Here is a 144,179-nt window from a genome sequence, read left to right as displayed (position 1 = left end):
GTTTGCCTAGGGACCAGGGACAGCCGTTGCAACTGTGAGAGGGTAACACATGATTGATTCTCGAGAGCAGGGCAGGGACATCTACCCTGATCATATCAGGTGGAAAAAAGCCGCTGTTGAGACAGTGTACTGCTGTATGGGGAGGACATTTTACTTGCTGCTGAAAGTTAATATCAAAAACTGCGCTCATCAGGGCTATGTGGAGGGGATAGTGGTGGTATTAGGCTAGTTGTTAAAATCTCCTGTATTTAAGAAAGAGACATGGCTGAGTGGTAGATCTGAAAAAGTATGAAGGGTAATAACACATAACACCTGTTACAACTCGAGCATTAGAAAGAGTAATCAAGAAACCAAGTACTTCAACCTCAGAAAATGGGTAGAGATTCGGTGTGCACATCTACAATGTGTTTCGAATGATTATGTTTGTTTGTAGAAGGCTTTATTTCGATAAAATTTTATCTTAAAAAGCATCACAATAAAAACTATTGTACATTACAAATTCCACAAGATAAGACAAGAAGGGAATGGTCATACACAGTATACTATCCAATGATAAAAATGTGATAACACATTAAAGTTAAGAACAGATTAAACATTATAATCATTTATTTTTAAGCCTTCTTGCTCTAATGATCCAAACCCAGCTAAGAAACTTAGAGATAGCACAAACATATACTAGCCGAGTATCTGACATGAAGATTCGCAAGGCCATCAGACGAGACCTAGTACCCATATTCCTGCACACTGGTTTTAGCCACGGAAGTTTATAAGCAGTGCACTTGAATAAGATATGGGGCACTGTTTCCAAGGTCAGCGGACAGAATGGACACGAGCTAGAGTTGCTTGAGGACACGCCCCAGCGTGCTGTGAACTCGCCAAGAGGAAGGGTGCCAATCCTAAATCTAAAATACAGCATGCGATCACGCGGTTTTGTAATAAAATCAAAATAGGGCTCTAACGAGGGTACATCCTTTAAAAGAAGATAGTTAGAAACAATCCTACCATTTTTAGGGTTTGAATATTTTTTTATTATACAACCAGCTCCAGTAAATCTGCTTCAATTGGGATTTTGGCACAGCAGATCTAGTTGACCATGCCTCCGCCAACCCAAGCTCAACAAGTAGGGATTTTACATTTCGCAGCCAACTTATTTTTGTCCAACCAGGCATAGACAGAATTTCCGTTAGCCCCTCCGCATAATGAGCGAGTTCCGGTACTCGCCATAAGCGTGACCACAATAACAGTGGACGGAACTGGGCCTGGTCCTTTATTGGGCGATTCCCCAGATCGTACAGTACCGGAATCATAGGTGTACTTTGGAGAAGGGACAACAATGACCTAAAAAATTTGTTCTCTGACTGGGTAAGCTGGTCAATATTACAGGCACCCCATAATTCTGCCCCATACAGGGACCCACTAACTGCTCTTGCGTTGTAGATCTCTACAATGGGGGCAATAGGTTTTATTATAGAACTGCACTGTTGTTTTAAAAGTGTGCCTGTTACCCGTTTGAGGGAGAGGACCATTTTATTAATGTGAGGGCCCCAATGCATTTGGTCAGAGAGTCTGATGCCCAAATAATCGAATTCTGTCACTCTATCCAGCTGTACCCCATTCAAGTTGGCGGAATTCCCATTTTTTTTGCCGGATTTAATACTAGATATTTAGTTTTGCTGGAATTAATTACCAGACCCGTAAGTGTGCAGAACAGATGGAAACTATCAAGTAGCTTCTGCAAGCCTACTGGGGACTTCGAGATGAGGAGGGTGTCGTCCGCAAATAGCAGGGTCGGGATACGTTTGCCCGCCAGGGAGGGAGCATCTGCAGATATTCTTAGCAGATGCTCCACCACTCCATTAACATAAAGTGAAAATAGAGTGGGGGCTAACACACAACCCTGGTGGATGCCCCTACTCACAGTTATTCTAGATGTTTTTTGGCCCTGACTACCCCACCTCACCTGGGCGAAGTTTCCCTCGTGAAGCTTGATTAGGATACTCAAAATGTATGAAGGCATACCCAGGTCCTGCAGAATCCCCCATAAACTCTGCCTCGGCACTAGATCGAAGGCAGTCTTCAGGTCTATAAAAGCCAGATAAAGACTGCCTCCGCCCAGAACAACTGTCTTCCAGTACAACAAATGTAGTCGGAAGGCTTGCTCAATTGTTCCCGTTCCAGAGCGAAACCCTGCCTGTAAGTCGGACAGAATTTTGTTGTCTTCGGCCCACTGGAGGATTCTGCCTAATACTGCCTTCCCTATAACCTTTTGCGTGGAATCTATTAAGCTAATAGGGCGGTAGCTGGCGGGGTCGTCCCTAGAACCCTTCTTAAAAATAGGGACCACCTCCGCCCCTCTCCAAGACTCCGGAATTGGCGCACCCTTCATGATGGAATTAAGGAGACCTGCCAGAATCCTCCCCCACTCTGAATAGTTTAAGCGCAAGAGGTCTCCTGGAACCCCATCAGGGCCTGCTGCTTTGCGCGGGACCAAGGAGCGAATAATCGCTTCAACTTCTTTTGCCGTGAATTCAATGGCCTCCTCTTCAGATACCGTAAGGCTTTCCAAAGACTGGACTTGTTCGCCGAAGGAGTCAGCTGTATACAGGGAAGAAAAATGGGCAAACCAACTGTCGCCGGTGATGTTGCAGGTGATCAGGGAGCTGTCTGGTCTATTCCTTGATCTTACTAGATCCCAGAAACCTCGTGCGTCCTTCACTGCACTGGCCTTCTTGAGGCCTTGCCAAAACTTATCGTCCCAGTCCCTCTTAGCTTTCTTAATGGCCAGATTATAATTGTGTCTTGCTACTTTAATCAAAGACTGCTGCTTATCCTTAATAGCCTGGATGAGGAGCGAATTATTTACTCTGCAGTTCTTAGAATACCAGGCAGGTTTGTTACTGCGTTTCTGGCGCCCCTTGGAGTTATTGCCTTTAGTCAAAAATAAATCTCCTAGGGTTTTAATTGTACCACAGAATGTAGATGAAATAATAATCGGGTTTGAGCCACCAAGTTCTATTTTGCTTTGGTAAGAAGCCAGAATGGAGCCAATAAGCTGGACCTTTCCCTCATCAAGCAGAACTCGAGGCCAATTGAGGCGTCTGCCACAATTTGAAGGGCACACCTCTGCCGTAGAGAGACCTTCGAGGGGGGCCATAGACGATAGGGAACTTGTCCATAAGGGATGCAGGGTCAGGGAAAGCGGATTATGGTCACTAAGGATCGTGGGAACAACCACCATATCCTCCACACCTTTCCATAACTGGAAGTCTAGGAGAATATAATCAATGCGCGACGAGTGACCAACTCTATTGTAAGTATCCGCCCCCACCATATCCGAAGCTGTCCTTCCATTTACTGCTCTTAAATCAAATTCCAGTGCCAGAGCATTAAGTTGGACTACTCTGGGAGACCACCTGTTGACAGGAGGAATTGAGAGCTGCAGAAAACCCCTCCTACCATCCTCTTCCATAATATTAAGAAAATCTTCGGACGCAAGCGGCTCAAAAGTACAGTTCAGATCGCCCGCCACCATGACTAGTGAGCCTTGCGTCAGATTCCTGAGCTCCTCCTCGAGCTTGGTAACAGTGGGTGATGGTAGATATTTAAAATAGTTAATGGTCCTCCTCTCCTAGGACCATGCAGAGTCACTTTTTGTAGATCAGGGGAGTTAGTTTTGATTTGGGTAACACGGAGCCCTAGGGCAATATCCACCCAGATGAGTAATCCTCCTGCTGGGCGGCCGCGCCCTGAACAAGAAGCAACTGCTGGGACATGATAGGTCGAGTAACCAACTTTATGGCAGGGAATAAGACTCCATGTTTCTTGGAAATACATGTTATGTAACCCAATAATTGAATTCCAATCTGGGAGATCAAGCTTCCTACCAATCCCGGCCAAGTTCCAGCTAATGATTTTGGAATTCGGCCTGGCGGATGGGAAAACCGTGGAAGCCAACTCGAGGAGATCACATCCAATGGCAGGCTGTGGGGTATAGGAGGAAAAACAGGTGGCACGTTCATGGTGTCAGTACTTGGTAGATGTGGAAACAGTTCTCCTAAGACAGGGCTACGTGGTGTTTTGTCGCAGTTTGGTGTTGCTGAAGCATGCATACCCAGGGCTAGCCCCAAAGCCTCGTTATATCAATAGCCAAAAGGCCAACCTCGGACACCCCAATTTCTAGATTGAAGAAAACAAGGGCTATTAGGAAAATTAGCATGACGATAGGGCGCTCCAAAGCTCGATTTCCCTAGAGTCATAACCCACAAAGCAGGGGGGCACAGTTTGCTGATGGAAATAGCTTAAGTCAAAAGTGCCAATCCCTGTGCTTCCATTTTTGGGTTGCTGGTTGCATATGTGGCTAACTGCCCTAGGGTCGCCAAAATTCACCAAAATACAATCGCCACTTATATCCTTCCTACGGTCGCCCACCCAACTTGCTCTTCTTACATTTAAGATTTTCCCATCATGGTGTTTTAAAATAGGCCTATTTGTATTTAGCCAGAACATGGTTTTGTTTTTCAATTCCTGGTAAGATTCATATTTACCCTCCTTTAGTTTAGGGACCCCTGTTAGGACCACTACATAGGGGAGACATGCTGGGGGCAAACTAAGATGAACCAAGTCCGTGGTTGCCTCAGCTATGGGATCTTCAGGGATAACAAGTGGAGGACAATTAGAGGCCAAGGGCCTACTACTAGTGCCATTAGAGTTGGAACCCAGGTTCGATGTTGGTGTGATATCTGTACCCAAAGGCTGGGGGTTGCTCCCTCCTACGTGGGATGCCAGATTTTTAGGGCATCTACTTTTGGCTAAATCATTGGAAGCCTTAGGTAAGGCTTTCCCTACCGAGGGCCCCTCGCTTGCACTCCCCCGATCTTGGGTTGCTGACTCAAATGCTCCCCTCGAGTTATTGTCAGATAAATTTACCAACTCCCTGCCTTTTGCCTGGGTTTTTATTAAGGTTTTTAAGGAGTGGAAATTATCCAGGGAGGTTTGTTCGAGCCTATCAACCCTTACCTTTAAGTATTCCAAGCTCTCAATAGTAGGGGGGCCAAGGGGGATAACGTCACTAGGATTTACAGTGGCCAGAGTGGCAGGCATGTGACATGATTGGATATTATCTACACTGACTGCCACATCCTTCACCCCTCCCCCCACTCAAAAGCTTTCCCTCGATTTTTTGGGCTTCTTGGTGGATTTTATACTCCCACTCCCTACACCGCTAACAGCTCTTTTCCTTTTAATAGATAGCCCTCGTGCTCTTAATTTTACTGCTGCCGCTTATTGCACCTGTGAGTTCTCAATATCTACAGCCAAAATTTTGGGGGCACGAGCTGGAGCCGAAACGGAACTCTCTGCAGATGCAGTTGGAGGGCCAGAGATCTTATCTAGCGCAACAGGTGCAGTGCCATTTTGAGGCCCCTCTGAAATAGCTATAGCTTTACAAGTAGTAGATGGTGTCGCCGCAGAAGTTATTCGGTGTGCACATCTACAATGTGTTTCGAATGATTATAGCATACCTGCCAATTCACAAAGTGCCACCGTGTGAGACACATCGGCCCCCATCACATAGTCTCCCGGTGAGGAGCCCATATCACACGATGGCAGGAAAACAAGCTGTATATTGTGGTTTTTCAGCTCATTTTCTGCGGCTTTAAACTGTTGAGGTCCATAAGGGGTGTCAAAGCACCCCAGGACTTCGGATCCAGCTGCAGCAAGCTTTTTTATTGGGGGGGCCTTGGGGGCATGATGGAGTTTAAAAGTGCCTCCTAGGTACTTCTTTGCGTGAGGCCCTGCCTCCTGCAAGGCCCCACCCCCTCCTCGCAGTGTGAGATTGTTCTTTAAGTTGTCAGGGACGTTATAGAGAGACCTCTGCCTTGACTCCCAAGGTGAGACCATTGTAAAATTTTAAACCTAGGCAGGCGATTCCAAAATCAGGGCAGGATGTATTTGTCCATGCTTCCATATTAAACAGAGTGGACATTGGCCCTCCACCTGTAGTAAGAACAAGATTGCTGCCATCCTTTTGTCCAGTGGTAATACTATGAGTTAAAGTCGACATAAAATTGCGGTAGGACAATATCCATTTTTCAACCTCACACTTTGTTTGACATAATTAGCATACTATATTGTTCACTTGAAGGATGACCCATAGATGAGAAACACTTTACAGATAGGTAGACACTGTCATCTTTTTCACCTTACAGAACATTGTTCTGATCTTTATTTTTTTTAAATATCGGTATTGATTTTTGTGTAAAACAAGGAAAAGCCGATTGAAGCTCTAGCCATACAGTATATTACTACTCAATATTGGCCGCAGAGAGAGATCAACTGTACAATTGCATAACAAACTAAATGAGTCACTTGGTTCAGTTTAAGCAGTACATATCACTTCTTGTAGTGTAGTTCCTATTTTCCCAATAGGCCCTGCGCATTGGAATAACATAAACAGTAGTATGGACGTAGAAGTGCGGATCTTCCAGGTCTCCACTGACTATGCTAAACTTAATTGGGTTTGTTACCAACTAGCTCAGAGGTCACTGGAAACTTTCTTGACTGAATAGGAAGTGCTCAGCTTCCCTGGTACAGACAAGAAGGGATTCAGTTTTCCAACAACCGCATAAACATGACAACTTTGCTCCTTAGAATAAGAGTCAATCTCTAGAGTCGTGTGAAACAATAGACAGTTATTTTACTCAGTCAGTTTTGTGCAGATTACTTTCACCAAGATGCTGAGAAATAGAGAGACAGGCGTTTTCAATAAAAAGGTATTATTTATTGAACAGTCTTTCTTCTCATGCAAGAGAAATGAATTGCCACAATTGCAAGACTAGTTATTATAAAAAGTGCGTACAGTAAAATGAGGATTGCGAAATAATACTGTAAAAGCATTGATATGGTTTCTTAGCCATACAATGGTTCAAAATGAATAAAACATATATACATTCATATATACATTTAGCTAAAGTACTCAACTGGTGCTTCTAACTACGCCTACCCCAGTGTACCTGACCTAAGCCTAATACTTGGGAGGGAGTAAGTAAGTAGCAGTTTTAGCTAAGTTGGTTTTGCCAAGGTTTGCTTCAAGAATTCTCTCTAAGGATTTAGTCAACACCATACCTCTGAAATAGAATGTTGGAGGTCTGGTATCTCCTTCCAGGGACTCGATATCCCAGTCACTCGCAAGAGTAGGCTGGAAACGCCGGAGCTGGATTTCTCGGCAGGAGAAAAGACAGCGTCTCTCTCAGCGCGTCGAGGAAGAGGAGGGGCAGCGTCCGTGGGCAGCTTGCATCTGCTGGGCTCTGAAGGGGACAGCTGTTCTGCTCCTATGTGCACCACACCATTGTTTGCTGATGTCGCTGAGGCAGCAATAGCATCAGTATCAACGAGGCAGCGATAGTATCGAGGAAGCGATAGTATCGAGGCAGCAGCGTTTGCTTAAGGCAACGTTGGTAATATTTATACCTGAAAGGTGCCTGGTTTGACGTAAGTTTTTGGACATAAGACGTCAATAAAGATGTCACTAGGAAGTGATCGTCTCTCAGTGCTCATTAGAGTTCTATTACTAATCAAAACATAGCAAGCGGGGCTTTCCCAGGTTGCTGAGTTTTTATCTTGTTGAAGAACTCGGAGTGTAATCTAGGAATCTTAGATAGTGGCTTCTGCTGTGTCATTTGCACTAATGAGCTGCAAAGGAAGCTGCAGAGGAAGTGATTCTGAAATGTGGCTCTGTTCGTGTTAGGCCAGAGACGAGTTTCTGAAATATTACTCTTGATCGTTTATGCCAATATAGGGGTACAAAGGGATTATAGCCGTATAGGGGCATAAGGTCACAGTATTGATCAGGGTCCTAGATTAGAACGCGACACCCACTCCACGAATTTATGTCCATCAAATTACTAAAAACTATAGCAATAAGATGCATGTGTAACATTACCCACCCCAAAATACTTATTTGCATATGAAATGGCGTATTTGAAATACATGGAATGTACTGTACGTCTTTAAGCATAGAAATCATTCAAAATTATAGCATATGTAATCAATGAACGATTTTGCAAAAAATGTTACACATGAAATATCTCTTTATACAGAAAAGAAGTGCGAGATAATTTCATCACATATAAATGCATTTGTTATAAAATGTGCTAGAGGCTGGTGTAAAGTTATTATGTCTCTAGAATTACCTAAAAATAGAAGTAGAAGCTTCTGTTCTTTATGAATAGGTCTACTTTAAGCAAAGAATTTTCGTGCCAGAAAAAGGAAAATATTTTTAAAAAGTGTTCAATTCAAAAAATTCTTGTTGAACGGGGGAATAGAGTTCCAACGCTTTTTAGCAGTTTTTGTTGATCAAAACTGAAGGCCGAATTCAGAGTTCATGGGAACGCTGTGTGTTGGAATGCTTTTCTAAAATTATTGTTTCTGTTCGGGTGAGAACATCATATCAGAAAGGCTTTCAAAGAATTGGTCTACAAAATCAGGTGACAGTTCGACCAAGTTCGATAGTGCTGTAACTTGGCAGGTGTGAGAATGATTGCTGTCATCAAAGTCTGGATCGGCAATGCTCACAGAAGGTCGTACCTGGGTGATGTTGCTTTTATTTCTCGCTCCACTGTTACCACCTAGTCGTAGCACAGGAGTCTCAACGAATGCCGTCATCAGGATTGGTAGCCGCTAGGGACAACACAATGCGTGAGCCATTATAGGACTTAGCAAAGTATCGATATCCATTGGTACTGCTGATGGAAGTGCAAGACAGATGTCCAACACGCACTCATCTCCGCATAGTATACATCGAAGCACAGGTAAGATGCAGGTCTGCCATATCGGTCTGAATGAAAGAAACCAGGTCATGTTTAGATCTCTCAGCCTGGCCAATCCAAGGACTCTAGTTATTCTGTCCCGGTAGCGGATTGCTAGGATTGTTTCTTCCATCCTCGTAGGAGTCATGTCTGAGTTTTGGCTTGCCATATCGGAGCAGGAGGGTCAAAAGTAAAATGCCTGCTAAAAGTCCCAAAATCAGGGGTATGCCGCCAAAGACTGAATGGACAAAATTAGGAATGATTCCCAGAATTGCTTTGAATGGTGTTAGCAGTCCCGTAAAAATCGTCTTAAATATGCCTGGGATGCCTGTGGCACTAGACATGTTAAGGAGTTGGCTAAGCATTTCTGTGAAATGCACGGGGCAATTTGTTGATAAAAGGTCATGAATCTCTGTAGCTGTCCTTGCAACTAGTAGATCATACGTCTCTTTTGATGACGTGATGGGCACTGTTGTCTGCAAAAGCACAGACTTCATTCTGCTTAAAGTATCAATTCGTATAGAAGAGAAATTCAAACGAGGCCATAAGGGAGTCTCAGTGTCTCCAGGGCCGTTTGGAAACAATGCTTGCATACAGCATTTGACCATGGATGTTACGCTTACGAGATAGGCTTTCCCTGGCAAAAGGCCACAACATCTGTGATCCGTTCTTAGAATGTAACTCCCATTTGCGAGTTGCATAAAGAAAGGCTCTATCTGTGTTGCAGGTGTGACAAGTTGGTGGCATGAAAGGTTGTTTGAATTACCTTCACAGGCTCCGTGTAAATTAATACCCTGGCACAAAAGTATACCACTTAGTGAATGTTTACAGTTTTCACCACTAAGAAATACATTTTTGTTGCTGTCACTATAGCATGTGTGTGTGTATGGTAATTTCCATGTTGACTTAATGCATCCTTTACCCAATCGTTCATACTGGCCAGTAGGTATGTATTCAAGGCAATTTTTAAATTGGAAAATTGTTATCGGAATTGTGATAATCCTGTGTATTATCCATTCAATGACAGGACTTTCTGACATTGTGAAAGGTAATCTCTCAAGTTTTTCGATGCTCAGGATTGTATAGTCTGCTCCTTTCTGTGCCAAGCTGATTTGTTTATCAGTAAGGTTAAAAATGGAAAACAATGACGTTGTGTTGATTAAACGCCAAGGCACATAGCCTGAACGAAGATTTTGCAGCGTCCAGCCTAACTGTACAATAGAACGCAATTGTGACTGGCCATGCTGTAACATTAGCAAGTCTTTGTATATTATTATCTATGGCATATGATACAATACTGTCCAGTGAATATATTCTGGAGGACAGAGTCATTAACCCATTGTCCACTACAGAAAGTGATTTTTCTAAATTAATACGATCAATTTCTCGCATTTTTTCAGCTGTTTCAATTTGTGTGACTTTCCAAGCCTCGTTGTATGCAGCATAGATGCTGGCCGCTATGAAGCGTTTTTGATGCTGTTTGCGTGGTCCCATAATAAAATTGCGCAAATCAGCACCATCTTTAAGTAAAGATAAGTGTTGCTTAATTTCAGCCAGTGTGGATGATTCTAGCCATTCAAGGCACAGTTTCCCTACACTGTATGTTGTTACTATCCCTGGATGTTGTCTCTGGGAGTATCTAGGGTCTTGTCTGGACATTGGTAACCCCTGTGTTTTGTTCAGGAATCTATCTTGACAGTTGTTTGTGTCAGTAGGCCAGATTAACCACTTTTTCCAATCAGGATGTGTTCTGTTTAGATGTAAAATTTTAGATACGTCTATTTCAATATCTGTTGTTGCATTATCAGGTATTGGCTTTGGAATAGACAGTTTGTTTAGGTCCTTAATCCTAGCTAGGCCAAGACAGGTTGTTTGTTGTATTGTTTCATTTAAAAACATTATTTGCTCTGGGATCATGCAGGCTCGAAATAGTGCTTCTAGGCCTTGTACCTGCCAATCTTTTGTACCCCAGATTGTTTTTGTTTCAATGTTATTTTTCCAATAATCAAAACCAAATGTCATCATTTTTTCATAAAATGCTTCTGAGTATATCAATTTAGTATTTGTCAGCATTGTTTTCAATCCTGTTTTATCTAACAGTTTATAATAAAACGTTTCTGCATCACTGGTGTTAAACCCTGAGAAGTACTGAAATTTCTCATAGAATGTTTTAGAACTGCTTTTAGGTGGTGTAGCACAATGTTCCCATTGGTTATACTTAAAAACATTTCTAGGTTGTGCAGATTTATGCAAGTAATGATCACCATAGTGTGTGAAGCAGAACATCTGTTCATAACTAGACGAACCTTGTAAATAATCATGATCTGTGAATCTAGCTGACATTACTAAATCAGACATCATATTATTAATACTTTCAAAGTCCCAATCATCAGAGAATGTACTAGGTTTTACAAAGTCACTTAAGGAAACCTTGAATTGATGAGGATACTTCAGGATTTCGACCGGACCATAGATTTCATAGTCAGTTTTTTCCCATACTACCCCGCCAGGTATTGGAATGGCTGTGACATTTACTGTTGACAGTTCTCTTTTCTTCACGTGGGATGATCTGTGTGGTTTGAGGACTAAGTTGATGTTCTGACTTGCTGTGTCCATTGTACTGTATTTTCCCTCAATGAATTTTCCCAAACAAAGTACCATGATGAGCCAAAGCAGGAGGAAAAATACACCTAGACCGAACCAGAACTCTAACCATGGAGAAATAAGGTAAATTTCCTTGAGTTGATGAAAGAGTTCTGTTGCTTTTTCTTTAAAAGTCTTTTTTGTTTCTGGCATCACTTCGGGGTTGCTTTGATCCTCAGAAAAGTTATCGAAGTTGATGAAGTAGCCAGAGGCAGTTCTGTCAATTGTTGGAATTGTTCTTTCAATTTGTCTTTCGGTAGCACATTCTGATGCCACATCATTGTAGACTGGTGTTTCTTGACGAACTGTTTCAATCTGTGTCTCAAGAGGCACGAGTTCCATGGCATTATTTCATAGTCCTTCTCTGCGCACTGCAGGCTGATCGAATGTGATTAGTCTTTCAGTTTGAACCTCTTGGATTGTTGCAAGTTTGGGTATTCTGTTGTTTCTCGGGAGTCCACTGGGCCTACTGTTGATTATAGACCACATGCTTGTGGTTTTATCAGGTCCATTGATACAACTCTGTTCTCCTTTTTACCAGCAAGGGGCGGTAGTACTACTGATCTTGTTCCGTTGATTGCTAAGACAGGTACTGCTTTTCTGTAAGAAGGCCCAAATTCCTTCTTCACCGCTATTTTTTCTCTGACTAGATCCCCAATCTTTGGCATCCAGACAGGCCTTGCTGGGGCTGGTGGTGCCTCATCAGTGGTAGCTGGCTGTTGCTTTAACATTATGTTGCTTAAGGATTTTCTTGTTTCGTTCAAGTCCTGTAAGACAGCCAAACGATCTTTGAAGTCAAAGTCTGTTTTCTTATCTTCTACCACTGATACCTGACTATCTAAGTCCTGAATTCGCATTCTAGTTCCGAACAATAGTTCGTATGGGCTGAAACCTTTTAGAGAATTTCTTGGCAAGTTGTTTAGGCTTAACTGGACACTTATTAAATGTTTGACCCACCCAGCACCTGAACCTAATACCTTCGCTGTTATAGATTGCTTTATGTCCCGGTTTTTTCTTTCTACCACACTGTTCCCTTCGGGGTGTGACGGACAAGAATACCGCAAGCCAACGCCCATGCTGGCCATAGCCTCCTTATAAGCTCGAGAGCTAAAAGCAGGACCCTGGTCAGAATGGAATATGGAAATTGCGTATGTGCCGATAAAGACTCGCAGATCTTTTATAACCGTTCTGGCGTCAGCCGAGCGCTGGGGCCACATTTTCTAAGTGTGTTTAGCCTTGATAATTAATAGGACGCGGGTTTGTATACAGACAGCATTACGCTACCTACATACCTGGCCATGGCATTACTGCGCTTGAATCGCCGCTGCGATCTCTGTCGCAGTCCGGACAGTTCTTCACATATTTATAGTGGTGCAGGCTCATCCCTGGCCACCAGTATACTGATTGTAATTCTTTCAGAGATTCCTTCATCTGTATGTGCCTTGGACCTTCACCCATGTGTGCGTCTGCTATTAATAACTTTCTCCGGTTCGTGTTTGGAATTACCCTATCCCCCACTCCAGGGATTCGAGCAAAAGGAACGGAGTTTGCATCAATTACGTATGCATAATTGAGTAGATAGTTCACGGGTAGTGCTGCACAGTCGCCTTTTACGGACGTTTTTACTGCCAGCATGGTTTCCCCGTCTATGTATTTTTCTGAACGCTTTTTTGTGGCTACGGAAGCCGGTTTAGTTGCTTCCGCTGTGGCTGTATTAGCCAATGAATTCCCTGCAACGTGAACGCCATCACGTTGATGACTCAGAGTGTGTATCACGTGAGTCTTTTGTAGTTCTTTCTGTAAAAGAGCTACTTGTTTCCAAAGCATTTTATGCTTGATTGTGTCACCTGTGTCATCTTTGTAATCATTTTCAATCCAGCTCTGCAACTTATTATTGTAAGAGTTGACGCATAAATGCGAATCGCACACGATTAGTGTCGGGAATTCATGATCTGCATTTTCAAGCGCCATCTTTAAAGATCTGATTTCAGCTCGCTGAGCCGAACAGTACCTCACTGATTCAGTTTTTGTTATTTTCGGTCTGAATTTACCTCACAGCAAACGACCTTTAACAATCGCATAGGCTGCATCGTAGGATTTGTTCTCTACGTTGAAATGCTGTACAAATCTATCTGTATAGATTATACAGGCGTATTGTGGGAGAGGCAGAAGTTCGATTGGCAGAGGATATTCTTCTTCATAAGTCAAATCATTCAGTTTTTCAAATTGCGGGCGAAATAATATTTCACATCTTCCGCTCCAAGAGAATCTACACACTGTATCCATTTCGGATACAGTGACACTGTAGGCAGGTTTACTGGGCTGAATAGCGCCTCAAAGGCGGATTCCACTGTGAGGATATTGATCCTTCTACCATGTGCTAGTTCTCGTTCATTCACTAATGCAGTTTCTACTGCTTTCACAGTATTTTCTGTGGGACGGAATGTTTTTTCTGCTTGTGTGAACAAGTGAGATTTTATTGAAATTGGTACCTTTTCTCCCTCATTAGAGGTTATGTACGTGAATCCGCATCTTCCTGGGATGACTCGGATTACAAGATTGCGTGTGTTGTCACGTGTATCTAATTTTGTTTTTGCTAACATGTCTGTTTGCAGTGATCTCAAAATTTCTGTGTGTTTTTGAGTCCAAGTGATTGGTTTAAAATCAGGTTTCATTAGTTCGTAGAGAGGTTTAACCCTCTCCGCATAATTTAGAATGTAAGTTCTACCGAAATTCAGGAAGCCTAGAATTGATTGTAAATTCTTCAGCGTTTTTGGTGCTTGGAGTACAGCGCACTTCTCTAAGAAGTTGTCCGCTAGGCTTTTCCCTTCATTTGATAATTCGTATCCTAAAAATAATACTGTCAGATGGGCGATTCGGGACTTTTTAAAGTTGAATTTGTAACCCTCTGCTGCGAACCCAAGTATGATGGTGTTCACTCTTTTCAAGTGAGTATCCAAGTCGTCGTCTGTGAGATAGATATCATCTACATAAGATAATGCCTCATCATCATATATTTGTAGTAACTCTGTTACTCTGGCTGAGAATAGTCCTGGGCTGTTCTTGAATCCCTGTGGGGAGCCTACAGACATTTGTCTGTGACCCCATTACTGAGAAAGCGGTCAAATATCTGCTTTCTGGTGCAATGTTTTGACAAAAGAAACCATTAGATATGTCTAATGTCGTTTTGTATTTTTTCCTAACTATGTACTTCATTAGTGCAGCACTATGCGGATTTTGTACTGCAAATGTTTTGCAACATGCATTAAGGTGTCTGTAGTCCAAAACTAGACGATATGAATTGTCTGGTTTGGAGACAGGAAACAAAGGATTGTTCATTTGAGAGGTGCATGTTTCAATCACCCCCTGGTATTCAAGTTGATCTAAAATCTCCCTGACTTGTTTTTTAGCTTCTTGCTTAATGGGATACTGCCTTTGTGCAGTTGGTTCATTTTTTAACTGGATTTTGTGAGGAGGAGAGTCCTCATCCCATCCTAAATGATTTTTATATAATGCCGGTGCCTAGGCTACTGCCCATTTCCTTGCATAAGTATATTTTTTGTGAATCGGAATGTGATTCGAGAAGGCAAGCATAATTATTTCTTCGCCACGAGGGCACTCCCTGACAAACTCTGGGGGCCAATCTTTTTCAGCTAACAGAATGTCATAGCCTTTTGAGAGTTTATCCCAAAATAGACCCCTTATTTTCCTAGTCTTATCACCCTCTATACGCAATGTTATTTTGTATATCTTATGGGGCTCGCTAACTCTGGTGTCGGCAGTTTCAACCTGAATGTATTCATTTGTGTCCACTGTCTCCAGATGACTCATCAGGATCTTGCGAGCTATACTGGTTTCTGCTGCACTGTCTAGCATTGTCTGTGCCCACTCCCCGTTTTTCAACTGTGTCCTCAGTATTCTCGGCATGTTCGATTAATCTAAAACTGGCTACTTTTTCGGAAATTGAGATTTTTTACTCTGAGCACGTTCCTTGTCTTTGGACTTGGTGTGCTCTCCTGGGTCTGACCGTCCTCTCCTTTCCGATTTCTGCGAAAAAGATCGAGAGGGACGTGTATCAATACTTTGATATCTATCAGGCTTCTTCAAATTATCCCTATTTCTAAGGTTATATCTTTTCTCAGAGGGCTCCCTCTGGGGAGACTGGTGTTCTCGAGTCGGAGTTCTTTCCCTCCGTCGAGGAGACCTTCCTCTGGACTGGAAAACTTTTTCCTTGGGAGTGGATTGTTTATTTCCATACCAGCTCTTTTTAGGAGTATTTGAATTATTTTTAATAAATAATTTTTCAGGATTTTCGAGCAGTTGGGGCTTTACTGGTTTTCCACCCAAGCTGTCTCTACCTAATTCTTCATAGCATTTTTCTATGATTCTGGCAAGCTCAATTGGTTGAGCTGTTATATCTTTTTCCTTCAACTTCTGGCGGATCGCCACAGATGCTGCTTCTCCTTTTATATTGGCTAGTAATATAGCTGAGACCTGCTTGAAGTCTTTCAGTAATTTCATACCAAGAGTTAAAGCAGGTTCTGGGCCGTATTCATTCTGAATCTGTTTTAGCACTTCTGGGATTACCACCATGGACGGAACACCATGTGTTTTTGTGTAAATGGAAGCAAAGACTGTACCCCAAGTGTCACAGTCCTCCACGTGTGGTGCGACCCCCATTGGAAGGCAGATGGTCAAGATCCTGTGTTTCTCAATCGGGGTAGTATTCGGAAATACTGCCTCTATTTGAGTGATTTTCTGCGCTAACCAGAAAGGAATTTGTTCCCGTTTCATGGGTATTTTACCAAGACATGACTGTATGTTCTGTGGTGTAATTTTATTTGTGTTCCCCTGATGAGGGGTCACCTGTGGTACATTAACAGCTGATTGGACTGTAGCAGTCCGCATTACATATTGGACTAATTGCCTATGTATTTTGATTAATGTTTTTAGCTGTGCTAAAAGTTCTTCTCTAGACATTTTTGCAATGTCCGGATGTGGTGTGTAGCTGGCTAGAACCGGCCACGTTGCTCCTGGTATACCTAGTGGACCAAGCCTGGTTATATGATCATTATGTTTTAGGGCACCTTCAAACCAGAGCAAGTGCTCTTGGTATTTTAATGGGATTTCAGTCTCCTCGAAAGGAGCGTACTCTTCCGGTGGATCCCCTACTATATAGTAGTGGAACTCGTGTGTTGCGGCGTTTGCCGCTGGAAATTTTATCCATGAATAGAATACCTCTGTCTGCCGATATTCGTGTGCCTCTATCACGAAGACGACTGTGCCACCTTGTGTGGTCAGTCCATTTTCTATAAGTTTTGACGTTATAGATTTTCTTAAATGTGCCGGGATGATTATTGCACCCGGTTCAGAAGTCCCGTCGGGACCCTGCTGAGTCGCATTTACTGCGGCATCAGTTCCGTTGTTTTCTAAGTCTGACATTTTATTGTCAGGAAGGTTTTGCAGAGCAGGTCTCCAAGGAGACAAAGATTAGGTGCACAATATTTTGGAACACTGTATCCTTCAACGTTGAATAAACCAGAGCTTTACATAGGAATCTCTTCCTACTGAGTTCGGGCGGATTTTAACCTTTCACCCACTCCAGACGTCTATTGGAGTATTTACGGGAGAAAGGGGTCTGTGTGAAAAATGCACGACTGAGTTACTCTAACGTCTTGCGTTAGTTTATCGCCTTGCCCCACCTTGGGCGTCATGTAGTGTAGTTCCTATTTTCCCAATAGGCCCTGCGCATTGGAATAACATAAACAGTAGTATGGACGTAGAAGTGCGGATCTTCCAGGTCTCCACTGACTATGCTAAACTTAATTGGGTTTGTTACCAACTAGCTCAGAGGTCACTGGAAACTTTCTTGACTGAATAGGAAGCGATCAGCTTCCCTGGTACAGACAAGAAGGGATTCAGTTTTCCAACAACCGCATAAACATGACAACTTTGCTCCTTAGAATAAGAGTCAATCTCTAGAGTCGTGTGAAACAATAGACAGTTATTTTACTCAGTCAGTTTTGTGCAGATTACTTTCACCAAGATGCTGAGAAATAGAGAGATGGGCGTTTTCAATAAAAAGGTATTATTTATTGAACGTCTTTCTTCTCATGCAAGAGAAATGAATTGCCACAATTGCAAGACTAGTTATTATAAAAAGTGCGTACAGTAAAATGAGGATTGCGAAATAGTACTGTAAAAGCATTGATATGGTTTCTTAGCCATACAATGGTTTAAAATTAATAAAACGTATATACATTCATATATACATTTAGCTAACGTACTCAACTGGTGCTTCTAACTACGCCTACCCCAGTGTACCTGACCTAAGCCTAATACTTGGGAGGGAGTAAGTAAGTAGCAGTTTTAGTTAAGTTAGTTTTGCCAAGGTTTGCTTCAAGAATTCTCTCTAAGGGTTTAGTCAACACCATACCTCTGAAATAGAATGTTGGAGGTCTGGTATCTCCTTCCAGGGACTCGATATCCCAGTCACTCGCAAGAGTAGGCTGGAAACGCCGGAGCTGGATTTCTCGGCAGGAGAAAAGACAGCGTCTCTCTCAGCGCGTCGAGGAAGAGGAGGGGCAGCGTCCGTTGGCAGCTTGCATCTGCTGGGCTCTGAAGGGGACAGCTGTTCTGCTCCTATGTGCATCTCACCATCGTTCGCTGATGTCGCTGAGGCAGCAATAGCATCAGTATCAGCGAGGCAGCGATAGTATTGAGGGAGCGATAGTATGGAGGCAGCAGCGTTTGCTTAAGGCAACGTTGGTAATATTTATACCTGAAAGGTGCCTGGTTTGACGTAAGTTTATGGACATAAGACGTCAATAAAGATGTTACTAGGAAGTGATCGTCTCTCAGTGCTCATTAGATCTATTACTAATCAAAACATAGCAAGCGGGGTTTTCCCAGGTTGCTGAGTTTTTATCTTGTTGAAGGACTCGGAGTGTAATCTAGGAATCTTAGATAGTGGCTTCTGCTGTGTCATTTGCACTAATGAGCTGCAAAGGAAGCTGCAGAGGAAGTGATTCTGAAATGTGGCTCTGTTCATGTTAGGCCAGAGACGAGTTTCTGAAATATTACTCTTGATCGTTTATGCCAATATAGGGGGACAAAGGGATTATAGCCGTATAGGGGCATAAGGTCACAGTATCGATCAGGGTCCTAGATTAGAACGCGACATTCTACTTTTTAGAACACAGTTTAGTACAAACCAGTGCCAGATGCGATTTATCGTGTTTGCAGGGTGTGATATTCTGTATACCTATTGTATGTGTGTTTTGCCTTATTTATATTGTCAGCCATTGGAAGTGTATTTCTGCCTGTTATATTTCAGAGTTCTGGAACTCCGATTGCCAATCTTCATCATGGAATGTATATCTTTGATTGATTGAAACAGTTATCCTGTTGTCTGCTCTGAAGGTGGTGCTAGCAGGCTGAGGTGTTACCTATAACTTAAATAAAGAACCTTAACTTCACATTTGACTGCTTGGAGGATCTTTACACAGGGTCATTAAAAATGTATCTATTTGCAGGTCCATTGGAGACATAGGAAACACATTTTGGAAATGTATTCATTGTGATTTGTCATCTGATTAGGAAGTAGGTGCAAGAAATAGAGGGGAATATTTACAAAATATTGAAGCGCAGTGTTACTCCAAAATTGGTAACACCATGCTCCGACATTTTTTAAATGCAGAGGTACGCCGTATTTACAAAAATTCGGTGCACTCCTGTGTTTTTTCTAGTGCTGGCTCTAAAAAAGCTCCATAGCACCAGCGCAGGCAACCTTGTGCCATGTTGCGATGGTGCCTGCGCTGAACGGGTGAATGTTTATGTGCAGGAAGGGACACCTTACTGCACAGAAACAATCTTAAAAGGCGATTTGCTGTTTCTTTTCTGCAGCATTCATAGAAAGAGGGGAACGTTTGTAATTTCTCTTCGTATCACCATCCGAAGATCAGGTTTTACCTGGTCTTAGTTTTTGGTGCTGCCCATCCTTGCAAATATGGGGCCGCATCAAAAAGCAATGGGTCCTGAGGCGGAACGCCCACGGCAACACCCACTGCTTGCCCTTTCATGCTAAGTGAAGCGTGAAAAGGAGGCTTATTTACAAGGTGGCGTTAAGCCACGTTAAGCGGCTTAACGCCGCTTTGTAAATAAGGAGAATGGAATATCGCCACCAGAACCTCACTAAAAGTGACGTTCTGGTGCTGATATCCCCATTTAAACATGCCCCCAAAGTGTCTAAACACATGGTTAATGTTCCCTTGCCAGATTTCAGAAATTCCTAATTGCAGGGAAATTGCACACAGACCCTCGTGTTTTCCTTTAACTTGGTAATGCGTGCAGTTTTCCTATGTAATAAAACCATACGTGCATGTTATCCGGCATCCATCCTGCAAATTCAGAATCGGGAGGAAAAACTACTCAGGTATTTTTTTTTTTTTTTTTTTTAGGCCCCAACCACCCCCATAAGCATATCAGTGATTACTTGGTCCACTCCATAGAACATCTTAAAGGCTAAGGAAACATGGGCGTGTATATTTTTTTTTCTTAAAATCTTACTGGGTCATGAAGATATATTTTAAGAAGCCTGCACTCCTTACTTGTCTACATTGAACACGTGTATACACTTTTTCACGTAAACATGATACTATCTGTTTGTATAACTTTTAAACAGAAGGGCGACTCTCTTCTCTATATAGATGCTAATATGTTATAAATGATCATATTTTCCAATACACATTTAAATGCACAACCATGCCGCCATTTGTTTATGCAATCAGATGGGCTAGATTTTAGGCAAATTGTGTTTGGAATAATACTTTCGATTTTTACAAGCCCACAATGGTTAAAAGCATTTACATACATTCTCTTCGCATTTATTTCCGATAACGTGTCCCATCTCATTTCCTCCGAACGGTGATGTGATGTCGCTGCTCACATTTCACTAAGAGTTGTTTAAATTGCCAATCACGGCTCTGGCCTCCCGCGTGCTGTCAGATTGGTTTGCATTCTCACCTTGGACGTGGGCTGCAGTGTTTTCACTATGTGGCCGGGCACTTCCGCGTTGCACTTTGCAGAATCAAATTATTCTAATAAGAATGCAAATGAAAGGGAATCTGTGGGAAATGGCGGGAGATGAGCTGCTTGTCAAAAACGCTTTGCTTTCGGAGAAGAAAGGGCGCTTGCTCGACGGGGTAATGCGCTGCATGTTTGAAATGGAGTCATCTGCGGAGCTGTGGCACATGGCCAAATACGGCACGAAAGCAGCACATCTTCATTGATGTGCCTTTTCTGACTGGCTCTTATTCTTGGTGTTTAAACAGCTCATGTGGATTTTGACAGCCTTTACAATATTTACACGAGCCATTTAAATGAAGGGAGATCTTGAAAGTTCTGCACTGGATATGAAGAGGTAATTTGAAATTTTCGCATTCAAATTAAATGTGACTTGTTGCTAAGAGCAAGTATTTGACTGCCTCCCTTGTCCACGGAAAAAAATATTATATTTTTAATATGTGAAAATGCGGTCTAGAAAGCCAAGTAACAATACAGATTTCGCTGCTGATAATTTTAGCTTGCTGAGGGCCTTATTTGGAGTTGCAGGGTACGAGCGGAGTGCTAACTCCTCTGTACACAAAAGCAATGTTACTTGGCGGCGAAACCTTGACACTACTGCGAAATTATGGAATGGGGAATAACTGTGCAATCCTTGTTTTACAGGGCAAACGTCCACACAGTTTTTCTTGTTCCAAGGAGAAAAAACTCACATTTATCACCTGCTGTAAGGAGGGTGCTGGGTGGGGGTGGAAGGTAGGGCAACGATGGGATGGGGAAAAAGCTGTCCTGGCAAGTGAGAGAGGTACATGCTTCCTTTTCCCCAAAACATTTTCTTGCATAAACAGAGGCCTTGCTACTGTTGCAGTCAACTCTTATGAATTTTTACCTGTTGGAATTGCAGGCTGATAAAATCTTTTGTTGTTCTATTTGCCCGGGAATACTGGATGTGGAACCTGTGGTCTAGTTGTGACTAGGTAGAGCCAGTGGTGTAGCAAGAGGGGGTGTGGGGGCGGTCCGCCCAGTCGGGTTTTGAGGCGGCAGATACACCCGCTGTTATCTGGGGCCAAATGCAGGAATTGCCAGCACCCACCCACTCTCTCCTGCCCCTTTGTGGGCGGCAAATGCAGGAACCGCTACAGGCTTCAAAAGGTGTAGCTACACCGAAGGGTAAATCGATATTTCAGCTGATAATACTGCTTTGCGCGACTTATAATGAGGGCCTTAGGATAGCTCCCAAGGAGAGATTTGACTCCAGTACCTAACTTACCCTCGGTGCTTAAATTGAGCTTGTGGATACCGGTTGCGTCCACTCGCATTTATTTATGAGAACTGTTAAAAACAGGGCCGGACTGGCCATAGCGGGCACCGGGCGTTTCCCCGGTTGGCCGCTAGGGTGGGGGCCGGTTTTGGGCCCCTGGGGGGCCGTTTTTGTTACCGGGGGTCGGCAATGTCGGCCCCAGTAACAAAATCGGCCGAAACCGGCCGTCGCAAACTGCTCGGCTGCACTCCCCCTGACCCCAGGGGGGGCCAGCTGAGCAGTTTGCCAGGGCCGGTTTCTGTTCTCAGTCCGGCCCTGGTTAAAAATGGGGGTTTCTAGTTTGCAATGGTTTGCACCTTTGTCCAAATAGGGACCCTTGCTTCTAGTCAGGGAAAGGGGGGATACAATCCTAAAATAACCCCAGCTCATCCCCTTGGTAGCTTTGCACGAGCAGACAGGCTTATCGCAGAGGCAGTGTGTGAAGCATTTGTGAACACATACAGTAATACAGTGAAAACACAAAAAATGGACACCACACCAGGTTAGAAAAATAAGTAATCTTCACTAGACTTAACACAAGACCAAACAACAAAAATCCACAATACACTATCAAGAATATGAGTTTAAAATGGTAGAAATAGCTTTGTTTAATGTTCAAAGTACCTTAGATGCGTCATGCAAAACAAACAAAAGGGTCGCAGGGAAGGTGATGCGCCGTTCCTTACACTTAGGGGAGTGGATGCGTCAGATCCTTACTGCTGCGCAGGGGGCTTGACGCGCCACTACCTTACTGTATGGGGAGTTGATGCTCGGTTTCTTTCTACGTCTTGGTACGATGCGACAAGATGGCACCTCGATGCGATGCGACGATCAGGCGCGGTGTGACAAAATGGCATCTTTGATGCAGGTGACAACTTGGATGAGATGCGCGCACGCCCGATGGCTGTGCGCCGATCCGGTGGACCCTTGAGCCAGCGACAGGCACTGCGACCCGCTTCTCCGGTGATACGACAGCGACCTCTGAGGCAGGGACACGCTTCTCCGGCAATGCAACACTCTTCTTTGGCGATGCGTCAGGAAACAGCTGCAGAGTTGGCATGATTCTTTGGCGAGCGACGGCAACAGCTGAGGCAGCAACGCGCTTCTTCCTTGTTGCGTCGCGCTTCCAGCTCCCAGTGACACGCAGTCTCTAGAGGTCCCAAAAAACAGCAGCAGGCACCTCTCTGCAGGCAGAATTGGTGACGTCTTTGTATCCTTGAGACTTCAGAACAGGAGCCAAGGACAGCTTCAAGCCTTTGGAGATCTACCTCAAGATGACAAAGTACACACAAAGTTCCTTTTCTCCTTTCCTTGGCAATAAGTAAGCATTGTAGGCAAACTCCAAACAGCACACAGCACAGGGGCAGTCTCCTCCTTCAGCTTCCTTGGTTTCCCTCCTTGGTAAAGGTTCATATTGATTCCCAGAAGTGATCTAAAGGTCTGGGGTCTGGGCCCCAATATTTATACTACTAAATCCTTTGTTCTCTGAAGGCAGAGAGTGCCTGTACCCAGCCAAAACCAGTTCTTTCCTCCCTGGTTCACCTTCCTGGTAGGAGGTGGAGACAGCATTGTTGAAGGCAGACCTGGCCCAGGTAGCTGAAAGGAAATCTCCTCCCCTTACTCTCTATTCTATGAAGGCTCAGGCAAGTGAAAGGAAATCTCTTCCCCCTACTCTCTATTCAACGCAGGTCCGATTCAGCCCATCCCTGACCAATCAGACGGCTGGAGCTAAGGCACTCTCCAGCCCCCTGTCACTCACAACCCAGACATGAAATACACAAACCTAGCAGAGACCTACTGGATGGATAGTCAAGAAAATACCTACTTTCTAAAAGTGGTATTTTCAAACACAGAATGTATAAATTACCCATACTAAAAGATGCATTTTAACATTCTGAGTTCAGGCATACTAAACCCGTTTTTCTACCTTGTTCCTTGGGTCAGTTAGGATTATAAGATGTTATAATCAAACTGCCTATTCTGGCCTATGGGAACAGGTATCCTTGCAATAGTGAAACACTAAATTGGCTGTAATTAACTATCAGGACATGCCACACACATCAGGACATGTTCTATCTTTTACATACAATGCACCCTGCCCACAGGGGTACCTTGGGCCTACCTTAGGGGTGACTAACATGTAGAAAGGAGAAGGTTTATGGACTGGCAAGCGGGTGCACTTGCCAAGTCGACATGGCAGTCCCAGACTACACACAGGCTCTACAATGGCATTCCTGAGCCACACTTTACTAGCTGCTTCTGTGGGTGGCACAACCAGTGCTACAAGCCCACCAGTAGTATTTGACTTACAGGCCCTGGGCACACATGGTGCTCTGTACTAGGGTCTGACAAGTAAATCGAAAAGCCAATCATAGCGTCAATAATCCATTACAACAATTTACAATAGGGAGCACATGCACTTTGGCACTGAATAGCAGAGGCAGAGTGCCCAAAGCATCTAGACCAGCAAAAACATAGGAGGCAACAGCAGAAAAATAAAAGGGAGACCCACGCCAATTGTGCCAGGTCTAACAGGGACCGGCACTTATTTTTCCTGATCTGACATTTCCTGGGACCATAAGCGTAAAAAACACACAAAGTGGAAAGACGGAGGAACAGAAAGACCAAAAACCCGTAGCAATGGGGGAAGCAGGAGCTTGAAAGAATGACATTAAGGGACAGGGAGTATCTGATAGCCAATTAAAGTGGTATGAGGTGGTTTTAAGGCTACCCATGTAACAAAAGAGAGGGGAAGAGATGGATCAATTGTGATCCAGTGGGGCTTAGATTACCACTCAAGGAAAAAGAATGGAAGGTCCAGCCACAGTCGCAGCCCCGGAAAATGTGGACAACAAAAAGGGGACTGGGCTGTTCCTTTAGGAAGGAAGGAGGGAACGGTCACTAAGGTGCAAGGGCTGGTGCTCAGTGGAGAACTACCCCTTGGTATCCAATTTGTTGGATATAATGGCCTCACACACCCTTGCGAGTGTCATGCTTCATCATAGGCAATAGGGCACACCTCAAAGAGGGGCTCTTTATCGGAGATCTTTTATCCAACTGTGTATGGGTGAAGTGTGGGTGAGGGGCCAGGACAGAGTAGATGGTGTGGATACCCAGGGGTAGTTCTCCACTGAGCACCAGCCCTTGCACCTTAGTGACTCTTCCCTCCTTCCTTCCTATAGGAACAGCCCAGTCCCCTTTTTGTTGTCCACATTTAAGGCTAGCCAGCCTTGGCATTCCGCGTGCCAGCATTTAATTGCACCGGCTGTGGGCTTCTGAACAGAACTTCTGGCACTGGCAATCATTCTTTTACAAATTAAGCACTGCTTACTTTAAAGTATTTCATCCAAAACTAAAGGTTGGATTCCAAATACAGAGGAAGAGAAGTTACTAGGTGATTAAGGATCACAGCTGAGATGTCATGGGGTAAACTGTGGTAATCTCTACCAGTGGGAGATTAGCTATAAAATAGGAATTACCACTGTCTCAGGTGTAGTATTTCTGATTTCTGAAGTAATTTCCCATTTCGCAAGGGGACTAGCTGTGCCCTGCCAATATTTAATGGGTAATTCCAATACCCCTAATTACAAATACCCACTGTATTCATAATTTTGAGTGCATAAGGAAGGGAAATTTGCCGAGGCAATGTGTCTTTTTTATTGTGCCTTACGTTTGTCTGCTGCCAGTAAGTTTTGTTGAATAAGAGACAAAACTTTAAAATCTCTTCTGCCCTGAAAGGACAGCATATAGAGGCTTTTCAATGCAGGGAGGTATTGTCTCTAGTATTTATGCCCAGATGTACTAAGATTTTGCGTTGGCCTTTAATCAATTTTTGGCGTAGCCACAACGCAAAATCCATTTTGTCATTTACAAAGCCACACAAATCCCAATTTGTGTGGCATTGGTTAAAAAAGTAAAGCCAGGCAGCCCACTTGGGTTACCAAGCATCAGGTGGGATTTACATTGGTGGTTCATTGGCATTTCCATGCATTCACCCTTGTAGTTTGATGCAAACACATATTTACAAAGACTTGTCGAAATGGGTTTGCTTCAGAATGGTGCACCTTATTATGGTTGGCATAACAAGGTAAACTATCTTTCTTTCTCCTCTTTATTTCCTGTGTAAATGTGGGCTGCATTCTTCAGCACATATACAAAGAGAAAATACCTTCACAGGATAGTTTTTATAAAGCAGAGTATCAGCTCTTCCACAAAAACTAGCCTGATCACAATGCAGCCACCAGTGGCAGCTGATGACATTTGGAAGAGGTAGGGGCGTAAAATAAATAGTCGTACTGCACTGTGGCGAGCGAGCACAGCGAGCGAGCCTGAACAACCTGGGTGAGCCTGGGGGGTTCTCCTAGAGAAAATTCTGAAAAAAGAGTGGACAAATGGTGCATTTTCAAGCAAATTTGAGAAAGCAAGAAGGTTAATCGGGTGTTTATGTCTAGGAACTCTCAAAGATGCAGGTATTGTGTATTTACTAGCGCTAATAATAATGTGTGTCCTTCTGGGTGTTATATATCCTTTACCAAGGACTGAGATGCACAGTCAGCAATAAACTGTGCAACAAGGGTCACACCACACAGATGATCCTGAAGAGGGGACCCCTCTCCTTCTAAAAGTTTGCCCTAAGTAGAAATGAGGGGAGATGGTTCAGCACAATCCAGTTTTAGTGGGATTGAAGGTATTCCTGCTTTTGGCAACATGCCCATCCTGTGCACTATTAACCAGGTGTGTAACAGCAGCAAGAGAAAAAAACATGTTGCTTTTGAGCACCACAGCCTAGCCAGTGGACATATATACAAAAAAACAAGTGGTTATGCAGAGCTGACTTTCTTTTATGCCTCCCACCCTTGTTAGCCAGAAGAGCTGGGACGAGTCAGCAGATGGATGAGGGAAGAAATGGTTTATTGTTAGCTTACATATTATGATGTATGGGGATGGTAGCTCCTGTTTGTGGCTGGACTTGAACAAGGCAGGGTGTGAGGATGTAATGCCTCATTTCTATAACACCTTGGTTGCTGAAGATATTCCCCTGCTGTGCTGGGCCATAATGTTAATGGGTGTGGTCATGACGAGCTCAGCTCGTCATGAGCACACAAGCACTGGGCCTCATGACGAGCTGAGCTCGTCATGAGCACCGAAGGGGTTAACATAGAAATCACACATGCACGCACATATATGCACACAGAGCAACGCTCCTACAAACATCCATGTGCACAAAGACCAACACACCTACTGGCAGCCTCACAAGCAGACCAACAGGGCCACAGGATCTCATACACACAGAAAACAACCGAACGTTATACAAAGCCAGAACACACATATATAGACCGAAATAACATACAAAAGACTAATATCAAATGTCTTAATCTAGATAATCATCCCACTAAAACTTTGGATGGTCCCTAAAGAAAACCGGCTTGCTTTCCTTGCCATGAGATTGGTCTTTCTAAAAATTATTTAAGCATAACTGAAACTACATTTTAAAGTCACAGATCAAAAACTATGATGCAGTCATTAAATTCTAATAAATAGGGTAGCAACTTCGTTCTTCCAGTCTTTTAGTATGGTTTTGACTACAATAATATTTTCCAAATCATCAATTCAAATAGAGAAAAAAACAATTGGTAAGTCTCAATCCTGAACAAAGCGTGTTCCATTGTTTCCCACGGCCCACCATGAACTAATGATACACAAACTATTGTGCATTTTCTGTATGGATAACATTTCATATGCTTTAAAAAGAAAAGAAACATTATTTAGAAAGGCACTGAACCCAGTACTGAACTACTACGCAAAACTACAGGACACTAACATGTCTCAGATCCTTAAAAGCCCAGCACATAGTCCTTATTGAGATTTTTTTTAAAGCTGCATAGAAAAGGAGACCAGGCAGCTTCAATTCTACTAAATGTTTCTTTCTACACTTTACCTGGTACAGACACTGCTCTCGTTCTGGTAATTCACTAAGGGTTGGTTTAGTTGCTGTTTTATCTGCCAAGGCCACTCCAGCTCCACTCAGGTTACTGGTCTGCTACTTTTCGCTAAAATATTATTCTCGCTGTTTTGCCCCTTCACCGCCTTGGTTGGTGCAGTCCTTTATTTTTCAGTGCCATCATTACCTTCACTATACCATTCCCCTGTTACTTTTTTCCTTTTTGCAATTCCCTATAAGTTTTAGCATGCATTACTTGCTCAGGCCACATGTATATATTGGTTACCCAAATTAAACAGCACTGCTGTAAAACTTATTTTTATTACTACTTCAAATACTGTTTGAAGGCGACTTAATATTGGCCCGTACCACTCCAGTGCATATCATGCAGCATTAGAACAGAGAATGCCGACCCCGCATAAGCCAAGGCGGCACCTGTAACTTCAACCGGTGGGCCGTGACAACTCCTTCCCCCGATCACACACGTGTGTGGGCCATTTGAGACACCTTTGCTTTGTTTGTTGACCCTGGCAAGAAGGTGCCCTCACTAAACAGATGGGGTTTTTGATGTTCGACCGCCCAAAGTAGACATTCCTCTATTAACCAGTTGCAGCTGGCAAGACAGCTGGTGGGGTTGGGTGGCAGGGGGAGGGTCATGCAGGGGGAGTGACATGGGAGGGGGGAAAAGCAGGACCGTACTTAAAATAAAACACAAAATGTACCTTCTTCCAGTTCACACGGGCTTCCGCCTCAGCTCCTGCTGCTCCTGACTGGGTCAGCGTAACATTTTACCTAGGCAGCCTCCCTCCCCTACCCTAAGCCAATCACAACTCTGCAATGGCTGCGTTGTGATTGGTTCTGTGCCGGGCGCTTGTAGGTAGGCCATTTTCTCTCTTTTTTGAATCTGAAAACGTGGATAACATGAGCTACGGGCTACCATGCCACCTCTGACAACGTCCACTATATAAGAAGTCATCTGACTATTGGGTTCTCGATTACCTGATTGAATTACACAAACATCAATGTGAATACTGAATACCCTCTTTTATTCCTGTGTGAAGCCCTGAAGAAGCCTCTTTTAGAGACGAAACGCGTCGGCTATGATCTTCCGTTCTCATGAGAAATATGTAATAAAGAGAAAAGTCTTTTAAGAAACTCACATCGGTGATCTGGACATCCTTTTGTGTGCTCACTGGTTTTCGAACGCTTGATGTTGAATTTTTATAATTTTTTGAATAGTGCTGAACGCTTTTATGACAAAAGACATTTTCTCTATGTAGGCTGCATGCAGCCTACATAGAGAAAATGTAGAGTGCGCTTGACTGGTTCGGTCGGCCCCAGAGGACCGACCAAACAGTCAAGACCCACAACAATGGGCAAGCCACTCCCCCCTGCCCTCGAGCAGGACCGCCCACCCTCCGCCCCCTACCAGGCACTTCTGCTTTCTCGCAGTGCGAGAAGCAGAAAAATAAAATGGTAGTTTTACCATTTTATATTTCTGCTTCTTGCACTACGATAAAAGAGTGGGGTGACGCCTCCACACCCCAAAGTAGGAACCACCACTCCCAGGCACCCTTGTGTCATGAGGCAAGGGTACCTGCTATGGCACTGGGCAGCCACAAGTGCACCTGTGCAAATGGGGAGTAGAACTGGGTCATATCTTTGAACATATGGCACTGTTCTGCTCGCACCCTTTCACACAATGCAGTGCAACAACTTCACTTGGTGCTCTGCGTTACATGACATTTTAGTAAATATGGCCCTTAGTGTCAAGTTGACCTGCTCTGGAATGTGCACATTATGTACTGATTTTGGAGGAGACAATCCAAAGAATTACAATGATGAATTTTATCTAGTGAGGTTGCATGCATTCTTGATTTTGTTTGAATTTCATAGCAATGTTTTGATGATAGGAGAGAAGTTGTGATCTTAAATTACGAAAAATAGACTTGTAATCCCATGCAGTGAAAATATTCACTGGTGCCCCATTCCTGTTTAAAAGGGAGCCAGAACAGTGGGAGCTTAACCAAAGATTTATCTTTGTGTCATTCTTAATCACTATCCGAGCAAAGAAATAACTGTATCAAAGTAAAATTATGTAGGGCATTACGTAAACAGAAGAGATCAAAAAGAGCAAGGAGAAACTTCAACATTGACTTTGTTCAGTCTATATCTATTAGAGATGGTCAATCGCACATCCCTAAATGTCCTGCCAATGCTAACACCCACACCTCATATTGGTACTAGACCATGTGCATAAAAATTACAGGCCTTTCAGGACCAGAACAGATTGATCATTGATGCACAAGTACTCACAACACAGTGGAAAATATACTACTTGTAATCCAGGCTTTAATGTGGCTGAAAAGAGACATGGCATTACATTACAAAACTCCTGCAATAAATTATTAAACACAATATTAATGTATTTCCTTACATATACCTTTTTTTTAACTATTTTTAAATAAATGCACTTTTGTTCTGGTTAAACACAGTTTCAGCTGTCAACCAGAGCATATGTTGTGAATAACAAAAAAAGAGGGGCATTGGTCTGCTCTGTTTACTATTGGTTGCCCTGGGTTAGTTTTTGAAAGTGACGTTGATGTTGCAAACAAGCCCACAGGAATATTTTCTATTTACCTTCTTGGTGCTTCTTCATTGACTACTAAGCACATTAATCCACCTAGTTTGCAGTTGTGGTTGATAAAATATGTGCAACAGGATATCATATTGAAATTGACAAGACATGCTCTCGTTTAGTAAGATGACATATTGTGATGGGTGAAATTTTCACTTATCAGATGATGTAAAAACATGCAAAAGGCAGTGCAGGATCCTTGTCCTTGAGAGCCCTTGGATATATGCTCAATCCTGACACTTATCAGTATCAGTCTCTTATTGGCTTCTTTCCATGCCAGGGCTTTGTGGTTGCACACACAACTTCACTAGGAGCATATCTACTGTCTAGGAGTGAGTGCACTTAGGCCTGCCATCATTGTCTCCCCTGGACTATGTCATTTTGCAGGCCCCTTAATTCATCAACAAGTAGTATTTTGTCTGGTTGACTTTCTACAACCACTCACTGTGTCTGGAAATGACTGTCCGTACATGTGTTGTTATTTGCATTGTTTTAGGATGTGCTTTCTATTTCCATCACTGTGCCTAAGAGGCACACCAAAGAGAATGGTTTGTCAAAGACATGTTCATTACTATTTCAGTTTGCAAACTGGTAGAAATACTTTGCATATAGCTGAATGTGTGCCCCAAATCTTTCTCCACTCTTATAGCAGACTCAGTGTTCCAGGCTGGCCTCCAGTGTAGAGTGCTGGACAACACAACCAATCCATGGCATGAAAAATGAGACTAGCAGAGCTGGTATGCCCCTGCCTGCCTTATCCATGTGTTCCTCATCGTCATCACTGTTTTCCAATTAGGCAGATGCTATGTACTCATCTACATATTTTATTTTGGCTGCTCTGCTGAGTTTATAATTACGTTGCAGTTTAGTTTCTGTGCAGTGTAAACAAGTCTGCTTAAATAAGTACAATTGCCTGGTATTTTTGATAAAACAAAATGCCCGGCTGAGCAATCAACTGAACCTTCTTTTCTTACTTCCCTTGCTTCTTACAAGAATGTCCATTTTTGTTGTTGTCCGGTATTTGTTCTTGTTTGTACAATGATTACTAACTAACCTAATGACTTTGTTTCCTGCCACTGTTTCTTCCTTGAGATTGTTTTCTGAATGGCAGTCAACACTCTCCAAGTGCATGGCGCATGATGTTCATGATGGTCTGTAAATACCATGTTCAAATGGTGGCTGCCTGCTAGGCATTTTCAATCCATCTGAAGAGAGAGCTGTGTCACCTGCCAGGAATTTGGATGTTTTCAACCTCTTGGAATCCCATCCTTTCAAGATGACTTTCTCCAAACTTGAACCCTGGAACCTGGTTGTTGAGCCAGTGGTGCTGCACTCCCCCACCTTGACTACAACAATCTTGTTTTTTTGACCGTCAATCAACGCTTCAGCTACTTCGGGACATAACATGTACCTCATGTTAGTGCACGAGCCAGGTGCCTCTCGTTTTAGGTTCTCCTGTCTTCACGCACATTCTTACAATTTGAATTTAAATGAGGGAGTTTTATCTGAAAAAATGACAAATTTGTTCAGTTGTGTGAAGAAAGAATAAAAGACAGTTGATAGGATCATTATCATCAGTGAAAAAACTAAATATATGTGCTCAGGATTTAGCGTGGGGGGCAGTGTCCAAAAAACACCCAAAATGGACTCGGGTTTCTTTCACTAATTTTTGTTTGATATTTTGGCACGGAATTGCTCCCAAAAAAACTCTCTACATGAACCTTATTTAAAAAAGAGCTACTTTTTGCCCAATCCTAATTTTACCTCACAGCGAGTAGAGGAGTACGCTTCAGGGTGGTCTTCACAAGGGAGTTTAGTTATTGTGGCAGTAAGCCATGTGCAAAAAAGCATGCTCATGCTGATTGTAAAGCATTTATGTATAGTTCCCTAACGTGATTGTGTTCTTTTTTCTATAGAGTTCCTCTCCTGGCAGAAGGAGTGTGCCTTACCACTAGAACTTGAAGGGTCCTGCTCAAAAACAGCCTTCTTTCCACAGGAGCTCCATGTACACCAGAATAATAGCTCACTTTCTCTTCACCCATCCCCCGTTCCTCACACGATCAGTCATTGGTCGCAATTGTCTCTTCTGATACTAAGGATTATCCGCAGGGGGAAGTCCTAGAAGATCTTCCCTTCTGCAGATGTACTGGGAATTCAGGAGTGTGGGCCCTGGAGTGACAAGAGCTGTTTAATGAAACACTAATATAGTACACAAACACACACTCTGAGGGCATCATGAGATCCTAATGATACCTTTATAATATTGCTGTGGCCTTCACCTACAATTTGTGAGATATGTTTTTCAGGAAAATGGCACCTAAGTCTTTACAGAGTTCGGTTTGTCAGTATTTGTGGAACCCTGTTGTCTTTTAATATCTGCTCTTGATGATTGTCAGATGCTGTTGAGCTGTAGCAAGAGTAGTAGGGGCTGCAAGCTCCCTTCACTCAAAAAGTGTGCCGGAACAGTGGCTCTGCAGGTTTCCCTTGCACCCTAAACAAGCACTACTAATACTTCTGGAGTAACACAATAATGCGGTAGTGCATTCTTCACTCACACACAACAGGTATAACACAGGCAGCAGGAGTGCCAGTATCCTTCACATACACAAAGGCACTTTACATACACAAATACAAAAGAGGACTATTCTCTTGCTCAGAAAATATGCACATCACAGAATGTAGCAGGCTGAGCAGAATCCAGTCACAGACTAGGAGAGCAGGATCAAAGCAGAACACGTTTCACTACTCACAGAATATGTACAGTAAAAAAAGTAGTTAAGCACGTAGAACAGTAGAAATGCAAGATTTGCTCACAAATATAATAGGTATGATTGGACAGTAGCAGTGCAAGCTCAATTCAGATAGCAAACTTTAAAGTGTACACAGAGTGATGAATTAATGCTTGCATTAATCTCAGCTACTGGTTATCACTCAGGCTGGATCCAAATCCATTGTTATTTTGTAGGACATGCTACCTCAGGGACTCAACTATATGTAAATCAGTCTACACCCTTCTCGAATGGGAGAAGTCCAAACTAACAAGCACAAGCACAAGCAAGATGACAGGGTCCGCCCTTTTCATCGGCTCATCAGCCAGGTATAGCTTGGTTCCAGTGACATAGTGTGCACAGGACCCACATCTGGGCATACCCATCCCACTTAAGGCAGCATATAAACATATACAAAAAGTCATTGGTGGACTGCTTGAATAAGTCTCAGTCACTGGTCAGGTCGGATCCTAATCCATCGCCACCTCAGTTTGGTCCTAGCTATATGCAAATCAGTCTAGACCCTTCTCAAGCGGGAACAGTCCAGACCGAACTGCCAAGCCAGGTCCTCCCTAAACAGGTACACATGCAACACAGGATGAGTTTCATCATTGTTATACAACAAATATCTTTAGGCTTCTTCTTGGATGTTTTATTGCTAGGAAGGTAGAGTGAATTTCGAGCAAATGTCAGCTTGTCAAGTGGGTTATTTTCAGAATGCATAGTTGGAGTCTTCCTGCAGCCAAGACTTTGGTCTGGAACGGTCACTGGTCTTGTAGTGGTAAGTTCATATTATGTAGGCTTTCTCCAGGTGAAGACACTTGTATCAATGTGAGCTCCTTTGCACATACATAGTCTGTTGAAGAGAGCCTAGAAGTCAAACTGAGCATATTGTTTGAGCTGAGATGGTGCTCTGCTTAAGTCACAAGCATCGCGTCAAGTACTTTCCTAGTGACCGGGCAATGCTCAGGAATGATGACAGGCAGTGGCACAAGTACCTGCTTCTAAGCTGAGATGTCTGGAATAAAAGATGATGCGGAAATATTTTCTGTGGTAGGAGCCCAACATTGTTTCCCCAATAAAGGAACAGAAACATAACAGTCCTGAGTAGTCATTTCTTTATTATTCTGAGTCTCTTTAGGATTTGCCACTGAATAGACTGCCATTTGCCAGGGATACAGTATCTGTGTACTTAGTACTTTCATTAATTAGCAGCGCTGGGCTGGCTTCTATGACAAAACAGTTGATGTCTTATTTGGAGATCTTGATGAAGCTGTGAACAAGCTGTCAGTATTGGTAGACATCTTTGGAACCTCTATAATTACTCCCTATTGAACACCCTTATTCTGAGCCACAATGGCAAGCAGCAAGATATTGAGCACAGTACATATCATCAGGTCTTGGAGTACAGGGTTCAACAGAAAGTCTCTCTCAAAGGTAGACCGGTACCTGAGTCCAACCACAGAGTACTTTCTTTCAGGGAAATTCGAAACAGGTTCTTGACTGGATTGCTTTAAAGTTCTGTGCACAGTGGTTACTGGGTTTGTCTTTAACCCTTTCCATGCGGCCGCGATTCCCCTGGTGTGCTGTAAACAACACGAACAGGGGCGGGCCGTGCCGAACCCCAGCCGTCATCAGCACACGAGCACCGTAGTGCATGACGGCTGGGGTTCGTCATCAGAATGGAAGGGGTTAAAGCAGTGTCTGATTCACAAGTGGGTTCAATCTCTCTTTTCTCAGGATTGATAAGAAGGACACAGAGAAATCAGTGGAGTTGACTCTGTGGCTTTTGGCGATGATCTCAAATAGACCCCAGCGTGCAGAGCCTTTCTCCGTTCCCACTCGTCGCCCAGAGTGCCGAACTCCAAGCGGGGGTCACGGCAAGAGCGGAAAGGAGTATCTGTCTTCGAATTCAAGTATTAAGATACTCATGTTGGTGAGCCTATCTTTAATTCTCTTTCATTGCAAAGTCTTTTCACAACGTTTTGGGCACTATACCAGATCTCGAGTGGCCCTGCCAACACTGCATGACTCGCTGACACTACGTCATTGTTTTCATGGCGAACAGACAACTGACTGCAGTATCCTGGCAACATCCTCTGACAAAGGTATCCTGGCAACATCTTTTTAAGACGAACCCAGCTTGTCACTAGGAGGACGTCAGCTAAGCTTCACGTCAGTTTGATAACATCATCCATGCGTCGGCAGCCATTTTCTCTTCCACAGCGGTCTGGTTTCCATAGCTACCGATGGGCTTTCTGTCCAAGAGTGCATCCCTCACCCGGAGCTTTCAATTTTGAGCAGCAGCAATACACACACCATCTGTGTATTGCTCCACAGATTTGATTCTCACTCAAAGGTACTTTTCAGTATCTGTACTCCTTATTTACAGTGATATATACACCTGTGGCCTTTCGCATCTCGCTTTCTGACGACATTTGTCAACGCGAAGACAGTAGGTGGTTTGTTGGTGAGGGTTTTTCCGATGCCAAGGATTGGGAGCATGAGATGGTCAATTATCCAACTTTACAAGAGGTAATCAAACTGTTAAGGTCCAACCCCAGAACAGGGAGTCGTCTTCCGGTTTCCGTACGTCCCTATGTCAAAATTCTAGATGAGCTGTCCTTATGTAGCGATAATGTTCTAGCTATAGGTGAGAAGTTTACTACCCCATTTGGTATCAGGAAAAAGCTCTTAACTTTGGCCTACAGATGGCACCTTGGTCAAATTCTCACCCAATGGCGCATTCAGAACCACTTTTGGTGGCCGAGTCTTGATTCCCAGGTTGTGGATTGGGTTGAGAACTGTTCAGTTTGCAAAGAAGGGGAAAAAACACTCAAGGTGGGTTGCAAATCTGACACTGCTCATAGTGTGAACCTTGGTTTACCCTGGCACAGCATATGTCTTAATTTCATAGGTCCAATGGGAGAGTTGCATGAAAGTGACAGGTTTGGGATCGTAGTGGTGGATGTTTTTTCTAAATGGTTTGTGGTTCAATTTACCAATGACATTACCATCGAGAGTACCATCAAGTTCTTGGGTAAACTTTTCAGGGACAAGGGTATCCCCTCTGTTATCTTCACAGATAATGGCACATATTTGGTTTCTAAAGGAATGCAAACCTTCTTAAAAAATTGTGGAATATCTCACCAGCGCACCTCTCTCTATTATCCCCAGGGGAACGGTTTGTGTGAGAGAGCAAACAGTAGTCAAAGGTATTATTTAAATGACCTCCACAAATGGTTGAGTTGTACATAAAATGGTCAACAAGATGCTTTGGACTTATCGATCTACACCACATATTCTTGGAGAAAAGTCTCCTTTTGAATTTATGAGGGGCAGGTCTCCTGGCTCCAAGGTGGTTCCTCCATAGATGAAACAGTTAGTCACTTTACGCAAGGCTCTCGCTTTAACATTGGAGATCAAGTTAAGATCAAACCAGGCAAAATTGAGAGAGGTCTTTCTACGTTTAAAGGACCATTCACTGTCAAAAAGGTCCTTAATCATTGTGTCATCTTAAATAATGGTGAATGTTGGAATTTTCGTTGTGTGGCTCTATATTAGAGGAACAAAGAATATTATGAGCAAAGCAAACATGAGTCCTCTCAGCAATAGTGGTTATGTTTTAGCACAAGATCCTGTCAATGTCTCTCTTCCTGGAGTTTTATGTACAACTCTAGGTGGGGGTGATTCTCTTGTTCCTGCAAGTTCTAACCAAACTTCTATTCCTAGGTCAGAGAATGCTGCTTCTCTCCATTCTCTCAGATGCTGGAAACCACCTATGTAGCTTAAAGATTTTGTATGTTAATATTTTTTTTCTTATTTCCTATCTTTTTCAACTTGCTATTCTTTGTTTTGGAAAGGAAGAAGATGTGTAATACACGGTCTAGTTTTAATTAGAATACACTTTTTTGAGAATGCCCTTACATTCCTGTTCTATGTTTTCTCTTGACTGGGCATTCTGTTCCATGGCGGTTAAACTCCTTTCTCCTGCCTGGAAGAGTTTGCTCTCGTCTACTCCTGCTCCAGAATAAAGATTCTTCAAACTACTCACCGCATCTAGACAATCTGTTTACTAGCACCAAACAAAGCGTACCACCGAAATGAGGAGACAAACTGCAAATGTAGGAACCTCACCTATTCGAAACGTAACTAAGAGACAGATGCCAGTACGATGACACAAAGGGAAAATTCTCCCAACTGTAACGATTTCATGTAGATATGCGCTAGACTCTGTGTAAATCCTGGTCAGACACGTGTGCGTGCTTCCCGATAATTTTACTCTGAAAAAGTGCTAATGTCCTGGCGGCTACGACTCAATCCGGATTGAGCCGTAGCCGCTCATACAATTAGTATGAGTTGCCCAGCCTTAAAGCAAAGGTGCAGCAAAAGTTTGTAGGAAGAAAAGAATGGTATTAAAAGCATATTAGAGGAGGATAATGAGAAGAACACTCAGGATGATGATGACGATTACAATGAAGTAATGAATATTTCAAGTAAACTTATCCTCAGTATAGGGATGGGGTATCCATGAACAAGCCACATTATACAATTGTAAATGAGGAAATGAGGAGAAGGACACTTGTACAAAAGGTTGGGGACAGTCTGTGTGAAACTGATATATAACCTCAAGGTTTCTCAGGAGAATAAATTGACCTTTCCACTGCCTAAGATAAATGAAATGGTGATGTGTTTCAAGGGGGGTCAAATATTTTCGACACTTTATTTATCATCGTCATACCATTGAATCTCCCTCACTCCTGAATCCATGAAATATGCAGCATTTATAACACCTTTTGGGTTTTTCAATTTATGGCTTTTGGGTTGGCATCCACAGCGGAGGTTTTCAGAGACGTATGTTCCTTGTATTTGGAAAACTCAAGACAATATTTTGATTTTTGGAGAAAACAAAGATGTGCATGATTCCAGGTTACAGAACGTCATGGATATTTTGAAGTGCAACCAAAACCTTCCTTAGTGAATGCAATTATGGGGGCCCCTTGCCCTAGTAACAAAGATGAGTTAAGTCCCTTCTTAGGGCTGGTGGAGAATTGTTCTAAGTGTATTTCAAACTTTACTGCTAGGAGCCTCTATATGAGGCAATTGTTAAAAAATAAGAGTAAAGTTGATCGGTCCATCAATTGCCAAGAAGAGTTCAAGGCTATACCTACTACTATTGAAAGGGTTCAAGAGCTAAAATGTTTTGATCCTGAACTTAGCACTCACATCACCACTGATGACGGACAAAATGTGGAACAAATCAAAACATTAACCCTAGTCAAGAGATATGAGTTAAATTCATTGTTCTTTTGCTCTCCATGCCACCCCAGTTTAGACCCAGCCACATGCAAATCATTATTGAACCTGTTCCTCATGGGAACAGTCCAGCACAAACTTCCAAGCCAGGTCCTCCCTGGATCAGAAACAAGCATCTTGGGACCGGTTTCTGGGTTTCACACTTAATTAGCCAGGCTAGCTTGAATCCATTGGCACAGTGAGCCCGGGACCCACATCTGGGCATACCAGTTGTACTTAGGGTGGGAAAGCAAAAGATACACAAATGATGGACAAATGCAGAAAAAATCAAAACATTCACCCCAGTCAAGAAATGTGGGTCAAATCCATTGTTCTTTTGCTCACCATGCCACCCCAGTTTTTACCTAGCCCTGCGCAATTCTGTCTTGACCCGGTTCCTCATTTGAACAGTCTAGCCCGAACATCCAGGACAGATCCTCCCTGGAGCAGAAACAAGCATCCTGGGACCAGATTTCATCAATCATCAGCTAGGCTAGCTTGAATCCAGTGGCAGAGTGATCCCGGAAACCACAGCTGGGCATAACCAACGCATTGAGAGTAAGAAAGCAAAAAACACACTAAAGTTGGATGGAAGGTAGAACAAATTTAAACATTTACCACCAGTCAAGAGATCTGGGATAAATCCATTGTTCTTTTGCTCACCATGGCACCCCAGTTTAGACCCAGCCATATGCCAATCAGTCTTGACCCTGTTCCTCATGGGAGACTAGGCGATGTCTTGTGCAAATAGACAGAGATGGGAAAGAAATATTCATTTTATTTGCATCATGTGCCTTATTACCTTCTGAGGAAACATATTCGGCAATCGAGAGGGAGGCTTTAGCCTGTGCATGGGCTCTTTATCACTTTAGGACCTTTGTTTGGGGGAAACTAATCAGTGTAAGCCCTTGATTAAACTTTTGACCCCTGAGGGAATGGTAGGAGAATAAGCCAAGATAGCCAGATTATGTATGGGATGCAGGATTATATTTACAAGGTAGTGTATCTTAATGGTTAAGAGAATTTTTAGCAGATAGCCTATCTAGGTTTCCCGTCAGGTTGGAAGAATGCGAGGATGAAGTATGGAACAATTTCCAAATTGCTTCTGTACGTAGTAATGGAGATAATGCAGTGAGCAAGGAAGAATGTTTGGCTGATTGCTAAAGGGATGATGTGCTAAAACAAGTTAGAGAGTGTATTCACAATAATTGGGCAAGTGATGGTAAGAATAACTTGGAACTTAGTCCATTCTGGGAAGTTAGATCCCGTCTTAACATCGATAATGACACCAATTTTGGGGGAGAAAGGATTGTGCCCCCCAGAAATGTACGCAAATTGGTAATTAAGTTATGCCATGAAGGTCATTTCGACATAGTAAGGACAAAAAGTGTCAGGGATCTATTTTGGTGTCCAGGAGTGGATGCAGAGGTAGAAAAGTATGTAAGGGATTGTTCTGTTTGTTCTTCTGCTGACAAGACTTTACAAACCCTGAGAACACCTTTGTGTGGGGAACCTACTCCTAAGTATTTGTGGGATACTGTCGCAATTGATTTTTTAGGTCCAGTATGGATTTGTCAGAAATTTATTGGACAAAAAAAACAAAGGCCCCCTGAACTATATTTGTTCGATTCCTAGGACAGGGATAAACATATGCGAAAAAACGATTCCTAGGCAATCATAAATGAATACATATATAGGTATGCAGAGGGTATAACAAACACACTGCAAAAATAGCTAAAACATACATTGTGGTTTTTATTCAATACAAAAGTACATGGCTGATTAAAAACAATTACAATTACATGAAGTCATATCGTGACTGCAACATTCATATTATTTGCATTTCTCATTAAAAAAACAATAAAAATTACATACACAAAAATCTTTCTCAGTACACAATTAAAATTCGTAAAATAATAGGCAAATTGTCGTTCAAGTAGTAATTTTTTCGACGCGCGTTTCGGCGTATCAAACGCCTTCTTCAGGAAATTACCACACTACCTACAAAAAACTGTTGCCTAATATTTTACGAATTTCAACTGGTATCCTGCATATAGTCAAGATGCCATACTTGATGTCACTGATCTAGAGCCATTAGTGGAAACACAGAAAAACATTACTGTTGTACCTGAATGAATCTATTTAAAGAAATGCATCCATACATGTTGACACAGTCTGTTGTCTATGTCTATTGGTAGATTTAAAAGTAGTATTAAAGGATTATGATGCGTGTTCAGATCTTCCGCATGTATCACGTATAATGTGGGCTATCATTTCTTATCCTTTCCCCTTAATCCCTCTATCCTTTTTAAATCAGTAAGCAATCCGACATTTATATTATCTATAAAATGATGCGTATGCACTAAATTAATATGCCCGCGTGTTATACGAACATAGAGGCATTTAATCACTTTTCAGCACATTACACGCTATATGTATTAAAGACACCTATATACGTTTTGCTTTCAACAATCCTTAGATGTTGTGTGCTGTATCTGACAACATTCACAGTGGGGGAAGGGATGCACTCCTGTTTCAACTATTATGCCAAACTTGTCCAATTTTGTTTTTAAATGCGTGCAGTTTGGATTAGTGCCATGCCCATATGGCACCTGAATAAGAGTCCTATTTTAATTGGGGGCAATCTGTGCCCCCAACCAAACGCACAGCTGAAACTCGCCGTCCTGGCGGTCAAAATTGTTTCAAAAAATTACTCTCTGTACTCCTTATAATCCATGTTTTAACATAATTTGTCTTCAATTTATATTCAATAGTTTTTTAATCCACACGCGGAGTGGTATGCCAATTTTCTCGTTTTCTTGTGTCACAGCTGGGCCATCCGAACCTCTAGCTAAAACATGAATGACGCAAATTCGTCCGAGGCAGTGTTTTGTTTATTAAAACCCAATGCATTTCGGGCCTCTGGTGCCCTTCATCTGGGGTCACTGCCTCGATGTTTAAAATACAACAGTCCTCATTTCCGTTCAACAGATGATGGTGTGCTGTATCTGAACCTGCACCTATTTAGAAACTCAGGTCGGCTATTGCTGTATCTGAACCGGCACTAATTTAGAAACGCAGACTGGCGATTGCTGTCAGATGATCCATTTGGAGTCACGTGGTATGTTTTGAACCTACAGTGAGACTGTATATATATCAGCCACACAGACGGGTTGGTTTCAACACCTCCCAATCCGGTGACATCAAACGCCGATAGTGGTCGTTTCCATCAGGCAGCCTACATCTACACCCCAGTGTTTCCAGGTATTTTGAGTTATCGCTTAGTGAGCGAGATGTATTTTTTGGCAGTATAGGTAGCATTTAACTATTTGTTAATTAGGATCTTTCCGTCTCTTTTTGCAGAGTTGCTTATCTAAGACACTGCAAATTATCTTAGGGGCTTTATCGACGGGAGATGACACTGCCATTTTTGACATCCGCAAGAAAAATAGGTATGTGGTATATCCCCCTCTGAGTTTATCAGACCGAGTGAGACATTGTTTGCTGTAATACTGGCAGCTGGGCACTAGTCGTCATTTACGTTGCCCCGCTTTGTTTATATCCACAGTGATTTGTACAAAAGACACCATAAGCTTCGTTATCGGCTACATGTAATGTAAAAGACATTTCTATCGCGCAACTTTCACTCCAAGGAGTATCTTGGCGCTCACCCAACCCAGATGGAGGAATTGGAGGGAAAAAAGGATGTCCTGCATTCTACACAACAATTACACCAGAGTCCTACACGTGGCATCGGGCAACGAAAAGATCCAAGTTTTTAATGCCTTCCTGAAGGAAGTTTCCTGGGAGAATGAGCGTAGAGAGGGGGGAAGCTTATTCCAGGCCCTGGTTCCCAGTACAAAGAGGGATTTGCCACCTTTTGTGGCCAGCTTGAATCTGGGAGGTGTAAGTAGATTCAAACTGGCAGACCTCAGACAGCGCGTCGGGTGGTATCTTTAGAACCCATTGCATATGTATTTTGGGCCTCGTTGGTGAAATGCTCTAAGGTAATTAGAAGAATTTTAAACAAAATTCTTTTACCTATTGGCAGCCAATGAAGACTGTTAAGTGCTGCTGAGGCTGAAGACCTACGAGGCCAACGCAGTACGAGGCGGGCCGCCGCATTTTGGACCATTTGTAACCTGTGGAGACGGTTTTATTAGCTCCAGCATATAATCCGTTACAATAATCCAGCCTAGAACTTATTAAGGCCACTGCGACTGTTTTCCTCGCCGATAGCGGAAGTAGATCAAAAAACTTCCTCAGTGCTTTTATGATCTGAAAGCACGTCCCGGCTACTGCCACAGCTTGGGGTTTAAAAGATAATTGATCATCAAATTTAATGCCCAAGTTGCGGGCAGATGTAATTGTATTGGGAGGAGCTTCCTCCTCCGCTGGCCAGCACATTTTTGGGGAAAACAGATTATGACTCCCGACTGGTAGAATTTCTGTTTTTCCGGCGTTACATTTTAAATGGTTGTTGGTCATCCATTTAAAAGTTGCTGCTAGACATTCCTTGAGCTTTTCCTCTGCACCTGGCCGTTCCCTGTCCAGCACCAATATGAGTTGGGTGTCGGCAGCGTATGAGATAGAACTGATCTGGAATGACGCGATCAGTTTCACTAGGGGTACCATGTACAAGTTAAAAAGTACAGGACTCAAACTTGAGCCCTGAGGGACCCCTGAGCTGACGACTTTAGCCTCAGACTGATATTGGCCCAGCACTGTGACTTGGCGTCTATTGCTAAGGAAATTCCTAAGCCATGCCAAGACCTGCCCTCCTACCCCTGCGGCAGCCAACCGGTCCACTAAGATGTTATGTGAGACCGTATCGAAGGCTGCCGACAGGTCAATCAATCCAGCTTGATTCTGTGAAACCTTGCTATTTTTGATACCCGTATTACAAATAGGTATGTAATACTCACTATATCTATGCCCTTACCAGAACAATAGACACAATTGTGTACAAATACTGTAGGTAGGCAGTCATTATGGTGAAGAGTTTTTTATAAGTAAACCTTTTTGTCCATTTAGCTTTACCTTGACTGACATTGAGGTCTTACATAGAGAGATTATATCGGCTTGTCTCAGCGATCACAGCTATCTGCAGGTGATTTATATTCCCATGCAGGTACGAGGTTTTTTGCATTATGGTATAGCTTTTTATTCAATATTAATTAGGTATTACGGTCTAGTACTTATTAGCCAGCCCATGTTGAGATTAAGTCCATCATTATGTCTTTAAGAGAACTATATTTTGTTTTCCATACTTGCAACTTGGCCCTCAAACATAGTTTGAAATCATCAGCCCTAATGGAGTTATACAACAAATCTGTTAAGATTATAACTATAATATGAATACAAAGTCAGCTATCATTTTAAGAATGAGAGGTATACTTAGATTTAATATGCACAACTTGGCCAGTAAACATAGTGTGTAACCATCAAGACGAGGATTCTTTGTAAACATAATAAAGCAGAAATATAGCTGACTATGTAAGGTAAATAGTTCTATGCTTGTTAAATAAATTCAATGCTTACAGATAAAAAGGAGGTCCAAGAGGAAAACTTAACAAGTATTGAATACGTCCATTGAGTCTACAATCCCATATCATCATAGTGCGGCTCATTTGTTATCATGGATGATAAGTACAATTACTGTGTGATAATAAATAATAATATTACCCTGATATAAATGTCTATATTACAGGAATAACTGTTTTATCAAATATAGAAACCCTGAAATAGGACTTTAGACATTTTAAATACTCCCCTAGTTATGGAGTAAGTAGGCATACTTTCTTAACTTCAAATATACAACGTAAAATAAACCCTTTTGCTTGAATATCATATATCCACAGTTGTGGCTTTCTTTCTTCAAAACTATCACTTTTTCACCGAAAGTAACAAACACGTGAGTGCTCTATAGTGTGAAGAAGTCATAAGTATTAATATAAGCTTTGTCTGTTTTTGATCAATGGAGTAGTATTACAATAGTATTTTGTATATGCTGAGATACTGATAAATATACATGGTGGTTTGTATAAATTTGATTTATGTTGTAAATATTTGGAGTCATACAGTGGATTATCATAGACTAAGATAATCAATTGCTAAAATGTTCTACATTATGTTTCTTTTAAAAGTGTTTTTAATATTGTATAAATAAATAAAAAAATTGTAGGTAGTGTGGAAATTTCCTGAAGAAGGCGTTTGATACGCCGAAACGCGCGTCAAAAAAATTACTACTTGAACGACAATGTGCCTATTATTTCACGAATTTCAATTGTGTACTGAGAAAGATTTTTATGTATGTAATTTTTATTGTTTTTGTAATAAGAAATAATATGAATGTTGCAGTCACGATATGACTTCATGTAATTGGGATTGTTTTCAATCAGCCATGTACTTTTGTATTGAATAAAAACCACAACATATGTTTTAGCTATTTTTGCAGTGTGTTTGTTATACCCTCCGCAAACCTTTATATGTATTCATTTATGATTGCCTAGGAATTGCTTTTTCGCATTTATCAGAAATTTGCCATTTTCCTCATGGATTTGTTTTCCAAATGGCCTGTAATAACCATTGTGAAAAAAGTTGACACCGCTACTGTGTTAGAATTCGTGGAAAATGAGCTGTTGAGAGGTTCAACAGAGTGGTTAAGGGGGTTATTCAGTCCTCTATAACCAAAAAGTTGGTTGGAAAGTTCAGCTGTTCATAGCCGATGGGCATATAGAGTTACACAATAATGATACAATAGGCCTAGCCCCTTGTGTTATGATGAGAGGGCATATCCCCTGATCTAAGTCCAATCCATAGTAGTTGTGTAAAGCAGGTGTGCAACAACGGTCCTTGAAGTCTGTCCAGCGCAGATTGGCAGAGAATCATTCTAAAATGAAAGCATACTACGACATGAAACATGGAAGGCAACTTGTGTGTATTAAAGTCCGGGATTGGATCAGGGTAAAGAAACCTAATAAAGTAAGGAGGGGAGTGATTCAACTAATGGAACCAGAAGAGGTGGTAGAAGTTCTTAATAATGTGGTTTGAGCCACAAATGGCAAGGTTTGGAATCTTAAACGTGTTACTCAAGTTTCAAAGGAACAAGGGGGGAAGTTTCCTGCTATGAACTATGAAGAAGATTTCCAGGGGTTGTAAATTAATGGTGAGGAGTTGAATGGGGTGAACACCATTGAGGAAAATGTAGTAGAGGATGTTGAGGTGGAAAATGCAAAAATGTATAAGTGGATAATGCAGGAGATATGGAAGAACAAGCAGTGTCAGACAACTTGCATGATAATGAATTAGTTAGAGAGGAGAAAAGAGAAATGGGAGGAAATTTGAGAGAGCGGAAACCTCCTAAGTGGTTGGAGGACTACGTACGTGACGAAATAGGGTTGCAAGAGTATTAGCTATTCTTTATTTTTCTTGTTTACAAATTGTGTCCTGTGTCTACAAATTGGAGATTACGTTTTTACTTTATTAGATATTTTTGCATTGTGCAGTCGAGAATTATCATAGAACTTAGTTCTGAGTATTATTTGGAAATTACATTTTTTTGTTTATTTTTTTTGTTTGGCTATATTTTATTTTTTCTAATATATAAAGGAGGGGGATGTGTTGTGTATGTTGCCTGGAATCTGCATTCAGGTGCTCGTGCTCGAGTATCGGAATGCAGAAGAGACACAGATAACAGCTGGTGGAGGTCGTTGAGAGAGTGTAAAGGCTGTGCTCCAGACAATAAGGGTGTACTTAAATTGGGTCCAGTGCATTTGTACCCAAGAATCATTGATTTAATTCATTTTGAAGTTAGTACCACCACTTGCGGGAGTAAAAATCAGTACCCCTGGGTTGTAAAATAAGTGCTGAACACCGGAAACCACTGAATCAAATTAAAAACTACCCTATAAAAATATGTTGTGATGCGACTATTTATGTCATAGTTGATTTGTCGACTTTGGTGAGACTGTCGAAAATGCAATAGAGCATACTAGTCTCTGACGGTCTCTTGTGCAAGTGCGCACTTTCCTCCACACTCTCCTTGAGGATGAGAAAAGCATGGTCTGCGCACGTCGTAGCTACTCACAGCCTTTAACAATAAAAAGGAGCTTTTCTTAACTCAAGATTCAATTTATCCTTGAATACACGAGTAGAGTTGATCGATTATATCATAAGTGTAAAAATAATTGCTATACAAGGAAATGTTTGTATTTAAATATTTTAAGTAAATAAAGTCCATCATAAAATTACCATATTAGTTGTTTTTATCGTGACACTTTGATACCATTTCTAATAAAAACAAATTGAAGGCACCTACCTCTGTGACGCGCATCCTATAATGATAATAAACAATTGCCTTTTTTCACAATGTACCTTTCAGCTTAATATAGACAGACAGACAGACAGTTAGATAGATAGATAGATAGATAGATAGATAGATAGATAGATAGATAGATAGATAGATAGATAGATAGATAGATGGATGGATGGATGGATGGATGGATGGATGGATGGATGGATGGATAGATAGATAGATAGATAGATAGATAGATAGATAGATAGATAGATAGATAGATAGATAGATAGATAGATAGATAGATAGATAGATAGATAGATAGATGGATGGATGGATGGATGGATGGATGGATGGATGGATGGATGGATGGATGGATGGATGGATGGATGGATAGATAGATAGATAGATAGATAGATAGATAGATAGATAGATAGATAGATAGATAGATAGATAGATAGATAGATAGATAGATAGATAGATAGATAGATAGATAATGTGTGTATGTATGTAATTTTATTCCCAAACTAAAAGAAAAATGAAAAGGAATTCCAATTCGATGGGAGGACTTTTTCGAACACAAAGTGCAAATCGAGAATGGTTTTATTTGTTTTTCACACAAGATTCCCTTATTTGAACACAATGTGTTTTTCTTTTAAAGGAACCAATATGTTTGTGTGACTGATGTGAACCAAGGTTGACTCTAGAAAGATTTAGCCTAATACGCAGCTAAGCATTCAGAGGGAAGCCCATCTGCAGAGTGTACATTAAGGGCCTTGGCGGCGGTGCGGCGAGTCACGTATGATATCAGGGCCACAAATGTGACGTGATGCCCACATTCTCTTGAGCATAATTCAAAGTGCCATCCAGCTCACTGGCCAGAGACGCTATAAACACAGTTATCACAAATGAGAAAGGGCACACGGTTAGAAGCAGACGGGAGAAAGGGGAAGCAGCGGCAGAGGCGCCGACCAGCCACCAAGACTTAAAAGCGCTAAATAGTAAATTAGGCAACTGGGGGCTAAAATGTAAATGCATTTCAATTGCCGTACTGTGAAAATAAAGACACGTTAACTAATAATGAAAACTTAGTAGTACCCTTAAAATGGCTTCCTGATATTGTGGCCCATTTGATGAAGATAACATTGTATGTAGAAGTGTGGTGAATAAATAGAGAGCCATCTGTGTGTTTCACTGTCGCTTTTGAGCTAAGCTGTTCATGTTTGTCGTTGTTATTTATTTATTTTATTCATTTATTCAAGCAATTCTTGAAGGCACTTTTGCTGCAATGGAGCCGTGGCGCTAGGGACAACAAGGAAATGTAAAAAGAAATAAAGATGATCAGAAGCGTTAACACGATAAATAGCTTTTAGGAGCGCTTTTAAAACAGGAAAAGTATGAAATCAATCATAGCTGTGTGGAGAGCTCGCTAAACTTGTCACAAGGACCCGAAACTCGGAGCAAAGGGAAGAGAATCGCTCTGTCCACTTAGGGTGGATTGGGCAATGCTGATAGCCACACCTCAATGTGTGACGCCGCAGATGTATGGCCGCCATATCTACACACGGCTTCAAGTGCATGCACAGAGCGACATTTAGTCCCCCTTTGCTCAATGTAGAAGCTCCATCAAGAGCACATATAGCAGCGGAGAGTCAGATGCTTTGGCCTGATAGAAATAAGATACATTCCAAGAGGAAGTACATGTTCAGGCAGCTCTTTTCTTAGGTTATGTATATTTCCCCATTTTTTTATAGCATTTTTGTTTTAGTTAGGGACTCGGAAATTCTGGTGTAAGAGTTTTAAGAGTCAAATCGGTCATTAGTGCACATGGGAGTGCAAGAGCCTACATTATCATGCGGTTACTAATATATTATGTGTTCCCATAGTAATGTGTTTTTTTAAGATCACGTGATTGCTACATTCTTTTAACTTGTGCCATTTTATTTGCAATGGATTTGGTTTGCACTTATTCACATCTCAATTTTTTTCTGTTTAATTTCTAATCAGCTTTTTAGCAGCATGTGCTGTGATGGCGTTAATAAACATGCTTTTCGTATGATTTAGATTTTCTTTTCTCTGTGGTCTGTGTGTTTGTATTCAGTTCATAGTTTGACTTAGAAGATCGTTTTTTAATCATTACAGAGAATTCTATGTCAGGACAGGAGGCTCTGATTATGCTTTCTCATTTCTTTAATGAAATGCTCAGCAGCCAATAAAAAACAAAACTACATTTCCCATGAACACTAGGGAATGACCATAGAGATTATGCTATAAAAGGTCCAAACATTAGTCCTTCTTCCTCTTTCTTTGCTGCTCCGCAGCCAGTTAAGTTTCTTTACATTTATTCTACTGCATTTACTGATATTGCTGATTATTGACTTTTATTTATGCACTTGCCTTGTATTCCGCTGCTTTGTTTACCCTTGTGCACGGTGCTTGTGTATATTTTGAGCACTCGGCTCCTCTTTTCGTGTGTTTTCAGGCGTCCGTTAGCGGCGTGTCTTCTTGGGAGCGTGTGTTCGCCTCCCTGCGCCTGGCCGCTTGTGCCTGGTTGCTGTAGTGGAGCGGGAGCAGGGGTCGTCGGCTCACTCGGAGAGTGCGAGCGAGCTGGTGTATCAGTGGCAGCAGCGTCGCGCATGCGCCTGCATTATTTCCGGCTTCAGGCTCTGTTTCTCCTCACGCCGGTTCAGTGAAGGAACGCTTTCACCAGCGCTCACGCCCACAGTCCTGAACTTTCGACCCCGTTCGACGCCGGAGCACAGGAAAGTGCTTTGGTTGTTATTTGTGTGCATAGGCTCTGCCTAGAGTGATTTTTGGTTGGCAGGCTTGTCTCCCTCCACATTTAATTTGTTTTGCCTTGAGTTTGGTTCTTTCAAACTCAATTTAGCCTGCTTTGGGGTGGTCACTCCCCCTTAATTGTATCTTTGATACTCCATATCTGTGCCAGTCATCTTGTGGGCTCTGAATATCTGCACTCTGGTGCAATGGCGGATTACTATGACGCAGATGATGACTGTTTTTATAATGAGGAAGAGGATGACTCTCTTGAATATAATCTGGTGGAAGAATTGGATAAGGGTGTGCAACTTTCAGTAAATAAGGCGCTTGTTAGGGCTATAAATCCCCTGAAACGCCATTTGAATCAGTATGCGGTGCAACAGGGCTGGTTGCCTCCTTCCCAGAAGTCCACCAAATCGCCCCATAATCCACATAAGTCGGACTTTCAGAGGCTGGCGAAGACTTTGGCTTCTGAGGCGCCCAAATCTTCTGCGTCACACTATACGGAGGAGTCAGACCATGCTCATGCCTCTTCAGGTCAGGATTCTCCCCCTCCCAAGAAGCGTCTCCGCAAGGAGCATTTTGTTGACGCCCCTGAGCGTCCTTTCCTTCTAAATTTTGAGCCAGAGGACATTGTCCATTCAAACTCGACATTGTGGTTGACCTCTCCGGCAGTGGCCGCTTATATTGAGGCGCACGTTCACCAACCATTTGAGGTGTCAGTCCGGGCCAGGCTACGTTCCGAGTGCCCGAGACCGGACCTTGCGGACCACCTAACAGAGACTCCGGAGGTGGACCCGATGATGGTCACCTACCTCAAAAAATATTCAAAAGATCCTAAGAAGGGCCTGGACCGTTCCTGGAGGTCTTGCCAGGATAAGTTGCTGGACATGCTTGGCCCCCTTTCCAAGATCCTGGATCTAGGCTTCAAAGCTAAGGAAGCTTCAGCTCTCGTGAACCCAGATGAGCTCATCGAGTGGGCGCAGAGGGCGGTCTGCCAGCTGGGGAATGTTAATTGCGCAGTTTCTGCGGAACGGCGTAGGTCCATTCTACTCAAGCTGGATCCCAAATTGGCAGAATTGGCAACTTCAGAGGCTGGTCCAGAGGCGCAGGGCCTATTATTTGGTCAACCATTCTTAAAGGAACTGACGAAATTTGTGTCCGCCTTCAGCAGGATTGATAAAGCACAGGCATCCTTGCGCCGGGCCATGCGTCCGGTTTTTGCCAAGGCCGGACGACAACTGGGACGCTCGTTCGGCCGTGGGTCGCAGCAGCAGTCCCAGAGAGGAGCCTCGCAGCAGCGTGGTGGACAGTATGATGCAGGATACTCCACTTGTGCCAATTTCTACCCGTCCCGCAAAGGAAAGGGTCAATACGGCAAAGGGCGATCAGGTGGACACCAAGGCCATTACCAAGATTCCGGCGCTACAGGTGAGCCTAATTCAAGCATGCGATGTGATGTTGGGGGGCAGAGTGCAATTTTTCCTAAACAATTGGCGTATGATCTCCTCCGATGCTTGGGTGCTAGAAACCGTTCAGGGTTTCAAGATAGAGTTCTATCACCCAATGCATCAGACCCGTCTTCCCCCTCCTATGCTTTTTTCCCGTAGTTTTGTTTTTTATTGGCTGCTGAGCATTTCATTAAAGAAATGAGAAAGCATAATCCTCGCCTCCTAGTCCTTAATAGAATTGAAAATTCTTGTCACGAATGTTTGCAAATTTTGAAATGTCCCTTCCTAAGTGCTCATGGTTATACAGATGTGGGAGGTTACAGCAAGGATGAACCTCTTGTACTGTTTGCCAAGGCTGATCAATGGTAACTTCAACTTTTTATGTCATATTTGATTACGATCATTGGTTTTTACAGACTTTCATGTCTATTTTTTATTTGACAAATCTTTAAAAACCTTGTTCTACCTCATGTGCCTTTAAATGAATGGACCCCTAATGTTCTGACAAACGAAACCAATATTATAAAGATTAGTTAAGGCTGGTTTCATGGGTAAGTCAGGTGGCCTACAACCAACAAATATGAGCTTGATTTTGGATACAGTTTATTCATTGTGTTCTTTTTTAAAATATATATATTTTTTTGCATAAACAACGCAAAGTGAGAGTAAGCAATCAAGATAGTACAGCATATTTTGAAATAAACATCAACACCATATGCCATCATATGTATCCATTCAACGACTGTATTGAAACAAATGAATAAACTGTTCTACTGTATCGCACAGCTTTAAAATATAATGCTATATATATAAAAACTCAGAAAAGGGGGTTTAAAAAAGGGTGAAAGGCTGAAAAGGGTGGGAGAAGGGTGTGGATGTGTTGAGATTGTGAAACTTCTACTTATATAAGGAAAATATTCAACAATATAGTTGTTTCACATTCAAAAAGAATAAAGAACAAACAATATAGCCTAAAATAACACAATGTAGCTGATGCCTATGTGATGATTACTAATATAGTGTACAAGTTCTTAGCCTCCACCTAAATTAATTGTGACTCAACTAGTCCTTGAGTGTTGTCCTAATCTTTTGAGTCTTCATCGTGTGATCTGCAGAGCCTATACAACCTAAAGTACAGTTGCAAACCCTCACACAGGACAGCGGATCCTCATCCTGATCACACAGACTGGGGTGCTGTGCTGTAACCTGCAGAGGATATAGCTGCTCAGTAGCCGCTCAGTCCAATGCATAATTTGTGTACTGTACATAAAGGGTTTCACAACTTCACAAAAAATATAAATCCAGAAATCATCCAAATGGTTTTAAAACACTGTAACAAGCACATGGTTCTTTCTTTTATTGTCAGATCAGCCAGCCGTAGAGTGGTCTTCCCCCCCAAATTTTGCCTTCCTCCGCCCTTTTTCTGATATAATTTTTGCTTGCCTTAGGACTCTGCCCACTTTACCACTGCTAAAGAGTGAGGATCACTAAAGAGGGAGGATCAATATTACTGATCCTATTAGATCTCTCCATGGCTTTTGATACTATTTTGCTTCGAAGGCTTGTGGAAAGATTACAGGCTTGCAGCATCCAAGGAACAGCCTTAAAATGGCTGCAGCATTTTTTGTCAGACAGACAACAAACTATTATATTTAGGGCCTTTGCTCTCAGGATAAACGCACGTGGATAAGGGTGGGCCCCAGGGGTCCTGCTTAAGTCCAACTTTAATCAATATATATATGGCCCCACTGGCAAAGATCGTAGAGCAGGTCAGATTTGAGATAATATCATATGCTGATGATACTCAACTTATGTTCACGGTTGGTTCTAATCTAGAAAAAGAGAAACTTTGTTTTACCGCTGGAATGCTTGCAAAAGCCAGCTGGATGACTGAGAACTGCCTCCAGCTGAATCCTGAAAAACTGATATCATGCTAATGGGGAAAGCCTCAACCATCTGGTCGGATAAGTGGTGGCCCCACCAATTGGGAACAGTTCCTGTGCCCAAACAAAGCGTAAAAATTTAGGGATAAAGCTTGATTGGACTCTAACTATGAAAGAACATATTGCATCTCCTCCCTCCCATCCTGACAGTGATGGCCCATCCAGGCACACCTAAACTCCCTATTGTGTGCGTCTGCCTAGGAGGAATACATAAAACCCAACTGTCAGCTACATTCTTTCATGTGACCAGAGACAGGCTACAGGCAAAGCATTTTCTTACCTTGTGCCATGGTACTGGAATAAACTACCAATTGCTCTTCGCGAGATCTCCACCTATAGCATATTTAGGAAACAACTAAAAGCGTACCTGTTTTAAGCTTCCTATGGTTGGTCTCTCAGTTAGGGTTCTTTAACAGCGCCGAGATGCCCCCGGGTGAGTCGTGCGCTATAAAAGTGGAACTAACATAACATAACATAAAGTGCTTGTACTCTCTCTAAACCTGGTAATATTGGCTTATACCCAATTGTCATTTTTAATTTACTTATGACTCCCTAATAAAGTAGTACCACATGTATCCAGTGCATGTAAATTAATTTATCTTTTTTAAATGTATCCTGTTTTCCTTTGAGGAAAATTGGCTGCATTTTAGATAAAAAAAATTGCATTCTTTAAAAAGCAATAACAGATTTGGTGGACTGCTCACCCCAGCAGGCTACAATCCCTGTGATTACAGGCCATTACCAATGGGTTGCAAGCTGTGACCTACCTCATGAATAATAATGAGGCAGGTCATTTGGGACCCCATTGGGAATCACCAAATGTGTCTGAGACACACTAGAACATATAATTTTGCAACAAGCTAATTGTGAGTTGCTAAAAATCGCAATTTGAGAATTGTTGAAAACCGCAATTTGCAAATCGCAAAATGAAATATTCATACATCTGGCCCTTAGTTAACCCCTATGGTAGACCCCGGATAGCCTGGAGGACAGGGTGCAATTTGTCTAAACCGTGGGACATTTACTTTAAAGCTTTACATGTCCTGGTAATGAAATACTCTTAAATTTGTTTTTCACTACTGCAAGGCCGATTTCTCCATTAGGATAACTTTGGAGTTGTCATATTACCTGCTATAGGTGTAATTTCCAAATGGGAAGAGATAAACAGTTCATGTTTGGTGTCTCTGGAATCACACTTAATAACCTAACTAATGGTGAAGTCTTTGTAATGTAAAAAATGCCACTTTTAGAAAGTTGCAATTTTTCTGTCTTATCCATTTAGTGCCCGTAGCCTGTCTCAGGTCACATGAAAGAATGTAGCAGACAGTTGGGCTTTATGTATTCCTCCCAGGCAGACGCACACAATAGGGAGTTTAGGTGTGCCTGGATGGGCCATCACTGTCAGGATGGGAGGGAGGAGCTGTGCACACCCCCACTTACACCTGAATAGGTTATGTACTTCCTCCACATAAAGTGCTGTATATCCCCTTTAGTTAGTCTAGAGCCAGGGCAGGGAAGGCAGGATGCCTGGGACTTCAAAGAGAAACCTGCAGAAGCTTCTCCCCCCACTTCAAAGGCACTGCTGGGTATAAATACTGGACCTTCAACACCAGCTCTTCAGTGCACTTCTGAACTTGTGAGTACTCTGCTAGGAAGAAGGACTGCTGTACTGTCGAAGAACTTTAGCTCTGCTGGAAATATCTAATTATGTTGCAATGCAGATCCATTGAGCCAAATCTTGGGTTCAACATTGCTATATCACAACGTATTTACTTTTTGATTCATGTAATGTATAAAAATGGTGGGTTTGGTGATTATTGTTTGGCTTTAAAGAATGTGATGTTCCCCTCGTCCTGCACCCATAAATGTATGTAACTGGTCATCTTTTTTGTTCTTTGCAGTTCCTCCTGCAAGGTAGGTATCTGGTCCGTCTCTCGGTGAGGGTTGTTGCAATGATACTGACACAGGTCCCTCGCCTGGGTGACAGTGCACAGGAATTCCCTTAGTGTCCTCACTCCTCTGGCAAGGGTGGCAAATCAGGCCTCAGTTCTTGATTTTCCCAGTGACCTCTACTGGGATACGGGGTTGCTGTATCTTCGCAATACTCAGACTCCAATCCGATTGGCATAGTAAAAACCTCGGCGGTGGCCTCTCCTGACTCACAGCACTGTGGCCCACTACAGCATAAGGATATGGCCTTTACAGCACAGCAGTCTTTTCATGGCTATTCCTTGTGGCATATGGGATAAGCAATGTGGCCCTAGGCACAGGCTTCTGCCCAATTTGTGCAGCACAACACACAGCTCAATTTACGGTGACCCCTCTCTGGCATACGGGGTCACCAAGTCTGTCCTGCGTATGGGCAGCAGCCCAATTGGTGCCACAGTCACCCCCTCACACTTCACAAAGGAAGTCTGCTTGACAGGCTTCCCCACTGGACCTCACTCCTTCCAACGCTCTTCTCTTTCTCACAGACCACACTGGTATTGGCAAGCAGACAGGTGCTGGTGCTCCATGTTCCCTTGGATTCCCTTGTTGATGTCTCCTCACCCAGCAGGGAGACAAGCATGCCTTGGCCCTCAGTCCTTGTCACAGACAGAAGTCTTTCAGAGCTTCCCTTCCTCATGTAGCCCTTCTGGCTACCTGGCCGCTGTCAATTTTTGGGGTCTCAAACTCCCCTTCTTGTAGTCCATTTCCAGACACAACATGTGATTTAGGATCTGAGTCTTTCAAAATGTTAAATTAGAGGTCAGCTACATCAAAGTGTTGTCTCCTCTGTTCTTTCCTCCTCTGAAACAGAACAGAACAAAACAGAAGTGACTCCAAAGCTGATAGCTCCACAAAACAAGACATGGGCGTGACTAGGGTGTAGCCACAGTGATAAGTGCATCAAAAGCTTATTCATGGTCCCTAACCCTACTCTTTTTGATTCTCTTATCAGCCCAATCTCTTTCTTGAGATGAGCCCAGGTCCCTTGTGACCTCTCATTGAACCATAGAGCACCCTTTGAAATATAGAGGGGACGCCTGGCTGTCCCCTCACCAGTGTGTCTCCAATTCATTCACAAGAATACAGCAAACAGATATCTGTCTGCAGGAATTTCTCCTCTCCATGTTTCAACATTCAGGCTTGGGTCTCTCAAAATGGATCCCAGGGCCCTCCATGTATTGTACCATCCAGAAGCATACATGCACTCAGTGCATATATACAACCTATACACACCGCAAAACACTTTATTCTTCATGGAATGTATGACGTTATAATACATACATTTACAACGTGGTATTTTACATTGCTTTTGTTACAATGCAAGTCGTAACAGTAGGGAAGGTATTGGAATAGTAAATTATACTATTACTTAGCTTAGAGCGCCATCCAGGGCAAGTCGTTGTAACGACTTGCGTTTTAATGCCCGCGATGTAAAACATACCGCGGTGTAACAACAGCGTTGTAAAGGTCGTTTTCCTCCTTCATGTACTGTACTACAAAAAAGGCACTCAATCATCCATCACATACATTTCACATGCACACACTGGACAGCTCTAATTCCTCCATGTGCTCTACCACTCACAAGCATACATACGTCCAGCACATACACTCACCATGCACACACAGCCCACTACTTTATTATCCCTGTATGTACCCTTCCCATGCACACATACACCCAACCCTGATACACCACTCATGTGCTGCACAGCACTTCACATCAAACACATGTAGGCCAAGGTGGAGTTAGGCACACAGCAGTAGAACTTTAAAATGAGTGAGCTTGTAGCTCTCACTCTAGTGGCACAGCTAAAAAAGACCTGGTCACTCCTACTGATCACTACACAGTATGCTGCCTTCACCACACTTGTGTTGCTGAACTTCAGCTGAAGGTGGTAGATGTCCACTATGAGGATATCACTTTGGGCACCCCTCCTGGCTCAACAACACTGCAATCCATGAGAAAGGCCCATGTCATGAAGAACATGCAAAATCCGTCTATGACAATAAAAATCAGCATTAAGTATCTAGGCATAAGTATAGTTGGGCACTGAGTGCAGACGTGTATGTCCAATACCATGCAGAAAACCTTTCCATACCTACACAGGAACACCATTTAAGCTCCCTTCTTGCCTACTCTGCTCTGACACCATCCTTGCGTCATACAGTACATGGTTCTTGTGAGGTCTCACAGCCACAAGGTAAAAGGGACAAGCTACTGTCCACCTCACTCTCTGAGACACTACAACATAAAGTGCAGTTTCAAGCCCCCACTTATGGCCTCAGACCCTCATCCTCCACACTGACTGGAGTCTTGTGCTGCAGTACCCTTGAAGATGACTGGACTTCTCTGTGGGAACAATTGCTTACTCAGTCAGGGTACCTTTCTGACACAGGTTCACCCCAGGAGCCCACGTCCAGGGCTCAACCCTGCTTCCACTCTGGGACACCAGAATTCAACATCCTGATCAAAGCTGTCAGACTAAAGTGGTCTACCCCTACCCTGGTGGTGTTAGGGGGGCTAAGATCTTCCCTCTAGAGATGATTCAGCACACTTCCCTGGGCAAGTTCAGCCACATAATCCACCTTTTGAACCCTATGTGGTCTCCTTAAGAACAGGGTCCACATTCCTGCCCAGGAGCTGTCGAACCTAACTGGGTCAACTAGGAGTATCTTTGGCCCCTGTGCAGGTCTTGCATGTCAGACCCCAACCTCAAAAAACTCTCTGGTCTCTAGTGGTCAAGCTAGAGGCCTTGATCTACAGTTCCCTGTGTCACTCTGTGGGCACACACTGTCACCCTCCACCTCAGTTAGCTCAAGTACTAACTCCAATAGCTAAACCAATAACTGGCAAACCAGGTCTTCTGAGGGAGCTTCACGGTCTTCTCCCTTAAGGGCGGTACACACACACACATCTATCAAGGCAGAGTAATCCTCAATGTGTCTTTCCAAAAGGCCAGATCAACAATCCCTAACAGAAGTGTGTAATATGATGCTTAAATCCTCTCCCACTTGACCCGGAATCATCTAGCCACCTGGCTGTAAAACTGTGGGCTAAAACGGTCTTCTTTGCCCACTCCTTGTCATGGGCTTCTACCTCTTGCCCATAGGGCCAAGCCCTTTAGGGTGTATCTGAATCGTCTTCTGGTTCAACATCACCTCCTCCTCAGGATCAGTTAACACAGTCTGAAGGATGAAATCCTTTATAGAACTAGGGTAGTTCCTTAAACAACGTTATAATCTATGGAGTAGCCCGCCCCCTCTCTGATCTCCACAGAATCAGTAACTCATCAACCGGGAGGAGCTTAGGGCCATATGTATCAAGAAAACGATTTGCGATTCTGAATTAGCGATTATTACCGAATCGGTAATTCAGAATCGCAAATTGGGATGTAACAACGCAATCGCAAATTTTTAGCGATTCGGCAAAAGTCGCTAAAATTTTGCGCGATGCAAATGAGCGATTCCTTAAACGTTAAAAACCGCAAATTAGCAAGTTTGCAACCAGAATTTCGCAATATAGCGTGATCGCAGCCCAAAAATCGCTAAATTGCGATGTTCCCACGCGAAAAATCGCAAATTAGTGATTATCTGGAAACATCCAATCGCAATCCTGATGCATAATGGTGACATCACCATCCAGGAAGTGAGTGATTACCCAAGGTGCTTCAGGACAGAGACAGAGAGTGTGAGAGTGTTGTTTGGAAGTCAGGAGCCATGGCAGAAGGTGGAAACCAGGATGTCCCAGCAAGCCTGCAGGAGCAGCAAGAAGGGGAAGCAGGCAGGAAGAGGAAGCTCAAGTTTTCAGAGGCTGAACTGGAGATCCTCATCACCGAAATGGTGCCACACCATGAGGCATTATTTGGGAGGAGTTCCCACAAGGTGCCAGAAGCCAGCAAAAGGAGGATTTGGGAGGGCATCCAAGCCAAAGTGAATGCCCTAGGAGTCATCCACAGGACAGTGGAAGTGTTGAGGAAGCGCTGGTATGACCTGCGACAGCGCTCCAAGGAGAAGTTGGCTGCCAGGCTGGAGCAGTCCCCGCTCACCGGTGGGGGAACCTCCAACGTCCCTGACTCTACACCATTGGAGGACTGGTAGAGGCCACACTGCCTCCACAGAGTGTTGCGGGCGTGTCAGTGCTCCACAGCTCAGCACAACCAGCTGCAAGACCAGGTAAGAAGCATGCCTCCCCACCCTAAACCGCCCCCAGCAACCCCCTGCAGCAACCTAGGGATTAGGGGAACCACATGGCAGGCTAGAGCAATTACACAGGCAGACACAGCAATGCATTATGGGAGATGTAGTCACCATAGACTGTAATGTAGAATGTAGCAACAGATATTAACTTTGTACAAATGTTCAGGTCAGGATAGGTGAATGACACAAGTTAAGCCAGGGAAGACTGTGAAAAATTTATTTGAACATCACATATAACGACAATAAAATTAACGTGTGCTGTTCTATCCACAGCACCTGCAAGTGGGAAGGCTACAGCCACTGCACCTGAGACAGGCCCCCAAGCCTCAGGAGAAGGCAGCCATGGCCATGAATCAGATGGGGAGGACAGTCCTTTCATCCGGCCACAGGGACAAAGTAGGAGGAACGTCAGGCCATTCAGGATTATGGATGACGATGAGGATGAAAATGAAAATGTGCAGTCTGATGCACCAGAACCCCAGCAGCAGGAGTCCAGACCAATGTCCAGAGGCAGGCGTAGACCCCGCACGGCCATCAGCTCCAATGTCCAACAAGAGAATCTGTGTTCACAGGCCTGGAAATGCACATGCTGCAGGTTCACCGCCTGCAAGCAAAGCACATGAAGGCCATTCAGAGGGAGATCAGGGCAGGGAACAGAGGAATACGGGAGGAAATCAGGGGGGCTGTGCAGGAGCTGACTGCAGAGTTGAGAGCGGAACGCGCAGCCAGGCGCAAAGAAATGGCCCGCATGGACCACTACACGCGTGCTATTAATCGCCTGGCCTCCTCCACCAATATGCTGGCAAGGCGTGCCATAGAGACACAGCGTGAATTCTCCCATGGTATCCAGGACATAGCCACTGTAGTGGTGCAGTCAACTGACACCCTGGATGAGCTGCGTGTGCTGCACACTGCTGGACCCGGGGTGCTTACCCCCAGTGAGGAGGACTCACAGTCGGTGCGGAGCTCAAACACACCACCACCCACTGTTGAGAGGCGCCGTAGTGGCCAGAGCAGCAGGCCTGCCACACTACAATAGGGACTGTATCAAAATGCAAATACCACACAGGGGAGTTATGGGGCCAGCAACAGTGTAGCACTTGCTGCACTAATGACTGATTAAGTAGCACTGTGATGGAAACATGTGCTTTTGTTTGGGAGACTTCATCCATGTTTTTTTGGATGTGTTACATTGTTGCAATTGGTAGTAAACACGTTTGCAAAGCAAGAAGTTGTCAGTGTGTCATTTTCACTCACCTAGAAGTAGTTTCGCATGATCTCATCACGCCTCTGTCGGCCAGCTGCAGCAGCAGCTATGCCAGCTTCCATGTGTATGGGTCCAGGTCCCTCCACGTCAGAGGATTCGGAGTCACTCAACTCCATAGGTGTCCCTTTCCTGGTTGCAATGTTGTGGGGCATGGCACAAGCTACAACAATTTTGCAGCACGTCTCAGGGCTGTATTGGAGGGCTCCTCCACTCTTGTGTATGCATCTGAATCTGCTCTTCAAAATCCCAAATGTTCTCTCGATGGTGCCTCTTGTGGAAATGTGTGCCCAGTTGTAGCGCCACTCCCCAGCAGTGGCAGGATTCAGGTAGGGTGTCAGGATGAAATCCCGGACTGCATAGGCACTGTCCCCTGTGGGTGGAAATGTGTAAAGGTCAGTCACTGTGATGCACATGCTGGCCATGCCAAATGTGGGCTGACAGTGTGTGCTGTTACCTAGTAGGTATCCCTCTCCAAATTCGCCTCTTGAGAGTCTACGGTATAGCCCACTGTGTCGGAATATGAAGGCGTCATGTGTGCTTCCAGGGTACTTTGCCACTATATCGGTGATTATGTTTTTGGCATCACACACCATCTGTATGTTCAGTGAGTGGTAGCATTTCCTGTTACGGAATACATACTCTATGTTTGAGGGGGGTGAAAAAGCAACATGTGTTCCATCTATACATCCTATGACATGGGGAAATTAGGCTATGTTGTAAAATTCCTGCTTGGTCTGTGCTAGATCCTGTGGGGTGCTGGGGAAGTGAATGTGATGTTGCATCCTATGTGTCATGGCGTTGAGGAACGCATGGAAAAAGCGCGACAGGGCACTTTGTGACACCCCTCCTGCAGAGGCTATGACCCCCTGGAAACTACCTGAGGCCAGCAGGTGTAGTGAACAGAGGACCTGGATGTGAGTGGGTATGGCTTGTGTCCTGCGGGTGGGGTGTTCTAGGTGGGGCCTGAGTTCCTCAATCAAATCAAGTATGCTGTCTTCCTCCAGTCTGTAATGGGTGTAGATATCCTCCTCAGTGCGTTGAAAGATGGTGGTGCGCAACCGGAATATCCTCTCCTGCCGTCACCTCCTCTGCGCCAGAGCTCTCACTCTTTGCCGCCTCACTATCATGTACAGCTCGGACATTGTGGTAGGGAGTGTGTTGCATTCTGGGCTTCAATTTATAGTTTGCACCTGGTTACCACCTGCTCCCACTTGATGGTAATTGCGATTCCTTATTTTGCGATTTTGAGTATTTCGCTATTTGCGATTGTTTGATACATTCCATTGCGATTTCTAAATTGCGATTTCCACTTTAGCGATTTTCGCTAACAGGTTTCATCGCTAATTTGGAAATCGCTATTGTAATCGCTATTTAGCATTTTCGCTATGCTTGGGAATCGCTAATTTGCGATTCCTTACTTTGCGTGCGTTTTTGGCTTCATACATTGCGATTAGCGATTTTTGAGTCGCAAACGCTACTTTTTACCGAATCGCAGCGTTTGCGACTCATTTTTGGCTTCATACATATAGCCCTAACGCTCTTATTACCCTCTCCAGTCTCCTGTGTGGTTACCAAAACTTTCCCTACCTCATGGACCCTCACTCTTTGAATAGCCAACGGATATGGATCTCCCTGGGGCAACTCCTATCCCTAGCTTCAAACTCTTGCAGACACAAGACCAGCTACTTTTTCTTGCACCCTCACTGTGAGAAAATGTCTCAGGGCCTAAACCACAATCCTGGCAGGAATAATTAGGGACACCTCTGTATCTATTGGTACTCTCTTGACCGCTGCTGCCTCTGACTCTGTAGTCTTGTCCTGTGCCAATAGTGAGAAATTCTTTGAAAAACAACAACTCAATAGAATCTACTTCTTGCACTGTGCTTCAAATGTGTGAAGATTTCCCAGAGGCACATAATAACTTCCACACTACCCAGATGCATGCTCCTCCTCCTGCACCCCATCTCTGTGATCCATGAAAAAGGCAGTGCCTAAATCTATAAAGAAACACCTTATTCAGACAGGCCGGGTGTGTAGAGTTGGGGTTCAAAGAACACTTTGATCTAATGGGAATTTTTCTGGGAGATCTCCCCCCAACTTCATATCATTTCAAAATGTAAACCTGACAGTGCCTATGAAGTCAAGAATTCACTCAACCATGTCCTCACCCGGAACATAAAGTGTGGGTACTTCCCCTTCAATATCTTGAGCTTTCTCAACCAATTCTTTGAAATCCTTCAAAGAGCCTTCTGCTCTGGTATGCTCGTGCATAAAACACAAAATGTATTATATATTATTACTGTGCCCCCGAACTGAAAGGTAGTAATTCCCACCACTGGCAATCAATGTGATGAATTTAGATTGGAGAGTCACAGGGCACTCAGAAAGTACTGGCCCCATAGTTAATAACTAGGGTATACTGCCTCTGGTATGATGGGGCCTCCTTACTGGGAATCACAAATGTGAACCAAGTGCCCCTTTTGAATGCTTGACTCTAAGGGCAGCGAGTTAGAGTAGTCCAAGGCTTACCTAGGGGAGGTGTTGTGGTCTAGATATTCAGAACTCATAAACACATTAAACAACACTTCAGAATTGATTGCAAAGTCAGTGCTTATTCTTATGAAAAGGAAAAGTACATCAATATACACAAAACAAAATACCCCTCATGTACCTAACAATACATGAGGGGTGCAGTAATAAGAAAAAGGTCTGTAGACTTTGACAGGGTACCACTATACGTTTCAACTTATAATGGGAAACATCATTTACCCGCAGTCAATCAATCATTGAATCAGGGGTTGTAAAGCGTGGTTACTCACCGTGAGGGTCTCAAGGTGCTGGGGGGGGGGGGGGAGCTGCTGATCCTTCTGGGTGTGGAGGTCCAGTCAAAGAGCCAAGTCTTGAGGTCATTCCTGAATTGAGTCAATGACGCGGATTGCATGAGGTGAAGGGGTATTGTTTTCCATGTCTTGGCGGCAGGGAAGGAGAAATTTCTTCCTCTGGTTTCTGATCTTGTGGATCTGTGGGACGGAGGTCAAGATGAGGAGGGTGGAGCAGAGATGTCTAGCTGGTGTGTGGTAAGTGAGGCAGTGGTGCAGCTATTCTGGTCGTACATTGGTCCTACATTGCGGAGAGCCATGTAAAAGTGTATGAGGAGCTTGAAGATGATTCTCTTGTTTATTGGGAGCCAGTGTAGTTGTTGGAGGTGTTGTGTCATGTGGCTGCGGCAGGGGATGTCGCGGATCAGTCTGGCTGTGGCATTTTGGACGTTCTGTAGTTCCTGAGCTGTTTCTGGGTGACACCGATGTAGAGTGCGTTGCCGTAGTCAAGTCTGCTGGTGATGGTTGTGTGGGTGACTGTCTTTCTGTATTCTGTGAGGAGCCATCTGAAAGTGTTTTGAAGCAGGCAGAGCATGATGAAACAGGATGAGGATACTGCGTTGATTTGGTGGTTGATTGAGAGAGAGGACTCCATTATGATGCCAAGGTTGCATGCATGGTCCGCAGGGGTGGGATGGGTTCATAGAGTGGCGGGCCACCAGGAGTCATGTCAGGCTGAGGGGGTAAGTCCCAGGATGAGTACTACGGTCTTGTCCGAGTTGAGCTTGAGGCATCTGTCTTTCATGCAGTTAGCGACAGCCTTCATTCCGTTATAAAAGTTGGTTGTGGAGGCTATGGGCTAGTTGGTGAGGGAGATGATCAGCTGGCTTTCGTTGGTGTTATAGACAATGTTGAGTCCTTGGTTTCTGGCAATGGCTGCTAGTGGGGCCATATAGATGTTGAAGAGGGTGGGGCTTAGGGATGAGCCCTGGGCTACACCGCAGATGATCTCTGTAGGCTCAGAGAGGAATGGGGGTAATCTGACTTGCTGTGTTTGGCCGGTCAGGAAGTAGCAGATCTAGCCCAGTGCCTTATCACAGATTCTGACTTTGTGGAGTCTCGTGATTAGGGTGCGGTGAGAGGTGGCAGAGAGGTCCAGTAGGATGAGGGCTGTAGTTTTTCTTATGTCATGGAGGGAGCCGATGCCATCGGTGGCGGCAATGAATGCAGTCTCTGTGCTGAGGTTACTTCTGAAACCAGATTGGGAGGTTTACAGGATGTGGTTTCCTTCGATAAAATCAGAGAGTTGAATATTGATGGCCTTTTCGATGACCTTAGAAGATGTAGTACAGGCAAGGATCTAATGGGGCTCCTGTGTAGATGCTCTTCATGGTCTTGAGGGTGTCGTCTGTGGTGGTGAGTTGAGTCCAGTTAAGCTGCGGTGCAGCGTGGTCACTTGCGGTGGTGGTGGGGATAGTGGCAGGGTTTTGGGTGTCGAAGCTGTCATAGATCTGCCTGATCTTGTGGTGGAAGAAGGTGCTGAGTTTGTGGCATAGGTCTTGGGAGAGTGGGACGTCTGGGGTCTCGCTGTTGGGCCCCGCAAACTCCTTGACTATGGCAAAGAGTTTTTTGTTGTTGATTGCGTTGGTAGGTATTCTGTCTTGAAAGGCCGTTTTATTTCTGGTTTTGAGGAGACAGTGGTGTGCGTTGATGGCAGAATTGAAGGTTGCTTGGGTTTCCTTTGTTTTGTTGTTCCTCCATTTCTTCTCGAGTCGTCTGCAGGTGCGTTTACACTCATGAGGGCGGGAGTGAACCAGCTTTCTTTCTTGCAGGGCTGCTTGCCTGAAGTCTTCTTGAGGGGGTGCCAGTTTGTCGGCGAAGTTGGAGATCCATCAGCAAAGTTTGCGCACTGTGGTGTTGGAGTCTATTGGTGTAGGTGGAGTGATCATGCTGATGAAGTTGACAAGACGTTCTTCGTGGCTTTGTTCCAGTTGAGAAGTGGGTGTGGCAAAGGTGAGATGTATGCAGTGGTTGTCCGTCCAGAGGAGTTCTTTGGTGTGGCTACAGATTATGTTACCGCTGGTTTAGAAGATGGGGTCGAGTGTGTATCTGGCTGTGTGGGTCGATGCCATGACTGGTTGCTTGAGCCAAACGTTATTATTTATTTATTTAATGCAATTTTATATAGCGCAGATTTTACCCAAGGTTTCAGAGCGCTTCACAATAGAACCATGTACGTTACATGAGGAAAGATACATACCTACACGTTTACAGATACAAACAAGATAGATGAAAAGTAAAATAGACAATAGATGTAAGTCACGTCAGTCACACAAAAATCAAAAACCCAATCAGATTAGGATCATAGAGGCATAGAATACATATATACAACATTGTGAGAACTTTCTTGAGGGACATGTAAAGGGATGTATTAATTATGGAAGTATCTTTGTATGTATAGATTTGAAGTCAGTTTTAAAAGTCCTGCTAAAAGTGGTGGTACGGAGTAGTGGAGGAAGCGAGTTCCAGATTCTGACCCCATTGCCTGAGAAGGATTGAGCCATTGATCTTTCCCTTTTGAAGGTGGGGGCTCAAGCAGTAATTATTCTGCATTCTGTGAAGGTCTAGAGCCTCCAGAGATTTTAAGTTTATGTGCCAGGTATCAAGGGGAGAAAGTGTGCAAGGCTTTGAGGGTGATACAGGCAGTCTTGTAGATTGATCTTGCTTCGATGGCAAGCCATCGAAGAGAAAAAAGTATGGGCGATGTGGTCACTACTTTTGGCCCCGAAGACAAAACAAGTCGCTGAATGGAGTATGGATTTGAGAGGGGAAAGGTGAGATTTGGGGAGGCCAGCAAACAGAGAATTGCAATAGTCTAATCCAGAGAGAACCAAAGATTGGACCAAGGTTTTTAGGTCTTGCTCCGGAAAGAAACGTTGAATCTCCCAGAGAAGGCACAGTTGGTAACTTGCATTCTTTTCAATGGATTTGATGTGGGAGCGTAGATGGAGCTTTTTGTCAGGAATGACACCAAGGGTTTTTGCGCTGTTGACAATGATAGGTTTACTGTTGAGTAAATTCAACTGATCCATCCAAGATTTAACAGGAGGAGAGAGTGAGGTAGAGAGGAGGATGAATTAAGTTTTGGAAGGATTCAGAATGAGTTGATGAGCTAACATCCAGAGTTGAGAGTAGAGTTGAGGACTGAGATAACGTGAGTGGAAGACCCCTTAAGGTAGATTTGAGTGTCATCTGCATAGAGATGGTAAAGGATCACAGATTTACTTAGGAGATGTCCCAATGGTTCCAAATAAAGATTGAGCAAAGTGGGTGCCAGGATAGAACCTTGAGGGATGCCTTGACCTACCGCTAATGAAGACAAAAGATTGTTTGCTATTCTGATCGATTCGATTCTAAAACTTTATTCGATTGTTCATAAAAACATCATAAAAGTATACAGAATAAAACATGACACATATGGATTAATACAAAATTGGGGAATACAGTACATGGCAAGACTCAATGAGTAAAAACATGGATTAGCAGCAAAAGGTTAAGGCTGACTCAATGTTAAAAAAACGTACTTTTTCTGGCCGAAATTGATTTTAGGATGAAGGTTGCAATAAAAAAAAGATATCCGGAGTAGCAAGTGCAAACAGAAATTTCATAGCATTAACAGTTGGGGACACAGAGTATTTCTTAAACAGTGGTTTGAGGTAGAGAATACGCAAAGGTTTATAGAGAGGGCATAATAGCATAAAGTGCAGTGTGCTTTGTTTAGTGATTCCGTCACAGGGACAGGGGGTGGCAGAGTAAATTTTCATCCTCGGGAATGCCACCAGGTTATGCACAATACCTAATCTCAGCCTTGTAAGAACGCACTGATGAGGCTTTCTGGTGATAACTATTCTGATAATTTTGGATCTCTCTGAGAGAAAGGAGACAAACCATTTAAGCACTGTGCCTTCCAAGCCCATTTTCTGTTGAAGAGTGTTAAGGAGAGTTGTCATTGTCAAAGGCTGCAGAAATATCTAGAAGAATCAGAAGACAAAACTCCCCAAATTGAGTACACACAGCGCATCATCAATCACTTGCAGCAGGGATGTTTTGGTGCTGCAGTTTTGAATGAAACCAGACTGGAAATTGTCAAGAAGATTATTATCCTTAATATGTAGGGAAATTTGTTTCGCTACACATCTTTCTGTGATTTTCGCAAGAAAAGGGAGGTTTGCAATGGGGCGGATGTTGTTGTGGTCGTTTGCATCAGTGTTGGTTTTTTAAAGAAGTGAGGTAACTTGTCCTGTTTAAGGGAAACAGGAAATGAGCCTTGGCTGAGGAAGAGGTTAACCAGACTGGTCCAATAGGAAAGAGTATGGGTGTAGAAGTCAATGGCAGTGTCACTGGTGATGGGGTCAAACAAATGGTTAGAGGGTTTTGTTTCGAGGATGCATTTGAGGAGGGCATCTTCAGAGATGACGTCAAAGTTCTGCCAAATGATTGAGGATTTGCGCTCCTCTAGGGGGGTAGGATGAATGACCTGATCCACCATTGATTTAACTTTTTCATCAAAGAATACGGTGAATATTGCTGCTTTCTTTGGAAAATCAACAGGCTTGATGGTTGAGGGAGAGCGGGTTGAATTTTTGATGAGGTCAAATAGTTTTTTGAGTCTATTTTTTGCTTAGTCTAGGATAGTTCTGAATGGTGATGCTTTTTCATGGAAGATATGTTTGTGTTTTTTTATGTTGCTGGATGTAGAATAGAAAGATTAGTGGTGGATGGAGATTATCTCCATTGTTTCTCCAGGATTCTCAGGTTCTTATTTTCTTCATAAAGGAATTTATTGAACCATGGAGCTGAAGGAACAGGCCTATTCCTTTTGCTTTGAAGTGGAGCAACATTATACATTTTGACTGCAAGGACTGAGAGGCATTAGGAAGTAAAATCGCTGACATCCAAGTTAGGGTCTAACCTTGGAAGTGATAGCATAGCAGAATCACAAAAAATGACAAGGTCAATGCATTTGATGTTACAGAACCAGGTAATAGTCCTTTTAGGTTGGCCAAGAGTTATTGAGTGTGAGAGGTGAAGAGAGAAGGGGATGAGGAAGTGGTCAGACTAGTCTACTTGAATAGGGATAGCAATAGTAAGCTTGTCTGCTTTAGATATGACAAGGTCCAGAATTGAGCCCTTAGAGTATGTTGTTTCAGTGCAGTGTTGGATAAGATAATTTGCTGAGAGAAATGTTACAAGCCTATTGGCAGCAGAATCTTCCAAAAAGCCCCAGTGAAGATTAAAGTCTCCCAGGAAAATCTGTCTGTCACTTTGAGAGAATTGGTCAATGATGAAGTCAGTGAGTTCCTCCAAAAAAGAAGAGCAGTCACCAAGCGGGTGATAAATGACATGAAATCTGAAGGGGGAGCAGTGTTGCACTTGAAGCTCCAGAGACAGGCATTCAAATGTTCGGAAGGAGCTGTTAGGAAAAGCCTTAAATTGAAGGGAGTTTCTAAAGATGATTGCAACACCTCCCCCAACTTTGTCTGTCCTGTCATTTCTAAAGATATAATAGTCAGTGGGTAACAGAAGATCAAACATAGTTTGAGAAGTGCCATTGAACCAGGTCTCAGTGAGAAAGAGAATGTCATGATTGTGGAGAATGATGATGTCAGAAATTTCCAGTTTGTGTTTAATTGCAGATCAGATCTGCTGTTGTGGAGCAAGCAGCACAACTCTGACAAGACTGTTTGGGTGACTGGGGCGTTTGGCCTTTTAGGGGTGATGGGGAAAATGTTCTTGTAAGAGGGTGTCAGGGTAGAATAAGGCTGATGATTAGTTCTGACAGAAGAGATGGTCGGAATAAGTTAGCGATGTCTGCACAAGACAGATTATGATTGGATTTTTTGGGGTGCGGTTGCAAGGAACTCCTCAGGAATTTGGGGAAGAGAGTATCTAGCAAGGGCATGGGGTTGTTTTGAAAGGTGGTTATCTTAGTGCTTAAGAGTGAGATGGTAGCTTCAAGCTGGGAGTTAGAGGAGATGAGAAATCATAATTTGTTTTCAAGAGAGAGTAGGGCTGGGCACGGATAAGAGAGAGTAGGGCTGAGCACGGATTGTAAGGTGGCTTGATGGATACAGGAGGGAGTGCAATTGGCGAGGGAGGGCAGGGAGAGGTTGGGGTGCAGGGGGGTATTGGGATGCAAGAGTAAAAGGTTGAGAGATATGGTGGTTAAGAGAGGTTGTCGGTGCATCTGAGGTGGAAAGAGAGTTATCTTTGCTGATGTTGAACAGGGGCGAAGGATTGAGAATAAATCTAGGAGGAGACAGGTGAGGAACGAGGGGGGAGCGTGGAATGCAAGGAGGGGAAAGGGGGGGAGTCATGGAATGGCAGGAGGTTTGGGGAGAAGAGAGGAGAAGGGGCTGGAAAGGTCCTGTATCCTAGGAGAGGTGAATGTATGGGGACAGGCACCAGGCAGAGTGGGGGAGATTAGGGTTGAGCAGCATTATTGGAGGAGTGGGAGGATGAAGAGAGATGAAAGGGGTTTGAGAAGAATTCAGGGTACAAGGAGAGAGCGGGTAGGAAAGAAGACAAGGTGGAAAATGGGGAAGTATGGAAAGTTAAATGGACGATCAGGTTGTAGGTAAGGTGGATTAAATAAGGGGATGGTGGTCAGGGTTAGGAGGGAGGAGGTTACATTGGAATACCAGGAAGGTGCAGAGTAGAAAAGGAGAGTGTTAGCCAGAGGTATGGCTGATGTGTTCCCATTGGGAGGGGGGATGAATGGGAGATGAGGGAGCAGGGGTAGGGGAAGGGGGCAAAGGGTCGGCCTGTGCCTCCTGGGAGAGCAGCCTATTGGAGTATATGGGGTCAGGGGAGGAGATAGGGAATAAAGGGCGGAGCTAGTTGAAGAATCAAGGGAGATCACAGTCACAGGGGAGGGCAATAGGGAAGGGAAGATGTGATCAAAGAGAGAGAGATAAGTCTCTTTAGCTTGATTCAAGACAGTTCCATTGTTATGTAGTGAAATAGTGAGGGAGCATTAAAACAAGTAGAGGGCGCATTTTTTAGCTGTTGCCCATGTGGGATAGATGAGACGGAGGTGACTTTAAAGGAGTTATAGATGCTGGTGGACTAAGAAGGGATGTCTTGAGTAAAAAAAATGAAATCATTTTTGAACTCCCATAACCACCATTATGGAATTGGTCAACAAAGAGGGAATCAGGAAATTGTTCAATGGTGTCATGTATGAACCGTTTTGCTGAAGGTTTAAACAAATTAGGGGGATTAATGATTTTGAAATAGTTAACTCCAGATTTAACTTGAATGGTTGCCATGTTAGGAAAATGAGGAGGAGAAGGGTGGTGGGGAAAAGAGGAAGGTGCCACTAGGGTAGCGACAGCGAAAGGAGGAAGAATAAGAAGACGGCACATATTCCGTTAATCAAATTAATTATTCAATTAGTGTGAAGTCAAGAGGTGTCAAGGTTAGCAGGCCAAAAAAAAGACTCTGGTCCAACCAAACATTTACTGCAGCATCAAGGTGGGATATTGGGCCCTCAGTAATGCAAGGTTCCAGATGTTAGGTGGAAAGGGAAAAGGTGAAAAACAGGGGCTCCAAGTCTTCCTTTGTCTTTTGATCGATTTTGACTGGATAGAGGAGGTGCGGCCGAGGGCAGAGATCAGAGTGGAGGCCTCTGGTGAGTGATGTGCATTGGTTGGGAGTGAAACAGCTGTGCTCTGAGTTTATTATTCCAGTTACACATTGATTGGGCTTCACACATCATTGTACTTCCTAATATGACCAGCGGGGGCACTATCACGGGGAAGTAGTTAGATGTTGCATCAGATCCTGGGCACCAAGAAAGCCATCGACCCCCAACCAATGGTAAACCCACCACGGGAGACACTAAGTGCTTCCCCCAGCTCCCATAATCAGCCCGATTCGGCCAAAAACTGTCAAGCAGGGCTGAGAGGGCAGCGCTCTCCATACAGCCGCATACATCATTAAAAAGAAAAAGAACTCAGATCCTGAATGCCAAGAAAGAAGACTGCCTCCCCATACCTGCATTAGGGAGTAGATTCTCCGTGACTTGGCGCCAGGTGCCCTGGCTCGGGGTGCTTAGCGCTAAAACCAATGGATAGGGTAGCGGGGCTGCACTCTCGAATCGGCCACTGATGTCTACAGTCCGGTCCTCAAAAGCTAGAAGCAGTAAGTAGACTGCTTTGCAACTTTCACGTACCTCTAGGGAGCAGTCTAATGGCATAACCTGCTCAGGTTCATCCAGGGGAGTTGAGGTTCCGTGACAATTGTAAGTGGTGTTTTCGACTCTTCGATATGGTCGAGTCTGGTATCTATGAACCGCAAATGACGAGTTTAGTGGGTGTACGCGTTTTCGCTGTGCTAACCTAAACCGTTCGTCTGTTTTGCCGGTTTCTTCATCTGAGCCCACGGGTTCCATTTTAGATACGGCATCCATTTTGTCTCTTGCCCTCAAGTAGCCAGCGAACGGACATTGTCCGCTTCGTGACCCTGGGATTCCCAAACTCTTACGAAAGACACGTGTTCCTTTGAGGGTGTCTTTATGATGAGGGGGATGACACTGTAAGGCAGATGGCCCCGCTCGAGGCTCATCTTGCCGTGCCGGTCTATTGTCTCAGTTGTGCATTCATTAGGCACGTCTCCTTTGATCCCTGCAATCGTGTTTCTGATAACACCCCCTTACACTTTTTTCAATCTGTTGACTATCTTTGTCTTCCTCTGCACCTGTTTCTGACTCTTCCTTGATTCGTTTACAGCCCAACGGAATGCACTAATGGTGGGAAGATGTACTTTTACAGTTGGGAACCGGCAATGCTACTGTAATTATGTTCCGGGTCCTGAATACGTGAAAGCGACCCCCTATGAAATGTACTGTGGGAACCGGGTTGTAATCTTTTGTTTACCATGTTATCCTATGACGGAAAACTGTATAAAAGGAGCGATCCACAGATACAATTCGAAGCAGTCTCCATGAACCTACATGCTATGTACTTCTTGTGACTTCTGTGTTCCCTGCAGTAAATAAACCGTGAATCTTTGACGCCGAAGGAAGTGTCCCGTGTCTCTGTCATTTGTACGCCGGAACAGGTAACCCACGAAGGTTTCAGGTGTTGTCCCTGGCACCGCTGGGTCTTTGAAAAACCCAGTCCTTCAGTTGGCGCCCATTGTGGGGCGGCATCAGCGGTACCGGTCCAAAGCCCGACGATCGTGAGGAACTTCGTGTGAAATCTCCGAGGGAAGATGCACCCCGCTTCATCGATCCTGTTGTCGAAATAAGTGGCCCGAAGACTTTTCCCACGAAGATCCCCGCCTCCTGACGGCTGCGACGGACTGCTGCCCTGACTGTCGACCTGTTTTGGCGCCTGGCGTAGACCTTGGTACAGCGAGACGATTGACGGGCCTTCCTGGTGACGCCATTGTTCTTTGAGTTAAGTATTTGTGGGTCGCTCCCCAGAATCCTTAGTTGTTGTGGGTGCTTAGTTGTTGCATGGTTCCATTGCATTTGTGGTCCTTCGTATTTTGTTCTTAGTTGTTCTATTTGACGTCTGCAGTCGCCAAAAACCGAGGGTTTTTGCATTTTGCGGGGATATTGTAATCCAATTACCCTTGAAGTTTGTGAAACTTGGCCAGTGTGCACGATGCCTGGCCGTAGTACTTTGTTCAGTTGCTTTAGAGGTTGTGGTGCGGATTCCCGACTGGAGGACTCATGTCCGATACCTCCAGTTGGAACTCCAATTTATGAATTATATAGTCAACATGGTGTGGGTCCTATCACGTTCAATGATTGCTGGGTCCGTTACACTAAAGATGACGGTGTCCTTAGTTGGCCACCTCATGGTAGTTTTGAGAACCCAATTTTAGATAATCTTGAAGCTAAATTGTTTCAAAAGAAAGCAAGGCCGGCCATGTTTGATTCCTTTCGGTTATGGCGTAAAAAAGCCAAGCAAAAAGAAATCAAACAGCTTAAACGTAATAAGAGAGAAGGTATTGTTACAACGATGAGAAACGCAGAGCAGTTTCAGCGAGACAAAGAAGAGAAGGAAAAGGAAATTTTTGATAGATTACAACGTATGACAGTGGATAAATGTTATCCCGCTTTACCGACGGGTACGGAAAAGAAGGGAGAGGAAGCAGTAGAGGACCCTTTGTTGTCCTATCTACTGAAGTCGCCACCTCCATATGCACAGGATACCACAGCTCCCGTGGTTCCTCCTGTTCCTCAACCTGCTGTTCCGGCGGCTGGTCCTGTTCCTGCAAATCCTTTTGTCCCTATTCCTCTACCTGCTACTGTCCCTACTGCTCCACCGTCTATACCTTCTCAAGCTACTGTTCCCACTACTTCCACTCTTATGGCTACTCCTACTGTTCCTCCTGTATTCGGTCCTTCTCTTGTTACCCCTTTACTTCTCTCCTCTTCACCGTCCGTTCGGCGACGTACTCCTAATATTGTTGCCAACTTTTACTCTCCTCTTGGACCGATTCTTGTGTCTGCTGACTCCGACGCTCCCCAAAGACGAAGTCAGCTTCCTGGTGGTAGGGAACGTGATACATTAATTAATATGGCGCGTAATTGGATTAGGTACCCTCTTAAAAATCCTCCGCGCACAATTGTGGAGACTTTCTCTCAATTCAATGTGCCAACACAGAGATTTGTGTTTGACGAAATGTGTAAATTCGTACGTGAAGCGATATCTAATGATGAGGTCAATGAAGTACCGGTTGATGTGGCTGAACTTCAGCTTCAGTTTGCGAGTTGTATACTTGTGGGTAGCAATGTTCGACGTGCTCTTGAGCATCTTGTATCTTTTCGTCCTACTGTGATACCCCGAGCACTGTTTAAAGATGAAACTGAGGAGTGGATGGCAACGACTGGTCAGTATCCTATGCGTGAAGTTCCGCCAGTGTGGAGGCCAGGTGATGCAGCTGCTAATCCTGCTATTCCACCACACTTCCAGAGAGTGTGGATACACCTTCCATGGAAACGATCGGAAGTTTTACAGGTTAAGCAAACTTTGCCTGACCCTCGCAAGAATCCTGCAGGGTACTATAAATAATTGTCCCAGTTAGTGGATGCTACGATAATGAATCTTGCCGACATCGACATGTTGTTCGGCAATGTTGTACCACAATCGGTTTGGGCGAAAATTCGTCAAGAGAATCACGCAGCCGAGTTAGGCGGTGATTGGGCTGCTCTTGTGGCGGCTGACGGACGACAAGTTGGTGGAGCTAAGCCTGAGCAGCTCATTACTGATCTTCCCCAAAGAATAATTACCCTTATGAAGACACTTATGCCGGCAATGAAAGTTAACTCGGATAAACTATCTGCGTGTAAGCAAAAGAAGGACGAGAGTGTCTCCGATTTCTTTACGAGATTTGAGGAGGCATTCATCGATCACAGTGGTCAAGATATGAGCACTGAGGGAGGTCAGAGATTGTTTGTGGATAAATTTGTATCGAATTTGTTGCCTGACCTTAGCAACAAATTGAAAAATTTAGAAAGTGCGTGGGCCGTTTCTACTTCTGCTCAGATATTGGCTACGGCTCTATATTATGAAAATAGAGAGAAGGAGGAAAATGATCGTGCAGATAAAAAGACGAAAGAGCTCAAAACAAAAGTTCTGTTGCAACAAGCGTATCCTCCGCGCTCAAATCAAAATGATTCTCAACAGCGGAATAGATCGCAGTCGCAGCCCGCTAGGTCGCAACCGCGGAATGACTCCTCTTCGCAGAGATCTATGCTTGGGTGCAACCAGTGTGCCTATTGTAGAGGTGAGGGTCATTTGAAATTTGACTGTCCAGTTTTGCACGATCGAAATAGTGGCAATTCATCTAGAGGAGGCCGTAGTGGTCCTCAGCAGGCTTCACGTGTTAGAGGTCGTGGTGTTACTCAGAATCAAAATGATCGTTCTAATAATTCCTCTGATCCCAATAATTGTTTTGATCAGCGTGGGTCATCATCGGGTAGATCTGCACAGTACAATGTGGACAAATTTTACGTCGATCAGAGTACTGACGACGGTACTTACTAGGACAGCCAAAGACAAGGAGAGGGAGTAGTATCAGTTCCGGTTGATCAGAGAGGGCCTTACGTCGCAGTTGCCACCTCGGGCGTAGTTGAGCCTTTTCTGTTGGACACTGGTGCAGTGAAAAGTTCCATCATGCATTCGAAACTCCCTGGCGCACCTTTGTCTGGCTTAACAAATGTTTCCGTTGGATTCTCTGGCGCCCAGCAATCCGGTTTCTCGCCCTTTGCCCCTTACAATTGGGCCTAGTGAGCTGGAAGCTCCTTTGATTTTAACTACTGGTTGTGGTGAAAATCTTTTGGGCTTGGATTTGTTGAAACGTCTGTATGCGACTTTGTATTGTTCTCCTGCGGGAGTGAAGCTTACATTGGGTGAGAGGGTAATCTCTCCTATGTACTTGTCCATCGATAAACTCCCACCGGAATTGAGTTCTCTTCCTGCATCTTTGTGGGCGACAGGTCCCAATGACGTGGACCTGCTTGACATTTCCCCTTATGTTGTCCAATTGAAATCGAATGTGCGATTACCACGTATTCCCCAGTATCGTATCTCCCTTGATGGTGAGCGAGCGTTGTTAGCGATCATCTATGATTTGATCGAGAAAGATGTTATCGAGGAGACTCGGGGAAACGTGTGTAATAGCCCTGTGCTACCCATTTTGAAGCGCACTGATCCATCTAAGCCCCCTGTTTATCGTTTTGTTATTGATTTACGGGAGGTGAACAAAATTGTGGTTCCTCAGTTCCCTGTGGTGCCTGACATTACGGCTTTACTGACTCTGATTCCAGCATCTGCGTCCTGGTTCTCAGTGATCGATTTGAAGAATGCTTTCTTTAGCATTCCGATTGCTGAAGAGAGCAGGGACCTTTTCGGTTACTCTTTAGGTGGCCGCAGCTTTAGGTTTAAAAGTGCTCCTCAGGGCTATTGTGAGAGCCCATCAATCTATAGCCAAGCCCTGAAGAGTCAACTTGATGCGTTTGTGTTACCGGCTGGTGCGGCCTTGATCCAATATGTCGATGACTTATTGGTGGCTGCGGATACACGAGAAATTTGCAAAACTGCTACGGTGTCTCTGTTGCAGCATCTCTGTGACTTACATCACAAGGTGTCACCTTCTAAACTGCAATATTGTTGCCAAGAAGTAACCTATCTAGGTCACTTATTGTCAAAGGAGGGAAGAAGGTTGACCCGAGAAAAGAATTGCAGCGATCGCTCGAATGACTGTGCCAGCAACTCAGAGAGATGTGCGTGCCTTTCTAGGTATCACGTCATACTGCAGGCAATGGATTCCAAATTTTTCATTGCTAGCAAAACCATTGGTAGCCCTCACGTGCAAGGATGTTCCATCTCCTTTGCCATGGACGGAAGAGTGTCAGAAAAGTTTTTCTGAATTGCGTGATGCGTTGTGTTCGGCCCCTGTGTTAGGTACTCCTGACTACAGTAAGCCGTTTACACTATACGTTCACGAGAGGGAAGGTTGTGCGTTGAGTGTTTTGACGCAACAAGTTGGCGGTAAGCAACGTCCATGTGCATATTTTTCCTCGACCTTGGACCCAGTAGCTAGAGCATTGCCGAGTTGCTTGAGAGCAACAGCGGCAGCTGCGGTGTACATCCGACAATCTGCAGGATTGGTCATGGATAATATACTTACGGTGATGGTTCCGCACGCGGTTGACACTCTTTTGAATCGTACGAAAACCCAACACCTGACGAGCGCAAGGTTGTCTGGTTATGAGTTGACGCTTTTGGCAAGTCACATTCAAATAAAGCGCTGCAATGTTCTAAACCCGGCGACTTTGTTGCCAACCAATATGGAATCAGACGAGGTACCACCACACGATTGTTATTTGCGAACTGAGGAGGAAACGAAGGGTCGTGTTGACCTAAAAAACACTCCATTGGAAGACCCCGATGGTACTTTGTATGTGGATGGTTCGTGTTTTAAGTTGCCGAATGGTGATGTGACGACTGCGTATGCTGTGGTAACGTTGAGTACGGTTGTGGAAACTGCGAGATTGAATCAGAATTCTGCACAGGCGGCAGAACTAATTGCCTTGACAAGAGCGTGTGTTTTGTCGAAAGGGAAACGGGTGAATGTGTTTACCGACAGTCAGTATGCGTTTGGTGTTGCCAATAGTTTTGGACGATTGTGGCGAGAGAGAGGTTTTATGACATCGCATGGTACGAAGATCCAGCATGGACAGCTTGTGAACGATCTTTTAGACGCATTCACATTGCCCAAGCAGGTGGCGATTATTAAATGTAGTGCACACTGTAAGGTGACGGATGATGTTGGTCGTGGCAATGCGTTTGCTGATGAGATTGCTAAGGAGACTGCGAGAAACCTTGCAGCCCGAATGTATGTGACGAGTTCGGTAAGGTGGCCTGCAGAAGCTGGTATGTGTGAAGATACTGTTGAAAGTGTGAAAGCGATTCAGAATGAGGCCACCGAAACTGAAAAGACCAAGTGGAAGGAGAGCACAGGAAAGTTGGATGCAAATGGATGTTGGATTGATTTGTCGGAGAATCGGAGATGGATGTTGCCAGATGCATATGTGCTAGCTGTTGTGACCATGGCACACGGTTTGTCACATATTAGTGCGAAAGGTATCTGCAAGTTGTTGTCCCCTGTATGGAAGAATGATGGTATCGCTAAGTGTGCTGAGAGATTGGTCAAGAATTGTATGGTATGTATGATGTACAATCCTGGCAAGGGAACTCCTACACCCCCTGGCCACTTTGCTCCTCCTACATGTCCCTTTGAGGTAATCCAATTGGACTTCATCCATATGGAGCGATGCAATAACCTAAAATACGTTTTAGTTGTGGTTTGCGCATTCTCCCGATGGATCGAAGCCTATCCTCTTAAAGATAATACTACCCTGTCTACAGCGAAAGTCCTACTGAAGGAATACTTTCCTCGGTATGGAATGCCATGGATTGTATGGTATGATAACGGAAGTGAGTTTGTGGGGAGTGTGATGAAGAGTGTGTGTAAAGGCCTTGGAATTACACAAAAATTTCATAGCGCCAATCATCCCCAGTCAGCAGGTTTGGTTGAGGGGTACAATGGTACTCTGAAACTAAAACTCGCAAAGATTCAGGCTACGACTGGTCTCTCGTGGCCTGACGCTTTGCCCCTGGCTCTTTTGTCCACTAGGGCGACTGTACACTCTCGAGTAGGGCTCAGCCCATATGAGATTGTGTTCGGCCGTCCTGCAAATATTTGGGGGGTTCCTAGACCCAGTGCGTTCACTGATCTTGAATATCCAATGCTGATTGATTACCTTCATGATCTGACTGCTAAACTGAGGTTAATTCATCAACAGGTCTTTGAAGCACTACCGGCGCAGACGGAGGGTCCAGGCCACCAACTCCAACCCGGAGATTGGGTGGTTACGAGGAACTTTGGCCGAAAGCGAAACCTTGAGCCGAGGTTCATCGGACCCTTTCAGGTGCTCCTTGCCACGAGAACTGCTGTTCGTTTGGAGGGCCGCAAGCATTGGGTGCACGCCACCCACACCAAAAACGTACCGATACCTTTACCGGCAGACTCGTGGGTGAGGACAGGCATCGCCTCATCTGAAACCGAGGCTTTGCCGAACTTTGTGCCGTTCAGCGACGCTCAGCCTGTGGGAGATACCTCGGTGCAGCCGGATAATACTGTTCAACCTTTGTCAGTGGAGAATTCAAGATCTGAACTATTGTCTGATCGACAGGACTCTGTTTCATCATCCGACCAACTGTTCGAAGAGCAGACTCGTCCTGGAAGAAGCAGATATTTTCTTCGCTCCAATACTAGAGACTAATAAAATTATTTTTGCTTTTTCCTTTTGAAATTCACGTTACCCCCATTATCACTCTGAACATTTTTGAACAACTGTGATTTTTGTATGAATTCTGAGTTCTTTTCCGTATATGTGCGTTTGTTTCCACAGCTAGGAGATTTTATATATATTGTTTAATTAAAAGAACCTTCCATCCTAGTTGACCGTAGGGCCGCGCGGGTACTTCCTTCTGTTTAGCAGGTCCTGACACTAGGTTGGAGGCCGTTGATTCCTGGGAACTCCTGGGGATTGACCATTGCTACACAGAACGAAGTGCGTCAAGAACGTTGCGGACGGTTTTTAGAGGATGGCTTTCTCAAAGCTGTCGGAGGTGGAAAAGACTCAATCTCAAAGATTCGAATTGCATAGGATTGCACGTACTAAATGCTTCATGTTTCAGGTGTTCCTTCTATTCCTAACTGTTTCCTCGTTATTGGTGGGTGGAGTATACTATGCGATACAATCATTATTGCCTTCTGCTTCACCTACCCCTTCTTCTGAACCCAAACCTACTTCCACTGTTTCTCCTCATTCCTTCCATATTTTACCCTAACACGAGCAGGTTAGACGTGCAGAATTTATGAACAATTCCTTCGTTCAGCTCCTTCATCAACATCAGTTGGTGATGAACACTACCAATTGTTGGGTGTGTGGGTTAATGCCACATACCATTGATAGGGGAATTCCGTACTTGGTCCTTCCTTACAGTTCCCAGGGTTCTGCTCGAGCATTCCAAACAATGTTTCGCAGCGCACTAGATTCCTACCCCCATCGAGAGCCACGCACTGCAGATCATGGTCCTGGCCCGTACCACAAGCCTTTGGCAAGAGCGATTGCCGATTTAGATAGGGATATCTTTGACGCATCGCTTATCCCAGAGGAAGAGGTGCGAGCATACAGAGATCTGAGTGAGGCTGAGTATAGTATGTCAGTGGGTGATCGGCAGCTTAAAAGCTCGTCTCCGATCTGGATCGTACCCCATCTCGGTAATTTCTGTCTGAAAGGCCTAGGCCGAAGCCCGCGAGCTCAGCTTGGGAGGAGTGCCTGTACCGAAACGTATGTTTTGCCGACGGCCTCTTCCCCTGTTCTTCTGACTGCCAAGGGTACTTACTTTGTTTGTTACGATCGCGCATATACATGGTTGCCTCGTGATTTCTCAGGCACATGTTATATTGCGAATCTGTTGCCACCGACCTTCACTGTTGGGTCGGATTATCACAAGACTAGAGTTGTGAGAGGCGTGATTAGCGAAGAGGACACTGCCGGTGAAGAAGCAGGAGACTTCTTTAAGGGTTTCTTGCCGTTTTGGGGACCTATGATCAATAGTAGGAACCTGAGACAGTTGACTCGAGTGGTGGAATCGACCGCTAATATCACTGCGAGCGCCCTTGGCAACATTACAGCAGAGCTTCAGGCTGACAGGCTTATGACGTTGCAAAATCGTATGGTTTTAGACGTCGTCCTTGCAGATAGAGGGGGAGTATGTAAGGTGATCCATACGAGTTGCTGCATTTTCATTCCTGACAACGCTCCAACTGTCTATCAAGCCATCTCGAAGTTGCATAAGATCTCCGAGTCCATACACGTGGACGTAGGAGATTGGACGCTACTAGGGTGGTTTTGGGGCCTGATGTCGACGTGGGGTTGGAAAATTCTGATGATCATTGGGGTTGTTGTAGCATTTCTGTTCACGTGTTGTCTTTGTGTGCAGTGTGGTCCTGCCTTATGTGACCTCTGTGCTACGACGTGTATAAGACGGCCACCTGTTACCAAGGAAGCATTGATGGATAGAATAATGTTGCAGCAACATCTGGATGGTCTGATGAATATCGAGATCGATTCTGATTGCGACTAGTGCTTGCCTACATGAGGGCAAAAGGAGCGTCTGAGGTTCCGTGACAATTGTAAGTGGTGTTTTCGACTCGCCCGAATATGGTCGAGTCTGGTATCTATGAACCGCAAATGACGAGTTTAGTGGGTGTACGCGTTTTCGCTGTGCTAACCTAAACCGTTCGTCTGTTTTGTGGGTTTCTTCATCTGAGCCCACGGGTTCCATTTTAGATACGGCATCCATTTTGTCTCTTGCCCTCAAGTAGCCAGCGAACGGACATTGTCCGCTTCGTGACCCTGGGATTCCCAAACTCTTACGGAAGACACGTGTTCCTTTGAGGGTGTCTTTATGATGAGGGGGATGACACTGTAAGGCAGATGGCCCCGCTCGAGGCTCATCTTGCCGTGCCGGTCTATTGTCTCAGTTGTGCATTCATTAGGCACGTCTCCTTTGATCCCTGCAATCGTGTTTCTGATAACACCCCCTTACACTTTTTTCAATCTGTTGACTATCTTCGTCTTCCTCTGCACCTGTTTCTGACTCTTCCTTGATTCGTTTACAGCCGAACGGAATGCACTAATGGTGGGAAGATGTACTTTTACAGTTGGGAACCGGCAATGCTACTGTAATTATGTTCCGGGTCCTGAATACATGAAAGCGACCCCCTATGAAATGTACTGTGGGAACCGGGTTGTAATCTTTTGTTTACCATGTTATCCTATGACGGAAAACTGTATAAAAGGAGCGATCCACAGATACAATTCGAAGCAGTCTCCATGAACCTACATGCTATGTACTTCTTGTGACTTCTGTGTTCCCTGCAGTAAATAAACCGTGAATCTTTGACGCCGAAGGAAGTGTCCCGTGTCTCTGTCATTTGTACGCCGGAACAGGTAACCCACGAAGGTTTCAGGTGTTGTCCCTGGCACCGCTGGGTCTTAGAAAAACCCAGACCTTCAGAGTGGCTTAGGCTACAGTGAGATCAAGCTATTGGCACGATCCGGGTGGTGAGGTTCTCCCATAGAGAGGTGGTGTTCTGGTCACTGGGGTTGTCCAGGTGGAATTTGAGGTCTCTGAGTAGGATGTAGTAGGTGGATGTGAGAGCCTGGGGTGCTATGAGGTTTACGATGGTGTCGGTGAAGGGCGGGCGGGCCCAGGGGGCCTGTAGATGAGGGTGTCATGGAAGGTGGTGTTGGGGCTGGTCCGGATCTGGAAGTAGAGGTGTTCCATGGTTGTCGTTGGGTTGCTTGAGTGTGTGGTCAGTCACAGGATGTTCTTGTGGGTGACCGAAATGCCTCCTACAGGTCTTTTGGTACAGCCCTTGCCTTTCGCTGACGAAGCAGTCAGGACCAGAACTGGGGTTGGTCCAGGATTCCGTAAAGAAGCTGATGCCGGGAGCGGTGGCCTCGAAAAGGTCCCAGATTTCGGTGGCATGTTTGTGGAGGGATCGTACGTTGAGGAAGATGCAGTTGAGCTAGTCGGGTGTACTGTTGGTTGCTGAACAGCTGGGAGGAGCTGGCGTGTTGGCGTGAGTGAAGGTGTGTCTGCAGTTCCGGAAGGTGAAAGGTCCATGGGTCTCCTTCAGTGATGTGAGGTGGCAGAAGGTGTGGCATCCTGAATTGAGGACGAGGAATGTGCTTGCGTCATAATGATGGAAGGTTCGAGAACCAGGGTATCTAGTGCTGGGTGTGGTCCAGGGATGGATGGGAGCAGACAGGCTTGCCTGTTGAACACCAGTAGTGTAGCTGTCCTTAAGTTGTGCTTTGGGGGGCCTGGACAGCTGGTAGAAGGGAAAACACAGAAAGGGTCACTAAAGAAGCAGAATTCAGAAAAAAGGCAGAAGCAAAAAAGGCAGCAGCAGGGGAAATAAAAAGAGAAGGAAAAAGCCAGAAAAAGAGGGACACAAGGGCAGTCAAGCAGCAGAGCAGTGACGCTCTGCCACTGGACCACCAGGGATGAGGCGCAGCAGCAATGGGGGCAGCAACAGCAGCTACTATAGAGAGCTGAGCTGTAAAAAGTTTAGTGGACTGCAGTCTTTACAGTGACCAGTCTTTACAACAAGGTGAGTACCCTGCATGCGAAATTACCATGCATTACTTTAGCACTGAAGACATTGCAGCTACTTGCTGTAGGGGGCACGTTGATGGACTGATGTTGGATTTATAAGTCCAACACCTTCCCTACTGTTACGTAGACTGGAATTGGAATAGTAATTTATACTATTCCAAAGTCCAGCTCCCCTTAAATCAAGTCATTCTAATGACTTGCATGCCAAAGTAACGTGGGGTAACATTGCACACGGGGTACTGACTGCATTGTAAAGGCGTGCGGGGTAAAGGTCTGTTGTTTCATCATAGAAGCAACAACATGAAAGGGAGGTTCCCCCAAAACATTTTTAAGCGGAACAATGGGTTCCAAAATTAACAATTGCCCACAGAAAAGCTGATAATCTTTTAAATTATTTTATTATTCATTTTTACTTATAAATTTTTTTTTCATTATTTCAGTGAATCACACAACATAAACAGTTAATATAGTGTAAGCCCAGAACTCAAGGAAACGTTAAAAACATTTCTGGAGACTCATTCATCCAAGCAAAAAATCGCAGTCATACTCATACAAAACATTCATCTAAGTACCAACAACTAAGCAAACAACCTCCCAGACTCTCATCAGTCAGACAGAAAAAAGCGCTTTTTCCTGTCTGACTGATGAGAGTCTGGGTGGTTGTTTGCTTAGTTGTTGGTACTTAGATGAATGTTTTGTATGAGTATGACTGCGATTTTTTGCTTGGATGAATGAGTCTGCAGAAATGTTTTTAACGTTTCCTTGAGTTCTGGGCTTACACTATATTAACTGTTTATGTTGTGTGATTCACTGAAATAATGAAAAAAAATGTTATAAGTAAAAATGAATAATAAAATAATTTAAAAGATTATCAGCTTTTCTGTGGGCAATTGTTAATTTTGGAACCCATTGTTCCGCTTAAAAATGTTTTGGGGGGAACCTCCCTTTCATGTTGTTGCTTATATTTACTTCCCTGGTGGGTTGTTCCCCTCCTGTATCCTTCTTTTTGGTTCTGGTTCAGGGTCCCTCTTCTGTTTTTGTATGTTTCATCATAGAACCCTGTAGAACATAAGCTATCAACATACAGGAATCATTTCAACATTACAAAGCACTTCTTAGGCAAGATGATAATCATGTGAGAAGGCAGAGCAGGTGCTATACTTCATCCTGGCTAGTTCTGTCTGAGAGGTGGTGACACTGAATGAGCAGTGTCCGCTGCAGCTGTAGCTAGGGGAGACACAGCTCTGAAGACACTGCTTTGCTTCATTGGAGGCAGCTAAAGGCTGCACGTTTTGACATGCTCTGCATGTTCTGAGTGGCCTCAGAGGGCGCTTCAAGCCTCTCGCTGCCGGGCCATTTGTGAGGCAGACCTATTTTGGACTGAGCATGCCGCCCAAGAATCAGAGGTTGCATGATTGAAAAGGGGAGAACTCAGCGGCGGCAGCCCCATGACCATCAGAAACTTTCCACATGAAATCAGAGCAAGACGGTTGTGGAGGCTTAGCTGGTACATGGACACTGCTCCCGAAAAGCGGTGAGCCTGGATTGCAGGGGAAAGACATATCTGCTGCCACAGCTCTGGTGTCTTGGACCGAACCCTCTATAGTTGACCTCCTAACGGTGGCAGCGAGTGTGAAAAATGTCCTCGGAAATAAAGGAGACTTTGTCTAATTGTTAGAAATGGGGGTCTCTAGTTTGCAGAGGTATGCCCAAATAGGGACCCTTGCTTTTAGTCAGTGTAAGGGGAATACACAATCTAGATAACCCCTGCTCCCCCCCTTGGTAGATTGGCACGAGCAGACAGGCTTATCCCAAAGGCAATGTGTAAAGTATTTGTACCAACAATCACAGTAACAGAGTGAAAACACCACAGAAGGACACCGCACCAGTTTAGAAAAATAAAGTATCTTTATCAAAACTAAACAAGACCAAAACGGCACAAATGCAACATACACAGTTAAAAATATGACTTGCAAAAATGTGTCAAGAACTTGTACCACAGAATTCTATGGATGAATGACTTTTCACCAAAGTACCATGTAGATGCGTCAAAGTTCCAAAAGCTAAACAGCCGCTGAGTCGGGAAAACAAAGAGATACAAATTTCCTTAGACCTTGGGGAGGCAATGCAACAGTTCTGCGACACGCAGAGGATGAGTTGCATTGAGTCCACTCTGTATAGGGAGTGATGTGTTGATTCTTCGTGGCGGTTCTGGTTCGCATGTAATGCTTCGGGAAAGCGTGCCGCACAGTTACGATGCGAGGAAATCCGGGATGCATCGGCGATCGATGCGGTTGTCGAGCAGCGCCATGCCAGTTCTCTTTAGCCGCGATCCCTTGATGCGTCAATTCAATGACAGGCGCTGCAACGGTTTTCGCAAAAACAACAATTGATGGACGGAATGTTGCCCAATGGCAGAACGTTCACCCCCAGTTACAGATCTGGGTTTAATCCATTGTTATTTTGCTCACCAGACCACCCCAGTTCAGACATGGCCATATGCAAATCAGTCTTGACCCTGTGCCTCATGAGAACAGTCAAGCCCGAACTGCCAACCCATGTCTTTCCTGGATCGGAATCAAGCATCCTAGAACCGGTTTCTGGCTATCAGCCGTTATCAGCCAGTATAGCTTGATTCCAGTGGTCTGGAAAGCACAGGACTCACTTCTGAGCATACCCGTCCCACTCGGGGTGACAAATGCAAAAACAACAATTGATGGACAGAATGTTGCAAAATGGCAGCGGCACAGTGATGCGTGGAAATTCTTCTTGTGCCGTGGAGATGCGTCATGAATGCAGCAACAAGAAGAGCGATGCATTGATTTTAGCAGTACTTCATGTTTCTTCCTTCTTCCTGCTCCCAAACAGCAGCAACAACCTCCAGAGATCCAAACTGGCACAGGCACCTCTTAGCAGGTTAGAACTCACAGCAGCAGAGTTCAGGGGAGCTGGGGGTGAAGTCTTTGTGTTCCTGAGACTTCAGAATAGGAGGCCAGCTCACTTCAGGCCCTTGAAGATCTCCTTCAAGCAGGGGACACAGCATACAGCAAAGTCAAGCAGGGGACACAGCATACAGCAAAGTCCTTCTCTTTCCTTGGCAAAACCAGCAACTTCAGGCCACCCTCAGACACACACCAAGGGCAGTACTTCTCTAGTTCTTCTCCTTTCCAAAGGTTCCTCTTGAATTCCAGGAATGATCTAAACATCTGGGGTTTTAGGTCTGATACTTATACCCCAAAATGTCTTTGCTCTCTTTGTGCAAGGGGCTCTGAGCCCAGTTCAAACCAGTTCTGGAGGGCACTCTGCAAGCACACAACAACATCCATTGTCAGTGTGAGGTTTGGCTCCAGACACACCACAGGTGGGCAGAGCCAGCATTGTGGAAGGCAGGCAGAGCCCTATTCCTCCCACCACTTCAAATGCAGATCCGGCCTATTAAGCCTAGTGCTGACTCATCCAGACTCCTGGAGCCACTGCACCTCCCCAGCCCCTGTCACTCCAAAGCCAGACAGTCAATCCACAACCAGGCAAAGGCACACAGGATGGTTGTACAAGAAAATAGCCACTTTCTAAAAAGTGGTATTTTCAAACACACAATTTAAAAACCATCTTTACTAAAATATGTGTTATTAAATCCTGAGTTCAGGGATACTTAACTAAATTTTTCTATCTTATCCCTATGGGAAGAAAAGCTTGTAAAATGTTACAAAGGATTCCCCATTCTGTCCTATGGGCAAGATAGCCTTTCAATTGTGAAAAATAAAATTGGAAGTATTTCACTATCATGATATGTTACACACATCAGTACATGTCCTACTTTTCAGATACACTGCACCATGCCCATGGGAGTAACTTAGGCCTACCTTAGGGGTGTCCTATGAGTAAGAAAAGGGAAGGGTAGGGTCTGGCAAGTGAGTGGACTTGCCAAGCCGACATGGCAGATAAAAAACTGTGCGCAAGCACTGCGGTGGCAGGCCTGAGACATCTTTTCAGGGGTACGCATGTGGTTGGCACAATCAGTTCTGCAGGCCCACTAGTAGCATTTGATTTACCAGCCCTGGCACACTCAGTGCACTTTACTTGGGGCCTACTGGTAAAATAAATATGCCAATCATGGATAACCAATCACAATAACAATTATTCAAGGGAGCTTTCCCTGAGTTGGAGTCCAGGAACTGGGAACAGGAGCTGCAGAGATTGTTTTTGGAGCTTAAGGGGAAACCAGTAGAGTTAATCTCAGAAGGATGGCATCCACTGGCTTAGGGCAGTTATAGTGTACTTTGGCAATTTTCTTCTGAGACAGGCTGTCTTCGAGAAGGCACATCCATAATCTAAGTGGAGCTTTGAAGGTTGCTCCTTCTTTGAAAGGCCAAACCTTTGCCCTGATACAGTTGAACATCAGTGGAGATTGAGACAACAAGTCTTGTCAGGACACGGTTGCCCGTGGCCTATGTTTTCAATCTTGCACATCTTAAAAGGATCTTCAAAAAAAGACTTGTGTTTCCATCAAAAATTAAGGCTAAAGATTTTCTAGATGAACTTGCAGGCTGAGGCTGTCGGCCTAAGGTTGAAAGATTTGATTCCAAAGGAACATGGGCCAGTCTTAGCAAAAGCTCTGTGAAATATTTTTCTTTATCTAAAGCTCTTTATCGTTTTCCCTTTTCTGTACTTTATTTTTTCTGTAGGATAGGAATGTTTAGGAGCACTCAATGAGGAATCTGACCTTGGATTACGGGGTTTAGCCCTCTCATGTACCTGGATGTAGAACTCTATTATATTTTTGCCCTTTTTTATTTTTTGGGGAGAAAAGAGTTAAGTGGTGGTCTATATTCATGCCGGGATGACGGACGAGCATATGAGCCATCATTCAGACTCTCGGTCTGTTTGCATTGATCAGTTATAGTGGGATAGTTGGGGTGGGGCATGGGACTAGGGTGTTGGGGTGGTTTGTTCAGGAGGAGTGCAGGGGGAAAGAAAGGGGAAGGTGGAGGGGACTGTTAACAAAAAAGAGGTTGAGAAATTTGAGGTGGATTTTATACTTCAGCATTGTGTCCGAAACTGACTAATATGAGAATTTAGTCAGATTGGTGCTCAAGGTTAATTTGGTTGGGACTGAAACATTTTTTGAATGATACGAGTAGCTCACACACCAACAGCTACAATTAATATCTGTGGGCTTAACGACCAGGTAAAAATAAAGAAATGTCTCTGAAGACTTGAGATTACTGTATGCAGATGAAATCTGTCTCCAAAAAAACGCACATAGATGTTTAATATTCATGTGCTCGTGGTGGAGAAAAACGGCGCATAGTGGAACTCAGTGTCCAGGATTGTCATCACTGGCACTCAAATACACCCCTCTTACACAATGATGTCTTTCGCAATCCTGGACACTGAGTTCCACCATGTGTCGTTTTTCTCCACCACGAGAACATGAATATACTCTGTTTTAATGGAAGAGATGAGGTTGCAAATTTCCAATACAACATGCCTAATTTCATGTAATTCTTCTCTCCCCTTTTCTCTTCCTTTTTCCCATGTAATGTATAAATGTATAGAATTGAGTTAAAAGGCAGTGTAATATTTAAAGACAACATTGACAATATTTTGTCCTGATGATGATGCCCCTCATTTAACTTAGGCATCGAAACGTCGTCGACCAAAAAAACCCTTATGCAATATGACATTTAAAATATTGTGAAATGCAATGGTGTGGTTTTAACAATCTCTGTCTGTAACACTGACTACAAATACACAGACATATTTTTGCTTTGCTCCTTTTACCATTCTGTTTGTTGTTTTGTCTGAATGTTGTGGGTCACGGCTGTGCCCACTTGTTATTAATGTGTTCATTCAGTTTTATTAAGAATATTGTTAAATAAATTCCTAGTCCGGCTGGACAAAAGACATAACACTTATCAGGTGTGTGATTATTAGCTCAGTATACCATTGTGTCCACGAGTAGGGACCACTGCTTTTTGTAGCATGATACTGCCCAAGGTCCCTATGGCATACCTTTTGGGTTCCCTTGTCTTTCTTAAACACGTGTTTCTCTTAAAGGCAGTACTAAATACCTAATCAGTGTAAGAAGGGTAACAGAACACCCAAAAACCTAATGAAAATCTAAGAAAAGGGATTTCAACCCAGGGGAAAAAAACGATTTCATCACTGGAAAAAAAAAAGGAAAAAAACATTGCAGAGTGCTGACTTTACATAATGCAGATTGGCAAGATGGTCGCATTGCTACATAGGAAAACTGCCAATGGAAAAACATTAATTCACCTCCTTTCCAAGGACTATGCTAGGAAAACTCATATTGGTACTGCATTCTAGACTTAAACCAGCTAATTTTGGGGAATCCCCATATGCCTTAGACTGGGAACATGCACAGTTGTATTAAACTCCTCTCTTCGTAGGTCAAGCCCATTTTTTTCACAAAGTGCCTTTTGCCTTTTCCCTCATTATCTTTTGCTTTGTTGAGAATTGATGTTACAGGTATGGTCACAAAGTGATTGTACTCATTAATGGAATGATCTTATAATACATATTAAAATGGTCAATATCAATTCTTTAAACTTGTGTTATATTATTTGTTGCTGTTGTTGGTTAGCAATAGCTTAAGTCGTCTAACTATTTAAGAGGTTAGTTAACGAAATACTACATTGTTTTGCAACTGACTTGATAAGAAAATGGCGAGGGACATTTACATCTCTTCAGTTGATTCACAACCTTTTGCCGAATTTCGGGGCATGTTATCAAGAACTGCGATAAAATTCTCGCCGCTTTAGCGGCAGGAAACTGCAGCTAAAACGGCGATAATAGGCTTATTAATATGCCCATGTGAATTCCCATAGCAGCCTAGGTTAACACCAGAACCTGGGCTGCTATGGGACTTCACAAGGGCATATTAATAAGCCCATTCTCGCCATTTTAGCGGCAGTTTCCTGCCGTTAAAGCGGCGAGAATTTTATCGCAGTTCTTGATAATATGCCCCTTCGTGTCTCCGATATTTTTGGAGGTTTGAGTCTAGGACAGCAGTCTGCTACCATAACCTAATTAATACTTTAGAAAACATATCACTGCTTGCACAGAAAAGTTCATTATTTCCTGACTGTATCATTATTATTTGCTGCGACATACAACTAGTTCCTTTCTCTGTGTTATCTCTGATATTGTCAGCAGTGATAACAAATCTATTTGCAGTCATATGAAAGAGATAAACATAGAAAATATTGCTTGACTTTCTGTCCATTAAGCCACTCATTGCAAGTTATTTGCCTGGAAATTACTTAATACCAAGATGTGAAACTACTGAAAGGCACTCAGGATTAAACAGGATTTTACAGTGCCTTATTATTTCAGCATACAGTTCTTTTCCTGGATAGTTGTTCATTGCCCAGCTAGTGAACAAGAAAGTATGCCAGGAACTCTCAAAGCGGAACCAGAAAACAAGACCCAAGACAGATTTCACCCTGATTGGGGCTCATCAGTCAGGTGTACCCCGCCCACAGCAGCATAGTAAGAACGTGACCCAAGGCCAGGCAAATTTTAACTGCCCAGGGTGGTGCATCAAACATGCAAAAGGTAATGGGGAGGATGATTATAATTTGTCTACTCACAGGCAATCTCTCATGGTAGCATTCAATTCCATCATTCTTTTGCCCAGTGTGTCACCCAAGGTGAAGACAGGTTCAAGAAGGCATGTAAACCTGCAAACAATAGATTTGACAGGTCATGTGTTTATATAGTCACATCATGTCTACAGAACCCCCCGCCCCGCAACATAACCAAACATCCCGCAAAATAACACAATAACATACAAGACACCATTGTTAGTTTGGGGAAAGATGCTGTAGGTTTATTACATACACGTTATGTAATCATGGTGGGTTATCTTAAGCCAGTGTCAACCCACTGTTGAGATGGACTGCTCTGCTGCTCCTGGTCTTCCCTCAGAGAGTATGTGGGCTTTTCATAGTCCTCAGCTGTGTGTGTGTGGAGGCTACTGATGTTTGCCATAGTGACTTCCTCTGGGCTGATGGACTACTTCCATGTATGAGGTGGCTCTTTCCATTGTGGTCTCTGTGGTCGGGTGGATTTGAAGTCTCTCCGATTGCAGGCATGGAAAGCTCTCATCATTGTAGGTTGGGGACACATATGTGTGTTCCATGTCTCGCTTGTGAGTGGCACTAACACACAACTAAAAACATGCACTTTACATTAAAGAATGGGTCCTTGCTCTGGTTCCTGATTCGTCTGTGGCCCACACACAAAGAACATTGCATTCCAACAATACCAATTAAACAAGGCATGTGCATGGCTAAAAAATACTACTCTGTGGTACACAAATACACATAAACCCAGAATGGGCATGCCAAACACCTATCTTTTTGAAAGAAAGTTGCTGAGGCCTAAATCATGGTTACGAAACGCATTTCCAAAATACAAAACACAATGCAATAGAATGCAAACACAAGGGTCTGCTATGAAAGTTTTGGGGAAAAAAACCATAATCCAGTATTGGTTCCATCATTGTACTAACCTCTTGGTGTGAATTACTAGGAGGTCTAAGGGCATGATATACATGGGGATTGGAGGATTACATCTATTTTCCCATTGTTCAGAACTGACCAAGTGAGTTCTTTTGAATTAGGAAATACAGTTTGTTCTCAATGGATGTGATTGTAAGTCATGATCTATGCCATGTAGGCATCTTGACTCTGCTCTAGCTTGACCTGTGGGGTTTGGTATCTCAGGACTATGGTCTGAGCACAAATAAAAATAAGTCAGGGGTCTATCTGCACTTGAAGAGACATGGGGGGCCCGGGAACCATAAATCCCAGGATTCCACGCGGCTTGAGTGCCACCGCCGACTTCCTTTGAGTCTGGAGGCGCTCAAAAAGGCCCTCCCACCCCCGCACGCTTGCAGAGACACCTTGGACCACAAATCCCGGCATTCCACGTGGCGCGAGTGCCAGACGACTTCCTTTGAGCCTGGAGGCGCTTGAAAAGGCCTTCTCCTGTAGTGTGGGACGAGCTTGCAGAGACACCAGGGGACCGGGGACCACAAATCCCACCAATGACTTCCTTTGCTCCTGGAGGCACTTGAAAAGGCCCTCTCACCCCCGCAGCGTGGGACGCACTTTGAAGAAATACCGGAGGCCCGGGGACCACAAATCCCGGCATTCCACGTGGCGCGAGTGCCGCCGCCGACTTCCTTTGCACCTGGAGGTCCTCGAAAAAGGCCCTCGCACCCCCCGCAGTGCAGGAGGTGCACGGGCATGCCTGAACTGCGCCCGGGCAAAGCCCAGGCCAATGGCGGGCCGTCTGTCCCTGTCAGAGCCCGGAAGAGGCTGGGCTGGGCCTGCTCTCTTGGTTTTGCTGCCTCTGTATGAGCTTTCTGGTGGCATGAACCAATCTCAAGAAGACCGACAGAGACTTTTCTACACAGTAATCTTCTTTATTACTTTCCCTTCTTGTGGCCGTGACTTTTTACCTGCTAAAAGTAAAGAAAAAAAACTGTGTTATGCAAAATAGCCAAAGGGAAGCAACTGGGGAACAGGGAGGGGACACACAAGATCCTGCAGAATTCCACACTCAACTGCTTCTTGACAAAGGCAGCTATAGCCATAGACAAGGAAATACTAGCAGTTGAACGTCGGCTATCCCTAGGGGGTAGCTCCCTTATCACTTTGAACCAAGACCTAGTGCAAAGTGGGGTGTTTGAGGACATTGTCCACTGTGATCCGGAAAGCTTACAAGTACCAGTTACACCCACAGTCAAACCATTACTGCCTCCTGTGAAGCCTTTTCCCCCATACTAAGTCTCTACGCTACCTGGCCCACCCGCTAAAAAGAAGAAAAAGCTGCAACATCTGGAACCCTCAGTGGGTCCAAAGACTAGGTCTAAGAAAAAGCTGCAGGAACCACCACAAGAAACTATTAGCATTCATTCTGCTCCAGCTATTATGCACGAACCCCAACCTGCCCCGGCAGTCACTCCAGTTCCACCCCTGCAAGACATAGACTCTTTAATAAATCAGTTTGGAATATTATTAACCAAAAATCTCTCAATAATTCTGTATAGACTCGACAAGCTTAAGGCTAATGTGGGAAACTTATTGAAATCCATCACATGTCATCTCGAAGGGGTAGCAAAAGATAGAGTATTGCCTTCAGTCTCTACCATCATGGGGGGAGCACATGGATAAAGCATGGGAAACCAAAACATCATAAGGATAACATTAGCTCCAGCAGGGGTTGCTGGGAGTTACCAGGATAAAGCTCAATCAAAAAATGGAACACTGAAGCAAATTAACCAAACAAGCAGAAGTGGGTACTCTGGTGGTAGCCTAAACTCCAAAACCCAGAGTTCGGAAACTAATTTAAGGGGAAATGGTTCAAGGGGTAATGGCTCAGTGAGACAGCCTTTCTGTTAGACAAATGTTGTGGCTCATCCTTATAATCCACTAAATGAGGTTAAATTGTATCTTCTGCCCGAATGCTGCCCATATGTTGCAATATTAATTAATGTCCCTCCTCTTCAGGACAGCTCACAAGCAACCACTGAACAATTGAAAAATAAGGTATGCCACTGGCTATCCCTAAATACAGAGTATGTAAATTCCAGTTATCATGATATTCTGATGGTTAGACGAGTGAGCTGGGTGGGTCTCCTATGTAAGTTCACTCATGGAACCTGCATTGTGATAAATTGCCGAAACCCTGACCTTGCAGAGTTTTTAATCAAGAGTGTGAGAAACCAATCCAGATGGGCCCAGACCATGGGATAGGCATAATGCCACAGTTTTCTTCTACAGATATCTAAGCCCCTGTGGCCCAGCTAACTCACAATAAGCCCAATGAGGAACAAGCAATCCCCTTTGGTAACCAGCAACAGATATGAGGCACTAACAGAATTGGATCAATTAGATTGACTAAAGCCTAGTAATGCCGTTTTTATGACGGGCCACGGTGCTCCCCAGGCCAGTAATTCTGTGGAGGATAAAACACAACTGATCCCTAAAGTAATGGAGAATCACATCTTGGCTAGCCCACCTGAGAATAGGGCTTCCACCATAGACACAAGAGAAGCTCCCAAACAAGACATCTACTTAGGGGAAGTCCTATTGCTGATTTGCAGCTGAACATCATACCTTGTAATATTTCAGGGTTGTGCTCTGAACTTAAAGATCCAGAGTAGGGCAGACTATTGGATAACTGTCACCGAGTCCACAGGATCTCGTAGTGTACATATCAGATAAAGACAGCGTATTTCAGAAAAAAGAGAGAAAGGGGTGAACACTAAATGCATAGAATAGACCAGCACATCATGGGTTATTCATACATGGCTGACTAATCCAAAGCAATTTGAAAAAGGTTTCCCATCAAATTGACTCAATGATCAGTCATATCATTTGGCCGAACCCGGGTGCATAATAGGCTGGTCCCCTGATCATTGGGACATCAAACACCGCACCTTATTGCTGTTTTAGGATTTGGTCCACCAAAATACACAAACCGTCCATGATGACTGATCTTTTGATGGTACAGACAACAAGTGCAACAGAAAAATTTAGTGACTTAAAATAGGATGGAAGGTCCTCCTTCTGTCTAGAAATGGGCCATTTCTAGACAGATATTTGTTACTGTCTCTCTTGCACTGTTCTGGTATTTTAATTAGGAGGCGTGTCTTGTCCGCAGAATAAAGTTGTCAGAAGGAGGACATTCCATCCTATTTAAGTCACTAATTATGCACCCGGGTTCGGCCAATTGATATGACTGATCATTGAGTCAATTTGATGGGAAACCTTTTTCAAATTGCTTTGCTTTGGATTAGTCAGCCATGTATGAATAACCTATGATGTGCCGGTCTATTCTATGCATTTAGTGTTCACCCCTTTCTCTCTTTTTTCTGAAATACGCTGTCTTTATGTGATATGTACACTACGAGATCCTGTGGACTCGGTGACAGTGCAGCTTTAGAATTTAGCTGGTAGACCCCTTGTGTTTTGTGCGTTATAAATTAAGCAGTAGCTGGGGATTAAATCAAGTGCGGGTCTCTAAACAATATATCCCTTGGACCCTCCCTTTAAATGTTGTTTTGTTGTTTATTGGATAACTGTCACATTTGTCTGTTCCAAGAAACATGGTCCACTGAACAGATTCACAGGGTGGGTTTCTCCACATTTAGCCTAGAAGCGGGACAGTCCTCATCTGGCAGTCCTCATCTGGCAGACCTGCGGGTGGGTTGTTAATCTGGGTCAAGACAACATTAGCTTGTAAAATTAAGTGCTTAGACATAGACTCACAGGAGATCCTTAGAATTGATTTGGTCTCGTTCAAAAGACCATCCATGTTAGGATTATCAACATATTTAACCGATTTAAAAGGCCCCATAAGCCCTCTGATACCATGACAATGCTAACTAACTTCCTTGAAACTAACAAAAATGAGTACCACCTGATTATAGCAGGCGATTTTAATACAACATACGAGCCTGTGGATTATGTCCAGGAAATAGTTCAGGAGGAAGAAGAAGCTAGAGGTATTAAAAGGCTTCAGATCCCAACTCTTAAAAGATGCACCAGTGTTGGGCAGCTGGTTCTATCATTTACTCTTGCTTATGGGGTGCGTGCCTGTTATGGACACACTCAGACGCAAATGCAGATTACACTTTTAAGTTAAAAGCAGAATTGACTTCATTATGGTAGACCTCAATCTTTGGCCACAAGTTAGTGATATGTCCATCCTCAATCGTGAGGACAGTGATCACAATGCACTACTCTTAACGCTCTCTGGGCTCCCGGTCTTACAGCCTCATCGCAATCTATCAAAGGCGTCTGTGGTAACGACCAACAATAAAAAGAGAGTCACGTGGTCAAAAGTAGTTACTGATGGCAAGCTTCTCCCTAAAATCTACAAAGAGGTAGCTCAGACTCTAGTGGACATGAGTAATGCTAACACAAATGATTAGACCATTTTGGCTAGTTATCAAGTTTTATCGAACATCATCTTGCCCTATTTTAGTAGTCAGGGGAGGCCACATTTCCTTAAATATAAAAACACAACATGGTATAACGATGCATGCAGAATTAATGGTGGTAGTAAAAGTAGGGTCAAGGCCCGACAAATCTAACAAAAGGAGCCTTTACAAAAGCACACAAATGGAGGCTAAACGGAGCTGGGAAATAGAAAATTGGCGTATCCTAGTCGAGGCATCCAGGCAAAAGGATTAATCGATATAATACCAATATTCAAAATAGGGGAAAGAGGGGACCCTGCAAATTATAGGCAGCCTCATAGATGTGTCCCAGAAAGTTTTTAGCAAAATTATTTTATCTCACATTCAAAACTGAAAAGAGGACAATAGCATTATATCGCACTTGCAGGGAGGTTTTAGAACCTCTAGAAACATTTTGGATCAGATGTTTCATTTTCTCTTGCTGATTTGGAAAGAGGCCAAGCTTAAGAAGGGTCATATTTATGCAGCCGCGGCCGGCAGTGGGAGTACTTACAGGGCGGTGACGTGGGGAGGGAGAGGGGCAGGGTGGGGGGTAGTAATATATGGATTACGGAGTTTTACAGGTAAGTAAACATTTAAATAAATAAAACAAATTTCGTTGCACGCACTGCATCGAATTTGGGGATGCAGTGCACTCAACAAAATTTGTTTTATTTATTTAAATGTTTACTTACCTGCTAAGGTTCGTAATCCATACATTACTACCCCCCACCCTGCCCCTCCCCCTCCGCACGTCACCGCCCTGCAGGTACTCCCACTGCCAGCCGCCGCTGTCTTTATGTAGTGTTTGTTGACCTCAAAACAGCTTTTGATTCCATTGATCGCACTAGGCTCTTGTCTGTTTTGAGGGATCTGGGACTCCCCCCTGGCCTACTCTGACTCTTAATTCATCTACATTATGATAACTATGCCAGAGTTAGATGGAACTGGAATGGGAGCCCGACTGACACTATACCAATTATGAAAGGAGTCCTCCAGGGATGTGTGCTGCCCACAACCTTGTTTACTCTATACATAAATGAGATCATAGGAGAGCTGTATGATTGTGGAGGTGATCCGCCCAAATTGGGAGGCAAGTTAATACCGTCCCTTTCATTGGCCGATGGCGACACATTACTTATATCAAAAAACCCCAATGGGCATTCAGAACATTTTAACAAAATTTGCGACAGCTGGTAAAGCCCAGGACCGCAAAATCAATTTATGTTATCATATTGCATATTTCTGTATTTTATTGCTTTTATTGTCATATGTTTAATAAATGCTAATAAACAATTTCAACATAAAAAATACAAAAATCAATTGCTCAAAAACAAAATTAATGGTTTTTAATCCATACAGATCCACTAAGGGGAAAGTGAGGCATGAAGCTCGATTATTAGAACAATTCAAGTATTTTGATTATCTGGGCATAAGAATTAGTGACAACCTGGCATGGACTCCCCAAATCCAGAAAAGTGTCCAGACCCTTCAGCATGTGGACTGTGCAATTGTTAAAAGAGTCAAATTCTCAGCTTTTTGCAAAATGTCTCCAATTCTCGAAATACACAGGGCCAAAGGCTGGGGCGCGGCTCTTTGTGGAGCTGATGTGTGGGGACTGGAGTATATTAACCAACTAGAAGTTACTGAAAATAAATTCTTAAGAGCTCTTTTAAATCTATCAAAGAACACACCCATATTACCCTTATGCCTCGACCTTGGTTTACAGTCCATTTCCCATTTTGCTGTTCTGAAGGTGCTTATGTTTTGGATAAGACTTTGGACTAATAACACCCTTGCACCAGTGTACCAGTGAAGGATGCTGTAGAGAAATTATTAATACTCCAAAAGAGATCAGGTCTTCTGCCGTGATTTGCAAAAGTCAAAGAGTGGCTGATTAAATTTGGGCTGGGGAATATGTGGGCCGACCACAGTTCATCACAAAAAAATTTAAATCACACTTAAAAATAATGTACTGGAACCTCAACCACAAGTTTTTTAAAGGTCAAATCTGTTTTAATTTTGATATGTATATGGATGATGTTGAACCACCCCAGGCACAAGCACTTTACATACAATTACGATTAAGCACTTTACCTCTAAATGCTAACAGAAGCAGGTGGGCAAAATCTACTATTTCCCCTGTATGTCCGTCTTGCAACTCTACTGCAGCAACTATTGATCACTTTGTGTTTTTCTGCCCTGCATATGTGCTAATCTGAGGAAAACATGGATTATCCCTGCATGTCGGTTGATGTCATTTTTTCACTACCAGACGCTCTTCGTGTATTTAGCTATGACATGAGCAAAAGGCTTGTTTTTGTCCTATCTAGATATCTCCTTTATGCTTGGTGGTAGAGGTCTAAAGTGGTTATATAAAGAATCATTACTGGACTATTGGGATATCGACAGTGAGGGCTTAGACTATGATCCAAGTGTAAATGATGACGCAGGCTAGATGTTGAAGCTCCCGTCTTATGAAAATGGATTTTTATCTATTTTTAACTTTTTTTAAAAAAAATATATTTTTTTTTAATCCTGACTTGTTATATTTGTAATTCTGTTCTTTTTTTATATTTTGTATGCACTTTTACAGATTAAATTATGCATTGAGATTTACTGTTATGTGTATTTGATTTTTTGTACTGTGTATGATCATGCTATTGATCAGATAAATAATACACTCAAGTTGCTGAGGCCTAAATCATTGTTACGAAACAAATTTACAAAGTACAATACAAAAAGCAATATAGTGCAAACACTCAAGTCTGCTATGAATGTTTTGAAAAAACATAATCCAGTATAGGTTCCATCATTGTACTAACTTCTTGGTGTGAATTACTAGGAGGTCGAGGGTCATGATATACATGGGGATTGGAGGATTACATCTATTTTTCCATTGTTCAGAACTGACAAAGTGAGTTCTTTTGAATTCGAAAAAATACAGTTTGTTCTCAATGGATGTGATTGTAAGTCATGATCTATGCCATCTAGGCATCTTGACTCTGCTCTAGCTTGACCTGTGGGGCTCGGCATCTCAGGGCTATGGTGGCACTCCTCACGGGTGGATTAAGAGCTGCTGCAAGAGGTCCACCAAGTTTCAAACAAATACCATGGGCACAAATAAAAATAAGTCTAGGTCTATCTGAGTATCAATGACTCAATCACCCCTAGAAAACCCAATATGTTTCAGCCAGCACTTAAAACCTGCAGAGGTCTGTGGCCTTCATAAAGGCTGTTAGCATCCCTGCCTATCGAGTCAGTCATACCATGCGTAAAGCTCTCACATATATTTCAGAATTTTTTAATGTGAACACCTGAGAACACTAATGGAAAACCAAAACAGGTGTTTAGTGTAGGACCATAAATCGCTATTTTAGGTGATCACATTGTGATGATAGCTAGTGCCAGTGGGGGTCACCAGGTGTGAACAGCGATGGTCTGAAAAGTGTGGAGAGCTCACGGCATGCGATGGTGTTGGATCCTTGACACAAGTGTGACTACAGGATGACACCACACTCCACACATGCATGATCCGTGTACAGCCCATGATAAGGGTATCCACCAATAGCAGAATATAGAACACAGGTGATAGCTTTAGGACTCATGCATGTGTATGGAACCCTTGTGTACCAGGGCAGTGACAGAAAACATATAGCCCTGACGAAGACCCCAGGCCCAAACAGGCTCTCAGCATAGCACGAAACATGTTAACTTCAATATTACAGGGTTATTTGAACAAATTAAAATGTATCTCTGCTTATCCAGCAAAAATGTATCTAAGAACTCCCATCTTTTTGGTTCAGTATGCCCTGGCGGGACCATCCTACCAGGGTGTGGATAGACGCCAATGATGAAGCATATCACAATAAAATTAGTGAGGTGTCTATTTCAATATCTTTGGATACCCAGGCAGACCCAGAAAGTAATATCCTTTCTGGACCATACCCATTTATCTCCATTGTAATTTACTTTTTCTCATTTCTCCCAGTTGCCTATTTGTGTAAAAAAAAAAAAAAAGTCGGGGTCTATCTGAGTATCAATGACTCAATCATCTCTATAAAAGCCAACAAATTTCGGCCAGCATTTAAAGCCTGCACAGGTCTGTGGCCTTCGTCTAGACTGTTAGCATCCCTGCCTATCTAGTCAGTCGTACTATGCATACATAGGCCTAAAGCTCTCACCTATATTTCGGAATTTTCAAATGGGAAAACCTGAGAACAGTAATTGAAATCCAAAAACAGGTGCTTAGTATAGGTCCATAAATCGCTATTTTAAGTGATCACATTGTGATGTTAGCTAGTGCTCGTGGGGGGACACCAGGTGTGAGCAGCCACCGACTGTCAGGACCCACCAGTCTAAATCGGACCTACCTATATCAGACTAGTGCATTGATAAGGACCATTTTTAAGTTTTATGCACTGTATCGATAAAGTGAAGCACAGCAATCCACTGCAACCTTATAGTGAACTAAAGAAGATGCTGTTAAGTGAAACATGGCAAACCGTTGTAGGCTTATGCTGTAAAAGTGCGCATGCACATCATCACTTTTCAGAAGCATACTGGCACACACATCTTACCCGAATTCTTGGTGGTTCAGGGCTAATGTGTACACCTGCACATTGGCCATCTTTCAATGGCTCTTGTTATACCTCATCACAAAGAGCACTCCAGAATTACTGGAACGTTTTGTTATGGTCCAACATCTAACATAAACCATTAAAGAAGGCCACCTAGTGTGCACACGTGCCCTTGCAAACTTCAAACCATTGTCTTTTTGATTCTTCTTCTTCCAGCCCTAGGCTAGAGACACTGTTAATAACATATTGGATCTGCACGTGAGATTGGCTCTCTGACCTCATTCTATTGACTGTTTCTGTGTTCATCGATCCCTTATAGGCTCCTCACATTCCAGTGCACATGGGTCTATTGCATTTCCTACTTAATTCTCTCTTTCTGCATTTCTCTGCTTTTCTGCCACCCCAAGCTCTTTCTCTTCCCTCTGCACCCCCTTTGCTCCCTCTTGTCCAGAGCTTTCTCATCCCTCACCCTTGTGCGGTATCTCTACCTGCTTTCTCTGGTTTTTTTTTAGGTCCTGACAGCTGCACCCTTCATCCTCGCTGCTAAATGATGTTTCAGTGTGTAGAATCCCACTGCAAACTTTATTGTTAATCTACCTTTCTAAAATGGAAACATTCCAAGATGGTCATGTACAACCTCAGGCATGTACAACATCAGGCATGGTGGGCCAGATTGGAATGCTTTTTGTTCTGCTTTATGAGAGAAGACATTTAACAATTGGAATGTGTGTTTTTGGTTTACACAATCTTGGAAGCTACGTTATATCTTCCTTGTTTTAGGGCCAGGTTAGGGGAATTATCCAGTTGGTTTCTTCCACCCTACACGTTCTGAATGGGAGTCCTAGATTTGTAGCACAATTCCAGTATGCTCCACACAATGTCTGTGATGGAAATATTAATTTGTGTATCGTATAAAACCGAGAAGCTAATACACGTTTTTAATTCTATTAAAAGGATCACAAAAAGTCTATAGAACACCCCCTGCTAGTAATACAGGCGCTGTTGCCCAGTTTGGGGATCCTACTTCTCTGTGCTAGAGCATTTGTTCACAAAAAACACCCAGAAGAAAATGATTTAACCACACATGTAGTACTTAGAGCATCCTATAATAGTGATACGCCATATTCCTCCCTGGGTGCATATTCTGCACAGTGTGTATTTAGTATATCCATAAGCAACCTTTAAAGTTAATATTTTCTCCTTAATCTTTTCTTATCTCACTACACAAGCGGAGAGGTTACTGTTTGATGACAGTGACCGATTTTCAGATGATAGGGAACAAACAATGGGCGCAAACATACAATATATTCTAACCTCACAACTGAACACATAATTTCTGAATCACTAAGCAATGCGTTTACCTTTGTTCAATATTTTATTGTAGATCAATTAATTTGCATGTGAAATATTTCTGTATTGATAATCATGCATTTGAATGATAGGAGTTTGTCACGGAAATTGTTATTGTCTAGAGGTGGGATTTATGTCTGAGCAAATCTATTTACAGAGGCGGGTTTGTGGGTGTTCATTGTTTGATCTTACAGAATAACTTGCACACCCGCAAATTTGTTAAGTTTAAACAAACATTTGTGAGACGTGTCCCTATATTAAAAGTACTTGAAAACCGAGTAAATTAATTTCCAGGGAGGGAATGAGGAGGGAACAGAAATAAAATGTAAGTGAATATTGAAAAAGGGGGTTCTAAATGGGGTAATAATGTGTCCTGCATGCCAACACAAAAAAGCTCACAAGTAAAAATTCAATTTTGCATCCCATTTCATCCTGTGCACCTGTTACTTTCCCATATGCAGAAATGCTTATTCATGTGAATACTGATTGGACTCTGCCTCTGTCAAAGAGTCGCTGTGCTCTTCAGCGAATTTATGATAACTTCTAAAAACTCTGGAGGTAGGAGTAACTTTAAAGGAGCACATTACCACTATGTTCTAGAAACATTTTTTAATAGTTCATCTTCCAGTTGTTTAATGATATGATGTCGAGATATGGTAAATAAAGAGTGAATGGTGAATCATCATTTAGTTTTAGTTGACTTCCAAGTGACCCAGCTGTGTTTTATGTCCTGGTCAGTTTATTAAGTTATTGATTAAAAGCAAATGAAAATTACCCAGCTCATCCCCCGAAGACTGAGATTAATAATCCACAGCTATTTGGCCCATCAAATAATCATGTCAACATCTACGTCTATTTGCTAAATTTCTCGTCCTCTCTTTGCTCATTTTATTTGCATTGTGCCTAACTTTATCTGTATCTTACTCAATAGGGACCTATATTTTCATAACTTTAATATTTTCTGTTGTCTGACACAATATTGTATTCCGAATATGAGTAATTAGCCTCTCCTCATCTCTAATCAATGAGGTCTCAATAATTCAAAGTCATCTTCATATTGTAGCACGTCAGAAAACATTAGAAATGATCATTGGCTTTTTTATGTGTAAAATGTGTACACTTACATTGTCTTTTTTCAGAGGTTTATGCTGAACGTGCTTCTTTTCAATTGTTTTGTATATGAGTTTAAAAATGTTAATAGTGCTTCTGTAAATAAACTCTTTAATTAAACGAACTGCATTTTATTCAGAACAATATTTATGTAGTAAACTGGTATTTGGATGCTGCTAAACAATATGTGCGATTCGTTATCATTAATAATAGCCTTCACCTTTACTGTATACAAAATATTATGTTCTTTCACAAATACAATGTTTGCTGGTTACCCAAAAAAGTGTTTTCTCAAAAGAATGCATTTAGCAATGTAGGTTTTCTTCCCCAGTAAAATGGTTATTTGACAATAGTATTAAATCAATTAAATCTAAAATGCAGTAGTTGTAAAACCAAAATCAATTAGAATTAAAAGTAATGAGATGCAAATTGGCCTGGCTGACATTTGAGAAAAGCCTTCACCTGTAGTTTACTAACTAAAAAAAAAGAGCAAAGGACTTGCATTAAAGCTAGAAGCATCCTACGTTAAAAGTGCCTATAATGTCAAATACCATGTCATCCTTTTTCAGAACAACCTCTTGGGCTCACAGTGTCTGCCTAAAACATCATTGATGGTCTAAAGCAGGGGTCTCCGAACCGGTCCTGGAGGGCCGGATCCATGCCAGATTTTTGGGATATCCCCATTGAGATACATGTAGTTAACCGGTTTGGGGACCCCTGGTCTAAAGGCTACATGGCCTAGTTCTATAGCAAGACAATTCTGGGTGAATGCTTAAGGTGCCACTAGCATGGTGGTGCCCGATTGTCCGAAACATCGAAGAATAATACCCCATTTCCAAGTGAGGTCAATGCTTAGTGCCACTTTGCATTGAGTTAAGACTTCTGTGCGTCAGAGTTGCAGTTTGGTAGTCATTTTTCAGACAGCTTCATGTGCTGAAAAAGCACCATATTTGACACTTTTGGTTCAGATCATTTAGAAAAAAGTGGAAGTACTGCATTTTGGTTCCTGCACTGTAAGTTTCATGAAGTGCTAAGTATGTTCAATATCACAGAATTGTAATGCAATGTTTTCTGATAATCAAACGTGTTTATTGAGCTGTTTCTTTCTCTCAGGTCACGTGCAGACATACACATACATGGTACAAATCTTATGATTACAAAGTATGCAAAAGTATCCCATTGAGTACTATAATTTATTAATTAGCAACATACATCTGCCACAAAATGGAGGGTGCAGCAAATTATCCTTTTTCCATGATCATCTTAGATTTTTTGCCTTTTCCTGGTTCCTACATTTGGTGGTATTACACCTCTTTCACTGCACCATGTTACTGCTGCTCAGTACCACACTGTGTGTGCTGTGGCCCTGAAAATGTATTGGTAAAATAGTTTTTGCTCAACTGGTCTATTTAACTTTCCAATAAGGGGATACTATATGGTGTATAAAATGCACCAATGGCAGAGGAGTTAAATATCATATGTTAACTGCAATGTGTATTTATACATCCTCAATATATTACAACGGTACATGGCAGCCAGCAGCAACAACATGGTCTGGTTGGACTGCAGTTTCAAGGTACCTCAGTAACACATGAAAGGGAAACGTGCTTTTGCCATGCTGGAAACATATGTATACATGTATTATCATCCATAAAGTCTGTTCTTGTAAGGCAGGCTGTGTAATATATGAGAAGGTTCGACCCTGTATATATTTTTAAAAAGTGTCCTTACAGTGACTGAAGGCCTAAATCTATTTACTGTGCAGGTTAGCTACATTTTCTATATTACAGGCCTAGTTATGGTTAAATATTTCAGTATCCTGCAAAAATGCTATAAAACTCATTCAAAGTTACTCACTTTTTTGATTCATTTTCAAAATATAATGGAAACTTCAGTAATCAGAGTGGGAGATAACTTTTCAAATGTGTACTTTATGTGGCCTGAGTCAGAACTGACTTAAAACCAGTACTGCTGCTCACCACACTTCCAGAGTTGGGATACACATGTTTAGCTAACAATAAAGGATCAGAAAACAATGGCCTGCCTCTGACACAAAGAAAGATAGGTTAGTGTTACCTGCTGGACACTTAGCTGGGATTAGCTATCTAGATGTGGACAGTATACGCCGGGAGACTGAGCAACTGCTTTCGCACTATCTCTCTTGACTTAGAGATGCCAGGGAGGGCTTCTTCAATTCATTCCCAAGGATCTCCTAGACAGCCAAGGTTTAATCACTGTGGTAGAGGGAACCACTTTGGACATTGTCAGGTGGAAGGAGGACTCATCTAAATGGATGGTGGCTAAGGAGGCAATTACAGGCTCGCCATATTGTAACAGGGACTTCTTGCTAATTTTACAGAAAGGCAAAGAGGAAGTGCTGTAAATAGAAGAGGGGGACTGTGAAACAATAGTTTGGATTTGGGGTAGCTTTGCTCCAATCACTAGCAAGTGCACAGCATAAATCTGAATCCTCAACCAACATCTTCTCAGAACATTCATAAACCTTGGAAGATTCCATCTGAAGAAGAAGACCCAGCTGGAAGAAAGAAGACTTCCTGACTGCTGGTGGAAGATAAGTCCTCACTCAAACACTCAAGAACTTCTTGCTCTTGCTGGTACCAAGAAACTGCAATGCATTTTAGAGGGTCAAGGGAATGGCCTCTTGTTTGAATTCTTCAGGGACACACAAAGAAGAAGGGCTACTGACTCCAAGGGGGGAAAAATGCAAAAAACACAGTAGATGGACAGAATGTAGAACAATGTCATACATTCACCCCAGTACAAGGATCTGGGCCTAAATCCATCGTTTTTTTGCACTCCACACCACCCTGGGTTAGACACTGGCTATATGCAAATCAGCTCTGACCCTGTGCCCCATGGGAACAGTCCAGTCCGAACTACCAAGCCATGTCTTTCCCAGACCGGAATCAAGCATCCAAGGACCGGTTTCTGGCTATCAGCCTTCATTCAGCCTGGATAGCTTAACTCCAGTGGTGTGGAGAGCATGGGACTCACGTTTGAGTATACCCAGCACACTCGGGTGAAAATTGCAAAAAACACAGTAGATGGACAGAATGTAGAACAATGTCATACATTCACCCCAGTACAAGGATCTGGGCCTAAATCCATCGTTTTTTTGCACTCCACACCACCCTGGGTTAGACACTGGCTATATGCAAATCAGTTCCTGACCCTGTGCCCCATGGGAACAGTCCAGTCCGAACTACCAAGCCATGTCTTTCCCAGACTAGAATCAAGCATCCAAGGACTGGTTTCTAGCTATCATCCTTCATTCAGCCTGGATAGCTTGACTCCAGTGGTGTGGAGAACCTGGGACTCACGTCTGAGTATACTCAGCACACTCGGGGTGAAAATTGCAAAAAACACAGTAGATGGACAGAATGTAGAACAATGTCATACATTCACCCCAGTACAAGGATCTGGGCCTAAATCCATCGTTTTTTTGCACTCCACACCACCCTGGGTTACACACTGGCTATATGCAAATCAGCTCTGACCCTGTGCCCCATGGGAACAGTCCAAGCCGAACTACCAAGCCATGTCTTTCCCAGACCGGAATCAAGCATCCAAGGACCGGTTTCTGGCTATCAGCCTTCATTCAGCCTGGATAGCTTGACTCCAATGGTGTGGAGAGCCTGGGACTCACGTCTGAGTATACCCAGCACACTTGGGGTGAAAATTGCAAAAAACACAGTAGATGGACAGAATGTAGAACAATGTCATACATTCACCCCAGTACAAGGATCTGGGCCTAAATCCATCGTTTTTTTGCACTCCACACCACCCTGGGTTAGACACTGGCTATATGCAATTCAGCTCAGACCCTGTGCACCATGGGAACAGTCCAGTCCGAACTACCAAGCCATGTCTTTCCCAGACCGGAATCAAGCATCCAAGGACCGGTTTCTGGCTATCAACCTTCATTCAGCCTGGATAGCTTGACTCCAGTGGTGTGGAGAGCCTGGGACTCACGTCTGAGTATACCCAGCACACTCGGGGTGAAAATTGCAAAAAACACAGTAAATGGACAGAATGTAGAACAATGTCATACATTCACCCCAGTACAAGGATCTGGGCCTAAATCCATTGTTTGTTTGCACTCCACACCACCCTGGGTTAGACACTGGCTATATGCAAATCAGCTCTGACACTGTGCCCCATGGGGACAGTCCAGTCCGAACTACCAAGCCATGTCTTTCCCAGACCGGAATCAAGCATCCAAGGACCGGTTTCTGGCTATCAGCCTTCATTCAGCCTGGATAGCTTGACTCCAGTGGTGTGGAGAGCCTGGGACTCACGTCTGAGTATACCCAGCACACTCGGAGTGAAAATTGCAAAAAACACAGTAGATGGACAGAATGTAGAACAATGTCATACATTCACCCCAGTACAAGGATCTGGGCCTAAATCCATCGTTTTTTTGCACTCCACACCACCCTGGGTTAGACACTGGCTATATGCAAATCAGCTCTGACCCTGTGCCCCATGGGAACAGTCCAGTCCGAACTACCAAGCCATGTCTTTCCCAGACCGGAATCAAGCATCCAAGGACCGGTTTTTGGCTATCAGCCTTCATTCAGCCTGGATAGCTTGACTCCAGTGGGGTGGAGAGCCTGGGACTCACGTCTGAGTATACCCAGCACACTCGGGGTGAAAATTGCAAAAAACACAGTAGATGGACAGAATGTAGAACAATGTCATACATTCACACCAGTACAAGGATCTGGGACTAAATCCATAGTTTTTTTGCTCTCCACACCACCCTGGGTTAGACACTGGCTATATGCAAATCAGCTCTGACCCTGTGCCCCATGAGAACAGTCCAGTCCGAACTACCAAGCCATGTCTTTCCCAGACCGGAATCAAGCATCCAAGGACCGGTTTCTGGCTATCAGCCTTCATTCAGCCTGGATAGCTTGACTCCAGTGGTGTGGAGAGCCTGGGACTCACGTCTGAGTATACCCAGCACACTTGGGGTGAAAATTGCAAAAAACACAGTAGATGGACAGAATGTAGAACAATGTCATACATTCACCCCAGTACAAGAATCTGGGCCTAAATCCATCGTTTTCCTGCACTCCACACCACCCTGGGTTAGACACTGGCTATATGCAATTCAGCTCTGACCCTGTGCCCCATGGGAACAGTCCAGTCCGAACTACCAAGCCATGTCTTTCCCAGACTGGAATCAAGCATCCAAGGACCGGTTTCTGGCTATTATCCTTCATTCAGCCTGGATAGCTTGACTCCAGTGGTGTGGAGAGCCTGGGACTCACGTCTGAGTATACCCAGCACACTCGGGGTGAAAATTGCAAAAAAACCAGTAGATGGACAGAATGTAGAACAATGTCATACATTCACCCCAGTACAAGGATCTGGGCCTAAATCCATCGTTTTTTTGCACTCCACACCACCCTGGGTTACACACTGGCTATATGCAAATCAGCTCTGACCCTGTGCCCCATGGGAACAGTCCAGTCCGAACTACCAAGCCATGTCTTTCCCAGACCGGAATCAAGCATCCAAGGACCGGTTTCTGGCTATCAGCCTTCATAGCTTGACTCCAATGGTGTGGAGAGCCTGGAATTCACGTCTGAGTATACCCAGCACACTCGGGGTGAAAATTGCAAAAAACACAGTAGATGGACAGAATGTAGAACAATGTCATACATTCACCCCAGTACAAGGATCTGGACCTAAATCCATCGTTTTTTTGCACTCCACACCACCCTGGGTTAGACACTGGCTATATGCAAATCAGCTCTGACCCTGTGCCCCATGGGAACAGTCCAGTCCGAACTACCAAGCCATGTCTTTCCCAGACCGGAATCAAGCATCCAAGGACCGGTTTCTGGCTATCAGCCTTCATTCAGCCTGGATAGCTTGACTCCAGTGGTGTGGAGAGCCTGGGACTCACGTCTGAGTATACCCAGCACACTCGGGGTGAAAATTGCAAAAAACACAGTAGATGGACAGAATGTAGAACAATGTCATACATTCACCCCAGTACAAGGATCTGGGCCTAAATCCATCGTTTTTTTGCACTCCACACCACCCTGGGTTAGACACTGGCTATATGCAAATCAGCTCTGACCCTGTGCCCCATGGGAACAGTCCAGTCTGAACTACCAAGCCATGTCTTTCACAGACCGGAATCAAGCATCCAAGAACCGGTTTCTGGCTATCAGCCTTCATTCAGCCTGGATAGCTTGACTTCAGTGGTGTGGAGAGCCTGGGACTCACGTCTGAGTATACCCAGCACACTCGGGGTGAAAATTGCAAAAAACACAGTAGATGGACAGAATGTTGAACAATGTCATACATTCACCCCAGTACAAGGATCTGGGCCTAAATCCATCGTTTTTTTGCACTCCACACCACCCTGGGTTAGACACTGGCTATATCCAAGGGGGGCCAGCTGAAGACAGAGGGCTAAACCCTACAGGAAACTTTACAAGAGAGAGATCTAGCGTCTAGAAGCCTGTCCTTACTAGCTAGGGTTGCAGAAGTGACCAGACAAAACTTTCAGGAAAAGATACAAAAAAAGTGGTGTTATTAATTGTTTTCACCTCTGATGACCAGCATAAGGTGAGGAGGCTTGCACAGAAAGGTTGCATCCTAGGTGATAGAGTAAGCTAGGTTTGTACTCCAAGGAGTTTTTTGCATGTTGAAAACAGGTTCAGCAGTACCCTGTGGGAAAAGTATTTTGCTTGGTGGTGCCCTGCCAGGCTATGTCTTCAGTCTTGCCCTGCTGGTGGACTTTGACTTTTAAAAAATGACTAAAAGTTAATACTTGTAAGCAGTTGAGGAGGTTAATCAGTCTTACTGGCGAAGCACACTCGATGGCCGCGAAATCAGCACTTTTGATGGTAACACCACTGGCTTCTGTGAGAGCCTATCGATTTCTTCTCTGACTTTGAGCAACCACAGCCTTAGGGCATGCCTCACACAAAAAATGTTAACTTCCATATCAGGGACTAAATCCAAAAGTAAAAACTTTGACTGGGATGATCAGTTTGGGTTGCTCCATCGTTGTCATCCTGAAGTCGCACATCTGTCCTGGTCAAGCACAACCTGTGGTTTTTCAAATGTGCTTTACTTTTCTAGGTGTTTTCATCATACTTTCTCTCTCAATTCATATCTCCAGTTCCCCTTAAGCTATTTTAATGATCTTAGTGTGATTTTCTCAATGTCTTTCGTTTGGAAATTCATGTGATGTTTAATCTGCTGTGAAACTGCTGGTACTGTTTCAATTTACCACACAGTTCTCTGGGGAGTATCTGCCACTTATAATTACCAGGATGTGAGGAAAGACCTTCAGAACATGGTTTTGCCCTAATCAGTCTGTGCTTTATACATTGGTAGGGGGTCATCTTCCCGTAAAATAATGCCCCCATTTGTTACACGGGTATGTTTTACTCACAAAAGCCACTCGACGTACCAGCAGGAGACTGGTCTGAGAAGAAAATGTATTTTTAAAGTAACATAACAGAAAGCTTCCACCAGTTTTCTGTGGATGAAAATATCTCGAAAACTTGAAGCCTGGGAGAGGGAAAAGGATGCTAATATACATAAAAAAGGGACTTATGTAACATATTGCTCATATAATAAACATCTCATTCTGGGCTAATGTGGTGTCAAGATCTGAAGGCCTTATATGTAGTAAATTTCTGGGGGCAACATCTGTGGTATTAGGTTCAGCTCTGAAGGTGTCTTCTCACCTATTGTAACAAACTCTAGGGGCCACCTTCACCATAGTATATCTGGTTCAGGAGACATTGTCACAGGGGATTTTGGGTACCATTCTGGATGCTTACTCTAGAATGTTGATTCTGGTACAAAAAACATAGTTGGCATGTTTTCAGAACGAAAGGGGCCGTCGACACCTGCCAAATGTGTCTAGTTTCAAGGGCTTTGTATTGTTTAAGCATGGGCGGAAAATCCGTTACGCTCGCGGATTTTGCGGATTTTCGGGAAATCCGCAATCCGCGAGATTTGCGGATTTCCCGCAAAATCCGCAAATTCGCACGCAGCGGATTTTTTTGGCGGCGCGCGGCGTTGGTGATACAATTTTTGCGGCGCGCGGCGTTTATCATCGTTTGCCGAGTTGTTTTTTTCGATAGTTTGCGAGTGCTGCGCCATTTTGGATCTTGCTGTGTGATCCCGCGGGAATTGGCGAGCGCGATTACGTCATCGCGGCTTGCCAGCGATAGTTTGTCAACGCGAGTACGGCGAGATCACGTCTCGCGGTACTTCGCAATTGCGAGATTTGAGATGCGGCGAGCGAAAATATAAATTTGCAATTCTGCACAAGAAATCCACCAGCAAGCAGCATAAACCTTCTAGAAATGATGATTTTTATCTGAATAACTCCTTAGTTTGACATTTGCCTGCACTTTTTTAGCGAGGAGTCCATTTTGGGGAGGGGGGCAGGGGGGTGGGAGGAAGGAAGTGCCCCACAGTCTTCAACTTCCTGTTCCTGTTCAGCAGGCTCCTCCCAGTGCTTTGTCCATCTCCTGGTCACTTTTCATTTGGGTCTGGAGCTGGAAGGATTACTTTTTGTGGATGCTGCTGGATATTTGGATTTGAGGCCTTTTTGACTTTCTTTGGATCACTGTTGGATTAGAAATTTTACAAGTAAGTTTGTTTGGGGCATTACAGTTGCTGCAATTAAAATTTTGGAATTTTCGATTTTTGGGCTGTTTTGGGGCCTTTTGCCCAGGGGTACTCAGTGGTGGGTGGACTGAGTCTTTCTGTGGGGTGTCTTGAATTTAAACATCATGGAGGGGCTGGATGGCTTGGGATTGTGCTTATTTTTCAGTGATTTTCGTTTTTTTGGGCTGTACTTGTGGCCTTTTCACCAGGGGTAGTGAGTGTTGCATGGGCCTAGTCTTTCTGTGGGGTGTCTTGAATTTAAACATCATGGAGGGCATGGATGGAATGGGATTGTGCTGATTTTTCTGTGTTTTTCGATTTTTGACCTGTTGTTGGGGCCTTGACCAGGGGTAGTGAGTGGTGCATGGGCCTAGTCTTTCTGTGGGCTGTCTTGAACTTTAACATCATGGAGGGCATGGATGGAATGGGATTGTGCTGATTTTGCAGTGTTTTTCGATTTTTGGGGGTGTTCATGGGGAGGGGCATGCCATGTGGCTGGTGGCCATTTTGAGTGCAGCTACAGGCACTGGCCATGTGCTGGCAGGCAAGTGGCCATTTTGAATGCAGGCTTTGTTGTTAGGCCTCCAACCATTTTGCCTACTTTTCAACCTTTATTTATGCCCAGGGGTAGTGAGTCTTGCATGGGCCTAGTCTTTCTGTGGGTTGTCTTGAATTTAAACATCATGGAGGCCATGGATGGAATGGGATTGTGCTGATTTTGCAGTGTTTTTCGATTTTTGGGGGTGTTCATGGGGAGGGACATGCCATGTGGCTGGTGGCCATTTTGAGTGCAGCTACAGGCACTGGCCATGTGCTGGCAGGCAAGTGGCCATTTTGAATGCAGGCTTTGTTGTTAGGCCTCCAACCATTTTGCCTACTTTTCAACCTTTATTTATGCCCAGGGGTAGTGAGTCTTGCATGGCCCTAGTCTTTCTGTGGGTTGTCTTGAATTTAAACATCATGGAGGCCATGGATGGAATGGGATTGTGCAGATTTTTCAGTGATTTTCGTTTTTTGGGCCTGTACTTGTGGCCTTTTCACCAGGGGTATTTGAGTCTAGCATGGGCCTAGTCTTTCTGTGGGCTGTCTTGAACTTAAACATCATGGAGGGCATGGATGGAATGGGATTGTGCTGATTTTTCTGTGTTTTTCGATTTTTGACCTGTTGTTGGGGCCTTGACCAGGGGTAGTGAGTGGTGCATGGGCCTAGTCTTTCTGTGGGGTGTCTTGAATTTAAACATCATGGAGGGCATGGATGGAATGGGATTGTGCTGATTTTGCAGTGTTTTTCGATTTTTGGGGGTGTTCATGGGGAGGGACATGCCATGTGGCTGGTGGCCATTTTGAGTGCAGCTACAGGCACTGGCCATGTGCTGGCAGGCAAGTGGCCATTTTGAATGCAGGCTTTGTTGTTAGGCCTCCAACCATTTTGCCTACTTTTCAACCTTTATTTATGCCCAGGGGTAGTGAGTCTTGCATGGGCCTAGTCTTTCTGTGGGTTGTCTTGAATTTAAACATCATGGAGGCCATGGATGGAATGGGATTGTGCTGATTTTGCAGTGTTTTTCGATTTTTGGGGGTGTTCATGGGGAGGGACATGCCATGTGGCTGGTGGCCATTTTGAGTGCAGCTACAGGCACTGGCCATGTGCTGGCACTGGCAGGCAAGTGGCCATTTTGAATGCAGGCTTTGTTGTTAGGCCTCCAACCATTTTGCCTACTTTTCAACCTTTATTTATGCCCAGGGGTAGTGAGTCTTGCATGGGCCTAGTCTTTCTGTGGGTTGTCTTGAATTTAAACATCATGGAGGCCATGGATGGAATGGGATTGTGCAGATTTTTCAGTGATTTTCGTTTTTTGGGCCTGTACTTGTGGCCTTTTCACCAGGGGTATTTGAGTCTAGCATGGGCCTAGTCTTTCTGTGGGCTGTCTTGAACTTAAACATCATGGAGGGCATGGATGGAATGGGATTGTGCTGATTTTTCTGTGTTTTTCGATTTTTGACCTGTTGTTGGGGCCTTGACCAGGGGTAGTGAGTGGTGCATGGGCCTAGTCTTTCTGTGGGGTGTCTTGAATTTAAACATCATGGAGGGCATGTATGGAATGGGATTGTGCTGATTTTGCAGTGTTTTTCGATTTTTGGGGGTGTTCATGGGGAGGGACATGCCATGTGGCTGGTGGCCATTTTGAGTGCAGCTACAGGCACTGGCCATGTGCTGGCAGGCAAGTGGCCATTTTGAATGCAGGCTTTGTTGTTAGGCCTCCAACCATTTTGCCTACTTTTCAACCTTTATTTATGCCCAGGGGTAGTGAGTCTTGCATGGGCCTAGTCTTTCTGTGGGTTGTCTTGAATTTAAACATTATGGAGGGCATGGATGGATTGGTATTGTGCTGATTTTGCAGTGTTTTTCGATTTTTTTGTGCTCTATAACTGAACTGATGTTCCTCTGTCTTCCATTTTTTTTAGGTGCACAAGACTCAAGAGAACCACCAGTGCCAGGAAGAAGTCCTGCAGCGGTGTGTGTGTGCAGCATAACGTCACGCGACGTCACGTCTGGCCTCAGACAACTCTACAATTCGTGCAACTGCGGCCTGCTGTCTGACCTGCTCTGAAGAAGATGGCCCCGCCCCCAAAGAAAGTTCTCCGTAGCTCCTCTAGCAAGAAAGTTGCTAGTAAGGAGCAGAAGAAGCAAGTTACCAAGGAGGCTGGTGTGCCACCCGCCACGTTTTTTGGGAGCAAAAAAAAAAGTACGCCTGCAGCAGCAGGATCTGCTGGGGACCAAGCTGGGAGCAGCACCCCTGCTCCATTGGGTTCAGTGCCTCCACCACCATGCCAACTTAAGTCAAAGCCCTTGAGTGCTTCAGAGGCAGTCAGTGTACTTCTCCAATCACCATCGACCAGTGATGTTGGCTCATCGCAAGAAAGTAGCAGCAATGTCCCTGAATCAACACAGGTTGTTGTAACTCATCTGACAAGTGTTGAACAACCACAGCCGCAACAACAACACCATGTGCAAGTACACACCCAAGTACATGTGGAAGGAGAGGCAGCAAAAGGAGATGCGCAAGCAAAGGTGCATGGAGGTTCACAAGTGCCCACAATAGTTGTTCCTCCCGAAGTAGGGGCACATCAGGAAATCGACAATGAAGCCGAGGTATCATTGGAAGCCACTCCTCCTGATGATCATTCATTGTCTTCCACATCCCTAGCAAGGAAAAGATCAAGGGGGGTGTCTACATCTTCTTCAAGCCCACCTCGTTCTGATGCAAGTGATCTGTCTTGGGAACCACAACTGCGGTCTGACAGTGAGGCACACCATGATCTGACACCGGTGCCTAAGCGTAAAAGGAAGGTCGTCCAAAAACTCAAACCTATGGAGTGTGATGAGGCTCAACAAGAAGTGACAGATACTGCTGGTGATGAAGCCTCTCACGATGACGACGAGCCAGTCATCACAAAGGTCACTGCAGCCCCACCGGGCATGCAGCAAAGAGACATTTTGACCCTATCCCGAGAAGCTGCTGAGCGTGATGATGATGTCGGCGAGGAGGCAATGGAAATGGAATCATTAGATTTGGAGTTAAGTAGTACACCAAAACCTACCGCTTCCATATTTCTTCCTCGCAAGAAGGTACCCACCTCGTCCTCGACCTCAATTCGTGGTGGTGAAAGTGCAAAACGTACTGAAGTTCGGCAATCCACATCCTCCACTTCATCTGGCATTAGCAGCAGGACCACCACCACCAGTATCGCCGCCTCCTCCGGCCCCCGAAGACATTTCAAGTCTCCAGTTTGGGACTTCTTTAGTGTTTGCCCAAAAAAGGAAAACGTAGCCATTTGTAGCCTTTGTAAGCTTCGATTTAGTCGTGGTAAGCTTGGTTCTAACTATGGTACCGGAGGCCAGAGAGGTCATCTTGAGAGAGCGCACCCTGTCCAATGGTTTCCGCACCTAGAGGCGGTCAAGAAAGCCGGAATTGCACGTAATGAAAACGTTGATTTTTCATCTGCTGATGACGAGGACGTAGAAGACGATTCAAACACTTCACTTACACCCAGTTCCCATGTCAGCAGCACACCCCATGGGAGCCACACTAAGAGTGTGGGAGAGAGTGAGACATCAATGCGGAAAAGTTCATCAGCGAGCGTAACTGGGTCGAAGAGATCATCATCATCCCGTAAATCCTTGGTCCAGGGCAACATTAAAAAGATGTTGTTTACAGAAGCGCAATATGAACGCAACCACCCAATGACCCGTCTGTATAACACTAAGCTGGCTAAAATGCTAGCTCTGGACCTTCTCCCTTTTTCTTTTGTAGAAGGGGTTGGTTTTCTAGAATTAGTGACAGCGCTCTGCCCTAAATGGAAGGTTCCTAGCCGGTTCTATTTTGCCCGAGTTGCGGTTCCAGCACTACATGAAGATGTTCTGAAGGTGATTGGGGCAGCTTTGCAGAAGAGTGCTGTTCACACTATACATCTGACAACAGACATGTGGACCAGTGGCGCAGGCGCTGATTACATGTGCATCACTGCACACTGGGTCTCTTTTTCAGGGGCTAAAGCAAAGCTAAACGCAGGTGTTGACACGAACATTGTTTTTAAAGGTGCTCGGAAACATGCAACACTAGCCATGTTTGGTTTGGAGAAACGTCACACAGCAGAAAACATTTTGGATGTCTTTAACACAAAGGTCCTTAACTGTCTGTCCCCACTAAAACGCAAGGTTGGTTATGTTTCCACGGACAATGGCGCCAATATAGTTAAGGCCATGAGGGACGGTTACTATTTCAGAGTGCCGTGTTTGGCGCACTGTATAAACCTGGTTGTCCAAAAATTCTTGGGTAATAAAGGCAGTGCAGCATACAGTGTATTGGACACCTGCCGAAAAATGTGCAAGCATTTCAGCCATTCTTTTAAGGCCCGGAAGCAGCTGAGGAGCCTGCTATATCAACATCAAATGCCAGTGAAAGCACTCATCCAGGAGGTGGTAACACGTTGGAACTCAACCTTCTACATGCTTGAGCGTCTGTATGAGCAGTATACGGAACTCGATCAATATTTCTTTAAAGAGGGTGCAGAGGAGCTGAGGATGGGTGGGCCGCAATGGAACATAGTTGAAAGCCTGACACGCATGCTTCGTCCTTTTGAGTTCTTCACGCGTGCAGTCAGCAAGGAGGACTCTAATTTGGGAAAAGCTATCCCATTGTTGTACATGCTGGAGGACCAACTGAAGGAGGTGTGTTCTGTGTTTGGAAAAGATAAAAACCAAGACTCTTTGCTTCTGGCCGAGCAATTATTAGAGCTCCTACAAGGTGATGAACGTCTTAAAAAGATCCACTCAGAACAGCATTACATTTGTGCTACTATTCTGGATCCACGCTACAAAAAGGCGCTGGCAGGCCAAGCATTCTTTCCTTTTGATGATGAACATGTTCTAAAGTACAAACGTTGGCTAGCCTTGTCAGCCAAGAAGTTTGAAACAGAACGGCTGGAAATTGAAGGAAATGGCAGTACATCAGCAGGCCATCCCCAGTCAAAACAATCCACTTCTGCACCTGTGGCTGTGGCACAAGTGACCTCTCAGCCGTTAAAGACACCGGCAACCGGATCATCTGCACGAAAGACAACAGAAACATTGGAGGCTGAAGAGGATTGGCTAGCTCTGCGTGGGTTTGGTTCTCAAAAGGTCAGAGGCACAGCAAGAGCTAAGCAAAGTGGAGGAACCTTGGATGAGGACCTTGAGTCGATGGTGAAGGACTATCTGAATGACTCAACAGAGGTCTATGTTAATTCTGACCCATTGGCGTATTGGCATGGGAAAAAAGAATTGTGGCCACAGCTCACCAACCTGGCTTTAAACTACTTGTCTTGCCCACTCGCAAGCGTGTCTTCTGAACGGGTTTTCAGTGCGGCTGGTGGGATTGTAACTCCCAAACGGAGCCGCCTCTCGCCCAAAAATGTGGAGAGGTTAACAATGATCAAGATGAATCAGCACCTCATACCACCAGATTTCAGAGTACGAGAGAGCGTGCCGGATGAAGAGGAGGTGGCCAGCAACATAGATGAGGGAATTTCTACTCTGTCAGGTGACACTGAGCTCTCCCTGCCTGAATTCGCAGAGTATGATGACGAAGCCTTATTCTTATTCCTGGACCGTGATACCGACTTCGAGCCCTGAAAATGAGACAACGAATCAATAACTTTCTTTTTCATCCTTATTCACTTATATTCCTGTGTGTCTGTCTTTCTTTGTTGTGCACAGTTAATATAATTCAAACTTTAATCAGATAATCACAAAAACAAGCCCATCAGCAGAACTGTCTTCACTTTTTTGCTAATTTATTTGAAGGTGCCGCAGTCTGCATTCCTCAGGTTCACAAGTTCAGAAGAACATGCTCCTCTATCCTCCTCCTCCAGACTCCTATTTCCATCAAAGCAGAGGGCTGGTTTACGCCCAATGAAGAAAGACTCAGCACTTGTGGGGGTGTTGTTCTACCTCTTTGCAGGTGAGTTGACGGGTCTGGGGCCATTGCTGGGAAGCACTAAAAGTGGTTTGGACCAAATCCGAGGCGGAAATTTTTTTGTGTTTTTGATGACTTGCTTGCCTTTGAGGTGCTCTTAGGGGGGGTTCCGTCTGTTTGTGGGTGAGTTTCGTGGTCTGGGAGCATTGCTGGGACACTCTAATCTTGATTGCATTTGCTTTTCAGGAAATCCGTCGTGCCAACCCCGACTTATGGCCTAGCTACGCAGCGCGTTTGGACCGAAGGCCCAGAAATATTGCAAGTATGAGATTTTGCTTTTGGCCTGTTTGGGGGTGTTATGCTTCTTGGCGGGTGGGTTGCCGGGTCTTGGGGCATTCCTGGGAAGGTCTAATACCGGGTAGAAGTGGTTGGGACAAAATCCAGGCCGATTTTTTTTTGTGGCTATTTCTGACATTTTGCTCTATGTAGCGTTTTCGGGGGTCCTGTTTGGGGGGCTTCCTGGTGTTTGTGGGTGAGTTTCGTGGTCTGGGAGCACTGCTGGGACACTCTAATCTTGATTGCATTTGCTTTTCAGGAAATCCGTCGTGGCAACCCCGACTTATGGCCTAGCTACGCAGTGCGTTTGGACCGAAGGCCCAGAAATATTGCAAGTATGAGATTTTGCTTTTGGCCTGTTTGGGGGTGTTATGCTTCTTGGCGGGTGGGTTGACGGGTCTTGGGGCATTCCTGGGAAGGTCTAATACCGGGTAGAAGTGGTTGGGACAAAATCCAGGCCGATATTTTTTTTTGCTATTTCTGACATTTTGCTCTATGTAGCGTTTTCGGGGGCCTGTTTGGGGGGCTTCCTGGTGTTTGTGGGTGAGTTTCGTGGTCTGGGAGCACTGCTGGGACACTCTAATCTTGATTGCATTTGCTTTTCAGGAAATCCGTCGTGCCAACCCCGACTTATGGCCTAGCTACGCAGCGCGTTTGGACCCAAGGCCCAGAAATATTGCAAGTATGAGATTTTGCTTTTGGCCTGTTTGGGGGTGTTATGCTTCTTGGCGGGTGGGTTGATGGGTCTTGGGGCATTCCTGGGAAGGTCTAATACCGGGTAGAAGTGGTTGGGACAAAATCCAGGCCGATTTTTTTTTTGGCTATTTCCGACATTTTGCTCTATGTAGCGTTTTCGGGGGCCTGTTTGGGGGGCTTCCTGGTGTTTGTGGGTGAGTTTCGTGGTCTGGGAGCACTGCTGGCTATATATACTTTACTTTGCAAGTGGTTTGAAGCAAATCCATGGTGGCAGAGGGGACTTAGGGCCTAGCTGCAGAGCGCGCGCGGAGTGATTTGGGAAATTTGTGAAAAATTGACTAAGTCCCCATTTTTGTACTTTTGCTCTTTGGCTGTTTGGGGGTCTTCTACTCGTTTTCTCCCGGGTTGACGGCTCTGGGGCCATTGCTGGGAAGCTCTAATACCGGATAAAAGTGTTTTGGACCAAATCCCAGGCGGAAATTATTTTGTGTTTTTGATGACTTGCTTGCCTTTGAGGTGCTCTTAGGGGGGGTTCCGTCTGTTTGTGGGTGAGTTTCGTGGTCTGGGAGCATTGCTGGGACACTCTAATCTTGATTGCATTTGCTTTTCAGGAAATCCGTCGTGCCAACCCCGACTTATGGCCTAGCTACGCAGCGCGTTTGGACCGAAGGCCCAGAAATATTGCAAGTATGAGATTTTGCTTTTGGCCTGTTTGGGGGTGTTATGCTTCTTGGCGGGTGGGTTGCCGGGTCTTGGGGCATTCCTGGGAAGGTCTAATACCGGGTAGAAGTGGTTGGGACAAAATCCAGGCCGATTTTTTTTTGTGGCTATTTCTGACATTTTGCTCTATGTAGCGTTTTCGGGGGTCCTGTTTGGGGGGCTTCCTGGTGTTTGTGGGTGAGTTTCGTGGTCTGGGAGCACTGCTGGGACACTCTAATCTTGATTGCATTTGCTTTTCAGGAAATCCGTCGTGGCAACCCCGACTTATGGCCTAGCTACGCAGTGCGTTTGGACCGAAGGCCCAGAAATATTGCAAGTATGAGATTTTGCTTTTGGCCTGTTTGGGGGTTTTGACCTGTTCACAAGGTCAAAAGCCGAGGAGAGGTCCATAAAAGCTAGAAACAAGGACCCCTCCTTGGCAACTGTATACTTTGATAGTATCAGGTGCAGATTAGAACACTGGTCCAAAGTGCCCCTTTTTTCTCTAAAGCCGTATTGAGTATTTATTAGCCCCCACACCTTTCGATGTTATCTCTAAGTTTGCATAATAGGACTCTGACTATGGATCTTAATCGCAGAGTCTAAAAGTGAAATTGGCCTATAACACCCTGGGTCATCACGCTGTCCTTTTTCATAAATTGGCACAATGATAGAAGTGGACCAAGTGCTGGGGAGGACTTTACCGTTTGCGGCTGTGAAAACATTTGTTAGGACCCCCGCCCAGAGTTTTGGAGAATATCTATAAAAGTCCGCAGGGACGCCATCCGGCCCTGGGGCCTTCTTTTTGGAGGTCTCCAGAATTGCCTTCACCACATCCTCGGGTGAAAAGGACAAGGGAGCACACTCATCCTTCTCCCACGGAATATCCTGGGCTATAATTTCACTATTCCCATATACCTCCCCAAAATGTCTCACCCACTTGTCGTCTGGGATAATGCATTCAGTAGCTGCGTTGTCCCCCTCTGAGAAAAATGGGTGGTTAACTATGGCCCAAAACTGTGGGCTATCACGCAGGACCTCACAGGAAAGTAGATCTTCCCAGGCCTTCTTTTTAATATCATTTTTCCTCCCAGTTACAATGGCCTTATACTCCTTTCTTAAACTATCCACCACTGCCCTCTCTCTCGGGGTTGATTTTAGGGCTGTCATTAGTGCCTTGTGCGCTTTGGAACACATGGCGTCAAACCAACGATGCTGTTTAGTCCCACCCTGTAGGGGTTTAGCGGTTAAGGCTTCAGCGACATGGGAGCATACAGATTCAAAGGCCTTCATCACCTCAGTGGGAGTAGCCTGTTGATCCTGGCTGATAGCTAAGTGTCCATCAATTGCGTGCAATAACTTGTCCATAAAATCCTCAGGAACCACTTTAGCCCAGTTTATCCTTCTACCTTGGTCCACGAGACGTAGGGTGTGACTAATGGCTGAGGGACAGGGCTGATCCTTCCGATGGACTCCCCATTGCATAATTAACTGGACCGGGTTATGGTCACTGTAGCTTGAGTCTAGGGCTTTATAGGACAACACTCTGTGTAGTAAGCCTGGGGTCGTGAATATATAATCTAACATGGAGCCTGGATCCGTGCCTTTGTATCTAATGGTTCTTGTCCCTCCCTCACTAATACAGGGTTCATATAAGTTCCAACTAGCAAGGAGTTCCTCAAGGGCCTCCCCTGCCTTTGTGTGCTCAAAGTGGGGTGTCGCTATGCCCATTTGGCCCTCCTGGTCGCCTAGAAAACATGATTCGCTGCAGGGGTGTACATTAGAATCTCCTAATAAGATAATCTCGAAATTAGTGTAATTCATTTGACTGTACATGGTAATACATTTTTGCAGATCAGCTACATGGTCATTTCCCCTATCCCTATCCCAAGAATTATAAAAATTTATAAAAAGAGTTTTGCTTCTGGATAGGGCGGACCATTCAACAATAAGGATATTCGGTGAAATGCTCGGGACCTTCTTGAAAGTGCCTTTGAGATTAAGGGAAAACAAAAAAGCAAGACCACCCTTTGCCTTGCCAGCGGGGCTGGGAGTAGAGTAAGATGAGTAGCCATCTAGCCAAGAGTTGGGTGATATATCCAATGTTTCTTGACATGCTATAATATCATAGCTACTTACAAAATCAATCCATAATGGATCAACCCTCTTTGTTCTAATCCCGGCTACATTCCATGTTATCAATTTGCAAACTGTTGTTGCGCCTGGGTTATGAATCTCTAGGGTGACTGACTGAGGTGGGGGTGGTTGTCAATCAATTTCTTCGATGTTGGATAGGGGCGAGAAGCGATTACTCACTACTACCCCTCCTCCTTCCATGTGAGTATGTGTCGGCAACAAGTTTGGGGCAGTCTGTGTTTCTAAGTTTCCTCTAGTTTGATGCTCTGTGGATCTCACTGGTCTAACCCCAGCTCCTGCTGAGAACCGGCTACAACTAGGTGATCCCGGGTATTTAGTGCTAGAGTGTGTAGTGTGAGGTGGATAGAAAAACCCCAGGGGGACTGGTCTCATGTAAACTGCCCCCTCTAAGTCGGAACCATCCCAGAAAGGTTTATTGGCCTGGTCTGGGCGATCAAAGTTGACTACTATACAGTCCCCCTGCACTGACTTGGAACGTTTCCTGATCCAACCCTCCCTGTTGGCGAATTTGACCCTGTCTGCTATATGGGTCCCACCACTGCTACCTTCTGCTTACCATACCCTAGCCTTTCTTAATAGGTCAGTAGCAGTTTCCACCGTGCCCTCTGCTAGGGCAGGCACACCAATGAAAACAGCTAGTAGTGGGGCTGCCTCCGGTGGTAGATTTAGTTGCAGCTTACTTCCCCTAGTCTGCCTATTGAATGCAGGTTTGCTTGGGCGGGTATTAACATTTGTATTGGCCCCTATATTCCCCAGTAAGGGGGTAGTATTGAGCAAATTGGTGGGTCGTGCCCCATCGGACAAGTTGTTCTCCCTAGTGGGGAGCGGGTAGGCGTCCTGAGTTCTATTGGACATATCTACGGCATTGTTAGTACCAGGTACAACAGTGTCTCCTTTAAGTAAAATTGGGACTGATGAAAGATCTTTAACAATTTTATCTATTAAAGAACATTTCTTTAAGAGTCCGGAAAGGCAAGTATTCAATGTGTCCACTATGTCTTTGGCAATATCTGCAATCAAGGGCTCGATCCTCGCACAAAAAAGCGCCTCCAACTGTTCGCCCATGCTTAGATCAGTCCCAGTGTGCGGAGTCATGCTGGCCACCGCTTTCTTCCTCTTTACAGAGTCCTTTTTGGGCCTTGGCCATGGGTCGGATCCCTCTGGGTTGGTGGCGGTAATGAGGTATTAATAGGTGGGGGGCAGACTGATGATGCCGCCACAGGTTTATTATTTATGGCGACCACCTCAGGTACTAGGGGGATAGCAGACCCTCTGCCATGGTCAATAGGTTGTGCTACCATGGTTAATGGGGAGGGCGTGATACACAGTTCTTGTTCGGCAGTCGCTATTTCCTTAGTTAGCGCCCCTACAGCCGAGAAGAGATATGAAATAATTGACTCAGAATGTCTCAGCACCTTGGCCCTTTTACCCTCCTCCTCTGCAGTAACAATGTTCTTGCACTTACCCATGGATGGATGACAGGGGGCTGGCCCTGCCCTGCCTCTTTCTGCCTCCAATGGCCGCAGATGCCCGCCCTCTGCCGGGCTCAGCCCGGCGTCGCCCACGCGCGACCCGCGACGCGGGAGGAGCAGCTCGTCTTTATGCACCTCCGGGCGTGGGAGTGTGAGGCGCCGTTCAGCGTCCCCATCAGGGAAGCAGGGGACGCTGGGAAATGGAGTTTCTGTGTAGCTCTCCCCTCTCGGCGACCGTACGACCAACAAACGGCAGCAGGGGATAGCGGAGATGTCCGCGGGTCCTCTTCGCCTCTGAGAATGCAGGTGAGCGAGTTGTTGTGCCCCCACGACCCTGAGCCCCCGCTCCGCCGCTGGAGCAGCTCGTCTTTATGCGCCTCCAGGCGTGGGAGTGTGAGGCGGCGTTCAGTGTCCCCGTCAGGGAAGCAGGGGACGCTGGGAAATGGAGTTTCTGTGTCGCTCTCCCCTCTCGGCGGCCGTACGACCAACAAACGGCAGCAGGGGAGAGCGGAGATGTCGCGGGTCCTCTTCGCCTCTGAGAATGCAGGTGAGCAAGTTGTTGTGCCCCCATGAGCCTGAGCCCTTAGGTTTGAGCACTTAAAAGCTGCATCACATTTTCCTGAAGCATATTATATTCCTGAAAGTTTAAAATGCAGTCTTTCAATACCAGGGTTGGCCTTTAAGAAGCAAGCAGCATACCTGTTTGGTGGATTAAATGCTGTTTTCATCTTTGTTTATCAAAACATGATTTTTATATTTCACCACAGCAGTTATTGCTATTCGTAGTTTGTGACATCCCATGTTAGGAGGTATTGTAACAAAAGTATATTATTTGCAAGATATTGTCGACATAAGGAAAATCCCAGCTTGACAGCACACTGAAGTCTGATTTGGACGATATTATCCTGTTGTGCGTTTTTCTTCCCTTGAATTAATTTCCTTTCTATTCACAAATGCATTTTTAGTACATTCCTGAAAACCCTGGAAATCTCGCAATTAACATTTCCTTTTCACCACGTCACATGCTGTCTATCGGTTGTCTATTTTAGCTCCTCTAAAAGTAATACTATATGGCATCCGAGCCAGACTGAAAACCCAAATCGGCCACAAGAAGCACTGCTGGAGGCTGCGACTAGAATGTGTCCATGAAGCGTTAATGGCTGGATGAGGGCAACCCATCCTGTTTTGAGATCAGTCTCTGGGCTTCAGTCAAGCGGGAAAGCCAATGTGTAAGACAAGCCTGTCTGGCCTGCACGAAACATCTTAAAGTTAGTTTGTGAGGCTGCTGTTCAATTTAGCGATTTACTACGTTGGTGTTGGTGGAATATACCAAAGCCCAGCTGCGCTGGGGTGCCTGTAGCCAATTCTGACTTCTCAGAAGAAGGAACAGATAAGAGGCAGGTGGAGTCACACAATTCCTGGCACAACACACATGTACAACTTTAGTGTAGAACAGTATGATATAGTGCTTGTTTGGAAAAATGCTATGTTAACATATTTCGTTGAAGGAACCTTCAATTTATTTAGAAAACCAGACTATTCAAGTCTTGGTTAATGCAACCCGTTTTTTATCCAGGAAATCGTGTGGAACAAGGTTATGGTTCTTGAGTGACACAGACTTTGGATATTGCTTCCCAGAGTGAGCAGCCAACACATGTTTCCTCACTAGAACTTAACACAGGCTCTGTTGCTTGTTCGGCGGAGAGTTCATCTGGAGGGAAAAACTCACAGCAGTTGGCGCAAGAGATCCCAGTGTTTCTTCAAAGAGTACAAGAGAAAATTATGGGGCATATTATCAAGCCTGGAGATATTAGATTATCGCCGCTTTAGCGTCCGTTTTCGGCCGCTAAGCGGCGATAATTATATCGCCCTATTAGCAAGCTGTCGCTAACTGATGTTAGCGACAGCTTTGAGGCGATAGCGAGCGGTTTGGGGCCTGCTTTGCATGTCAGCGATATTTATCGCTAATGACATGCAAAGTGGGCGTACCCAGCCTGTTAGAGACTAAAAACCGTCGCTAACATCGCTATCGCCTATTATCAACGCAGGCGTAGCGATGGAAATATTGGCGCTAAGCGCGAAAATCTCCAAAAGCTAACGCCTGCTCAGACCAGTTCTTAGCTATTATATCCAATGGGAGGTGGATATTATGGCTAAGACCCTATTGGCGTTAATGCGTGCATATCGCTGTATTCTCAACGATATTCACACATTTCGCCGCTATCGCCGGATATTTTATTGCTTTAGAGATAAACATTGATAATAGCACGTTATCTCTGCGATAATATCCGGCAATGCTTGGCGGTAAAAAAAACTCGCTAAGCCCATTTAGCGATAATTATCGCTGGGGCTTTATAATATGCCCCTATGTTTCTTAAAAATCGAGCTGAGCCGAGGGATACCAGTCTAACTGAACAAAGCAGCACAGTGCTGTGTGGGGTATTAACCTCATATTCAATGAGTGAATGATGTGAAGTGTGTTGTTCTATTGTGCATTTAAAAACACTCACATTAACTTCTCTATTGTACTCACAAAAGCATTTTGTTTTGTTTAAGTGTCCTGCCAGACCGGAAATTCACACTTCTTTCACCCCTTCGCCTGCTGTGAATAAGGTTTCTATTTTAATCCCTCTAAATGTAATGCCACACGGACAACTGAAAAGTTAGTTTTGAAGGCTGGTATGCAATTTTAGTGAGTTACTCCTTGGGATTTGCAGAACAGAACATTAATAAAAAGACCTGGCAAACCTTTGAGTTTAAAGAGCCCTAATGTAGAAGTTGTTAATTGCTAAATTAAGAAAAGATAGAGATTTTAGCGGATTAAAGACTTTGCTGAATGAGTAACAAGTACTAAAGTTCTGTTAGAAATGGTAAGGCTTTCCTGATTCTCTTTGTGTTATGGAATAGGACATGACTATTACCAATGCACCCCTCTGTTCAGTGAAATATAAGTTTGACTAAAAGGCTCATGAAGTGGGGAGTCGGAAGAAAAGATTGATTATATTAATTGTTCATGGTTTCGGGCGCCAAAACCTCAAATTATTTCCTCTATTTTCATGGTTGGCTCCCAAGTTGGGAAATGAATGCGCAGTTCCACTTCAGTGTCGCCGGAGGAGGTTCCACACGCATCACGTCATCGTTAATGTTAAGAAGAAACAAAGTGTTGCTTTCAAAGGGAACAGGTGGTTCTGTAATGGCGGCATGTTGAACAAAATGCGCGCAGAGGAATGATCGTCACTGGCGACTTCCTGGTGTCCTCGGGCGGTTTGAAATTAGTTTCAGGTTCGTACTGAATGCAGGAGCCATTCATTGGCCGAGTGGTTGCAACCTTTCTATACATTCAACATGGCCTCAGGCGCTTTCCTCTTTAAATTACTAACAACGAAAATACTAAACTTGCTGCTGGTATGTTGAGCCCAACAATCCTTTTGTTGATTTAATACGTACACAGACTAAGTAAAAGATTTCGTCAATGGCGAAAATAATAACAAAAATATTTAACATTACTTTATAGCAACCATTTTTTACCCCTTATGTTGGAAATGCAATTCGAAAGAAATGGTTAAACAATAGTACAAACTGCATGTCTGCTGTGTGCAAACACTGCTGCACTTTAACACCTCTAAAAGTATGTAGTTATGCTTCAGCATGGCCTGTTATTTGTGACTTAGATATGTGCACACGTTCTGATGCCTGGTATCTTGTACTCTAGCAATGCTACTATTGATATTTTGTAAATCCGGCCCCCTCGCTCAGTCATCACCCTTACATCCTCCCCTTGGGTGGTCTCTTTTGTCTCTTGATTGAGTGAAGATACCATGTACCACAAAGGCCTTTATAGTATATCGAGCACCTACATTTGAAACCACAACTCCAGATTACTCATTTCATTTTTTTCCCTCCAAAATTCTTAGTTTATTGGGGTTGCATAAATCTTTAAACATATAACAAATTAGTTTATCGTATAATGACGATGATTAAAAATCACCTACCACATAATGTCAGGTGTAAAAAACCCTCAGTAAATACAATATGCAAAAATATGGCTACTTTGCCAGAATTATATTAACATTGTACAAAACATGCAATTCAATCAAAATCAACATCCTTTGAAGATCGATATTACAAATGGAGAGATTATTTGTTTTACATCTGATAGAGCACAGGCTCACCTGCTCAAGATACTCACCTGGGCCCATATGTTTATATATCCATTAAACAGGTAAACCTTCACTCAAATCATTTGGGGTTTTACCGTTTGGATTTTTACCATTTATCTTACCAATCCAAGTCACCGATACCTATAGTCCCAAAGGATTAAGGGAGTTAGAGAGAAAATAGTTAGCAATAATAACATTTAGCATTTCATAAATAACCACAAACTCAGGAAATGTTTAAAATCTTTATCTAAGTAAAATCTTTAAAAACTTATAAACATGAAAACTCAAATTAATTTCTTATTATGTTTAGACTAATGCAGATTTTAAAAACATAAATATTTCAGAATATTTAGGAAAGAAAATGCCGTTAAGCATTTAAACAGAGGGTGGGTAACAAGTACAATGACAAACCCACACTTTACACTGACCTAGATCGGTGTAATGACCAACCCTGGTCATATGCTGAGTCAAATAATAAGAATCCCAAAGTATAAGTGCCAGCAGGAAAGAACAGGTGCAAGCCAGAATCAGGAAAGGTTACAGACCAAATTGGATCAGGATAGCACCACCACAGGCTAAGACTAGCACCACAGTTAAAGTTCAAAACGCCAGCGTTGTAAACCCTCTGCAACTAACAGTCAAACCCCGATTAGGTCATCGATCTCCTCCCCAGAACCCCAATTGGGTTATCGAATCTTCTGACAGAGTGCTCCGCCAGCAACTCTGCTCCCGATCACCTATTGAGTGCGTTGGGTCAGTGACAGGTCAGCTATTCAGACTAGTCGGACAATCTAACTAAGCTTACCCTAGTTATACTATTTTTCAGGTTAGTGTTCCACCCCCAAATGTTTCAAATGTGTGAATCCCACAATTTTATTGGACAAAGAATGAGGAGTAGCCATCACACCATACTTTTCTAGAAGCAACTTGTCAATCATGTATTCAAGTTGTTACCTCCCATAACTTTATCTACCTAGGTTCTTTATTCCTCCCGGTAGTGAAATGTATCAATAATCATTTTAAAACAATTTAATCAATTCAGCTTCCTCTGGCAAGGCAAGGAGTTCACTCTTCTCCGCATTTCATGTCTGTCTTGGCCATGATTCAAGGCTACAGCGTCTGTGGCTTCAGGACATTTGTCGCACAGGCACAGTTTCTCCAAACATGGAGTGCAGCAAAGCATTTAGGCCTGTAATTTTGGTAACATGTAAAAATAAAAAGAAACAGTTTTAGAAACCCAGAATAAATGAATGCACTGTATACCACTTCTTTCTACTCTATTCCGATTATTTTATTTTATACTATTGCATTAAATATTAAGCGGAAACAAACAGATTAGCAAAGTAGCGATGCAAGCTTCTTGCACATTAGGACACATATCAGCCATCTTAGTTCTATTGGGCAGAAGCAAAGGTTTTCCCACCAAGCATTTCACGTGGGCATGACAGACACATGCGCAGTAGAAAATCCAGCGTAGCAGCATCCATTTTAGAGCAAGCGGATTATAGTTAGTAAAAGCACATTGGCAAGCTTCCCCTAGATGCCTAATATGTCGTATAATGCAATATTAATAAGACAAAACATGTTAGTTAGTACATTAATATTGTTATCGAGAGGGTTGAGTACGAGCAAGTCACTTTATGTGTGAAACCTTGCTCCATCACATCCAAAGCCTTACATTACAAAAGTAGTTTTTCTTTACAAGCTTTGATTATTTATCACTGAACCAGCAGCATTAGAGTTGCATTGATAAACAGTTCAATTTGCCAACAAAATCAAGGACTGGTAATTGATTTATAGGAAGAAATATAAATGCTGTACGCAATCCATAGTCCAAGCCTAAAGTATAAAATTGTGGTGTAACCTTCATTTCAAGAACTATCAAAAAGCAAGATAAATAGTTCCTATGAAGAAGATAAATCCAGTCTTGTAGTAGTTCTATACTTTTAATACACAGTGTTTGAGTATTTGAATAAATCTGGATTTAAATATGAAGGAATTGAATATTTGTACCACAACCTATAGAAATGAGCCCAGTTTATAGACCTAGTCAACCCAGCTGTTTTCCCCTGATTAGACCGACTAAACACTCAGCACAGATTTGACATGCTGCCAGTAGAAGCCTGGGTTGGGAACACAAGTTCATGCTGGCCGCCCCCCGTGGGATACAGAACAACTAGGCACCCTAAGGAACACTAAGGGGTTTGATAAATGAGATCTTATCGGTATCTCGAGGATCGAGAACCTGTGAGTGGGGGTAGACTTGGATTCATTCTCCTTGCTGCAGCAGGGCTATGAACTTACAGATAAGGAGTACTTTCGATACTTGCAGGTCAGGCATGCACTAATGTCGAATCTTCCTACTGGTACCTCCTCCCGGACTACTCACCGCTAGAGGACAGACTGCTTGACAAGCACATACCCGACAAAGCGATATCCCTCACTTACAAAAAACTGGTTAATAATACCTCAGACAGACCCCCTGTGACTTTTGAGACAGCGCTGGGAGGGAGATGGGCTGGAGCTGGATGATGAAGAATGGCAGGAGGCAGTGACATCCCCACGAGAGGTGGCGATCTCATCTAGACGGCGCCTAGTCAAACTGAAGGTCCTCCACAGAATCTATATCTCTGGCCTAATCTCGTCAAAATAGGGAGGGCAGACGAGGGTAACTGTAGACAAAAGTGCGACTTGGTGGGATCATTCCGGCATATAATATGGGAATGTGAGTGTATCTGGTCCTACTGGAAGAAGATACACAAATGTATGAGTGAAGTGTTAGAAATCTACATCCTACCCAAAATTAAAAGATGCCTCAGGGAGCCAACTGATCTTAGCAGGAAAGACAAAATATGGGCCACCCAGGGCCTAATGGTGGATAAAATGAACATAGCACAATTGTGGTAGCCGGAGAACCACCTAAAATAGAGACCTGGAGGGCGGACATGGATTGGTGCATGTTCAGGGAAAAAGCTGTCTATGTAGCACGTGGATGCCCCCAAAAATGGTCTTCTATATGGAGGAAATGGAACACCTACCGGGGTGATATATGTATCCCTCCAGCTCTCCCATCAGTAGAAGAACCATCTTCACTCTAGGCACCTTGCCTTACCTGTCAGAACCTGTGTGACTCTTGTGTGCAAATGTATGCCGCTGTCATCATCATAATCTCTCTGTGTGTATTTGAAATGTCGACTTACCTTGTTAAATAAAAAGATTTTTTTTAAAAAGTAAAAGATGTACGCAACATTGAAAGCTGCCATGAAGAAGTCATTGTGTTTTCAGTGAGAAGATGAGGAGTGCCTCTGTTCCCATGAGAGCATTGAATGATAGTTGGCAGGCTGAAGGAGGAAGAAGACAGCAAGCTGCAACATTGACAAAATGTGTTGTCTATATTAGTTTGTGTTCCTAGAGTAGGCTGATGCTCTTTTCCTGACTTTTCCAGACCCAGACCATGTCTCCTTTATGAAACATACTATTATATACACTTATTAACCAATATTGATTTTCTATTTCTGTCATGTATTGATTTTATTTATTTATTTTAATAGATTTTACAGCGCAAACATAACCCTTGCGGGTATCACATCGCTTTTCAAATTTACAGAGAACAGATATCTTATATTAATATCATAATCGAGGGGAAAAAACAGGGGAGGGTAGTACCTCAGGGAGCGGAGGAGATAAAGCAATGTAAGCAAAATATCAAAGTCCAGAGAACTGCAGGATCAGGCAGTGCTGAGAAAAGGGAGGGGCTGATAAGTCTAACACTAAAGTAGCCAGTGAGAAGTAGACATCTGTGTGATTGTGGATAATGGTATCTTAGGATCAAGGGAAGAAATGTGTTCACAGGGAGGACTTTGGCTTCTTTCTTGAAGGATACTGTTGAGGGGTTCAATCTGGCTTCAGGAAGCATGTGCTCCAAATTCTCGAGGCAATCCCGGAGGAAGATCGGTTTTAAGTTTTCTTCTTGTGGAATCTCTGAGGTTTCAGAAGTAAGGTGTTGGAGCTTCTGGATGATTTGGAGCCACCAGAAAGTTTGAACTTTTGAGCAAGATACCTAGATGCTTTGAAGTGGAGGGCTTTATGCGTCATGCAGGAACTTTTTGCTGGATTCTTGCATCATAAGGGAGCCAGTTGAGTGATTTTAGATCAGGGGTGATGTGTTTGTTTCATTTTGAGTCAGTGATGAGCCTAGCAGCAGAGTTGAGCGAGGTACTTAGAGGAACCAGTTTGTATCTGGGCAGTCCAGAGAGGGTTGCATTTCCATATTCCAATCCTTATTCCAACTTGGGAATCACTAGAGCTTGGACCACAGGCTTGAAGTCGTTCACGGGAAGGAAAGGTATTCATTTTCTTATAATATTCATTTGGTGATTTGCTTCTTTGGTGGCAGCCCTGATATGCTTCTGCATGCTAAGGTTCTTGTTGAGCATTAATCTCAGTGATCTTGCAGATTCAATAACTTGTGGAATGCAGTTGAGGGCTGTAAGATATTTAAACCACTTTTCGATGATTGGTGACCGGTTGGGTGGGGCGGTAAGGAGGAATTGGGCTTTTTGAGTATTTTGTTTAAGGTGATTGGCAGCTAGGCAGTTTTGAGTTTTCTTCAGAGTTGTGTTGAAGGAACTGATATCTTTTTGGGTTGAGACTTTTAGGTATAGTTGGGCCTCGCCAGAGTACATGTGGTAGTGAATGTTAGTTGAATTCCAAATTTCTGTTAGAGGCTCGCTGAACCAGTTGAAAAGAGTGGGTGAAAGTGAGGAGCCCTGTGGGACCCATAATGTAACCAGAGTGGTCTGGGATAGTGAGTGATTAACCCTGACTCTTCGAGTCCTGTTTTGGAGATAGGAGGTGACCCAGTTAAGAACTGGTCCTGTTAGTTCCATACAGTGGTCCAAAAGGTTTAGGAGGTTGTTATGCTTATCCGTATCAAGGCTGAGGATATGTCAAGGAGGTTTAAAAGGCAAGATTGGTTCTGATCCAGCATTTTAGTGCATCGTCCAGTGTGTGTTTTATAGCCAATTTGGTCCTATGCCTTGCACGAATGCTGGGTTGAAGTTGGTCTAATAATTATAATTGATCTTTGTGGTTACAGAGTTGGATGTGAACACATTTTTCAAGGAGCTTCACCAGAGTAGAGATTATTTTGAATTTAACTTGTGATTTACAGTTAAGATGAACTACTAAAAGATTTGATTAACAAAAAACCCTTTAACTCATATTAAACTCTCATTATTGACTGAAAATAGATTAGTGATTGCGATTATAATTTATGCAAGATGTATAGCTCTTGATCTTCTTTAAAGCAACTGCAAAGATCCAATGGACCTGCAGAGGCCAAAAGCGGGGATAAGCCTGGATGATTATAAGACAATATTTTAATTAAATTCCCACTTAAGCAACCTTTACCTCTCACCTAATGACAGCTTTAGCTGTTTGTCTGATACTTTTGAACCTGCATGCGTGTCACTGCTTTTGCCAGCTGTTTAAATTGAATCCTAATTTTATTTCGCCATAGCTTGGCTCTCGTTCCTGTTCACGCTCGTGCTGTAACCTGCGCAGTTGCGCCTGCATTTGGGGGGGGGTGGGGTGAATAGTGAGTCTTACCTGCACTATAATAATTGGAAACTCACCCGCATTTGTGGGATTTAGTGAGTAGCGCTACCTGGGAGGCTTACATCGCGGCGTTAGCCGCCATCTTGGGTGAGTGGTTGGGAAAACGGGCCGGTGACTAGGCGCCATCTTGGTTGGCGGGCAAGATGATCGCATAGGCGGTCTCCCGCGCTCTGCCCTCGCATCCTGCATTTAAGGCGATCCTTTTACACCGGCAGGTAGATCTTTTGAACCTGCACGCGTGTCACTGCTTTTGCCAGCTTTTTAAATTGAATCCTAATTTTATTTCACCATAGCTTGGCTCTCGCTCCTGTTCGCGCTCGTGCTGTAACCTGCGCAGTTGCGCATGCATTTTGGGGGGGTGTGAATAGTGAGTCTTACCTGCACTATAATAATTAGAAACTCACCCGAATTTGTGGGATTTAGTGAGTAGGGCTACCTGGGAGGCTTACATCGCGGCGTTAGCCGCCATCTTGGGTGAGTGGTTGGGAAAACGGGCCGGTGACTAGGCGCCATCTTGGTTGGCGGGCTAGACGATCGCATAGGCGGTCTCCCGCGCTCTGCCCTCGCATCCTGCATTTAAGGCGATCCTTTTACACCGGCAGGTAGATCTTTTGAACCTGCACGCGTGTCACTGCTTTTGCCAGCTTTTTAAATTGAATCCTAATTTTATTTCGCCATAGCTTGGCTCTCGCTCCTGTTCGCGCTCGTGCTGTAACCTGCGCAGTTGCGCCTGCATTTTGGGGGGTGTGAATAGTGAGTCTTACCTGCACTATAATAATTGGAAACTCACCCGCATTTTGTGGGATTTAGTGAGTAGGGCTACCTGGGAGGCTTACATTGCGGCGTTAGCCGCCATCTTGGGTGAGTGGTTGGGAAAACGGGCCGGTGACTAGGCGCCATCTTGGTTGGCGGGCTAGACGATCGTATAGGCGGTCTCCCACGCTCTACGGTGATAAATAGTAATGGAGGGCCCAGCGTGCAGCGTTGGCGCGCAGCGGGCGCGCCGTTGGCGCGCCGGAGGTGCGCCAGAGGTAAGCCCGTTTGCGCCCATTCGCGCACAGGACGCGCTGGCAGCTGGAACTGCTGCCCCCGTCTCCCTTATGCGCTTAACCTACACGAAAGAAGATCTTCTTGTCCTGAAACCTGATGTTTCGGTAGAACACCAGCCCTCTACTATTGTTAAAAGCCACAATTCCTTGGCCTGTGGTCTGTTAAATGTGAGATCCTTGTATAGGCATCACACAGAGATAGCGCTACTCATAGAACAACATGAGTTAGACGCCTTATTCATGACGGAAACATGGACGAGGACAGATAGTGGAGTAGAATTGGGGCAAGCCTGCCCCCCAGGATATAAGATTAGACGTAACCCTCGTGTTGGGGCTAGAGGAGGAGGCGTAGGGTTGATTTATAGGGAATCGCTGGACTTTTCCCAGCTAGAAATTAAGAGAATCACGGAGTACGAACTGATGGGTTTTTCTCTGAAGGGACAGGGGGGGTGCTATTCACTGGTCTCCTATGTTATAGACCCCCGGCTGGTGTTACGTCTACCGTGTCCGACCTCACTGACTTGATCTACGATCTATCAAACTCCCATGCCAGACTGATAGTACTGGGGGACTTCAATCTGTGGCCAGATGGGCCAACAGACTCAGCCTTCACATACCTTACCCAGGCATGTTGTATCATTAATCTGAAGCAGTTGGTCCTTTCTAAGACTCACCAGAGGGGACATGTTTTGGACTTGATCTTTGCTGACTCTAGTCAGGTGAGGGTTGGGAACATCCTACCGCAATGCTGGATGGACCACGCCCTTGTTCTTTTCTCTGCAGCTCTCCTGGTAGGCTACTCTAAGAACAGTAGCACAGGAACTGCGAAGACTGGGAGACAATGGTCAAGGCTTTTGAGAGGCGCAACCCTACCAAATCTGCTCTCTAAAGCTTTTCAGGTGGGGGACAATGCAGATGAAAGTTATAATTCCCTTATCCAGCGAATTACGGCCTCTCTGGACAATCTGGCCCCTGCTAAGAAAAACGCGAGACAGAACAAAAACTGCCATGCCATGGTTTTCGAGGGAGCTCCTCCAACTTAAACATCAGTGTAAACGTGCAGAGCGGAGATGGAGGAAACACTATCTGGCATCGGATAAAGTCCTTTTTAAGCAGGATCTGGCAGCTTATAAGCCAGAGATTAAGTGTGCAAAAGCGAGGTTCCTAGAGGAGACTTTATTGTCAGCCTCAAATAAAGCTCAGGCTTTGTTTAAAATTGTTAACGAGTTGTCACGACCGGCCTGTGCTACTACAGCTATCCCAGCCTCTCAGTTACTATGCGACTCGCTGGCCAAGGCCTTCGAAGATAAGATTGCGACCATCTTGAGTAACTTGAGTCCCATGACACCAGGGGCTGCTCTCTCATCTACATCAGAGATGGAGGCGGGGAAAGCAAGGTTGGATAGTTTCCTTCCCAGTATAAGAACTGGCTTGGTAGTTTGGTTTGCCCTGTTCCCATCATGCACTGGGACAGGAACAGACTAATTTGCATGTAGCCAGGTTCTGAGCTGGGATGGTGCAGTGAGCTAAAAAACGGTGATGAATCAAACCCTGATCTCTTGACTGGGTAAGAGTATTCTGCATCATTCAGAAACTCTGTCCATCACCAGCCCCTTTTCCAAAATCGATTTTGTCCACACTATGTGTGGGAGGGTATACTCAGACGTGAGTCCCTTGCTCATTGCACCATCAGGATTCAAGCAAGCCGGGCCGACGACGGCTGAAATGCCAGAAACTGGTCCCCGGAAGCTTGTTTCCTTCCCAGTATAAGAATTGGCTTGGTAGTTTGGTTTGCCCTGTTCCCATCATGCACTGGGACAGGAACAGACTAATTTGCATGTAGCCAGGTTCTGAGCTGGGATGGTGCAGTGAGCTAAAAAACGGTGATGGATCAAACCCTGATCTCTTGACTGGGTAAGAGTATTCTGCATCATTCAGAAACTCTGTCCATCACCACCCCCTTTTCCAAAATCGATTTTGTCCACACTATGTGTGGGAGGGTATACTCAGACGTGAGTCCCTTGCTCATTGCACCATCAGGATTCAAGCAAGCCGGGCCGACGACGGCTGAAATGCCAGAAACTGGTCCCCGGAAGCTTGTTTCCTTCCCAGTATAAGAATTGGCTTGGTAGTTTGGTTTGCCCTGTTCCCATCATGCACTGGGACAGGAACAGACTAATTTGCATGTAGCCAGGTTCTGAGCTGGGATGGTGCAGTGAGCTAAAAAACGGTGATGGATCAAACCCTGATCTCTTGACTGGGTAAGAGTATTCTGCATCATTCAGAAACTCTGTCCATCACCACCCCCTTTTCCAAAATCGATTTTGTCCACACTATGTGTGGGAGGGTATACTCAGACGTGAGTCCCTTGCTCATTGCACCATCAGGATTCAAGCAAGCCGGGCCGACGACGGCTTAAATGCCAGAAACCGGTCCCCGGAAGCTTGTTTCCTTCCCAGTATAAGAATTGGCTTGGTATTTGGTTTGCCCTGTTCCCATCATGCACTGGGACAGGAACAGACTAATTTGCATGTAGCCAGGTTCTGAGCTGGGATGGTGCAGTGAGCTAAAAAAACGGTGATGGATCAAACCCTGATCTCTTGACTGGGTAAGAGTATTCTGCATCATTCAGAAACTCTGTCCATCACCAGCCCCTTTTCCAAAATCGATTTTGTCCACACTATGTGTGGGAGGGTATACTCAGATGTGAGTCCCTTGCTCATTGCACCATCAGGATTCAAGCAAGCCAGACCGACGACGGCTTAAATGCCAGAAACCGGTCCCCGGAAGCTTGTTTCCTTCCCAGTATAAGAATTAGCTTGGTATTTGGTTTGCCCTGTTCCCATCATGCACTGGGACAGGAACAGACTAATTTGCATGTAGCCAGGTTCTGAGCTGGGATGGTGCAGTGAGCTAAAAAACGGTGATGGATCAAACCCTGATCTCTTGACTGGGTAAGAGTATTCTGCATCATTCAGAAACTCTGTCCATCACCACACCCTTTTCCAAAATCGATTTTGTCCACACTATGTGTGGGAGGGTATACTCAGACGTGAGTCCCTTGCTCATTGCACCATCAGGATTCAAGCAAGCCGGGCCGACGACGGCTTAAATGCCAGAAACCGGTCCCCGGAAGTTTGTTTCCTTCCCAGTATAAGAATTGGCTTGGTAGTTTGGTTTGCCCTGTTCCCATCATGCACTGGGACAGGAACAGACTAATTTGCATGTAGCCAGGTTCTGAGCTGGGATGGTGCAGTGAGCTAAAAAACGGTGATGGATCAAACCCTGATCTCTTGACTGGGTAAGAGTATTCTGCATCATTCAGAAACTCTGTCCATCACCAGCCCCTTTTCCAAAATCGATTTTGTCCACACTATGTGTGGGAGGGTATACTCAGACGTGAGTCCCTTGCTCATTGCACCATCAGGATTCAAGCAAGCCGGGCCGACGACGGCTGTAATGCCAGAAACCGGTCCCCGGAAGCTTGTTTCCTTCCCAGTATAAGAATTGGCTTGGTAGTTTGGTTTGCCCTGTTTCCATCATGCACTGGGACAGGAACAGACTCATTTGCATGTAGCCAGGTTCTGAGCTGGGATGGTGCAGTGAGCTAAAAAACGGTGATGGATCAAACCCTGATCTCTTGACTGGGTAAGAGTATTCTGCATCATTCAGAAACTCTGTCCATCACCACCCCCTTTTCCAAAATCGATTTTGTCCACACTATGTGTGGGAGGGTATACTCAGATGTGAGTCCCTTGCTCATTGCACCATCAGGATTCAAGCAAGCCACGCCGACGACGGCTTAAATGCCAGAAACCGGTCCCCGGAAGCTTGTTTCCTTCCCAGTATAAGAATTGGCTTGGTATTTGGTTTGCCCTGTTCCCATCATGCACTGGGACAGGAACAGACTAATTTGCATGTAGCCAGGTTCTGAGCTGGGATGGTGCAGTGAGCTAAAAAACGGTGATGGATCAAACCCTGATCTCTTGACTGGGTAAGAGTATTCTGCATCATTCAGAAACTCTGTCCATCACCACCCCCTTTTCCAAAATAGCTTTCCTCTTCCCTCCTTTACAGAATTTGGCGCTTTAGCGGATAGTGTGTCCTCAGGTTCCCCCCTTTATGTACTTCAGCACAAACTCTGGAAAGTGTTTAGGGAAGAGTTGTTCCCTCCTCTCCACGCAATCTGCTGCCAGTCTCTTGGTTCCGCCCAGGTCCCGGACAGCTGGAAGCTTGCGGTAGTTTCTCCGCTGCTGAAGAAAGAATCACTGGACCCCTTATGCCCCGCTAATTACAGACCTATTTCATTACTCCCTTTTCCGATTAAGATCCTGGAGAAACTGGTTAGGAAACACCTGTCCAGTTTTTTGGAAGTCAATGACTGTCTGGATGCGGTGCAGTTTGGGTTCAGGACAGCGCATGGAACCGAATCAGCTTTGGTGACTGTTTTGAGTGACCTTCGTTCGCGTGGCGACTATGGACGAGCAGCCTTTTTAGTGCTGCTTGACATGTCTGCAGCGTTCGATACGGTCAGTCATGCCATCTTGACCAGGAGATTGGAGGAGGCTGGTGTTATGGGTCTGGCACAGGATCGGCTTGTCTCATACCTGGCCAATAGACATCAGGTGGTTGCCCTGCCTCCCTTCAAGTCTACCATCAGAAGGGTTGGTCAGGGCGTACCCCATGGATCGGCCATTAGCCCCATCCTTTTTAATCTCTACCTCCGCCCCCTGGTCAAGCTAATTAAATCTTTTGGCATTGCAGTCACCAACTATGCTGATGACACCCAACTCATCTTCTCTTTTGAGGGGGAGAATGCGGTGTCACAGGAGACCTTTCACCATTGTATGGTCACAACGGCAACATGGCTGAGTAACAACTCGCTGCAATTCAACAGCTCCAAGACGGAGGTGCTGCATTGCTCAGCGGACCGTGTCCCGCGCCCTCTACCGCAGGACTTCTGACCCCCCTCCTTTCAGGGCACGGTAGCAGCGGCAGACTCGGTTCGAAACCTGGGTGTGACAATGGAACCTAATCTTCAACTGGATGGTTTCATTGATAAAACAGTATCTACCTGCATGGGGCTGATGCGTACCCTGCGGAAGATTCTCCCTTTGCTTCCCACCCATGCCAGACCAGAAGTAGTGCGCAGTATTATCTTGAGCAGACTCGATTACTGCAATGCACTGCTTCTGGGGGCACCTGTCACTGCATTAGGCAAACTACAACGGGTACAGAACTTCGCTGCCAAATTAGCACTTTCCCGCCGACTTCTTGACTCGTCATCCGCAGCACTTAAAGACTTGCACTGGCTGCCAATTTCTCTGCGGGTTGAGTTTAAAGCTTTATGCTTGGTCTTCCGGGCCCTTCATGGCTTGGGACCGCTGCCCCTACAGGAGATGTTCTCTTGGTACATCCCTACTAGATCTCTCCGCTCTTCCTCTGCCTACTTGGTAGTTGTCCCCAAGATCCGGAGAAAGCGGATGGGTGGCCGTTCCTTTGGCTTTACGGCATCCAAGTTGTGGAATGATCTGCCACTGCCGCTCAGATGCTTAGGAGACTTTCTCTCCTTTAAAAAAGAACTAAAAACTCACCTGTTCCCTAGGATAGTGTAGCTTGCTGATAGAGTACTGACTGTGTTTCAGGATCTGTTAGATCACAGCGCCAGGATGCCCTTTGGGTGACAAGAGCGCTTTATAAGTGTGTTATACATACATACATACATACCCCATGTTACCAATAATTCACAATATATATTTTATAGTGTATACATACAAAGTGTGAACCCTCAGTCAACTCCTTTCAGCCATTGTTTCTAAGGAGTTGCCACTGGTTAGGTGTGCTGTCCTTGAAGGTCATGGCAGTTCATGGAAGGTTACATGTCAAGATTAGTACTCACTGGTTACTTTCTTCCTCTTCTGGTAACTTTGTTGCATGTTGTAGAGGCGTCTTCATGTCATCCAAAATCCCCTTCTCTGCACCTATGACACCCGACTGCCTACAGCTCTCCATGCACACTGTGGACATTGCACATGCAAAATTGGCTTTGCTAATGTATTTTTAAATTGTGTTCCAAACATTGGCGAAACCATTAGATTTTTAAGATGACTGTTGTGTTATTTGTAGATATCGAGTACATTGTAAAATCTGCAGGGGTGTCAGGACTGATGTGAAGTCTTCAAGTCCCATCTGTAGCTAACACAGAATCTTTAACATAGTACACCAACAATCAGAGGAGGGAGGAGTGATAACCCAAGTCAGCCTCAAATATTTATTTAGGGGACGAGGCTTGGCTGGATATGGAGTAGGATGCAGCTTGTCCTCACTCTGCAGGCCTCTAAAGCTATTTTTCATATGTCCCGCTGTTTTATCTTCAGCCGCATCTGCATGTCCTGCCTAACCTGAGATACCTGACATCTGGGGATTTCTGTTTTGGTGCCTGGGGACCCTGTTTAGGCTAACAGAGCAGCTGGCTTGTTCTCGGGGTCTGTGAGCAGCTTGCATCTTCGGGTGCTGATCACGAAGGATATGATGGAGTTTTGCCACATTAACTTTTGACTCGCTGTTCCTTGTGTAACGCAGTGACCAGATGGCTTGGTGGGCCTCCCTTCTTGGTGGCATAGAGTGGCAAGTGTTGCCAGATCCCCAGCTGCGGCTCCCCTCCTCTGGCCTCCGAGTTCTCCAAGCCTCCATCTTTTGATTAGCTTGCTTTGCGCAGTTGGGGCCTACGCCGCACTGCAATCCTGGTCTGTTGAGGGGTGCCCTGCCCTTCCGCTTACTGCACTGCCAGGCTGCCCTTCGGTGGGGCCTTCAACTGCTACTGATGTTCCAGTCCCCGGGCAGTATCTGAGCTACAATGATGTGGCCCCGTAGCTTATAGCGCCCTCGATGACACAAGAATCGATGGGAGGCCAGTGCCCAGCAAGAACTGACTGACAGCAATTCAGGTATGACTGCAGCATGGAGAGGCAGGGAACATCCTCCATGAACCCTGACTGATCCAATGGGAGGACAAACACCGGTTTCATGTGGGGCATAGAAGACTCTTCTTCTTATAACCACATGTGGGAAAGTGCATGGCTTGCATCTAATGACTGCAACAATCAACAGTGCCGCGATCCACTCTGATGGATACTGGACATGCCAGAGACCTACATACTTAACTCTTCATCCTGGACTACAAGGGTCCTCTGTAAGTGGCTGTGACACCACTGAGCTTCGTCTGTTAAGGCCTCTTCATGTGTTTCTCCCATTGGCAACTGGTCCTCCTCTGGTGGGGGATTTTGTATTGTTAAACCTTCGGGCTCTACAGGCTGTACAGGACAATGACTTGGGAACCTGTCCGGGGACCTGCCTGGCTTTGTGACTCCTGAGCCTCGATGGAATTGCAGGCCCCCTCCTTCTTAAACTCCACTCATCTAAGCTTCTCAAGATAACATGCTGAGAGGAAACCCTCCAGAGACAGCTCTGTTGAGTCCCTATGGTCCAAACCTTCACTGGCAACCATGTTCCCTAAGGGGGAAACTCCAACACATGCTCTGTAAGCTTCTGCGGCCCATCCAATCACCCAGGACTATAAAGACACATTTGTGAATGACATTAAGCGTGAAATTGGCCCCCTTAAGGTAGATTTTAAAAGTTGTATGCAGGATCTCCACAGAGATATCACGGATGTGGGCAGACAGGTGGATGACCTTTAGAGCACCATAGACTTTCGCATGGAGGATAAAGAGATGGGGTAGCTGCTAAAGAGGACCAACAGATTGAACTTCAGCCCAACCAGGAAGATTTGGAGAAACACAGCAGCAGAAACAACATCTTGATTTTGGGCTTTCCTCGGGGTACTGAGGGGGAAACATTTTGGCCTTCACTAGAGATTTACTACAGACCATCTGTTTTGGTACAGAGGACAAACCCCTGCTCCTGTACAGAGCCCATCGCATTGCAGCTATTGTAGGTGACCCAGACACCACCCCTGAAACCCTCATCAGAGTGCAATTTTTCCAGGAGAAGAAGCTATACCGAGAGTGGCCCAGGGTAAGGCAGACCTGGTCTTTCGCAGTCACACACCACAGATCTTTCAGGGCCTTTCCCCATTGATGCCTAAGAAACGAAGGGACTTTAAACCAGTCACAGAGACACTAAAGGAACAGGGGCTCAAATATCAATGGAAACACCTTTTTGGTCTCCTCTTCCAGTGGTAAGGCAAGCAGCAGCTGATGCGCTCCCTGATCAAAGTCAAATGCATTCTTTGCCTGGCAGAGGGGTCTCCTGATCGAGAGCCTTCACTCGCTACCCCGAAGGAGCAGGATGAACTGCACCCAACTTGGAACATGGTCAGCAGGAATGGTCATGCCCGCCTTGGTAACGCGCAGGCCCTATGATCTGCAAAAGATGTTATATCCCTCTTGCAGAACATGAAGCAGGAATCCTCTCAGCCCTCTGCTAGTGATGCTTGGCTCTCTCTAGTACAGTTTACACCAGATTTCCTGCTTCAGCTGGAACACATTGCCATGCTTACTTTAATTTTTACTTTGCAGGACCCGCGACCTCAGAGCTGGACACTTTAGCTTTTTCTTTGTATTTATCACTTACACTTTCTTACCTGGCCCCTCTCCCTCCATTTGGGCTTTTCTCCAAGTTAGGTGACATCTGTTTGGATTTTGATGGGGCTTCTCATTGGTCCACTGATGGAATGCCTCGCAATATTGGCCCTTTTGGCCCGCTGGTTTTGATTGGCTTCTGGCTCTACCTTGCGGGCTTACCTACAGGTTCACCTGAGTGGTGTGGTATTGGACTGGGGCTTTTGTTCCCCTTGGCCCTGCTTGCGTGCTCTAACAAATTTGGTACTGCTACCACATTGACTCTCTTCTACTTAGTAGGTTATGGGGACCTTGACTAAAACCTTCTCTCCCTTAATGTGAAGAAGCTTATTTCTCCTAGTACCTGAAAGGACATGAGGTACTATTTTCTCCAACAGGACCCTTATATAATTTTTTTACATGAGACTTCCTTACTTAGGGAGGAATGTCACCGCATGTCACATCTGAGATAACCATCCCTATATTGGGCATGCACAAATTCTAAAATATTGGGTGTGGCTGTCTTTTATAAACAGGGTTCCTTTACTAAATTGACATGGGTGGTTAGAGACCCTGGAGGGTGTTTCCTGATGGCGATATTAGAGAGAGGCTGCTCTACCTTGTTCTTTCTCAATATATATGCTCAGAATCAGGCCAAAGACTCCTTTCTTTGTCAAAAACTCAATGGCAAACTTAGTTTGTGCAAAGGGGAGGTGATGATGGGTGGGGACTTCAATTTAGTGTGGGATCTCACGCTCAATAGGAATGCTACTCATTTCTAGGGCATGGGGGCCATATCAGGTCAGCTTAAGTGGGAGTTCAATGATGCTGGGTTAGTAGATGCTTGGTATTACTACATTCTGATGTGCAGAACTACTTTTACTCTCATTTCCACCTGTCCTACTCCCACATCATATAGGTGTTTCTTATGCATTCCCTCCTGTCCGAACTGGAGTCGGCGCAGATATCTGACATTCCTATCTCTGACCATGCGCACATAGAATTGACCTGGTCCCTCCGGATGGGCTCCCCCCATTCTCCTCCTCCTGGCACTTCCCCCTCCAGCTGCTGCATGACCCTGTTGATGAGGCTGCTATTAAGTATATAATCAAAGAGTATTTTGACCTTAATACTGTTGTGTAGTTCCTATAATTCTATGTAGGATCTGCACATTTAGACAACATAAAATGTAGGATTGGTGTCCAGGCTGATTCCAGACACCCCTAACGATTATGTTCGCCTGTGTACCAGCTCACAGT

The sequence above is a fragment of the Lissotriton vulgaris genome, chromosome 12, assembly GCF_964263255.1.
Source record: "Lissotriton vulgaris chromosome 12, aLisVul1.2, whole genome shotgun sequence".
NCBI classification, from domain to species: Eukaryota; Metazoa; Chordata; class Amphibia; order Caudata; family Salamandridae; genus Lissotriton; species Lissotriton vulgaris.
The sequence above is the reverse complement of the archived record's forward strand: the minus strand, read 5'-3'. Positions refer to the sequence as shown.